The sequence below is a fragment of the Urocampus carinirostris genome, chromosome 13, assembly GCF_059441175.1.
Source record: "Urocampus carinirostris isolate Australia breed hairy pipefish chromosome 13, RoL_Ucar_1.0, whole genome shotgun sequence".
NCBI classification, from domain to species: Eukaryota; Metazoa; Chordata; class Actinopteri; order Syngnathiformes; family Syngnathidae; genus Urocampus; species Urocampus carinirostris.
The window spans coordinates 13,821,927-13,961,539 of record NC_142361.1 but is presented as its reverse complement, the minus strand read 5'-3'; the positions used below and the strand labels follow the sequence as shown (position 1 = coordinate 13,961,539).

Below are 139,613 nucleotides of genomic sequence, written 5' to 3'. Positions count from 1 at the left end.
AACATGAGGCGAAAGAATTGTGTGCCTCATTCTACATCTTCAGACACTCAGCTCAGCACTACATTGCATATTTATTGTAATAATAACAATTACAATGTGTTGCAAAAAATACAAAAACAGTGAAGTTAAATGTGAAGAACTTTAACGTTGAATAAATATAAACATTTAATATATTTTTCAATTCATATTTGAGGCTTAGCCTTACTGCCTGCTTCCCTGCATGTCTGTTTTGTAGTTAGTGTAGCACTGACAGCAAACAGCAGTTGATGGAAACTTCAGGTCAAGTTATGGCAGGGGTCATCACGGTAAACTTGTCAAGAAGATTCGGGGAAAGGTCTGCGGTGCTATTGGCAGCTGTGCACAAGTCATGGAGAGTTTCGGGTCTGCAAAAGGTTTCCTCCCAAGGGAGACTTTTATTTCCTTTTTTTTATCTGTGTCTGTGACCTGCTGTCGCCCGTGCTCAGTTTTATTTTGAATAAGTGAAGCATGTTCATGTCCTGCAGAACATGTAAAGTGCTTTGAGACATCTTTGGGACTAAATAAATGAAATCCACTCTGGATTTGTGACATACTAAATATATTTGCAAAAAAGATTCAGATTCAAGATTCCGGAATAGCAAGAGAATCGATCCAAAATATCGATATTATTAACACAGAGTAAGACCTTGCAACAGATCGATAGTATTGTCCTAGGATCAGTACGATTGTCCTAGGATTGATGCTGTCTTCCCATTTTAACTACCACTTTAACAATGTTGTTAGTGGATTGTAAGATGATATATATATTATAACTTTCAAATGAGGCGGAACAGACTGGGGGGTTGGAGCGCAACCCCACAGTGCAGAGGTTTAGGGTCCAAGTCCAGCTACCGCAGACTCCCCGTGTGGAGTTTGCATGTTCCCCCCGTGCCTGCAAAGGTTTCCTCCAGGCACTCAGGTTTCATCCCACATTCCAAAAACATGCATGCCAGGTTAATTGGCCTGTCCAAATTGTCCCTAGGTGTGATTGAGCAAGTGTGTTGTCTGTCTCTGTGTGCCCTGCGACTGGCTGGCAACCAGTTCAGGGTGTCCCCTGCCCACTGCCCAAAGATAGCTGGGATGGGGTATAACACCCCCGTGACCCTACTAAAAGAGGTGCAGATAATGAATGGATGGATGGAACTTTCAAATGAATTGTCTTTGTACTTTATTTGCACTGTTGACTTTATTTTCAAATTAGTGTGCAGTGGAAGGTATCTTAGTTGTCTGTTAACATTTTTACACAACATTTGTATTTTCATTACATTTTCTGCTTTTTTTTAGTTTGACTACTTTGGCTTTTGTTCAATTGTAATATAAAGATGTACATTTATTTTTCTATACTGATAAAGTTTGTTATGTGCATGTTTAATAATAAAAGAAACATGTTTAATTACCAAAACATTTGTGTTGTGTTTATCGTAATCATAAACCAATACATGGGGAAAGGGTGCAGTTCCTCAAGGATGATGACATTTCCAAGCAAAAAGTATCAATATCAGGTGACAATCGATACTACCTTGTACTCCCTCGGAACCGATGAATACCAAAATCCCCAGTATCAGTCAGACCCAATAGCATGGCTTGTTTAAGAGAAAATTGGATTTTTGAGTGAATCACAAAAGCACTTTAGGCGGAAAATTCTTCTTATTTATTGCGAGATGGGAAAACATTTTTCAAACAGAGAATAGCGGTGTGCACACAAACTCACTATTGCAAATAAAACAATTGATGACACAAAATATTGAAATATTTTTAGACAGAAGTTAAAATACAGTTTACTTTAGTCAATCGTCTGGATTGACAAGTCATCTTTTGCTGTGAAAGAAACAATGAGGCTACATTATAGAAATTGATGCAACCTTTTTGCCGCAGGATTCTGTGAGGGTAATTTTTAGCATGAGAGACTAACTTTGTGCTCAGAAAAAGACACTATTTATAGCCTTTGAAAGAGGAAGCTCGTGTTCAGCACGAAAAAGACTACGCAAATTTCAGGCGTAGAACAACACAACACTACCGTATTTCGGACTATAAGGCATACCTTAAAAAAACAACAGAAAGGGAAGGACTTTGTGTGACACGTAAAACCTGTCTTTTGTCACTAGATCAAACAAGACTGCATAAACAGAGACAAAGAAGAACAATAAAGGTTCAATATTAATTTAAAATTATGACTCACAACACGTGGTAAGCTTTCTCTCCTGGCTTTGATCTCTTGGATCTCCGGCAAAATTAACATAAAATGCGACAGGAACAAAATGAAAATAAATCCAAATAGCTTGCCAACATAATTCTTTCCGTTCCATGTATTCCGTCACTCCCCAAGCCTGCACAAAATTTAGTAATTTTATTCATATTTAGTTTCTTTTGTCTTTTATTAGCATATTTGGTATTGGAGTAATCCAAAAGTAATTGAAAGTAATCCAGTTAAAGTAACCCTACCCAACCCTGCCTGAGCGTTTTTTAAACTTTGGCCAATTTTTAGTCATTGTGAAAGAGTTTTAAATGTTTTACTTTGCTTTTTAGAAGGGAATCAATGATTGTGCACACTTGCACATAATAATACTCCGTAAAAAGTATCACAATTGGCTTTGAGCCTGTTTACCTTCGACTGATTTGAACGCAAATGCTGTAAATGTGTATATATTTACGTTGGTAATTAATTGGCTAACCAATGGGTCAATCCACATTTGAATCGTTCACTATTGGCTAAAGATTTTTGAAGCCGAATTAGTCATGACATTTTTTTTGTTGTTGTTGTTGTTTCAAAACAGGTTGTCATGGGCAAAGGAGCGTAAAAAAAATTGGACAAGAGCAATGGCAAACGGTCTGCATTTATATAGCGCTTTTCACGTCAATGAAGACCCCCAAGCGCTTTACAATATGCTTCACACTTACCCATTCACACACACACTCACACACCAATAGGGAGTCTACCATGCAAGGTGCCTACCTGCTTATTGAGGACATTAGGGATTCAGTGTCTTGCCCAAGGACACTTCGACATATAACACGAAGGAGCTGGGTATCGAACATGCGACCTCTTGAGCCCTAGACGAGCATTCTACCTCCTGAGCTAATTTCAAAGGCCAAAGGCTAACGGAAGTATTGTGTGTACATTGTTTCAGACTGTTTGGAAGATTTCAGTGATGAGTATATTTTATTTTGAATCCCAAGAGTTTAAGCTTTCTAATGACATGTGACATGACATATTTCAGTGAAATAAACTGTTTTTGGTGCAAGGGCAAATAATATGTAATTTCTGAGATGCTATGAAAAGAATTCCTGGTCCTCTAAATGAGTTGATTGGTTTAATGGCGTGAGTTTGTCATTCCTTTGTGTACCTCTATTATTTTCCTTTGGACTGATCAATTTTGGAGTAATTGCCTTACATATTACTAGTACCATCCAAAATCCAAAATGATATCCTTCTGTTTTATGTTTTTCTCTTTTTTGTGTGGTTTTCAGGTTTCATTTGTAGAGTGTTAATAAAAATAAAACTCCATATGTCTGAGAGCATGTGTGTTTTGATTAAAGTATTTTGAACTATCAAAAAAAAACATTAAAATGAATTCTTCTAAAATTGCTATGTGGCCAATCCTTCAAATTATGAGACTAATAAAGGTTGTTCATTTTGTTTCCCTGATATAATTATCTAAAAACAAATGTGGTGCTCCAAAAAGGCAAAACGAGTTTAAAAAGAAATAAACTTGGCTCTTTTATTTTCTTGGTCAATGAAGTTTTGGATAAAATAGTTCATTGACCACCCATTTTTGCTACAACCATATATTTTTGTAATTGTATATACAGGGCTAATGCTAACCATTTGGGTGCCCTAAACACAAATGTTTGGTTATTTAAGGCAGTCGCCTGAGACTCGCATTGAATAGGCTAGTGCGCCAGGGCGGTCACATCCAATATGAGACGACAAAAAAAATAATTAGAACCAAGGAGAGCCCACCCTTGGAAACAGTGCGCCAAATGGGTGTGAAAATATGGTACAATAATCTTTTTTTTTTAACATTGACTACCAGCAAGCGATGCATGAGCTTCATCTTGTTTCTTCTTGTTTTTCTTTTCTCCGCTCCAGACTCTTGTTGCCGTTTCGAGGCCATGTTGGCACAGGCGTCACCGAATTCAGCATAATCAAACATACCACTGGGAAGGGAGTAGGCACCAGGAGACTGGAGATAGGCTGGGGCACAAAGCAAATTCACCCCTTTTCTCTGGAAATTTGGTTTATCCTGCTTTTGTATTGTTAAACCATATTAGTGCATATTATTAAAACTTTGGCGTATTTGAAAATAAAGTTGAAGTTGAGTTGAATAAAATCACTGTGTCACAAGACACATGTAAAGCTATATAAAATAAAATTGGATTTTTAGACCAGAAAATAAGCATACAAAAAACACAACCACGCATCAATATCAATGTGCAGTTCCACACAATAATGGGGTAAACCAAAGCATTTGCATGGAATTCTCCTGCTTGAGGCATAACAATTCAACAATCTGGCTAGTAAGTGGATTTATATCCAGCTTGCCTCAAAAAATCCGTCAACAAGTCCCCCAAAACGTTATATTGCGTCTGTAAAACGCCGGGCTTGGTGTTCTCTCGGGGTGCGAGTGTGCACTCCTGATAAGCGATGTGAGCGCCGCAGTGTGAAAAAACAAAAGCGAAAGGAGGGGAAGGATGGACGGCGCTCACCAGAAACCTTTGAGAGTTTTGAGGCCTTATATGTAGCGCGGAACAGCACGTAAAAGAAAAGGGTTTATCCGTTTTGCTTTCAGAGCAGATTCTTGGCTGAGCTAGCCAGATGTCCAAAGGTTTTCTGGAAAAAAAATGAATAAAGCACCAGAGAGCGACTTCATGAGGGGGAGGCGGTGTGAAATCTATCCATCCATTTTCTTTAGTTTGGGTCCTGTAATGCTTACAAATGCTAACCAGATATAAACAGCAACCATGACAAAGAAAGTTACACAAATGAAAGAAACTGATTTTGTTCTGAATTGTGGTTTGACCATGACTGCTTCATCGTGTTTATTATCTTTAGAAGCAAAGCAAAGCAAATTTATTTAGTGACCCTTTGTGCTAAAAATACTATTAATCAATCGAAGAACAATATTGATTTAAATGTAGAGATTATGCCACCAGCCTACTCTACCAACTCCAAACAAGAGTCCCATGGACAGGAAGTGACCAGACTCTCCAGCTGTATAATACAGATTTGAAATCCCAAAGTGTTCTTATGTAATCAAAAGATAGATAGATAGATAGATAGATAGATAGATTTATAATTACTGTTATAAACATAATCAACCAGCTGGAGAACTTTATTTTGAAAAGCAGGAACTCACAGGTCACAGGACCCGCCTCTGTGACCTGATCTCCTTTAAAAGCACGTGCACAGCTTTTAAGCCCTGTCTTTCCTCTGCTGACTTCATTTAAAAAGTGAGGGGGATATGACCTGGGGAAAATGGCAAACAACAAAGTGGAAAGACACAGCCTCGTCCCCCCAGCCAGGAAAAATGGCCAGACCAAGCTCTGGACCTCCTTTTCTCTATTCGTTGGCTGAGGGATGCGACAAAAAGGATTGAGAATTGCTCGGGGAGGGGTTTCTTTTCAACCGTGTGGCCAAAAACAACTCCCAGACCTTTTTCCTTCTGCCACATGTGCTTTGTCTGACCTAAAGATAGGCAGGAAAGGATTTCACAACAACCTGTTTGGTGCTGGGCAAAACATATCTAGTTTTTGACATGCTATGAAAATAATTCCTGATGATTTCAATTAATAGATTATCTAAACCGGGCAGCACGGCGGATGAGTGGTTGTCGCGTCCGCGGCACAGTTCTGGGATCACTCTTTCTGTGTGGAGTTTGCATGTTCTCCCCATGCTTGCGTGGGTTTCCTTCGGGCACTCCGGTCTCCTCCCTCATTTAAAACCTGCATGTCAGGTTAAATGGCCGGTCCAAATTGTCCCTAGTTGTGAATGAGCGAGTGAGTTGTCCATCTCTGTGTGCCCTGTGACTGGCTGGCAACCAGTTCAGGGTGTCCCCTGCCCACTGCCTGAAGATGGCTGGGATGGGTTCCAGCACCCCCGCGACCCTACTGAGGATAAGCGGTGCAGATAATGGATGGATGGATGAGCTAAGCCAGGTTCATGGATCAATAATTTCATTATTGCTACCGATTTTCTTTCTCCGTTCCCATTTTCTGAGACTGCAAAGGCTTGTGTCAACAATGTCCTTCACATTCTTTCACCTAATACATTTTCCTTGTCATTTAAATAGATCACTTTGTAAGTATTAAACATGTGCATTATTTATTTGTGTGTCCCTACCATTTTCCTTCTGGACTGATCAATCATGTATCATTTAAAACTAAAATTAAAATATGTTTAGAGTCTGGCTTCCCTTATTATAAATGCAAGCCAAAATATGAGGCTATGTCGAGTCAAAGGGAAACCGTGAGCACTATCTGTTGGTCAAACCTGTAACCACCTAACTAGATTCATAACTAAATGAAGATTATATCAAGCATTTACTCTACATGAATATGAAGCAAAAATACATGAAATGTCATAAAATAATGCATTTTTTTTAAAACTCGCAGGTTGAGAAATGTGTTCTTATTCTACGCAACAAAAGGGTTACCTAGAGATAGCTGACATAATTGTCTGCCATCATGCTGCTAAGGGTACCCCCACAAAGCAAAACACCTTTGGGCAAAAAAGAGAAGAAAAATTGTGTATTTTTCTTTTTTGAGTCACCATAGTTTGCATTCTTCTTTGTGCTTTGCAGCCCTGGTTTTTGGTTGCAGCACACAATGCAGAGACATCCGGTGGTCAAATACTGTATTACACTGTGTGCGTTTAAAATTAATAAAATTATTTACCAGTGCAACCAGAAAATGTACATGATATGATTACCAGCGATGCTCAAAAGGACAACAAAAAGAATGAGGTAACATTTGCTCACCTTTTACAGGTTTGAGTTTATTTTCAATAAACTGTCATTTTATTTTGAACAATCAACCAATTGGAATTACCTGAATTTTTTCTTTTTCTATCAAATTTCAACTCTGAATTGATAAGTATGCCACTCTCTAGTGGTCAATCATGGAATGACATCCAAACGGTTAAGCCATCAAAGGTACTCACAAACATTTAGTGTTCCTCCCCACGATTATGCAGATAAGTTGCAAAATTTGAAATATCTGGCTTGTTTTCTTTAGAACTGAGACGTCACTAAGGGAACACAACTGTTTAATTTGCTCCCGGTGGGCGCCCACTGTGTGTTTCTTGGCCAACTATATTGGCGTTAGCACCGGTTTTGCTGCGTCCCTTGGTTTATTCTCAACCGGCTTCGCATTTTTCATTGCAGCCGTTGCCGATTTTCATTGTTGGTTCTCAGTTAGCCTGGCCGATCACCGCTTGTTTTTGGGGTGGCCAGCCTCGTGATTTTCTGCCAAAGGGCTGCTGTCATCTTTCATTGACGGTTAGGCCCCAATTGGCAGATCCCCGTGTAGTTTTTGCAGTTAGCCAGTTTTGGCTGCTCGCTCTTTGTTGTACCATGACTGAATTCACCCGCGACACAAAAACCATTGCATTTTCCCGAAAATTACAAAAACTTTGCTTAAAACACTTGTAACCTCTTCAGCTAATAAAAGCCTACTAGGGTGCTGGTGTTCCTCTGATAACGTCACAGCTCAGGTTCTCAAAGACAGGACATGCTATCTTCAAAATGCATTCTCTCTAATTGGGGTACACGTCTGAAATATATTTCGATTTTACGAAAAAATCATGTATTATTCTTTCACATTTTGCATGTTTAAGAATTTAGGATTCCCTTTAATAAAGGCCCATTGATAAAGAAATTGCAAAATGAAAAAATAAATTGTATATACAAAGTGAAAAAAAGCACAAGAGAAAGTCTAAAGGAAACAATGCAAGTAAAAATACACAGATCATGCAGCACAAGAAAACTTTTTACAAACACAGAAAAGGTTTTGTATTTGTTTCACATAACACGAGGCTCACCCAGAGAAAGCGGACATATTTTTCTGTTTTCTTGCTGCAATTGGTAAAGAAAAAGAAAAATATTAAGAAACATGAGAATAAAAACGTGTTCTCCCTTTTACTTTTTAGTTCTTTTCAGTTACACTTTTAAGTTATTTTCAGTAACACTGTACAGCGACATGTAGTGGTAAAATATTAAATTGTCCTTGTAAATGTGTTGTGCCATTTTAAAATGTGTTAATTGGAATGCAGTATCATATCAGCACTAAGATTGGTCAGATTTTGGATGTATGGCTGTACAGTTGTACGGATGGATGGACAGATGAATGGGTGGATGGAGTCAAACATATTTGGAAGGTAACATTATGGAGATCAGTTCAAGGTCCAATTTTAATACTGTCAAGTCGCACCTGAGCACAAGTCAAAGGACCAGTCACTTTTCGAGTGCTAAGTACGCTAATAAAGCAATTCAAGTGGCACCAGAAGACACCTGGCATACACACGCCCGCCTGCACACGTCTACCTCAATCATTTTGCACTTGAACAATCAGGACACATGCTGATGAGTTTTTTTTTTCTCAGGAGCTAGACAGTATCCAAGAAGAGTAATCAGAGGTATCAAACTGATGCGGTATGAGCGCTAAATCACTGCTCACCGGTTGAGTGACGGACAGCTTTAGACAACGGCTTTACATTTCCTGAGAACAGTCAAACCTCGCAAAGAAATTTCCAAATCCATAGAAGTCAAAAATAGACCGATAACGTCCCTCTTTCTCACCCATGATTGCCCGTTTTCCTCTATACCTGACGCAACATCAAAGACTACGATTTGAAAGTGAACGACGGAGGGCACTTGACAGCGCTCGGCCCGTTGAAAGAGTTGGACTCCCTCCTTGACGGAGTCGCACTCATCCATTCTTAATGCTCGGGTAGCTTTTGAGTCTGGCGAGCTGGCAGATGTGAGCTCCCAAAAAGGCATACATATGAAGCGGCTTCCTCTCGTAAAACAAAAAAATCTTGCAAGGAGGTTTGCTGACGAGTTTCCGCTCGCCTTGGCACATTTATCGTGCATTAAACTTTAGGAATGGCTCACAAATTAACAAACAATTGAAACAGCAAGCAGCGGAAAAAGGGACATCTTGAATACTTTTAGAAAAACATGCGCTCACTGTCATAGACAAAAATGAAATATACTTAAGCCTGGCTCGCTAACTCTGGTCATTAAATCATCTGCAGTAACAAATTAGCATTTCTTATCATTTGGATCAGTTGCATTAAAGGAGAAAGGGTGCCCCACCGGAACAGCGTGAATGATCAAGTCAAGTCAAGTCATGTTTATTAGTATAGCGCTTTATCACAAGGAGTCTCAAAAGGCTTCACAGACCACAGATTATTGCAAACAACAGACTATTATTACACCATCCCCTATTCTAAAACCTACATGAGGGCAAGGAAAAACTCAAAAACCTCAACATGAGGTAAATGAAGAAACCTTGAGAAGGGACCGCACATGAGGTAATCCCCCTTCCAGGATGACCAGGCTGCAACGGATGTTGTAATAACAAATAGTACGCATACATTGTCAACGTGAAATATAGGTCATTCTTAAGCTATAGAATAGAAGTGTGTTTTAAGCCTAGATTTAACATTTCCACTAAGGTTGCAGATCAAATCTCATTCAACAGCACAGGGGCCGGAATGAAGAAAGCTCTCGAACCTGCGGATCTCTTCTTGGCTTTTGGGATCACTAGTAGACCAGAATTTTCAGAACGAAGGAAATTAAATCTGAAAGATATGAGGGAGCAAGTCCATGCATTATTTTGTATACTACCAACAAAACTTTAAAATCACATCTTAAGCTAACAGGGAGCCAATGCAGGTAAGCTAAAATCGGGGTAATGTGATCAAAGTTTCCTTGTCTTGGTTAAAAACCTTGCTGAAACATTTTGTACTAGCTGCAGGCTCTTGAACTAGGACCTCGGGAGACCGAAGAGTAGTACATGATAGTAATCGAGATGGGGAGTGACACGCATGAATTATAATCTCTGCATCCCTAGGCTAATTTGCAGCCCAAAAATAAATGAAAAAGACAATAACTAATAGTAATTATCATTGACACTGAATGAGTTACTGTGTTTTTAAGAATTCACATTTATAACTTGTTAAACTTGGGAATTAATGACTTTGTGTAATGTTGCTGCTTCCTTCTGAGTCTTTCGGTCCATCATCCTGCCGTCAGTCTAAAAAGATATGAATAATCTTTTCGTAATATTGAAATTATTTACTGCCCATATTAAGTAATGATTTTATAACTTTCGTTGTAACTATGTAACTTAGTTGTGTTTGATTTTATAGTCAGAAGTGATCTTTAGCTCCAATGATAGCTCTATCACCTTCTTTGAGTGGAATGAACAAAAAGAGACTCGAAACATCTATTTCAGCTCATGAGGGGATGTAATCAGCTAAAAAAAAAAGTAATCGTGGAAGATCACAGTCCAGCTTTAATCTTTTGACATTAACGTAGCAGTAGATGTTAGCGTGCACTCTACTTTTACACATGGAATACAATTAATCTCCAACACATATATGAAAAATAAACATTGCTTGTTCAGGGTTCAAGTCCAGCTACCGCAGCCTTCCCGTGTAGAGTTTGTATGTTCTCCATGTGCCTGCGTGGGTTTCCCCCGGTTTTCTCCCACATTCCGAAACATGCATGTCAGGTTAATTTGACTGTCCAAATTGTCCCTATGTGTGATAGAGCAAGTGTGTTGTCTGTTTCTGTGTGCCCTGCGACTGGCTGGCTACCAGTTCAGGTTGTCCCCTGCCCACTGAGGAGAAGCCGTGCAGTTAATGGATGGATAGATGTTTAAAAGTGGCAAACTTTTACCAAAACGGACATCAAATGTGATCAATGTAGCAGTTTGATCTCACTCAAAAATAAAGCAGATGTATGATGAAATACAAGTACAGTGGAACCTCGGTTTTCTAACGCCTCTCAGTTGGAACAAATCGGTGTCCGACAAAAATTTTCGAGAAATTCTTGCTTCGCTGTTCGGTCAAAAAATCGGAGTTCGAACGCCGGTAATGCGTGAGTGCGTACGCTAGGGTGCGATGCTCAGCGGCATACTGGTGTTTTGGGCCCTAATTATGCCTCCGAAGAAAGTCAGCGCAAGCAGCAAAGTTGCTACAGGTGAAAAAAGAAAAGTAGTGCGTACAACTATTGTATTTAAGAAAGAAATAATAGCCAAATATGAAGGAGGTGTGCGAGCGCCTTCTGCTGACCACCACAAAGGTAAGAAATCCTATTCATAAGATCACGATAACGCGAACGTACGATTAACCTGGGTTAGCTTTAAGTTTACGTTAAACATTCAGAGTGTTGGAACGGAGCCCAACATTGAGGGTGTTGGAACGGAGCCCCCTTTCCAATGAACCGCTCACCACTTGTTGTGGAGACCCGGGTGCTAAATGACTTGTAAACGACCTCATTTTTTTATTTTTACACGTTCATGTTAGGGGAATCTTTCGTGAGGAAGATTATAATAACACGAACGTACGATTAGCCTGGGTTAGCTTTATGTTTACGTTAAACATTCAGGGTAAACATTCAGGGTGTTGGAACGAATTAAAACAATTTACATTGTTTTTAACGGGAAAAAGGATTTCGGTGATCGAACAAATCGGTTTTCGAACAGGGTTCTGGAACGGATTATGTTCGAGAACCGAGGTTCCACTGTATAGAATAAAGATTTTTTTTTTCCCGTTTGCAATATCATAGATTTTTTTTTAATTGGTAGGCATTTTTAAAGTGTGAAAAATGGTAGACATGTCAAATGAATAAAATGGGAGGGTTGGTCAATGTCGGTAACATATAAACTGTAAAAAAATAATTTAAAAAATCGGCCACCTGCAGACAATGACTGATATGCCCATGGGAGGCAAATGAGAAGTTTTGCAAAGATTCAACAACTAAGTGAAGAGTAACTAAAACAACTTTAATTTGCTACAAAAACAATAACATCTTTCTCTGGACACTAACTGCTTTTCGTCTTTTTCCTTAATTGCATCTCTTCTTGATGTCAGCCGACTGAATAGCAATAAGAAGCTTCCCCAATTTGTTTACCCAAACTCAACTCATTTAAAATGCGACTGAACTTCCAAGAGAAGACATTTTGTTGTTGTTGCGATCGTTTCTTAACTAAACAAAAAAAACACCGAATCAAGTGGCATGTAGACCTAACAAACATTAGTGTGAATTGTTTGTGTTGCTTATTAGAAGGACAAAGCGATTGACATGCTCGCTCTAATTTGGGATTGTGGTTCAAGATGCTGACGAAGAGTCAATAGTCCAGTAAACTCGATGAGCTAAGGTGACAGTCCAAGAGTTCGTTGGGCGGTACCCGTGATCTGGAAGGGAAGGCAAGGCTTTAGTACGCTAGATTAACAAAAATTCTAAAACAAGAGTCCTTGAGACATGACCAAGTCGGAAAAAAACTACCAAAGAGCAAGGAGACAGTTTTAATAGCGACAAAATATATTTTTGGTAGGAGGGAATCAGGAAAATATGACTGCAGCTGTTTAAAAGCACATTGCACCCAAACCTAAAATTGAATCATACAAAGCAAAAAGTTGGGGCATATTCTACAAAACTACCTCCCAAAAACTGAACTTCTGTTCCTACCCCAGAGGAAATGCCCCTCTAGAGACAATTCAGAAATTTGGCAAAAAAAGAATATAATAGAATGGAATGCAATAGAATAGTCATACAATCAGTTTAGATGTGGCAGTCCTGGGTAAAACGTGCAATGAAGACTTTAAGCGCTCAGGAGGTAAAGTGCATATCTTGGTATCATAAGTTGCAGGTTTGATTCCCGGCTCTTTTATTATGTTAATGGCTCTGCTACAATGCTACAATATTGCAACCCGGCAATGACTTGGCAGAGAATAGCCGATGATCTTTTGGGCTGTGTGGATTACTCTCTGTATGTTTTTCCTTTTTGCTGCCGTGGTCCCAGCGTACCACACAACAATGCCGTAAGCCAAACTGCAGACGCTCCCCTGCTTATGACCATTCGACGGTAGATACGAACATTTTTTTCGGGATGCCGAAAAATATCCTGACATTGCGGTTAGTTACATTTTGTATTGTGTGCAACTTTTTCCGAGTACAGGACAGTACCGTAGTGCTTCTTTCCGCCGCTACCAGCGTGTGGTGCCGCTGTGAGAGGTCACCCAGCATCCACCCCTAAGAAGAAATCCCCTTCTTATTGCTAGTTTGTGTGTAAACATTCTTTACGAAGAACTTCGACATTTTTATCGTGCATCCACACAATATGGTTGGTGTCAAGTGTAAAGAAGAGGCAAGCCGTTTCTTTTGAAATCAAAGTGGAATAGGAAAGCTTGATGCGGTTGAGAAAATGGTTGGATCGCTTTTTTTTCGTCTACTTTCTATCACGAGGAGGACCTCTTCCAAAAGTAAGTTAAACTTAACTTTATTTAACTTTATAGAGCATATTATTTTATGAAATGTTTATTTTTGGTCCAAAACAATACAGGTTACTTATACAAGCCATGAACATATTTATTTAAACCATAAACATTCAAAATATAGCACTGAAGCAATTTATGAAAAAATTCTACTTACGAACGATCATCCGGAACATATCTCGTTCGTAAGTAGGGCAGCATCTTTACTTTCCACTGTGGCTTTAAAGAACAACACCAGGAACTTCTGTTCCGGCTTGTTCCTCCTAAGTCAAGAGTAGGAAAAAGAACTTTCATTTTCTGCAAAAAAAGCAATCATTTTTGGCTCTGATATTAACTGCTTGTCGTCTCTTTCCTTAATTGCGTCTCCTTTCGATATCATCCGACTAAATAGCAGTAAGAAGCTTCCCTGTTTACCCAATCTCATCGAATTTAAAATGCGACTGAACTTTCTTAGGATGATTTTTGTTGATGTTGCTATCACTACTCAACTCTAAAAAGAAGAAAACTGAATCAAGTGGCGTGTGGTGCAAACAAACATGCCACAAGCAGGACTGGGTGAAAAGTGTTTGTGTTGCTTATTAGGAGGACAAAGTGAATGACGTGCTCGCTCTAATTTGGGATGCCAATTAGCACCATGGCGGCTGCTTGGCATTTTCATCTCCTCCCGTGCCAATCATCATCATATCATCTCAGCAGTTGCATTAAGCTCAATTTGAAAGCAAGTTTGATCATTTGCACGGCGTCGGCCTTGACTGGCGGCTGTCAGTGTCGACATTTTGTTTTCTTTCCACTGTTACACTTACTTTCTCTATTACATCTCATTAAGGCAACACGGGCTCCTTGATACTCGTGCACTGTCTACATCACTTTGATTGTCAGATGTCACTGGAAAATTATCATGTGTTGTGTGTGCTGTGCATTTGGAGTGCCTTCTCCTACGTATCATTGTAAACTATGGAACCAACACATTTGTATTTATTTATCGTGTTGATTATATTTCGGATAGATCAACTATATAGACAAAGGAAAAATGTTTTAATTTCTATCCCATTATTAACATTGTCATGCCTCTCAACCTCAGCCAAATGCTCCCCTTATTAACGATTGCAATTCCCCTTATTAAGCGACAATGAACCATACAAACACAATTTGGCACCTATTTACAGTAAGACCTCAGTTATCGCGGTTAATGGGGACCAAAACCACCCGCGATAAGTGAAAATCTGCAAAGTAGCGACGACCCTTCAAAATAAATAAATAAAATAAAATAAAATAAAAAAATCTCATCTCATCTCATTATCTGCACCGCTTATCCTTGTTAGGGTCGCGGGGGGGCTGAAGCCCATCCCAGCCATCTCCGGGTAGTGGGCAGGGGACACCCTGAACTGGTTGCCAGCCAATCGCAGCTGCAAATTACATTAGTTCTCACAGCTTGCTGCGTTCTTCATCGACGCATGAGCCGAGTGATCCACCGCTAAGAGTCGTACAGCTGGGCGATTTTACGTCCGCCCGGGACGATCGGAGACAAATTCACGACAGGGTTTTTATTTGCGCCGCACCGCGGGTGCCGTTCGGTCGCTCCTGCGAGCGAGCCCCTAACCCGTGGCGCGGGTACTTTAGGGCGCGATACGCACGACACCGACACAGTTACGGGGGTAGCCCGATCACGCCCGCCGCCTTTTCTCGCGTCGCGCCGTGTGACACCGCGTCCGCCGAACTCGCTCCGTCGCACGGCCCGGGAGTGATCCCCCGCCGCGCCTCATCCTTCTCTGTTGTCAGTTCTTGCATTTGCCAGTAAAAAGGGGGAAATGCAATCTACTTATCAAATAACAAAACAAATTTAAATGTGTTGTGGGAGTCACCGGGTGAAAAGGATCCTCCCGCTTCGCTGAGATAATGAAGCCCCGTTTCGACTTCATTGTGCCACCGGGCCAAATGGGGGAAAATTTGCATTTTTTAGCCGAATTAATATGCGCAAAAAGTCAACTGTGAAAGACGCGTGGCATATGAATTCAGAGTTTGGCGCTCCAGAGTGTTTGCAAATCTACTGCGGCAGGGGATTAGGAAGAATTGGCATTTCAACCCGCCGGATCGGACATGGGAGGCTTGCTGCAACCTGGGTTCTAAATACGCCATTGTCCCGCCACCGTGAACAGGGGGTTCGAATTTGGAGGAAAAATACATCACAGTCAAGACTTGGCGAGCTTTGAAACACTCTTGTTGTTGTAGAAATTGGAGGTCCGATAATCGAGAGAAAGTCTTCTCATAAGTGGATAAAAGAAATAGACAGGAGCCAGCCTCGTTACGGAGGGAGATTGTCACTTTATTGATGCGTCAATAAAGATCTCACAGAGCTAGGAACATGACAATGTATTTAAAGCTGGTAGTGACGATTAGGCTTCGATTGAGTACACCCCAAAAGGCGGTCCTGTATCACGTATCAAGTACAGAGCGTCCCGTCCCTTGCACGCTATCTTCAAGGAAACTTAATGTCTGCCAAGAGTATCTTCAAGGATGTCTACCCGACCTTTTCCCACAAACGTAAAAGCAAGTCTTTCTAAATTTCTACATGTATGCAAATCCATTCTACATTTGCAAATGTATTTGCCACAACACAACACAACACAACAAGAGCAACACACAATGTTCAAAATACTAATAGGGAACTCATTCATTCAAGTAGTTTCGTTTAAAAAAAATTCAATTCAGACATTTTTCTGTCACGGTTGCCATGGCGCCCAATTGGCGCCAGCTGCGGCTCGTTGACAGATTGGCTTCCATTCTATTTAAGCTCAGTGTTCTCACTCACCCTTGGTCTGTCCCTCAAGGAACCTCTGCACCCGCTAGACATGGGTTTTGACTCTGTCCGGTTTCCCGTTTGTGTATCTTGTCCGGTTTCGATCCCGTCTGTTTCGTCCTGTTTTGATAGTCTCTGGTTTCCAGTGTCTGGTATCATGCCTGTCATTCTCGTCCTGTCTGAAATCTGTCTCCAGTCTCCTACATCTGTTAGCAATCCTTTCAATCCTGTTCTGTCCGGTATCGACATCATCTGTCCGGTATCGGCTCGTGTAACTCTTGCTTTCTGTTGTTCCACACCAGGCTTCTGTCTTTCTTCTTTCACCCAGCGATCTCCGAATCACTGGCGTTTTGTGTTAACGTGCATGGCTGCCTCATTTCCAGTAAAATAAAAGCTTGTGTGAGAAACGTCACGCATTTGGGTTCTCCCCCTGTTCTGGTCCTTGACATTTTCTTGTAATACTGTTTTTAATCATGAAACACTACTCAAATTGTATTGATATTAGAATATAAAATGAGAAAGATATGTAACAATATATTACCGTTATTTATTGAATATATTAGTTCAATTACTTTTATAATTGAGCATCTGAAAAAAATTGACTTTTTGTGAAAATTATTATCCAATGATCAGGTAATATGTTTTTTTTGCTGCTAAAGGATATTGCACTATTGTTACGATGCTCTATTCTTATTATTATAACTTGGGCCAATCTCTAAGCTGTACATTTAAAATATTCATACCTATTATCCTGACAGTATTTTATTTTTTTTCCCTCCAAAGTCTTTATTGCATGTTTACCCTGGAGTGCCTTGGCTTAATTGTTGCATACAATGTTTTACAATGTTGAGATCAATAACAATAAAGACAAATCAAATAAATACATTTTTCCTTTAAACTGCGTATAAGAGAGACTGCAGTTTGAAACCATAGAGAATATCATGATTGTCTTCCTTCTGCTTGATTTTCAAAACATGTTTGGAAGCTATGAGTCAAAATGCTTTCTTTTCATTATTTCTGCAGGTATAAAAATGCTAACCTCTTTGTAACACCCTAGCATACTCATTTTCACTATAAACGGCCGCTGCAAAACAATTTCGATTTCAGGATACCTGAGCGAAGGTGTTCATTGACTCAAAGGCTATTTTTGCCAAAGCATATTCAACTTTTATAGACTTTGGCGAGGGGGTGACAAAATGCATGCACAATAAACCCTCAAAGTGGATTGATTTAATGGCCATTTCAGATTGCGAAACTCCCGGAAGGGTTCTATCCTCCCTATACTGCCTCCACTGATTAAACGTTAACAGACATTCTCCCGTGTGACGTTTTTCATAATGGCTCGAAATGTAAATGTTCCCTCGACGTGCCATTGATAAACAAGACACATGGCTTATCATCATCTGCAGCAGAAGCTTGGGGGCCACTAAATCAAGCGAACAAGAGAAAATTCAAAAGATTGCAGCATGCGGATGAGTGGCTGATAAGTGTAAAAGGAGGCATGGGGATACTACAAAAAAGGAAAACAAATATTGAAATACAAAAGAATACAAATGGATAAAGATCAGGATTGTTGCAAAACACACACACACACACACACAATCACAATCCTAATCAGGACTTGATTGCAAGAGCAACAAGGATGCAATCCACAACTCCTGATGGTGTTGTGATGAGGCTTTTGTTAAGGCCGGCAAAAAAGATGAGTCGACTCGGCGACGATTGTGACTGCGAGCAATCAGACGGAGGGCGGCTCGGGTATTCATTGCTGAACAGGGCAGCAGTTACAACCCAACGCTCGTCTATACCCGGCAACTGCAGATAATAGTTATGATGTATCCACCACATCAGCATCCATACAACATTCTGGAGTCTAATACCTTTGTGATTATTGAATTGATCAAGCCTGGTATAAGCCTGGTGCTTATCATATTGATAATCCTACTTTATTCTCTATTTTGAGTTTCTGGATAAAGACACTGATATCAGTGAAACTTTAACTCTGATAAACATCTCTGGAATTCCAGACCAAACATCTCAAAACTTGAATTTTAAATGTTACTTATTTGTTATTGTTTTTTTCTTCAAAATGCTGTGGTTATGGGTAAGGACATCTTGGAACATAACAACACTGCGAATGTCTTTCATGTGGTGTCTTTACAAGTAGGACCAAGTCAGGAACGGAAACAGGACCTAATTGCAAATCGTTTGCCACAAGTTTTATTGAAGGAAAGAGGAAAGGCTGCGCTGACGATCCAGTGTTCGCTGGACGCGGGAAGCAAGTCGCTCTAGTACTTTGAATGTGATCCGAACACGGAAGTGGGTCTTCCGTAGAGAGCGATGGCGGTGTCAGGGACGGAAAAACTGGTCAGCAGCCGGGACCGGGAGAGCAAGGCGTGGTCGGGGTCGGAAACGAGTCGTAAGCCAGAACGGGAGAATAGACGTAGTCGGGGACAAAAAGAGGTCGTAAGCCGGGACAGGAGAGCAAACGTGGTCAGGATTAAAACAGGTCGTAGCCGGAGACAGGTGGGAGTCAGGATTGAAAAAAGGCTTGCCTAGTATACACTGAGGTTCGCAGACGGACTGACAACAGGGGACTGACAGGACTGGGTTCAAATAGTGACAGGGAGCCAATCAGAATCCGCGGCGGTTGGCGCCAAATGAGCGGGCACAGGTGAATCACATCAGTAATCATGACATACGAGAATCTTCCGGGAATGGGATGGTAATGGATCTAAGAAGAGTACATCTGCAACAATTAGTCGACAATGAAATTGACAGGTTTTTCCTATGGACTTTGCCATCGCTACATGAATGTAATCTCTGCTGAGAGTCACACAAGCACATTAGCCAATAGCGTCGCAGTGTAGAGCGATAACTTAATCATACAGGAATGGCTGCAATGACTTCAAGTACGTGTACGAACACTTCTGAAGTTTTGGAGCTTTTAGCTTAAATACGGCGAATAAAAAGTGCAAATGCAAAGTTTGCGAAGCAGACCTTGCGGATCATGGCTGTAGATCTATGACGCACGAACATTACAAGAGCACAATGGACTTTTGTACGAAACGGAGTCGGATTTGCTTCAGAAAAATTCAAGTAATGTTCAAGTCAATAAGGTTTTGATATTATGCATTGTGTATTTTATGTGCAATTTCACCATTAAGCGAGCATTAGTGTTATGCCAGACAAACATGTTTGAATTTAAATGCATGCTGTCCGGAGAACAAATTTCAGTAGTTTATTGCTTTCTTGCTCTCCCATTGAATTGATGAATAGGCTTCATTTAGTTGTAAATTTGACTGTGCCTTACCAGACACTATTATCACTGTACACCACTGTCACAAAATTAGAAGGTCATGAAAATTAGACTGTAGAAGAAAGCAAACATAAATCTTCAAAATCAAATAAATTGAAACTAATCCATCTATTGCTTTGTGAATGCAATAATATAGTAAATAACCACAAGGGTTCTTACACTCCTTTCATGGCACCTTTTACGGACTCTCAAAGCGAACTTTCCAATTTCTCCAGCACCATTAAAAGAATAGATACATTTAAACAATCTCAAGGATTTAACAAGAACATCAACCAAAATTTAAGCACTTTTGAAACCTAGTATACACAACGTTAAAATTTTAGCATTTTCAAGGATTTGAAGCACCCGTACAAATCCAGAACTATTTATATGAATCACAAGTTTAATAATAGTCACAATAAGCCGACATGCTTTCATCCCTTCCATGACAATACAATTGAATTTTAAGCCTTTGGAGCGTAGGCGGAAGAAAGAGCATCTGGAGGAAACCCACCCACAAACAATGCCGAGGATAAAATCCCAAATATCAGGAAGCGAGGCAGACGCGATGCATTACGACCCCCAAATTGGCAATGAGTCCATTAGAACTCGGAAACAGGCACCTACTTCATTTTAACAATGCCGCTATCCAGAAAATTCTAATATCAGTTTCACCAACGCAATACAATTTTCTGATGAAGCACATTTACGAAAACACATTAACAATCCTTAATCTCTTCCGAGAGTACTTTATCTAAATGAATTGTGAACAAGCTCTTCATGTTTCATTAGCAATGCGTGAAAATCAAATTTTAAAAATCCAGCAAAAAGAAATACAGAGAATCTTTGGGAGCAGACGCACCTGTTGCAGCCCAGCTCACTCAATTCGATTATTTTTCTAAATGTCAACAGGGCGCACCATGCATCAGCACAAAAAAAAACGCTTCCACAGAAAGCCACACAGCTTCTGTGACGAAGCTCACATCCTCTGTCACTTCTGTCCATTTTGGCGGGGAAAGACAGAACCCTCGACCGCTTCTGGTGTCTGTACCGGGAGCAAAGAGAAAGTCCCTTGGTAGCGTCCCGGTGGTAAGGAGCAGGTCCCACAACCACTTCTGGTACCCTGTTCCTGCAAAGATAAAAGGGTCTCTGTCACTTCTATCCGTTTTGGTCAGGAAGGACAAGGACTCTCAGTCGCTTCTGGTCCAGTCCGGGTGGCAAGGAAAAGATACACTAGCGTCTTTTGGTCCCCTCTGTTGAGGGCAAGATGATCCCTCAGCCTCTTCTGGTCCCCTGCTAAGATGGCTCAGAGAAGGTCCCACGGTTGCTTCTGTCTGTTTCCGGGGGAAGGACAAGGACCTTCAGCTATTTTTGCTCCCCTGTTCCGGAAACAAGGAGAAAATTCTTTGGATGCTTCTGGTCCGCTGTCCTGGAAGCAAACCGAAGGTCCCTCAGCCACTTATGATTACCTGTTCGAGGAGAAGTTCGGTCAGCCACTTCAGTTCTGGCAAGGAGAAGTAGGTCCCTCAGGTCCCTTTATAAAAAACAAGCTTATAACAAAAAAAAAAATACAACACAGTTCTAAGTTCAAGTATCATCCAATTAGCATAATGCACAACAAAAGTAAATTTTGTTTCCAAAGTGAAAATGTGTTACAAAACTCAAATGTGTCAAAATGTAACAATTTCAAGACAGTAAATTAGAATACAAGTTTTTTTTTTTTTTTCACGCAACAGAAATGCTTTTTGAAAAGTATAAACTTCAAGAATTCAACTATAAACGTAAAAAAATACTTTTACAAGACCACAAGTTTAGCTCCCATCATGAAAATAATTTTCCAAAATTAGCTTACTAAGCTATGGGGTCTTTCCTGATGGTCAATTAGCTTCCCATGGGTAGACTTCTAAAAGGATATTTTGAGCATTTTACATTCTTAAGACTTACGAATGAAGTGCTAGAATTATAAAAAATGTGTAGCTATTTTCTTGTTTTTAATCTCTGAAGGAGATTTGATGAGTGTGATTGTGATATGTCGCTTTGTGGTGTTAAGTGAGTTATCGCAAGCAAAATTTCCGATGGTGTAGGTCTTTGGAGCTGGTCTGTGGGTTGAGTTTGACTGTTCTCACCACTCTTTGCCTCTGCTTATCTGAGATTTTTCTTGGCCTGCCACTCCAGGCCTTAACTAGAACTGTGCCTGTGTGCTTCCATTTCCTCACTATGTTCCTCACAGTGGAAACTGACAGCTGAAATCTCTGAGCTAGCTTTTTGTATCCTTCCCTTAAACCATGATGTTGAACAACCTTTGTTTTCAGGTCATTTGACAGTTGTTCTGAGGCTCCCATGTTGCCACTCTGCAGAGAAAATGCGAAGAGGAGAACAACTTGCAACTGGTCGCCTTAAATATCCTTTCTCATGATTGGCTTCACCTGAGTATGTAGGTCAAGGCGTCAACGAGCTAACCAAACAAATTTTGTGTTTCAATAATTAGTGCTAAATGTATTTAAATCAATAAAACAACTTTGGTGTCCACATTTATGCACCTGCCTACTTTTGTTTAAGTAATTATTGCACACTTTCGGTAAATCCTATGAACTTCATTTCACTTTTCAGATATCACTGTGTTTGTCTGCTATTTGATATATTTAACTGAAATCGCTGATCTGAACAACCAATGATTTATAAAGGAAAATCTTGAAAATGATCAAGGGTGCCCAAACTTTTGCATACGACTGTAATCTGGCAAAGGGCCTTCATATTTTTTATTTTATTTTGATGGCACAAAAAATGCCATCTTCACACAACTTCATTTTGATCGCGTAACAGTGAAAAACTTCTACTACCCATGTGATCTTGAGTCGCCTCTCAAAGGCCTGAAACGGTTTGCCATTATCAATAATTCAAAGCGGCACCTGTCTCCTTTCATTTTTTGTAGAGCAATACAAACTCAGCAAAATGGAAAAACAAAAGTTGCAGGACCGGACAAGCATTGACAACTGTCCCTGCTGTCCACCAGGCGCCCTAAACCTCATCTGGCCATTTCTTGGCCTGGCCCGCTCCAATCTAAAATGGTTATTTGGGGGCACTCTCCTCTTATCAATGTGTGTTTACCCGACAACAACTCCTGCATGTGATGAAGCATGTCCAGGTCTGAAAGACTAACAAAAGACAATGCATGCCCAAAAACAGAATTCATTTCTGTTGCCACTGATGTTTCCTGCATTGTCCCACCAGCTCTGCTATTACATTCTATCGGCTTCATAAATAAACAATGAAATATCTCCAAATGCAATGTGCTGTTCCTCCTCAAATGGACAGGACTAATCACAATAGCTCCCAATTAAGCTAATAAAACAGAAAACAGTATTAGAATACTGACATTCCATTTCCCATCACCAGGTCGCATTTATTACAAAAAACAAAGGATGAAAAAGTGAGATGATGCCAAAATTAGCCATAAAAACTAAGTAGCTGTAAAATACAAATCAACAGTTGTAGATTAATTCAAACGAACCATTGACAAATGATTTGACAATCGTGTGTTTCAGGACCTTTTCTACTCCATCCTTAGAATTCTGGGCCAGTAAAAAATGAGAATCCTTAATGCCAGCAGGATATTTTTGTGCATTTCTTTTAATTGCTAGTATTTTGGGAAACATGACCAGCATCTGCGCCTGTTTTTTGACATAAACGTTTCGAATAACAGGATAGCTGACCAAAATAATCCAATTATCTTTGTTTTGTATATATTTTAGTTCGTTCAGTAATTGGACAGTTTTGGCTAGTTTAACTAAATGTTTGTTTTTCTTTTGTTTTTTACACAATCACCCCAAATATTAGCCTTATTAAAAACAGATGTAATTGTTTTGAAAAATAAACTAATGTGTGTCTGTTTTCATACTAAAGAATCTACTTTATTGGTTTGTTTGTAAACAACCAATTTTGTGGGGTTCCTTATTAGTATCTTGTATGCCCCATTTCATAGTTGGGCGCTACCCGGGTTTGGAACTGGGCACAGGTGAGTCCAATCACCACACACCTGTCCCTGATTATCCTGACTCTTTATAATGACATTTTGGACAACATAATTTATCTTATTTGGTTTTTGTTTCTTGTTTGGACAGTTTGTTTGTTTTGCGCTCACTTGGTTTTTTTTTTGTTGTTGTTGTATTTGGTTTTGATAATACATTTACTTATTTTCAGCACTACTGCCTCAGTCCCTGCTTCCCCTTCACTTGGGTCCAACCCCTCGGCAAAAAGCAACAGATCCCAACATTCTTTTTTCAAACCAACCCAGAAAAATGCATCAAATTAATGCAATCAAATGTTTTTTTGGTTTTTTTAAACAAAAGTTTTCAGAGTGTACCCTGAAAGTTGCATCAGATTTGTCCCATTGTGGATCCGATTTGTGTGATGTTTTTGTTTTTATATTCAAGCCTTGTGTGGGCCATATCGTTTCAATCAACAAAGCAAGTCAATTTTTTTTATGTCCTCTGGTGTTCATCACAATCTTTAAATTTCAAAGTCGCTTTGAAGAGCCAGGCCAGGTCAGTCCCACAACAGTGAAAAATCACGGAACACCCTCACCCGGATGCCTACACCTCTTCCATAAAAGAATTCCAGTTGCACTTTCATATTGTCAATATGTGACCAGGAATCATCCTGAGTTAAAAAAGCACTCACATTTCTTTACGTCCCCGCCAGGTCGGTCTTTGGGGTTGGCCTGGACAGGGATGAGTGCCACCAGGCTGTACTTGCCCAAGATACACCAAAGTAAATAGTGGCCCTAGTGGTTAAGGGAACCATAGATGAAAAAGGAAGGCAAAACACAGGCTGGAACATAATCAGAAAGTACAAGTAAGTGTGAAGGCATCGCATAATGTCAAAGCAGACTGTGTGGGATAGACAGTGGGTGGGCAAAACTGGGGATTTTGATATCAGTCCGTTCCAAGTAAATACAGTTTGGTATCGATTGATATTGATCGGATCCTTTTTTCCTGGAAATGTTATGATCAGGATTGTCATGAACGTCATGAGTTACTGGGTGGTTGGGTGTATGCCTTAACCACTAGGGTCATAGGGGCACCATTTCCTGTGTTGTCTCTTGGGCAAGTCCAGCTAGTATAAAAAGAGAAATACTAATATTTTTATTACGCCTGTCCAAGAAATGATAGCCAAGAGAGTCAAACATAAAATATCATCAATGTAATGAAAATACAAATATACTGCAGTATCGATCAATACCGATTTAATACATTTTTCTTCGATACGTCATGATTGTTCATGGAGTTGGTTTATAATTACAACAAACACAGCAAAACAATTTTTAGGCACTAAATATGTTTTTTAAATTATATAATTATATAACTTAAAAAATATAAATGTTCCTAACACATCTGCTTTAGATCCAATCCGATACTATTTGCTGGGAAACCTCGTGATCATGATAATCATAATTGTCATAAGTTACCAGTATAATATATATATATATATATATATATATATATACACACATAATATATCATGCCTGTTTAAGAAACAAAAGCCAAAAGATTCAAACCAAAAAAAGCTGCAATGTAACGAAAATCCAAATACTGTATGTAGCCGTTTTGGTTCTTTTGCCATAGTGACATCGGATTAACAGGTTTTTGTCCAGGAACAGTAACATGTTCACATCTTTGGTTGCAGCTTGTTGCTACGTGTTTATGTAAATTTGTGGTGTTGCCACAGTAGTAGACCACTTTACCAAACAGAATACACCAGACATTTCTGTAGTTGCCTCTCTCTTTTTCTACTTCGGGTAGGGGTGGGCAGATTGATCTGGCTGTTTAAAAATTATTCTCTTCTGCCTGGCAGGTTGGATGCAGAAGGTCAACCATTAGGGAGATGGTCTAGTCAGGTAGTCCTAAAAATGTGCCTCTCAGTTAACACTCAGGCATAGACCTTGAGAGTTCCAGAGGGCTCTGGGTGAGAGTGGGAGAGGGACTGCGCTGTATACGCGAAGAAGTTGTACTTTAAAAAAAAATGGTGGAAGAGCAAATTATCGATCCCAGGACAATAGTAACAATCCAGTATAGGTACCTTCTTCGTTTCCATAATATCGATATTTGGATCGATCAGCCTACCTCCAGTATGTGATTAAATGGGCCAGGTGGACGCCAATTTACACAAAATGAAACCAGGGAAGGGGATTGGGTTCCGGTGCAGTTGGCCCTCAGGTACGAAAGCGGTCTCATTCGACAATCCCCCCCTTAAGTCATTTCACATTGATTTACACCACGGATTACGTGTCCATGATAAATTTGGAGGGCGAGACGGCAAAGGGATCTCTAGAATATGAGACAATCTCAGGCGCTGTTCGTGACGGTGTGTAATCATTCCACGGGGTTCTCATGCATAGCCATCAGTCATGCGCCAACCTAAAGCCCTTTGCTCAAGTGCTTATTAAGCATCGGTATATGTTATGAGAGAGGCTGAATAATGCAGTGTTCCCAGTTACGATCCACGTTTTATTGATTCCGCATCGAGTAGGATGATAAGTCTGGCTACGTTCATTTATCTTCGAGCACCCGTTCATATTTGTGTCTGCGAGGGCCATGGCGTAGAATCGATAGCACAAGCAAGTACAAAGCTCCTAACGGGGGAATTGAAAAGCAATAAGGAATCATAGCTTTGCTCGAGGGTACATGTGACAGTTGGAGTTTTCTGAAAAAGGGTTCTTGGGGAAACACAGAAACACAAAGTCAAGGATTCAAATATTAACCAATACACTAGCTTTACCAGTGGTTGACCGTCAAGGCCCTGCATAGCCTTCTCTGCTGGCCTAAAAAATATCTGAATACATCCATTATCTTCACTCCTCATCCTCAGTAGGGTCACAGGCGTGCTGGAGCCCATCCCATGACCTCAGAACTGTGCCGCTGAATCACTCATCTGCCGTGCCGCCCAAAATCTAAATCCATCCATCCATTATCTGCACCACTTATCCTGAGTAAGGTCAGGGGGGTGCTGGAGCCCATTCCAGCTATTTTCGGGCAGTGGGCAGGGGACACCCTGAACTGATTGCCAGCCAGTCGCAGGGCACACAGAACAGACAACACACTCGCTCGTTCATTCAGATCTAGCGACAATTTGGACCGACAAATTAACCTGACATTCATGTTCTTGGAATGTGGGGGGAAAACCGGAGTGCCCGAAAGAAACTCATGCAAGCACGGGGAGAACATGCAAACTCCACACAGAAAGGTTCGATCCAATGACCTCAGACTGTGCCGCACACGTGCTAACCACTGCGCTGGCGTGCTGCCCAATATCTGGATCATGTGATGTAATTTTATTTTGTTCATAGATACTGAGTAAATCATCCTTTTATTGCTTATTTTTATATATTTTTTGTTATTTGACTTTTTGCCCTGTTGAGTAGCATTATTGTTTCACAAAAGAATGATTGGCATTAGAGGTAAGATGTAAAGATCGAGAACAAAATTCAAGTGCGGGGTGGTTGGAGGAATGCCAATTAGGGGCTGTTCATTCAGCCAAAATCATCCCTCCTCCTCACATATGAAAAGTGAAATTTTGGGTTTGTTTTGGGCTCGGCCCCTCAAAACAAGTTAATTAGACGAGCTCTGGTTGGGTCAGTCTTTATTACCTGTGGGACGGGGTCAAGCTGGAATTTTTAGGGTTTGTCCTTCCTCTAATTGGGATGTTTAGGCTTGCTATGTTTTTCATTAAAATGATTACCATAATGTCCTTTCCTGATGCCATCTGCTGCCATCTTCATCTATGTGGATAAAACTCCCTCAGGTCCATTCCTCACATGGAAAGTCTGTTGTTCAGGGTCGTAGGGTCTGTGTCTTAGGCAAATACAACCTGGTGGCGCCCATGCCTCTCCAGGCTAACATATGTTACTACCCGGTCTCGAACCAGGGACCTTTCACGTATTAGGTAAATGTGCAAACCACTGCACTACGTGAACCTATACTATGCTATAATTATATATTATTTCTATAATAATTAATTTTATTTTAAACAATATGTGTTTCTGTGTATCAAGTTTTCGGGGTTGTTGGGCTGGGAAGACGGAAGACATTTGTTTTATTGTACACTGAATGTTTTCATCTGAAATTCTGAGTGGTAACTAATTGGTCGAAAAATGCTTTCATTGCTGTATTTGTGGTTATTTCCCAAGAAAACTCTCCTCTGTCAATCCACTGAGACACTGATAGTAACTATCAGGAGCGATTTTTGTCTCTATTAGAACTACTCCATCATTGGAAAAGACTACAAAGACCCCTCACCAAATCACGCTTCGATTTTTGCTGGTTAACTTAATTGTCTTTATTGTTATTGATATACATACAGCAAATGCTATCATGGGGAAAGTTTGTTGGGTCTGCGCGACTGTGATTGGCTGGTGTTTGCTGTCAGTCCAACAGCCGGGCGAACAAGTCAATGTGTCCACCCAAAACAACCTGCAAAGCATGGCTATAGGTAGTAATTTGGGGGCGTGTTGCATTGAAAAAAAAATCATCGATTAAATCCGACTCAAAAGAAAGTCTTAAAGACAGCAAAGAAATAATGATCACCAACAGGTGGTTCGTGGATTGGTATTGGCTCTGGAAAGAGACTAAAAAGGCGTCAGGAGAGGTAAAAATTGAGCTCCGGCCTACTGCGGATAGGGTATGAAACAACTCTCACAAGTTACACCTACCAGGCTTATATCTCACCAAAGCCAGATCCATTACCCATGAAACGGATGACCTGGAACTACAATTTATAGGAAACCACTGTATTTTGATCATCCAGAGACCTATCTCAATCTAAGGATACCAGATGCTAGTATGCGGCTAGTCCGCCGGTCTCTATCATTGAAAGGAGAAGACCTCCAATTTGATTATACTTTTGTGTAATGCCGATAAAAACAATGAATTTGACTTTTATTTATTTGTACATCTATAGTTGTTTTGTTACAATAGTTTGCTTTCAGTTTGTAAGGACGTCATCTCAGGGTAAGTTTGACCCCTGAAGGCTTTCATGAAGGAACGTTGCTACAGATTTTCATATATTGCGGGGTGCTCTGCCCCCATTCACTGCAATAATTGTTTTGTTTTTTTGAAAAGCTTCAGGCGAGCGAGAAAGGCTTTCCAGGTCCCTGGCAAGTAATGATCCCCCCGTCCAAAATGTAATTACAGGTCTGCTTTAAAGCAGAAGCATGAAGTGTTATGCCCTTTTCTAATGAAACGTTTTTTTAGTGGAGACCATTCTCCCCAGGAAGTAGAACACCTCGTTCACTAGACAAATAGTAATTCTTTTAGTATATTGTGAGCATGGCTGAAAAACCCACTCAGTTTTCATGAGTCCTGAGGGGGGCAAATCGTGATGGGCTCGTCTCAAAAGAGTGATTGGAACAAAACATGTTGGCTGTGTTTTTTGTGAGAAATTGGCAGCATAAAATAGCCAAAATTTCCCCAAGAATTGATTCGGATATATCGCAATAAGTCACCGTGAATGACCAAAAAACTACTGCGGAGAGAACGGAACATTTGTATTGCTCCTGATAAAAAAAATGGATCCAATTTACAGGAAGGGGGGGTTTATGAATTTTAAATGAAGCCTTTCAACTTCTAAAAAACACATTAAAATGTAATGTATGCAGCTTGGATTATTTTAAGCCTACAAAGTGACTTTTAGCGGATGTTGGGGCAGCACAGATCTACATGACTGATGAAAGGTTGCTTTATCTTTCCAGGCCGCGGTATCAAAGTCAAGGCCCACGGGCCGCATTCGGCCCACAAAAAGGTCACCACGGCCCTTGAGGTGATCTTGATTCATTACTGTTTCATACAAGGAATCGTGTATTGTTAATCTTTACTGTATACGACAATACCTAGAAGAAGGTGTTGTTTTCAGTTTTGCACTATATTTTATTGTATTTTAGCCCAATTATATTTTAAAACATGTTTCAGTTGATTGACTATATATCTATCCTGGTCATATCCCTAAAGAGGGATGACCGACAGCAAGACAAACACATACAAAAACAAAGAAAATAAAAAAGGGAAAAAGTAGCAAAAAAACACTCACAACATTTTTTGGACCATAGCAACCCAAATGCCCAAGAAACCCAAAATAGTTAAGCACCTCAGCACCCAAGTCAGTCATGCTTTCGTCCCTCCAGATGAAACGGGACACAAGAAAGTGGCCATGTGACTCGGGTCAGGGTGACACAGCACACTCTTTTGTTCAACAGCAGGGCCCAACAGCTTTCACTGGTTTACCCCTGCCGCATCATACCAATCCCTTAGAACACGTCTAAACATCCCACTATCAATTTACATCAGCTCTCCACTTATTCCCATCACCAACAAGAACTCTAGCTTCCATTAGACTTAGACCTCTTTCCTGCAGTGCACTCATAACACCATCCATCAACGTCAATCGCGGCCTTCCTCTTTGTCTCCTTCCATTTACTTCTGCTCTGTAGATCCTCCTCAACAATCTCTCCTCATCCATCCTCTCCATGTGTCCAAACCACCCGAGTACTCTCTTATCCACACGGTAGCTCAGTTCCACTACTACTCCAGTTCTGTCTCGAACTATTTCATTTCTCAATCTATCCAATCTTGTCACTCCTAACATACTCCTCAAACACTTCACCTCAAAAACATTTCATTTCCTTCTCAGGTCTGCATTCAAGCTCCAAGTCTCTGCACCATACAACACAGTCGGCACAATCACACTCTCATACAGCCCCCTCTTAACATCCATACTCATACTCTTGTTGCTCATCACTCTCCTCAGAGCACCCAAAACCTTGCTTCCTTGATTAACTCTGTGCAATACCTCGCACTCCATTCCACCAACTGTAGCACATCACACCCCAAGTACCTAAAGATTTCAACTTCTTCTAGCACCTGTCCATGCAACCTTATTTCCCATGCCCACTCCATCAAGTGAAGTTGAGTGACACCGAAGTAAATTTTGCCCATATTTATTAAAAAAGAAACTATAGGCTATTGATGTTGCCTTAATAATATTGACTTATTTGAGTTATTGGTCATGTTATGAGGATTTTCATCGAAAGGAAAATTGTCTTTTGTGCCTGTTGAAAGTTAAAGACAGAGCCATCAGTAAATAACGTATATTTATCTGATTGTATTGAAATATACTTAGCTGTACTCTACTGAAATTAATAATAATAACTTAATCAAGTACATTTTTTAACCTAAGATACAGTAAATATAGTATGAATTGAGGCTATTTTTCTGATATGGATACCCTAAGTCAGTGTTTCAAAACATTTCTTGAACCAAGGCACACTTTTCTCATAGTGAAATCTCGGGGTACACTGTTGAAATGTTAAAAAAATATTCCCAGCACCAGTTTCTTGTGTTTTCTAGAAATATGTCTTAAGTTTTAGTAGGTTCCATTCGGTTTACCATACCAGTGGTTCTCAAATAGTCTAACTTCAGGGCCAACCGTCCCACCCTAAAAAAATGCCCACTACTCAAATGTATTGTCTGAAAGAATTGTGCAGTTCCAACCAGAGATAGTAGAATATATTCACATGAAAAATGACCAAAACAACTTCAAGTGAGAGTATTCCCTTTGATGCTCAATTTGCTGCATTTTTAATCAAATCCAAAACACTTCCCCTCAGTGAATTTGTCTTTAAGATAATGTATTCCATATCTCATATCGTCTCCGCTGCTCAGCTTGTGTAAACAAACTTTTTCATTCTTTTTCTGTTGGGTGAAATGGTGCATTATACACCTCGGCAGTGTTCCCTCTAAGCTGCTCGCGTGCGCAATTGCGCACTGCTCGCACATTCTCAGCGCACAAGAAAATCTAGCCAGCGCACAAAAATGAGGGCTCAAAATTATTAATTAAGAAGCGACTTAAGTCAAAGTTACAGTGCATGAAGGTAAAAATACACGGGTTCCCCTGACCTTGTGTCCTAAATGCAGTATTTTGAAGTCGAGTCGAAGTAGAACGAAGTTGAGTAAAGTTATTAGAGTTTGTCGAGAACCGGCTTCTTCGGCTCGGCTCACTAAGAGGAACCGGCTCTTTCGGGTCCTAAACAGCTCTTAGGTTGTTTTTGCTTCCTTAATCCCAACATGACCAAATATTATGTAAAAGTATGCACAAAATGACTAAAGGAAGGGGGAATAGGACAAAAAAGAAAAAAATGCCAAAATGAAAAAGTAGTGAAAAGCTGAGAAAAAAGAAACAAAAGGAAGAGAAAAAAAAGTAGCTCAGGAAGTAGAGCGCTCGTCTTGGGATCAAGGGATCCCAGTTCGAATCCCGGCTCGTCCGTGTTACATGTCGAAGTGTCCTTGGGTAAGACACTGAACCCCTAACACCCCCAAGCGCCTTACATGGCTGCAAGGCCACTATTGGGAAATGTGGAGCACATTGTAAAGCGCTTTGGGAAGTCATTGACTTGAAAAACGCTATATAAATGCAGATCATTTCATTCATTTCATTTTACAAGTGGAGAAAGCACAACCAGGGCTAAAGCAATGAAAAGGAGCTAAAAAATTGAACTGGTTTAAGTAATCACTGACAAAATATAATTGACATTACATGATTCAGATATCGTTAGGCCAGTTGAGCAGGCCCTGCAAGCCCTGATGGTCCATCACTGACGTCAATTGTCAGAATCCGAACGGAAGGTGGACCCAGACGCATAACGATTTCACACAAGCTTTATTTTACGGAAACGGGGCAGTCATGGGCGGAAACATAAACGCCAGCGATTTAGCGATCACTAGGCAGTGAGACAGAGAAGTCAGGCGTGGGAAAACAGGAAGCCAGGGGCAGATGAGATTGAAACCACACAAAACAGACTGGCTCGATACCAGATACAGGATACACAAGCAAGATACCGGACGGAACAGGACAGATGGGATCGATACCTAATACTGGATACATGAGCAAGATACCGGACAGGACGGAATAAACACAATCGATAACGGATACTGGGTACACAAGCAGGATACCGGACAGGACAGGACAGACGAGATCAATACAGGATACACAAGCAAGATACCTTACAGGACGGGACAGACGGGATCGATACTGGAGCAAGATACCGGACAGGACGGGCCAGACGGAATCAATACCGGACAGGACTGCCCAGACGGGATCGATACCGGATACTGGAGCAAGATACCGGACAGGACAGAAGGGATCGATACCGGATACACGAGCAAGATACAGGACAGGGAAGGACAGACGGGATCGATATCGGATACTGGATACTGGGGCAAGATACGGGACAGGACCAGAAAGATGGGATCGATACCGGATACTGGATGTACAAGCAGGATACCGGACAGAGTCAAAATACACGTCTTGCAAGTGCAGAGGTTCGTTGACGGACTGACCAGGAGTGAATGAGAGCACTGAGTTTAAATAGGAGGGGAGCCAATCAGACAACAAGCAACAGCTGGCGCCAAACAAGCGGGCCCAAGTGAAGGCAATGGGCAATCGTGACATCAACTCCTATTTGCAGGGAATTATCCCCATCTTCTGTTAGGAACTTAAAATGACCCTACATTTTTCTTATCCTCTTCTTAGAAGTATTTTACCAGGGGAAAGGGCAGCGACTTATGGGTCCTGAACCACCAGTTGAAAAACACTGCACTAGACTATATGCATCATTTCAAAATCCCATCAAGTAACCGACACTCTAAAGAAGCCCATGACTCTAAGCTGACTCCAAAAATTCAGCATTCTATTTTAGCGTAGTTTCGGCTTAGATGCGAGTATTAACGATAGGGAGAAAATTTACATGAGGAGAAATAAGGCGTCTTTGTAGTGTCTGCTTGAAACCGCCAGAACTGTTTTCATTTGTAGTTGGTAGGTGAATATACTTAATTGATCTTAACATTTTATTTCATTGAGGTGGATTTGACCTAAATGCGAGTATGTACAGTAGAAAGAATATCTACATGAGGAGAAATTCAGCACCCTTGTACTCTGTACTCAAGATCATCATAACTATACATTTGTAGTTCATAGGTAAATAAATATTCACCCTTAAGGGTACTTCAAGTGAAGCAAGAGTACTCAACAATCAGAGGACACCCACCAAGTGATCAGCTAAGAGTAATGGGTTACTTTAGGGTGTTGATTATCTGATGGAATTTTGGAAACTATTTAAAAGCATAAGGTCTAGTGCAATGTTTCTCAATTGGTGGGTCAGGACCCAAAATATTGCCGCAGACACGTTCAGTGGGTTCTTAAACAACAGATGGCGATAAGTCCCTGCAAATGCGAGTTGACATAAGTGATGGGCCGTCAGGGCCTGCAATGCCTTCTCTGTTGGCTTATAACATATCTGGGCTAATAGCCCAATTTTTGGGGGCACTTTGACTTTGACACAAGTGTTCCAGGCCACCTTATTTTTTCTCTCCACGTTTCCGTTTTGCAAAACAAATTCTGATCTCCACTCAAACACGGATAGCCACAGACGAAGACGAACGTCGGCGGCGAATGTCACCATGTTTGACGGCAGACGTTCTCGAAGACTGACAGCTTTGCACCGTTCAGAATAAATATGCCGCTAGCGTTCCAGCAGACTAGTGATCACGTTTTGCAGTCTGTGACGGAACCTGTGGCCCATCCATCTGCTTCGGATGGCAGGAGCATAGAAAAAGTAAAGAAAAACTTGGCACAAGAAATCCTTTCTGCTCGCATTTCAAGTCTGGTTGGACTCTACTCGCGATCGTTGTTGGGACTAACACGTAACAAAGCAACCGGTTCCTAGAGCGCGATTACTTTTCTCGGGTACAAGTGCTCTAACTGGTTATTAATAAAAATTGTGTAACTCTACTGTCAGTAATACTTGGTGTGTTACTATGTTAGTCCACTACTTTATTCTGTACATGTAGATGATTAATTACAGAGTCCTCTGATTCTTGAGTAGCGACGCGAGAAAAGGCGGCAGGCGTGATCGGGCTACCCCCGTAACTGTGGGGAGCCCGCTCGTCCGACGACCCCAGTAGCGCGGCGCGACGACAGGCGAAAGGCGGCGGACGTGCGCGGGATCCACGTAACTGTGTCGGTGTCGTGCGTATCGCGCCCGAAAGTACCGGCGCCGCGGGTTAGGGGCTCGCTCTCGGGAGCGACCGAACGGCACCCGCAGTGCGCGCAAGTAAAAACCCTGTCGTGTCGTAATATCGCCCAGCTGTACGACTCTTAGCAGTGGATCACTCGGCTTGTGCGTCGATGAAGAACGCAGCTAGCTGCGAGAACTAATGTGATTTGCAGCTAAGATTGGCTGGCAACCAGTTCAGGGTGTCCCCTGCCCTCTGCCCGGAGATGGCTGGGATGGGCTCCAGCCCCCTCGCAACCCTAATAAGGATAAGCAGTGCAGATAATGAGATGAGATTTTTTTTTTTTTTTTTAAGGGGCATTGCTACTTCGCAGATTTTCACTTTTAGCGGGTGGTTTTGGTCCCCATTAACCGCGATAAGGTCCCACTGTACTATTAATCAGTGTCCTATTCCGTCAAACGGAATGTTTGTTTGCAGGGACTAGTAATATTACGATCCAAATATTGCTGAAATTCGAATGTGAATGTTATATTAAGCCTTTCATTGGATAAAAGACTAAAAAGACAAACTATGAAAAAGCTGAACCGCTAGGTTACTGTGACCAAATAAGAACATTGGGACACACATTGGCGCATTGGTGAGGTTGAGTTGCCATGCCACAAGCCCTGCTTAGATGGGCAGGTAGCCATGACAATATGAGACCATAGACTATTTTAAATGAAACAAACTTTTTCTGCCTCATGTGTATTAAATCGTTTCGGAAAATAGTTTAACTAGAATATACAGTCTCCTGGTTCTTATTTCTGGTATAGCATGCATTTAAGATAAATGAAACAGGCTGAGGTTCAGGTCAAACCTTGCGTAAACAACAAATAATTTCTTATTTGGACTGTTTGTAATAAGATTAAGAGGGCTGGGTTAGTCATAAAATGCGGCTAATCCGATTCATTGTGCGCCTTGCTCCTCATGCTTTTATTTGCACTTGCCATTTATTTTTTCTTTTCAACCCTGTTGCACCAAACACGGCATAACAAAATGAACCAATCAAATGAAATGAGAAAAGGGATAACGGGTTAAAGCGAAAGGCTTCCAAGAGTCCCCGAAATAAGTTTGGAAGCTTCTTCTATCATGTCTTCTCCATTTCCTCTCCATTTTTGTTTTAACTTTAAGTTTGGGGTGTGTAGTACAAATTATCCACTTGAACTCAGGTTAACTCACTGAACAAGCCCCAAGTGTATTGGTTTGAGTGAGTAAATGCGGATATTGCCTTTTGGCGTGACAAGAAGCTGTGTTCGGTTTCAGTATAATTGTGTTTCAGAAAATGCAGTCACTTTCACTTAGCTTTGTTGCTTAAATCATTAAAAGCAATGTCCATTGTAACACTGTTTTTAGTAAAAATGAGATGAACTTATTTCTTTGAAGTGCAGAACTTATCGTTCATTTCGTATTGGATGGAAGGGCAAACACTCCAGGGACCCAACTATGTGTAAAACAAGCTACTGAACAGTCCACGTTTCTATAATAGGCTCCCTTTAAAGCTTGATGATGCATCCCCATGGAAACATTGTGACCCAAGCAGCAGGGGGGCAATCAGCGGTGAATTATAATTAGGCTGCAAACAAGCAGATGGGGGCTAGTAGGGGGCCGTGATAAAATGTATATCGAACATTGCTGTAGAGGTTGACTTGACAGGCAAGGAGAGTCCATTAAAAGTGTTAGAACAAAAAAGGCCACTGGGACAGTGACTATCTGGATAGTTCATAAATATCTGAACACTGTGGACAGAGTTGGGAGGCAGCGATTAGGAAGAAAAATGTTTTTGTCCACCAAAAATGGGAACACGTTGCAGTGAAGGCTAGTTTAGATTCCGGATTTTTTTTTTAACCTAAAAATAGAGTGAAGGAAATACATTACACTATACTGCAAAATAATAAAAAATGTACGCCAATGGCCAAACAATTACATTACTTTAAGTGTAATTTTTCAAATTTTCCTCCACCTTTTACTTGTTTGAGTAGGTTTATTTTACTTGGTTCTGTTTCAATATTGAAAACCTTCAAAGGAGATTGTATAGAATGACAGGGTTGTTCGTTATTTTGATTATCAATGATCACCGTAGTTTGTAATTTTGACTATTATGCACTGTTTTTTGTCATGATTTGCCCATTGCCCATACCTTTGCCCGCTCGTTTGGCTCCAGCTGCTGCTCATCTCCTGATTGGTTCCTCTCCGATTTAAACTAAACACTCTCATTCATTTCTGGTCAGACCATCAGGGAACCTCAGCACATGCAAGGCAAGCAATTTTTGACTCTGGCTCCCGTTTGTTTCATTCTATCCTCTATCCTACTCGTCTGCCCCTGGCTTCCCGGTCGTCTCCCGCTACCTGACTGGATTCCTTCCTTCGACCACGCTCTGATCTCCCGTCCCGGCTGCTTGACTCGTTTCCGCCCTCCGACCACGCTCCTATCTCGTGGACTTCCTTCTTCTCCCGCCCAGCGATCAACGAATCGCTGGCGTTTGTTTTCCCGCGCCTTAACTTCTCCGCTTTCGCAATAAAGCTTTGTGTGAAACGTTACACGTTTAGTTCTACCGTCTGTTCTGGCTTTGACGGTTTTTGATTAGTTAAGTGTATTCTGCTTGCTTCCTTTTTAATATTGGGCACCTACAGAGATTTTTTTTTGTTATTTTGACTAATATTGCTTACTGTTGTTTGTGGATTTTTACCATTATGCATTGTTCACACGGACTAGAATTTTTGCATCTTAAGGGTTTAGGTATAGTCCTCTCCTGTTCTCCTTGAAAGTTCAAAATTCATTGATGTCTTACTCAAAATAAGCTAAATTGTCTGACACAATACATTGTTGTGCTTGTTTAATGGGTTATTTTTCTAGCATTGGTAGAAGTTTTTTTTACCTGAGGAAACACATTTTAGACCTTCGGAGGAACTTTATTTTTGTGTTATTTTTTTACTCTGAGCGCAATTTTATTACATATATCAACGTTATACATCAAATTGGGTTTTATCATTGAAAAAAATAAACGGTGCCCCTATGACCCTAGTGGTTAAGAGGAGCCAACCGTCCTTGCAACCAACCAACTAACCAACATCTCAAGAATACAGCCAGAGTCCGCCCATTTCTCACTCAGGCAAACACAAAGGTGCTGATGCATGCTTTTATATCTTCTTGTTTCAATTTTTTTTGTCTTCCGTAAAAGAACATTGCTAGCCTGAGCTCCTACAAAATTCAGCAGAACATGAGCTTACAGTGCCAGCGGGAGGGATCACATTACACCAGTTTTGGCTCCTTGTGAGTTTTAGAATCAATTTTAAGGTGCTTTTACTAGTTTTTGAATGGTTTGATGGTCTAGGACCATCCTATTGGTCTGATTTGCTTTTAGCATATAAGTCCTTGGGGTCTCTAAGGTCCTCGAGCAGCAATTTGTTGACGGTTGCAAGGGTGAAGCAGCATTTAGCCACTTAATGTCCTAACCTTTGGAACAGTATGCCGGAGTACATCAGGTCTGCGGGGACCGTTGATATTTTTAAGAAGAGGCTCAAGACCCTACTTTTTCCAAATTGCTTTTAACTGAATGTATTCATATGCTTAACTTTTAATCTTTTACAGTACCAAATTTCACGTTTTATTTCACATTTTTATATTTTGCAGTTGTTTTAATCTCTATTTGTATATTTTATTGTTTCCTCATTTGGGGAGCCAACACTGGCAGGGTGTAGTTCAATGGCTGAAAATCCTGAGGCCATTTGTTGCTATCCGTAACAGTGTGAATAAGCCCCCCTCAAGTCCATTTCCCCACATGGCTAGTCTGTGCCTTGTCATAATAGTATTTTATTTTAGTCCATTTCATTATACTGCAAGAATGCCAGTCAGCAAGCATCATTGTGATGCGCTAATAAGATAAAATTTCAATAATAGGCATGTGTTGCAATTAGAAAGCCCTTGGAATTCCTTTTTGGGCAAGGTCTCACAAATGTGGCTTATTTCTGAAGGCCATGAGTAATCAATGACTTCCTGAAAAGTAATTTGCTGTGACTAAAACTATTACTATTTATCTAGTTTTTAATGTGATTTTAACCATTGTGTGTGTGTCTGTGTATCGTGTTTCCGGTAGTTGGGTGGGGATCAAGCAGGGGATTTGTATCTTATTTTTTGCTGAATGTTTTCATACAGTACTTTGAGTGGCAATTTATTGTCTGAAAAGTAACAAATGAAATACATTTGATTTTAAAATATTCTTGTAAATGGAGTAATGATCCATCACCTACTAAATCAGATCATTTTACTTGTTTCAAGAATTTTTTTATTTTATTTTCACCAAAAACAATTTAATATACAGCAAAATGAGAAAAATAAGACTGAAAATAATTATATTTTTCTGCCAATGGTGTAAAACAAAGGTGTAACCAAATACATGTTTTTTTGTGACGAAATAACACATAAAAGTCTTAAATTTATAGCATGCACAAAAAGTTGCAGTCAATCCAAACTATATCAGTGCAGCTCATGTGAAGAAATTTGCTGGAAATGTTGAAGATTGCCAATCTTTCCTTTCAACCCAGCTGATCTTCATATTGCTTGCGGAAACAGTCTCCCACAGGAAAGAATTCCCAGCAACGCTCCTGGTACATTTTCCAAACATAAGATTCCTACATGGACACGAGAAATACCAGATTGAGTAATCAAACCTACGGTAATTCCACCTTAAATATAAAAATCAAAATAGATTCTAGCGACCTATCTGCCTTACAACTGTACATTTTTTTTAAAAATCTCAGTCATTTGATGCCCAGCTCGGTAACCTAGATGGTACGGCACCCGCTCCGAGACTGGGAGGTCGCTGGTTCAAGCCTCGGCCGAGTCATACCTAAGACTTACAACATTGGTACTCATTGCCTCCCTGCTTAGCGCTCGGCATTAGGGTTGGAATTGGGGGGTTTGCTCACCTAATGACTCCCAACACAGCAGTTGGGTCTAATATGGCGGCGCCCTGTTTGGCTGCGGCTGCATCGGCTCGCTACAGTTTAACTGTACGGGTCAGGTGTATCGACATTTCGTTCTGTGTGCATGGTTACAAAGAATGACAATAAAAGTAAATTCTATTCTAAGAGGGCACATATTGACAATATATCCTCAATTTGTTTTCGAAAACTGCACGCGGAGAGCTGGCAAGGATCGGGCTAAGGTATTCCGAATTAAGTCGTAACAACAAACCTTACCTGCCCTGTGTGTTCTGTTTCGTCCTTGTTAATCAGGTACATCAAGAAAAATCTAGGAAGACAAGAGAGCAAATGATGCCATCCTCGTTAATCTCTGACAAAACACATACTCAAAGCAGAAGTGATATTAATGTGTTAGTAATTTTATTCAATGACAAAACAAAAACAATACAGATTTTAGTGGGTATTGCAGGAGTGATCGGTAAATGAGTAGGGGGTAAATGTCTGCTTAATATATATTTTTTAATGAATCAGAGAATCTGTACATGTTTTCATTGCAAACCCTATAATTCAAAACTGAAAATTGGCAAACATTTGATAATTTTGGAGAATGTAAACAAATGAAAAGTTATTGACTAGCTTGGCCCATATGGAGAAAAGATATATATATATATATATATATATATATATATATATATATATATATATATATATATATATACATATATATAAAACCACCGGGCTGTGGACCGGGACGGGAACCTGGCTGTTTTTTTTTTTTTTGCTTATACCATATTTATTCGCGTAAATACACATTTTTAGCACCCCAAAAAAAACCTTGAGTTTTGGTGTGAGTTTTACCATGGTTTTACGGCAGTATATTGTATCACTGTAAATAAAAAATGATTGATCAGTCGAAAAATATCGCTGACCTCATTTGCTTAGCACATTATGCAAAGGGTATCAAACCCAGATAATGGCGGTGAGAGCACCGACTCTTAAACTCTGGGTTTGTATCAAAAGGAAAAGGCATTAGCTTTTATCTCACAATTACACCATTTTTACAACGTTGTACAACGTGGTACTGTGAGTAAAAACAGTGTGATAACGAGACAGAATGCCTTTTCCTATGTTATCTAAACCAATAGTGGTCTAGTGTTAACACATTGGATTTAGGCTTATAGTTGTTATCACAGACGCTGCCCTACTTATGAACGAGAAGTTGAATTTGTTGGCAAGTTGCTTCAGTGCTATATTTGGTATGTTTAAGGTTTATATAAGTATGTTTAAGGTTTGTAGAAGTAACCTGTATTGTTTGTACTAAAAATAAACGTCTCATAAAATAATATGCTCTATAAAGAAATAATGTTGAGTTTAACTTACTTTTGGAATACGCGTTTCAAGATGTCCTCCTCCGTGGTAAAAAGTGGCAAAAAAAAAAAAAGCGTTCCGACCATTTTCTCAACCGCATCAAGCTTTCTTGTTCCACCTCCATTTTTTGACATCCCAAAAATATGTTCGTATAGCCCGTTTATCGACAGTCGAATGGTCGTATGTAGGGTAGCGTCTGTATCATCATTGTTGTTATTATCGTTTTATTATTATTATTAATATTATTATTGGGCAGCGCTACAAGAATATAGTCAGGATCAAACTATGGTGCAAAAAAGGTTGCTGACCATTGATTTAGATCATTGCTCATAATAAAAATACTCGATTAGCTGTTGATTGAACGACTAGTTGTGGCACCTATTTGATATAACAGAATGATTGAGCGTGTATGATGTCAGCTGTTCATATTATCTAGCAAAAACGCAACGCAAACCTTGTGACAATGAGTAAACCGAGGCCATTACGTCCAAGCAAGTCATTTTCATTTCATTATAACCAACATTTTCTTCGATGTCGACTGTTTGTAGTTTAACCATCCTCATGTTGTGTTGGGAATTAGTACCAATAACCGTTGTTAGCTGTTTATATTTGACCCCGGGTCTAACTCTGTCCTGACCACCAAAGAGAAAGGGGTATCACTCAATATAGTTAATACAACATAGAATAGAATAGAATAGAATAGAATATACCTTTATTGTCATTGTTACAAATGAGCTAACATATTGTGACAACGAAATTGGGCATGACACTCCAGTTTTACACATAGTGAGGGTATGAGCAAGAAGATAAAGGAACAGAGAAGATAATGTTATAAAACAAGGGGAATAAGGCTATAGTTATAATTTACATGGTATTTACACAACAATGTCAGCATGTGGGATGTTACATACAGGGTTGTCGTGATAACGTTGTATCGTAACGGTTGTGCAATATTGCATTTGGTGCAAAGCCATCATGGTGCAAAAATAGTCCGCATATACATTGGTGCAAGCATAGACATCATAGTGCAAAAAAAGGAAATGGTCAGACATTGTGCAATTTGAGCATTAAACGTAGTGCAGTCGACATGTGCAAGAACAAGACTTGAGTAACATTATATTCGTATGAGGTAGTGTTGGCACGAGTTTTCAGTTTTTGTGCGGTGTCTGTTGAGCAGTGAACAAACATCCTAACAAACATATGAATCCATAGCCATTGAGTCACATTGTAATGTTATTTTAAGGCCCATGTGACACATCAGTTATTACATCTTATAACCCTGAAACGGGTCACTGGAGACCCTTACACCACATAAGGGTTAAGAAAGTAACGATGATAATGGTATATTAGACACTCAAGGTGAGTAGTATGAGCATTTATTTTAGGCTAAATAGAGTAAACTTACAGGTAGTTGGCCAAATTGTGCTCTTGCAGAGTGTGAGTCTCAAAACCATGAGGAACTTTATCAAAGTACTCGTTTCCTATTCCACAGATGAAACACTTGGTCTGAGGGGAGAAAGAAAGAGAGAAAAGTCAAATGTAAAAACCTGACGCGCAATGGGATTTGGTCTCGGGGTTTAGTCTGCTGGCATCACACTGTAACAAAGTTATTCATTCTTTTCAAAGCATCCTTCACACTCCAACTGGAAGGCAAAATGCTTGAACAGCAATATGAGTGGGGAAGCCACCAGGTTCACACGCTGAATTTGTATTCTCTACTGAAATGTACAATCACACACAGTCCTGCAGTTAGAGTGTATTTTGTGGTAAATGCACTAAATAATTGTGGCACAACTTGCTTGGTAATTTGCAGAACCCATTACTGCATTCGGATGAACAACTTATCCTTTGATCATTTTATTATTTTTCTTAAAAAAATGCAGCAAAAAAATGCATAACCATCACAGACAAATTCAAAAGTTTCATGCTGTTTGTTCATCTCTGAGAAAGCCGTCTAATAGTAAACAGGTCACAAAAAGACAGAATCTAAAAAAAAAAAAAAAAAGCACATTAACTTGGATCAATTTCATGCAACTTTTTGGTTTTGGGGTTTTAATCAGGATAACCCAACTGTTTTGAGTTTTTTGGTGGGGGGGAAGAAACGTGTACATGTTTTGGGAGAGGTTGTTTTGTAAAAAGCGAAAAGAAAAAAAAGTCAATTTTTGGGGTAATTTTTGATAAACAAAAATTGTATGTTACATTTTTAACAGCCATCCCTTGCTATAACACAGTTCACCTTTTACGGTCTCGCTGCGTCACACCAATTATTTGGGAAATTTGATGGATATCGGTATCAACCGTTAAAGCTCATTATTAAGCGCAACAACGAGCAACAGCCGGGCCAAATTTTCTCTTCTTCTCATGCCTTCTGTCTCTGATGCTACCCACCTCGCACCTTCTGATTGGATAAACGACTGGGGGCGAAGTCACTGAAGAAAGAAGACTTCTGGAAGCAGGAAGCCCACAGTCGCCAGTCATGGACTGCAGAGTGGAGCGAGGACTGTCGCTAATATTTTTCATATTTGGAAATATTTTTCACATTTGCCTCTACTGTCATTTTTTCTCCCCAAAACTCTTTGTGATTACCAATGACTGAAATATCGAGGAAATGTAGTCAACATGCAGCGACGCACACACGGAAACGGACAAAACCAATGTTTCACGTGAACTCTGAATTTCCTATGCTTCTCAGCACTGCTATTCCGATAGAACGAGTGTCTCGATCATAATCTGTATAATGATTTTATGAAGAAATATTAACGTGATGAAAAGAACAAACAAAACAAAAAACGATCGTTGTCTATACAGTGAGTTAATTAAGATATATTCTTGCAAACATCACAAACACTGTAGGCAACCCAATGTAGCAAAACGCTATAATATTTACGACCACGACTAGTTGCAGACAAGTTGGCTTTATTTAGCATTTTTGTAGCGTGCTCTAGGACCCTTTTTGTACAGCACGTTTATTGTATGAAAAGTGGCTTGCGAAACTATTTGGCCCCCTTGAACTTTGTGACCTTTTGCCACATTTCAGACTTCAAATATAAAGATATAAAACTGTAATTTCTTGTAAAAATCAGCAATAAGTGGGACACAACCATGAAGTGGAATACGCTTTATTGGATATTCTAAACTTTTTTAACTAATAAAAAACAAAAAAGTGGGTGTACAAAATTATTCAGCCCCATTGAGTTAATACTTTGTAACGCCACCTTTTGCTGCAATGACAGTTGCAAGTCGCTTGAGGTTTTTCTCTATCAGTTTTGCACATCGAGAAACTGATATTTTTGCCCATTCCTCCTTGCAAAACAGCTCTAGCTCAGTGAGGTTGGATGGAAAGAATTTGTGAACAGCAGTTTTTAATTCTTTCCACAGATTCTCAATTGGATTGAGGTCTGGACTTTGACTTGGCCATTCTAACACCTTGATATGTTTTTTGGTGAACCATTCCATTGTAGCCTTGGCTTTGTTTTGTATCATTGTCTTGTTGGAAGACAAATCTCCATCCCAGTCTCAGGTCTTTTGCGAATTCCATCAAGTTTTCCTCCAGAATGGTCCTGTATTTGGCTCCATCTATCTTCCCATCAATTTTAACCATCTTCCCTGTCCCTGCTGAAGAAAAGCAGGCCCAAACCATGATGCTACCACCACCATGTTTGACTGTGGGGATGGTGTGTTACGGGTGATGAGCCGTGCTGCTTTTACGCCAAACATAACGTCTTGCATTGTTGCCAAAAAGTTCGAATTTGGTCTCATCTGACCAGGGCGCAATCTTCCACATGTTTGGTGTTGTCTCCCAGGTGGCAAACTTTAAATGACAATTTTTATGGATAACTTTAAGAAATGGCTTCCTTCTCGCCACTCTTCCATAAAGGCCAGATTTGTGCAGTTTACGACTTATTGTTGTCCTATGGACAGATTCTCCCACCTCAGCTGTAGACCTCTGCAGTTCATCCAGAGTGATCATGGGCCTCTTGGCTGCATCTCTGATCAGTTTCCTCCTTGTATGAGCTGAGAGTTTAGGGGATCGGCCCGATCTTGTTAGTTTTGCAGTGGTCTGATACTCCTTCCATTTATATATTACTGCTTGCGCAGTGCTCCTTGGGATGTTTAAAATTGGGAAATCTTTTTGTATCCAAATCCAGCTTTAAACTTCTTCACGAAAGTATCCCGGACTTGCCTGGTGTGTTCCTCGTTCTTCATGATGGTCTCTGCACTTTAAACAGACCTCCGACACCATCACAGTGCAGGTGCATTTATACAGAGACTTGATTACACACAGGTAGATTCCTTTTATCATCGTTAGTCATTTAGATCAACATTGAATCATTCAGAGAACTTCAGTGAACTTCTGGACAGAGTTTGCTGCACTGAAAGTAGAGGGGCTGAATAATTTTGCACAACCACTTTTTCGTTTCTTTTATTTGTTAAAAAAGTTTAAAATATCCAATAAAGTGAGTTCCACTTCATGATTGTTTCTCACTTATTGTTGATACTTCACAACAAATTACAGTTTTATATCTTTATGTTTGAAGTCTGAAATGTGGCAAAACGTCACAAAGTTCAAGCTACTGTAGTTGTTCACTAACCCCTGTAACCAGAGAACCATAGTAAATGAGACCCTGGTTTCATTGGTTTTGTTGTGTAAACAAATGTTTCAATTGAATACAAATCTGACTATCTACTGTTTGCAAAGTAAGACACACAAATTTAAGGGGAAGTTCATAAAAACAACTACCTGGAGACCGGGGCTTGTTTTAGATTTTTTTTTTTTTTTTTTTCAGAAAGGTGATTTGTGCGACAACTACAAACAAAGTTGGGTCGTATCCATCAAAATTGGGTAATTTTTACTCAATTGTTTTGAGATTGTGTAAATTCTTACACATTCTTGTTGGGAAAGCTTAGCGTGTAAAAAAAATTCAAACACTCATGAGAACCCCAAAAGTCAAAATTCTATCTAAATTGAGTGCGTCTCTCCCGACTCACCTCCATGTCTTCCTTCACTTGCTCCTGCTGGTCGCGTAGCTCCCCAAAGGCATCAATTATCAAGCCTAGGAAAAATAGGCAAGAATGTGCTTTGTTCTTTTCTGTAGACTTTAATAAAACTAGTTTTCTTCCTCAAACATATTCTTTATTTGGATTTTATCTGAACTAAGAGGTGCAAGTGTTTATTTTTTAGTGCCTAAAATTCAGGATTTGTTTTGGTTTGAACAATTTTATTGACACTAATAACAGAAAAAACAATCATGACAATCTCAACAGTAATTAAGCACATTCACAATATTATATTTCAATATGACTTTTTTAACAGCAAGCATCCGTAATTGTAAAAATATAAGTGTCATTATCCTTTCCCTGTCGGTCAGTTTGTGTGCTTGGAGTGAAAAGCCTTACCTTGAATGATAGCCAGCAAGATGACAATGACAAAAAAGAAAAAGGTGATGTCAAAGACGATGCGTTCCACCTCAGCTTCGTCTCCAGCTGGGTCCTCAATCTCGTCCCCGATGCCACCTCCTGCTCGCACTCCCACATACATGTGAAACATGTAGCACTAAAACAAATGAGTGGGAAATTTAAGTTGCAGATCTATTTATTCAGTGTGAGGTCTGTAATCAATACATATTGCCATTTGACTAAAACCTACAAAATAAATTTTGTGGGATCAAAAGGCAGGACAAATCGAAAGTCTGGTTGCCTAAAATAATACCTTGATTCTATGAGGCAGGGATATTTTGTTTGATGAAACAATCAAAAGTGCATTAGTGCTTTTAGTCACCGCAAGTAACTTTTGAACATCCCTGAAGTGGAAGTCAACCTAAAGGATTTCCTAGTTTTATGAGACCCTCACATGACATTCTGTTCAATACTTTTTTTTAGGTAGGGATTTTATCACAATTTTTTTTTTAAATGTCCGGCTAATTAGCACATTACTGGTGGTTTTCTATCACGTTAAAAGGTTACAACACTTTAGGAGACTTTTCTTACCTGGGCAGAATCTAATGATGCATTTTTGAGAAATAAAAATGTGCATTGTTAATCACGCATGAATGCATAGACAGTACCATTGTCCAAAATGCTAGCGTTAGTAGTTGAGGTCTAAAACTGACGTTAGTCAAGTCAAATTATGTTTATTAGCTGGTAAATGATTTCATCTTAACTGCTAATTTGATAATAGCAGCTAAAACAAGGCTAGTGACAAAAGTGATGCTATTCACTAATACGGCTGGCAGCTCCATAAACAAAAATATGCACTAAACACAGGCCAAGGACTGGTGTGAGAAAGAATAATAGGTCCCAAAGACAAATTTAGAAACTTAAAATTTTCTCATATCACAGTCTAATATCGTATTGTCCAGCCCTACTCTAAGCTTTTCCTTTTTTCTGAGAAAAAAGGCCTATTTAAGAGATAACTGTCTTTGGTCCAACAAAAAGACAACTTTTTGTGGATCATACGTTTAAACACATTTGATAGTGCACCTCATCGTATGTATAATGAAAACACAGGTCTTGAGTTAATAGCATTTTGAAAGTTCACATTTAGATGCATGCATTTTTGATTATTTTTGAACCAAGTGCTTATTTTTAAACCATTTATTTTTGAGTTAATTAAAAAATAACACTAGAATGAACTGTACATTTAAAGGTGTTGCCCGTAACTTCTTTAAAATGTTCATCTTTCTGACACAATCTTCTGGCTAAAGTCATCATTGCAGCCTCTGTCAAGCTGCTTCTGTGTTGTACGTGTCTTTCTTAGATGCGCTTAAATAAACCCTTCTTTTTTTATCTTTTGAAGGGTTTAGGTTGGCATTTGGACTGTATTTGAAACAGTAATTTTCTTTATTTTACTCTTTTCATCCTAGAACAAAGTAAAACAATGAGCATGAGTGTGAAATCCCTGTATATCCCCCTCCCTTCGCCTCCTTTCTTCCAGCCTAATAACCTCAGTGACCGGAACACTGAAGATAAAAGTAGGACAAGAGCAGAAAGGCTGGGTTAAAAAAATATGGAAAGGCTATTTGAACTCAGTTAAGCATTGTTAACACATTGTAAAAAGAGAAAATATTTCATTTTTAACCCATTAAGGACAATTCAAACTACGCACTCCAACCTTCATTCAAGTAAACATGGACATAAATGAAAAAAAATTGATTTTATATTTTGCTCATGCAGCCCAACATCGTTGAACTATAAGACAGTAACCGGGCCAAAAGATTGCAAGAAAGAAACGTCTCCCCTTATAAAACAGCTGGGATTTATTCAAATCCTATGGCCACACATCCTTCTAGGAGTGACAGGGGACTGCATAGGGGTATAAAACAGGACAGAAGGTGTGCGTGTTGGGTGACAGTTTTGTGACTAAACGAAGCCACATTATATCTCAAGGAGATTGTTTTTTTATCCAGCCGCCCATTGTTTTACGGAATAATGGTGGGAGGAATATGAAGTGGATCACTGACAGAATCATCTTGGCGTGAACTTCAGGCTGAAGAACAACAACTCTCCAGATGTAGGGCGAAAAAGCTACGGCTAAGGGAGAGAGTTGGAATAAAATTATGTATGAACAATTGCAGTGTCAATCAAAAATGCTTCATAAAAGCTGATTTGGGGGAATCTCATTATTTTTTTTTTTGAAGTAAACCAATGGAGTTTAATGGTTTACTGATTTCCTAGGTCAAGGGTGCTGATCACATTAATAGCAGAAGTAGTACTGGTAGATTGCTGTGAAAAATTAAAAAATAACAGCCTATGATTTTCAATCTTGTCACTTGATTGATAAAAAATACAGCCTCTTAGATGATATTTACCATATCATTCTATCATCAATTACATCAATTACTATTACTATTTTTTTTAACAAACATTCGCAAATTATTAAATTTGCCATTTTTGTGGCAGTGGATAATTTGGACAGCTGACAAGTTGTAAAGTGCTTTTGCCAAAGTATGCTTACACGGGTAAAAACATGATTGAATAAGTAAGTTACTTGTAAGCCATTCATCTAATATTGAGAAAAACAATCCTAGTGAAACAGACAATATCTTTCATAAACTACATAAAAAAAACAAAACTGGGAAAAAAAAGCAGAAACACGTGTTACGTTATAGGTTTTTAACACTTTTTTGGTCTCCCTGTGTTGATTGTGTGTTTGTGTTGTATTAAAAATATCACTTAATATATTTAACCGAATTTGGGTCAAATAAGGACAAATTAAGGGGTTATTTTAATGACTCAGATGTTTTTGTTGTTTAAAACAGTTAAAGTTTTTAAGAGCGCAAAAAAACGCAAATCAAGTTTCTTTTTCACTCAATAGTTTTTAAAGGGAAGTAGTTTCTCGCAAGCACTTGCTAGTTTTTCTGAATAAACTCACAGTGAGCATGTCATTACACTTCATATCACGGGCGTCCTTGCCGTCACCCTTGTCATAAAATTTGCGGAAGAAGTTGAAGGCCACCACCGTGTAGAGATAGACCACAACCGCCAAAAGGCCCAAGGTCAGGAGCAACTAATGACACACAAGCACAGTGACATGATGTGGGATAATTCTCATCAAATATCATATTTGTATTATGTAACCCCCATTAAAAAGTGAGTTAGATATAGAATAAAAAAAAAGAAAGTTCAACATTTTTATAAGATATTAAAGTTTAATTGGAAACACATTGTAGAAAATATCTGGTCATATAACAACGTTATCGAATAAGCTTCATTTTAGTCGGCGAACAACGATTTGTAATCCCCTGTTTCAATAAAGTTTTGAAAAAAAAGACATCATGATATGAGGCATTAGCACGTTCTTTGTCACTGCTCGCTGCGGGCAAACCACGCACACCAGTGTAGTCGACAGACAGCACCGGCGATTATCAATAGCAATTGTTAGAAATTCATTGCTTGAAAAACCAAATCTCTCCTTTTCAAACAAAAACGTTTTTACCTCACCCGGTTACGGTGTGAATTTCAAAGGACGCAAAACATGATCTAGTTGTGTTTAGTCCAGATTTTAGTTTTCCTCTCGGAGAAAATTCTTTCGATTCCTTTAAATGTTTGGAAATATCCATGATCCAAGTGGTGAGCAACCCGGACCAGCGATCCAACAAGAATTGATTCATTAAAGAGCGCCACATCAAGGTAAAACACATACCCATGGATTTGGGATTTCTTTGCTTATTTGATGCATCCTCTTGTCATTCATTTGAATGGTTGTTTAAAGTATATTGTTGTGTCTTTATTACACGAAAACTGATTAAGTTGATTCAAAGATCCTATCAGTAAACATAAAGATACAGTTGAAAAAATAATAGGTTTATCAACCCAAATTAGAGTAAATGATTGGTCATCAAACTGAAATTGAAACAGGGTTACTAAACAAATTTAAGATTTCTAATGTAACACCTTGAACCGAATAAGAGTGTACTTTTACTATAATTAATGTTAAATGTTGTTTGTCCATTGTTCATTAAATTGTCGGCTTTTGTTCAAATTATTTTGACTGGTGTTTCCTATATCAATTTTGCCAATCATCAAACCTAGAATTAGTCCATTAGCATTTTTTTCCCCTCTGCCTAATAGCATAGGTACTACAATTGTACTATGAATTGAACCCTTTTCCAATGAGGGTAAGTGTTTCATACATCTACAAATATTCACAGGAAGTAACACACAAAACTAAACGCATTTACAAACCCACAAACCTGTTTTCCATTGTGTGTGACAGAAGATAGGATGGTGCGAAGAGTCTTAATACCCATAGCGATGTCCAAAAGATGGGCCGCAAAGAAAAAGTTGTTATAGTGGCCCAAAACAGACATAGCCATGTAGCAGATCAGGTAGAGGAAGGACTGAGGCCACATGATGGACACAGAAAGAGAAATAAACAGACAGCACGGAGACATTTCGTCTTTCAGATAAGGCAATATCACAGGATATCATGCTGGCTCATCGCTTTGGCACCACAATGATGTGTATCAAACTACAATAAAAGGCCAGCGACATAACAATGAGGAAACAGTCATAAAACGTAATTGTGATCTATGGCCAACTCATGTAATCCGGACTTACACTGTCAGTGAGAACCACACCGAGTTTCCAGACCTGGTACTTGAGGTCAATACAGCTGAATCTGAAAATAATTCATTGAATGCATCAGTGGGCATAAAATATTACCATAAGGTTTAATCTGGATCAATGTTTACTCATTTTGTATTTCTAATAGTCTCTTAAATGTGTCTTAACAAGGATGAGGCTCTGTTAACTGTTTCAAAGATAAGGTTGGACTAATATGAACTATGCATCTTAATAAACTGAAAACAAAATAATAATATTAGTAATCTTGCCATATTGGACAAAGTCTTGCCCATTTTAAGTTAATATTTTTTCTAATTTTATTGCCTAATTTTGGAATAAAGATAAATATATGTAAAATGAGAAAAAATATGTATCTTGTAAGGCAGGTAGCAACTACTATTTCTCACATACTTATTCATCACTAAAAAAATAGTGTTTTACTCAAAAGAAAACAAAAATGTAGAGAATTATCAGTCATATATATGCCATTTCATTCAATGTTGTATTCATTTTGTATAAAGCAATGTCCTGGACAATGTCTACATGCAGGCAAATATCCGGTTCAAAAGAATATTGGATTTCTGGAGCAATTCAAATGAATCATTTACATGCCTGGGGACAAACGAATAACCCTGCATTGTCACAATCACCCGGATCTGGAACACCTGTGCTCAGGATTTGGCGCCAACAGCCAGGACAGCTGATTGGCGCACCCTGTCCATTTCAATCCTCAGCTTCCGGAAACAAGCTGTCTGATTGTACTATGCTACCTGTTGCCATCTGCTCAGAAAGCCCGTACCTCTTTGCCTGCCTCCTGTTTTTCTACTTGATCTCCGTTGCCGACCCGTTTCCGAATTTGCCTACGACCTGCCCTGCCCGTCTGATTTCTGATCACATTTCCGAACACTACGACACCCTTCTTCTCCAGCCCCAACCAACAACACGACGATTCCGCCTGTCCGCGACCATTCCCGCCAAGCCTTCGCTCGCCTGTCAAGCTTCATCAATCCGTCAAACAACGGATCGAAGAATCACGCCTTGACATTCCTTCCTTCCAATAAAAACGAGTGCAAGTGATCTCAGTTTTCCTTCTGTCCTGCCTGACATGCATACATGCCTTTGGGCATCATCCGGTTGGAACGGGCCAACGCATGAGGAACTTCATTACGCAAATAAACCTTGTTTCCACAATTAACCTATCACATTAAAAAAGGAATCATTTCATTCATGTCACTCACCAAATTCAACAAACTACCTTGATTGTTTCTTCCCCACTCCAAAAATAAATTCTATTGCTACTTCTTGTGTGGTTACAATATGTGCTTGTAGGTGGCTGAACAAAAGACTTACACTTTTTATGGGTGGATAAAACTGTGGCTTTACTAAATAAAGATGTATACACCTGTGGCATTTTTAATGTGGGGGTAGGAAATAAAATAGAAAACTCTCCAGAGATGTACTCAAGGCTCTTTAAGCTAGTAAACCGGAGTTTCCATGTATTGTTCGTCTATGTCCTAAAAATCCCACAGTGCTTTGGGCCATCACAATGTCTCGGGTGAAGGGTAACTGTGAATAAGCACAAACAATTAACTACGCAAATGCATATACAATCACAAGTAAAATGAACGGACTATTCAAACCATTGCAGAAGGAAAACTCTCAGTCAGACTAAAACCATAATTGGATTATTTGGTGTGTCTTTACTCGGCTTTACATAATTGAAACACTGCCAATATTCTGTTTACAATTTTCCTGCATGTAAACACACCCATTGTTTATTTAACAAGAAATAATAGTTCAACTTTTAGTAAAATAACAGCAATATTACTTAAAATCAACAACATTTATGCGAATGGGGAAATAATTTTTTGCAACTTACCGGTGTTATAAAATACTCTATTAATAAAGCACTATTTTCAAAATAATTTGGTTTTTGTCTTTTTTTTGGGGACTCACAGATTGACCCAGGTGGCATCTTTTCGCAGCCTGTTCCTTTCTTTTCCCTCAAAGCTAAAGTCTAAGGATGACTGGTCCAGACCAAGAAGTTCACTCATCTTCTCGCGCCCATAAAAGTCCCCGTATTTGTCCATCACCTAAAGGGGACAGTGAAGAAACAAGTATACGGAGCAACATTTAAAGTAAGAAATACATTCTATTGACATCTGTTTTGCAAAAATTTAATGAATCAACGATGTCTGTAACGCCATGCCAGACTTTTTATGAGTTGTTGAAAATGCACTTTGCTATGAGGTACAACTAAAAAAGTTCCTTTGCGAAAGGTTTTTCAATTTATAAGGAGCGTCGGACTATAAGACAGACGAAATTTAAACTATGGAAAGCGCCAGGTTTGCTTTTAAAAAATAGAAAACAAACAAAAAAGGATTTCATTGAACATAAATATTTAGAAGTCATGGTTTCACAACTTAAATTAATTTATTTATTCATAAATGGTTATGACTGCACTGCAGGAAAGAAGTCTAAATATAGTGGAAGTTAGAGCTCTTGTTGGTGATAGGAATGAGTGGAGAGGTGTTGTAAAAGGATAGTGGGATGTTTGACCGTGTTCTAAGGGATGGACAGGGCACCTGTATGATGCGGCAGGGGTAAACCAGTGAAAGCTGTTGGGCCCTGCTGTTGAACAGAAGAGTGTATTGTGTAACCCTGGCCGCTTTCTTGTGTCCCGTTTTATCTGGAGGGATGAAAGCATGATCAACTTGGGTGCTGAGGTGCTTAACTTGTCTGGGTGTTTGGGCATTTGGGTTGGCCATGGCCAAATGTTTTAGTTTTTTGCTACTTTCCCCTTTTTAAAATTTTCTTTGTTTTTGTATGCGTCTGTCTTGTTGTCGGTCACCCCTCTCGAGGGATATGACCAGGGTGGGTGGGTGTTTGGTTAGGTGGTCAGGTGGTCAGGTGGTTAGGTGGGTAGATAGATAGATAGATAGATAGATAGATAGATAGATAGATAGATAGATGGTTACCATATGTTAAAGCATCTCATCTCATTATGAGAGATGTTAAAGCATATGGTTGTATTTATGCATTTATGATTTTATTTACCCTATTTTTGTTCTTAAAGCACACTGGATTATAAAGCGGACTTTCAAATTTCTGGCAATCTTGGGATTTTAAGGTGCAAATTTTAGTCTTTATAATACGTTATATTCAAAAATACACGCGCACGCTTCCCTGGCAGGTTTCCAGTGTCATCATGTACTTCGTCTCTGAAGTTTACCGGGTTAACACTGAAACTATAGAAGGTTCACACACCTTTTTAATGGCCAAAATTAAACACTTTTTAAGGACTTTCTAAGCCAATGTTTTATATTTTGTTTTACTTCAGGGAAATATGAATTTTATTTTTTGCATGACAAAAATAAACGGGCATAATTTTATAGTGCCCTGTTTTAGGTGTGGCATTCATCTGTGCTCTTGGGCTTGACCCGTAGGGGGCGATGACGCTTCATAGAACAATGTCATACAAATTAATGCCAGCTGCCGCTAATCATGGGGGAAGAAGAAATGAAATGGCAAAGCGAAGAAACGAGAGAGCAGTGTCAGCGTCATTTTTAAGCAGACTTGTTGAGAAAAATTCCAAGTATTAACAAGCACTGCACCCAACTTTAGAGCACTTTTCAACCCATGAAAACACACCATTAAAATGCAGACATTTTGAGGGATTCTAAGCACCTGTAAGAACCTTGAATAGGACACGTGACATTAAAACTATGGAAAGAGCAAGGTTTGCTTTTAAAACACTACAACATTTAAAAAAAAACTTTGAACAACATAAATATAAAGGAAGTAGGCGTTTCACAACTGAAATGAAATGTATCATTCATAAATAATTACTATATGCTTCAGCATTGAATAGTAATCACGCATTTTCGATTTTATTTGCCCGATTTTCGGTCTACAATGCAAATACACTTGCAAGCTTCCCTGGCAGGATTCTAGCAGTGTTCATTTTACCTCTGAAAAGTGATGGGTCCCAGGGACTCGCATGCTTCAAAATCTATGGGTCCCAAGAGATCTATGGGTCCCCAAAATTTAGTGTTATCGAGGTTGAAATTGTAAATTGGTGACAAATATACAATAAAAATCTATATATTCATTCAGTTTTAATCATCAAATAATTTTATTATTGTTGGTAATATACCGATTAAAGGGATAACCACAAACCTGTCTTTTTTAAATTTTCTCCTTTTATACTTCCTTTTTTTCTCAACTTCTTTATACAACATCATAATACGTAATATAATACATCAAAGCAAGTGAGCCGTTTGAGAGACGGCTCTCCTTAATGAGTTAAGCTGAAAAAGCCGGTTCTCTAAAAAGAGACGGACTTTTCACTACACAACTCGAGATCCACGTGCAGACGAAAACTCGAACCGCGAGACCAGAACAGCACCTGCCGGATCTGCCTGACGAAAAGTTTGGAGTGTGGTAAATCTTTGTTTATAAAAAAGGAATCGGGTAATAATGACAATTTTGTGTCAAAAAAGTTGCGTCCCGGGGACGCACGTTGATTTGAGACTATGCGTCCCCAGCAAAAATGATGCGTGTAGGACGCAGGGACACGGGCAAACGAGAACGCTGTTCTAGTGTCATCACAATACTGCAGGTCGTTTACTTTGTCTCTAAAGTTGACCGGGTGAAAGCTGACACTACAAAATAGCTAACACAGCAAAGAGCCGTGCAAGCTACTACCTCTTTGAGTGCTCCGTTTAAACAGGGACATCGGGGTACTCGCTGGGTAAATGTTTGAAGCTGACACAAGGTCTCTTGATAGAAAAAAAATGACTGATGATGAGAGTGAGTCATAATGGTATTACCCCTTGTGGGTTGCTGTTTTCAAGGACAATAGGATTTTAATAGCATTGTGTTTAGTTGATAAGAACACTAGGTAAATTGAAATGTGCATAAAACACCATGCTTGCTTGTGTTTACAAAATAAAAACATACTTCACCTTTCTCTTGACAAACTTATCCCAGTAATTACTCGGAAACGATCTGAAACAACAAATAATGCACGGATGTTACTCTGTTGTTTTATTTTATGACCTCGTTTACGTTCTCAAGCAGGGGTGTCAAACATATGGCCTGCGGGCCGGATCAAGCCTCATTACTTCAATGACCTGTAATTTTAAATATGTCCAGTGGATGTCACCAAAGCCAGGCGCCACTCTCAAAGGAACTGTTGTTGTACTTACTGACTACACTTTATCAACCATACAACATTTTAGTAAACATCCATCCTGTTGTTATTTTACTTATATAATAAGATACGGAGGCGCTCTTTAAGGCAATAAGATTACGGTAATGTCCGGTAATGATCCGTGGACCTTTTGACAGCAACATTTGCTACTAAACTATGCTTTTTATATCCCAGTGATGTAAAGTTTTAGACCATTTGCACTTAAATTGGTGTTTGTTTGCTATTTTTGTCAAAGGAAAAAAATATTGAGGAAACAAAGACCCTCAATAATCGTTTTATAATTGAGTCTTACACCTCTGAATCATAATGGTAATTTACTTGTAAGCCAACAAAAGATCCCCAGCAAATCCAAACTTTTTATGCCATTATTTTTTAGCCTGGCCCCCGACAGTGTTTCTCCTAACATGTGGCACCTGAGCTAAATTGAGTTTGACATCCTTGATCTAAAGGTAAAGTTGAGGCACATTGTGTTTTACTCTTTTCAGATTACTTTTCACAGATCTATCTTGTGCTGGTGTTATTTCATAGTCATTAACTCTAAAAGCATTTTGGAATATATGCCAAACAAAACCGATTATACTTACAAAGTGTTAATTGCCAAGCGATCCCACTGGCCTTTAATGTCCTCGTCCAGGGGCTGCTGCGTCACATACAAACCATCAAACTCAAGTCTTCGGGCCACTTCCTTCTCCCGTTTAAAGATCACTAGCGGTACCTGCCGAGCATAATCTTTGAAACGACACAGCCCATGGTGTATGATTGTAAAAAAACAAAAAAGGAACGAAAACCTCTCATGGGACCATACGATGAAGTGGTTTGAGCATTAGTGCGCACCTTAAGGCAGTAGTAACCTATAATGCAACAGAAGGAGACGAGCGTATGCACCACCGCCAGGAAGTAAAGTGACGGCTCCATGTAACCACTGCTTTCTTCCAGAACATAATAGACTCTGGCCTCATCTTCCAAGTCAAGAGAAGTGTTTGCTTTCTTTTCGGGTGATGTTGAAAAAGAAACCACCTGGTAAAAAGTTGGCAAGGACAGAATCAATTTGAATGGAGGGTTCTTAATAAGCAATTGGAATCATAAAGTGCATGAGAGGTTTTATTTTCTATTTTTGAATCAGGGAGTTTTATTTGAAGTAGCAAGTTAATATCACACTTTTACAATATTTTGGATAAAAAAAGGTAAATCGTGAAGATCATGTTCTAAAGTCTTAAAAATTTATATCCAGTTGGTCTAGCAATTAGGATTTGGCACTCTCACCACCGCGGCCTGGATTTGATTATTTTTTTGCAATTTTGGTTGGTGATATTTTTGACAGATCAAGTATTGCACGAATATGGTAATATAACTTTGTGTATAACGTGAACCCAACGTTTGAGATATTTTAAAAGCAAAACAAAAGTATATTATACACAAATAAATACGGTATATAAAGCTAAAGCAAATAATTTAACAGGATAGTGTTTAGCTTTTTGTCTTCTATATCACCATTGAGAATCACACAATTTCATTCAAGAGTGGACTGATCCAATAATAGGCTTAATATGCCTTTCCGGGGGTAATTTTTTCAAACTACTATTTTTTGTATAAACTATCATATAAGTCTTTTTGTAAAAAACTAAAATGGGCTTTCCAGTAAAACAACCCGCCGCAGTACCCCCCAAAAAATAAATAAATAAATAAATAGCAAAAAACAAACGGGGTCATTTTGTTTTAAACTGCCACAATTTGACTATTATTTATAACAACCTAAAAAAATTGATTTTTCACTTTTGACCCAAAACGACCTATAGAAACTAGGTCAATCCCTTGAGAACAGCGCCCGTAAAATAGTGAACATTACATTCGTACCCAGCAAAGATTGCGTTTCTTAATGACAACCTAAAAGAAGTGGTGCGTTGTGTTCAAAACAACGAAAAACATGAATCATTTTGTTGTAAACCCACATAAGTGTGTTGGTTGTATAGCATTTAAATAGCAGGTGCCACAAAAATTATACCTATTGTTTGGAAAAAAAAAACTCTGAAAAATTCAGTGGGAGTTATGCACAAAAGAAGTCTATTATTGATATGACTTAAGATTAATATGTGAGTTTGGTTCTGGGGTCAGCAACAAGCAGCCCTGGAGCCAAACGTGGCTCTCTGGGGCTTTTTCAAAAATGTGGAATGATGGAAATGTATATGCAGTGTTCTCGTTTGCCCGCGTCCCTGCGTCCTAGACGCATCATTTTTGCTGGGGACGCATAGTCTCAAATCAACATGCGTCCCCGGGACGCAAGTTTTTTGCCACAAAATTGTCATTATTACCCGATTACATTTTTTTAAACAAAGATTTACTGCACTCCAAACTTTTTGTCAGGCATATCCGCCATCGTTGTTTTGGTGTCGCGGTTCGAGTTTTCGTCTGCACACCGTACTCGGCAAACGAGATCTCGTTGCTTCGAGATTACGTCAATGTTGTGGTGGTTGTCGTCGAGTGAAGGTTAGGTCCGTCTTTTTTTTAGAGAACCGGCTTTTTTGGCTCAACTCATTAAATAGAGCCGGCTATCAAACGGCTCGCTTGCTTTGATGATTGATATTACGGATTATGTTGTATAAAGAAGTTAAGAAAAAAGGAAGTATAAAAGGAGAAAATGGAAAAAAAAGACAGGTTTGTGTTTATCCTTTTGATCGGTATATTACCAACAATAATTTGATGCAAAAAATGAATTAATAATTTGATGATTAAAACTGAATGAATATATAAATTTTTATTATATATTTGTCACCGATTTACAATTTCAACCTCGATAACACAAAATTTTGGGGACCCATAGATCTCTGTTGGGACCCATAGATTTTTGAGCATGCAATTCCCCGGGACCCATCACTTTTCAGAGGTAAAATGAACACTGTATATGGCTTTAGGAAAACTTGGAATCAGTGCATGATGAGTGGAAAATAAGGGGACTCCTAGTCGATTACCTTTCCTTAATTGGGCACCTGTCTTAGATTAAGTCTGCTCGTTAGTCAGCAGTTAAAAACAGTGCAGTTGTCACACCTGGACTAAGTGGATTGGCAAGAATCATGGCTCCCACAGGAGAAATGTCTCTTGAGACCGGATTGTCAAATTTCTTTAAGAAAGAAACTCTACTTGTATGGTTGCCAAAGATGTGGGCTGTTAACAGTAAGCAGTATCGAATATCTTGACCATTTACAAACATCATGCAAAGGTTGTTAAACTCACGACATGTAGGTGTCAAGATAAATAACTAAAGGCCATATGTCTTGAAAACAGATCATGCACAACAAGACAAATGAAGAGAAACTGGGAGGAAGTTGGAGTCAATGTATGTGACAGAACTGTGCATAATCACATAAAGGAAATTGTATTTTCAAAGAGGAAAGCTAAAAGGAAACCATTGTTGATGCTTAAACACAAAAAAACAAGACTGAAATGGGCTAAGGAGAGGCAATCATAGACTGTGGATGACTGGAAGAAGGCTATCTTCAGTGATGAGTCATGAATCTGCATTTGACAAGGAGCTGATGCCATTACATTGAGATTTACAAAGGGGACTTCCTAAAGAAAACCTCCAAATTCCCTCAGTTCTGAATGATATGGGGCTGCATGTCTGGCAAATGCACTAGGGAGATGGATGTGGTCAAATCTGCAATAAAAGCACCAGTTTACATTGACAATTTGGAGAGCTTTCTTATTCCTTCAATTGAAAAAATGTTTGGGAATAATAAACTCATTTTTTAAGATGACAATGCATCATGACAAAGAGCAAAAACTGTGAAAGCATTCCTTGGAGAAAGAAGCATCCAGTCAAAGTCATGGCCTGCAAATAGCCCAGATCTCAAACCAACTAAAAACCTGTGGTGGAAATGAAAAAAAATGTCCACAACAAAGTTCCGACCTGCAAAGAGGATGTAGCAACTGCAATCAAAGAAAGTTGGCATGAAATATTAGTGATATGTTTTTATTGGTTCTTCTTTGTCTGTTTTTCATGATTCCATATTTTTTTCCTTAGAATTGAGTGATTCCATATTTTCTTCCCTGTGCTTGGTCCATAAAAGTAGCATTTACTAACAACCAAAGTTTTTTTATTTATCTCTTCTAGTGTTTCTGAATGTCAATTTTGAAAAGCAGTATCATTCTTTCATGCTGAGTAATTATCCAAGACTGGTGATTCCATACTTTTTGCTATATTTTATATATATATATATATATATATATATATATATATATATAAAGTGGGACCTCGCTACTTCACGCTTCGACGTTCGCGGATTCAGAGCTTCGCGGGCCTAAAAAAATAATAATAATAAAATACAATTTTTTTTTATTTTTCTATATTTTATTTTTTTTTAGCATTTTTGAAGGGGCGTTGCTACCTAGTGGTTCAACGTTCGCGGGTTCAGAGCTTTGCAGGTCTAAAAAATAATAATAATAGAATAAAATAATAATTTAAAATATAATAATAATAATACAAAAAAAAATTCAAGCATTTTTGAAGGGGCGTCGCTACTTCGTGGTTCCACGTTCGCGGGTTCAGAGCTTCGCAGGTCTAAAAACTAATAATAATAGAATAAAATAATTTAAAAAATAAAAATAAAAATAAAAATTAAGCATTTTTAAAGGGGCGTCGCTACTTCACAGATTTTCACTTTTCGCGGGTGGTTTTGGTCCCCATTAACCGGGTCTAAAAAAATAATAATAATTTAAAAAATAAATAAATAAATAAAAAAATTTAAGGTGCACCCCTACTTCGCGGATTTTCACTTATTGGGGGTGGTTTTAACCGCGATCCCACTGTATATATATATTTATATATATATATATATATATATATATATATATTTATATATATATATACTGGACTGTCTCAGAAAATTAGAATATTGTGATAAAGTTCTTTATTTTCTGTAATGCAATTAAAAAAACAAAAATGTCATACATTCTGGATTCATTACACATCAACTGAACTATTTCAAGCCTTTTATTATTTGAATATTGCTGAATTTGGCTTACAGCTTAAGAAAACTCAAAAATCCTATCTCAAAATATTAGAATATCATGAAAAAGTATACAAGTAGGCTATTCAACTAATCACCTGAATCATCTAATTAACTCGAAACACCTTGCGAGGGTTTCCTGAGCCTTAAAAACACTCAGCTTGGTTCAGTAAACTAAATCACTGCTGATCTGACTGCTGTCCAGAGGACCATCATTGATACCCTCCATCAGGAGGGTAAGACACAAAAAGAAATTTCTCAAAGAGCAGGCTGTTCACAGAGTGCAGTTTCAAAGCATATCCACAAAAAGTCTGTTGGAAGGGAAAAATGTGGCCGGGAACGCTGCACAACCAAGAGAGATGACCGCAGCCTTAACAAAATTGTGAAGAAGAGCCGCTTCCAGAATTTGAGGAAGCTTCAAAGACAGTGGGCTGAAGCTGGAGTCCAGGTATCAAAAGCCACAGTTCACAGACGTGTCCGGGAAATGGGCTACAATAGCCGTATTCCCATGGTCAAGCCACTTCTGAACTCAAGACAACGGAAGAAGCGTCTGACTTGGGCTATGGAGAAGAAGCACTGGACAGTTGCAGAGTGGTCCAAAGTCCTCTTTTCAGACGAAAGCAAGTTTTGCATTTCATTTGGAAGTCAAGGCGCCAGAGTCTGGAGAAAGGCTGGAGAGGAGCAAATGCCAAGTTGCTTGAAATCCAGTGTGAAGTTCCCACAGTCAGCAATGGTTTGGGGAGCCATGTCAGCTGCTGGTGTTGGTCCACTGTGTTTCCTCAAGTCCAGAGTAAATGCAACTGTGTACCAAGAGATTTTAGAGCACTACATGCTTCCATCTGCTGAAAAGCTCTATGGAGATGAGTATTTCATTTTCCAGCATGATCTGGCACCTGCCCACAGTGCCAAAACCACCAGTAGCTGGTGCACTGACCATGGCATCACTGTCCTTGATTGGCCTGCTAATTCCCCTGACCTGAACCCCATCGAGAATTTGTGGGGTATAGTTAAGAAGATGGCTGATTGCCTCCATGCCACGCGGGATTGATGCAGTAATCCGTGCAAAAGGATTCCCAACCAAGTACTGAGTGCATCAATGGACATTTTCAAATGTTTGATTTAGTTTTGCTGTTATAAAATTATTTTTTTTACTTGGTCTGAGGAAGTATTCTAATATTTTGAGATAGGATTTTTGAGTTTTTTTCAGCTGTAAGCCAAAATCAGCAATATTCAAATAATAAAAGGCTTGAAATAGTTCAGTTGATGTGTAATGAATCCAGAATGTATGAAATTTTTGTTTTTTTAATTGCATTACAGAAAATAAAGAACTTTATCACAATATTCTAATTTTCTGAGACAGTCCTGTATATATATATATATATATATATATATATATATATATATATATATATATATATATATATATATAAACCATTTTAATAAACATAAGACCTGAATGATTAGACCAGTATGTACAGTATGCATGTACGTATACATATGTTTGCACATACATGTAAATACATAGTCTGCATTTATATAGCGCTTTTCAAGTCAATGAAAACCTCCCGAAGCGCTTGACAATTTGCGCCACATTTTTCCTTTTTACACACTAACTAACCGACAGCGTCAGCCATGCAAGGCAACTACCTTCTATCGGTGGCATTAGGGATTCAGTGTCTTGCCCAACGACACATGGACATATAGCAGAGGAACCGGGAATCGAACCTGCGACCCCTTGATCCCAAAAGCGCTCTACTGCCTGAGCTAATGCTAATAGTCTAATCAGTCAGGTCTTACATTTATTAAAATATGTGCATATCTAAAGAAGTCGAACACAATTTTATGAACTTCATTCACACTCACCTTATAGAAAAGAAGGATGAAGTTGATGGCAAATGTGACAAAGAGGGACAGCAAGCGCATGTTATAAAACATCCTGGCAAAATAATTCTGGGGAAAAATGCAACAACGTCAAAGTTTGCTTAATAAAGTCACGATGTTTGGACATTTTCTTATTTTTCAATCGGACCAGAAGGCTCTTGTGATGAGCGCTTATCATCTCGCAGAAATCGGAATACTGGCTTCCTGCTTCCTCTGATTTATTACAGAGTCTCCTCGCCCTCCGCTCGTCCTCCTTTGACACTGTCTCCTCGCATGCCTCACATCTGCAGCGAGACAAATCAACAGAAGGGAGGTCAAAGACCATTACTTTAACAAGGTGACAGCTGGTTTCGTGGCAGATTGTCGCACTTGCCTTGACAGTAATAGAGAACTTTTAGAGGACACATATATTTTTTATTTTGTCATTTTAAGCCCAATCACATCAACTACAGGCATTAAATGAATACATTTTAACCATGGGCGTGTTAGCAAAGCCTTTTTTAAAATGTAATATTTTTAAATAGTTTTTTTTTTGGTAGAGACTTTTTTTTTTACCAACAGTAGGATGCCTTCATAAAAAATAAAGACACGCATCTAAGAGGCAAAAAAATTAACTCCTATCCTGCACTGGAATCGTAGTGTGTCCCAGGACCACATCTTTGACCTATTCGAAGAAAAGCCGCAGTTATGTTTCAGATGTTGAAATTATAAATACTTTGTTAAAATAAAATATTTTAAATGAGCTTAAAGGTGCTGTCCAGAATTTGGAAATTTTGTACTCACTGATGCCATTTTAAGCTTTGGTTGAGCTACTTGTTGTCATGATTACCGATTCGGGGCACCTGCGGCTGCCCCGTTGGTGCCAACAGCCCTGGTCACTGATTGGCTCCCTGCCACTTTTTAAACCCCCTGGCTCCTTGTTACCAGTGTCAGACGGTCCTGCGAACCTACGTTTTCAGCTAGGCAAACTCAAGGGATCCCAGTTCGAATCCCGGCCCGTCCGTGTTACATGTCGAAGTGTCCTTGGGTAAGACACTGAACCCCTAATACCCCCAATAAGCAGGTGAGCGCCTTACATGGCTGCAAGGCCGCTATTGGGAAATGTGGAGCACATTGCAAAGCGCTTTGGGAAGTCATTGACTTGAAAAGCGCTATAGAAATGCAGATCATTTCATTTCATTTCATTTCTCTGTACCTTCCGACAATCTCCTGCCCTGTTTTGTCCTGCCTGATACCTGTTGCCGACCTGTTTCTGGACCCATTTCTGCCCTGCTATTCCGTCCCAGCCATCGACTATCGACCAGTTTTCCTGCTGCCTGCGACTATCCTCGCTAGACACGGAAGTGCCACTTCCGCGTTCCTGCCACCAGCTACCCGTGTCCGACGATCATCGGATCATGGAAGCAACACTTCTCTCTTTCTCAATAAAATTGAGTCCAAACGAACGCTATTGTGTCCTGTCTCCGTTTCGTGCTTGTGACAATTGTGCGAGTGCAAGTACAAAGGAGTTTGGGTTGGTATTTGGTCTGTACCTCAATCGGGATGAGCATGAAATCTACTCCCCCTCCCCTTTTCCAACTTCCTAATGTGTTGTGCGTCCTGGAACAGTTTTGCTAAAAGCAGATAAACGCAGTGGGACTTTTTTATCAAGGATATTTGAACTCAATTGGTCATTTCTAATCCATAATTAATAGAGAAAAGATATAACTTCAACTTTTTAAGAGCAGCTCAAATGATGCATCCCACCTTTAACTTGATAAATACTCATTGTATCATAAGCTGCAGCTGAGGAAGATAAACTCACGGCCCCAACAGCTGTTAGCACAAAAGTATGCACCGAGTAATTTTATGTCGTAGGAAAAGAACAGTAATTCGAGTGCAAGATTGTGCTGGAAGTATTAGAGACGGGTGATGTGAAAAAAACCACCACGTTGACTGTGTTTTCAAAAAGCTGTATGTCTCATTTAAAAACCTTTACGAGAAGAAGTGTGTATTCAGAAAGAACTCACTAACTTTTCTGATTCAGGCCTCATGTCATCATTCACTGTTTCCTCCTCAAACATGTGAGCTTTCTGCTGATGACAGAAACAAAACAAAAATCTGAATTCATGGTGCAGTGACTCACTAAATTATAGGACAAATTAAAGAAACTAATACCAGTCCATGATGTTTGTCTGTAACAGAAACATTAGCAGGGATGAACAGATTCATGTGACTGCTTGTCATCTCTTTTGTTGCTAGTCTGTATTGTCCGCCCTCTCTTTTCACTTTGAGGCCAAATATGTCAGACAGCACGTCCGTGTCCCTGCAGGAGGACATGACTGGCGCCTGCCGGCTCTCTTGCCAAGGGGTGTAAGCGCTAGACCACCGAGGTTCCTGGCCGGTGACGCTCGCTACCTCCGTGACCTCATCCAGCGTTGGTTCCAGAATACCACCAAGCAGGTCAGATATGGTCATCTTCTTAGCCGCCTCCACAAGACCACCGTTAATGAAAGCTGCATGCAGCACATGCCCAGTGCTGCTCATGACAACACAAAGGCACCAGAGCAAAGTCATTATAATGAATCGGAGGAGTGTGAGGGATGATGAAATGACATCTTTCAAGCTCATTTTTGCTAAAGTGCGTAGTTTTTTGACTGAAACAAGAGACATCAGTGAGAACAAGCACTTGAAAAAAAATCTCTTTTTGTTTGGGCCTTGGTCTTGATTTTCCTCCTCTTCGTCTGACTCGTGTCTTTCTACACCGTCACTACCAGATATCTGCGCTGCTAACTGCATCTCAAAGATGGTGTCTTCACAGAAGTTGACAAACATCTCCATTTTTTCTTTCTCACCACCTTGGTTGACCACGTCAAAGACAAACTGCCTCTTGGACTCTTTCACTTGGGGCTTTTCCCACTGGGAACGGCTGGATTGGCTGATTTCGAAGTAGACACGCTCCATGCGCTTGCTGCCGCCGAGGATCTCTATGCGCCCTAAATAAGGCTGGAAGTACGATAACACACACTCTGCGAGCAGCAAGAAGGCCCTCAGCCTCAAGTCGTTGGGCATATGTTCCGACAAATTGGTGAGCAGCACTGCTATGCAGAAGCCGATGTCTTTGGCCGGCTCGTGGAAACGATCCACAAAATCCACATAATCCAGGATTTCGCTATCATCCTTGTCCACGCAGGAGAAGAGGAAATGAGTCTCGTCCGGTGAAAACTGCTTGGAGAGCTCCATGGCTTTCTGGAAGTCCTTCCTAGCGATGTTACCTTTGCCATCGGGGTCAAATTCACCAAAGACTTCTGAAGTTGTGAAGTCTTTGAGTTTAAGGAACATGTCAAAAAACTTGAGCATCATCTCAACGTTGCTTGACGATTCCACCAACATATCCACCATCTGTTTGCCAATGGTTCCATTTACAATGTTACCTGCAGATGTGACAACAGAGCAACTAGTCGTGATTAGGCATTTTACACATCGCACATTTATGACAATCTTACACACCTAAGTGACACCAGTGGAAATAGTGAGCCCCTTTCCCCTACACCTTATTAAATAGTTCAACAAACCTTCTAGCATTGACAGCAACAACACAACCATATCTTTTTGTAAGTCCATAAGCTCTTTCAGGAGCTCTATTTGCCTTGAATCCTGCACATAAAATCAAAATTCATAAATGGTAACTACATCATTAAAACTGTTCAAAATATATGATGAAATATGAATATAAAAACATAATTGACAGTAGAAACAATAGAAATAATATGAAATATGAGTCATACCTAAGACTTACAACATTGGTACTCATTGCCTCCCTGCTTGGCGCTCGGCATTAAGGGTTGGAATTGGGGGGTTTGGTCACCTAATGACTCCCGACACAGGAGTTGGGTCTAAAATGGCGGCGCCCTGTTTGGCTGCTGCTGCATCGGCTCGTTACAGTTTATCTGTACGGGTCAGGTGTATCGACATTTCGTTCTGTGTGCATGGTTACAAAGAATGACAATAAAAGTAAATTCTATTCTATTCTATATATAAAACACAAAAAAGGATGATGAAATGCACCTCCCTCAAAACATATATTGCACCTGTTTCACTCTAACCTATACTGCTCGAGCGCCCCTTAGAAAAAAATGCATAAATTAGCTGCATTTTTGCATAAACCGCAGGGTTGATAGCATGGGAAAAAAGTGGCGGCTTATAGTCTGAAATTCACGGTATTTTGTGTTGTTTGTGTTTATAAAGTCATGGCGACATTAATGAAGCGCACTTTTTTAATTCACCACCCTTTTTCGGTTTTAACCCCAAGAATTTTTTTTTTCACTTATCTTTGTGTACCAAGTTGTTGTCAGTCATCAGTCTTAGTCTTTGCTTGTTGTAATACAAAGGTGAGTAATTCACACACACTGATTGATGTATGCACTTCGACAAGTAGTTCTGTGACGTTTTGTATGTATTATTTTGTATTTTTTATATTGAATTAAGTTTTTTCAACACATTTTCATTTTCACTTTTAGTATTTTTTTATTTTGTCAATTATGGTCCTCCATTTCAATTGATTAAAGTATATTTAAAACATTTAAAATTGACACGTCAGTAAACGTGTTACAAGTTAATAGTTAAAGTAACGAAAAAAAGTTGGCATCACCTGGGAGAGCTTCATCTGCATATGAGCAAAAACATGGAGGAATCCAACTACGGCATCCCAAAGGCGACTATGTGCGAGACTCTGCTGGTTTCCATTACACGGCCCCTGTAGGTAAAAACAAACCAGCGGGAGATAATGCATTATAAAAGAGTACATAGATGGTGCAAATCAGCGAATAAATGAAAACTGAGCAACCTGTATGTATTCAGTGAGTGTATTGAAGACCTGCTTTGCCACTTTGAGGGCTTTGGAGAAATTGCGTTGACCTTGTGCATCAATGGCATTTTTTCCAGAATAGTACCAGTAGAAATCACTAATGGACTCCTTGGGAAGTATCACAAATAAATATAAAATTATTTTCTAAATGCTATGCCTTGAGTTCAGTTTGTTATTTATTTATGCTTACTTGTATTCTTAGGAGATAATCCACAGTGGAAATTATCATGTTGACGGTAGTATTGTTCCCTGTCTGGGTTCGCAAGTAATTCTGGAAATCTAATGCATTAAATAAGAAGTGAGAGTTAAGGACAGATACTCTTTTATTGTAGCATGTCCTAGAAGCACAACACTCAGACAGCAATTCTTAGTCCGCACAGTTAATTAAAATGTCAGAAAGGAGCTAAGAGATGAAATAACCTGAGTTGTGTCCTTCACAAAGCAACTGTAGAAAACGGAACAGGTCGCAGGTGAGCTCTTCATCAGGCATTACCTTTTCTAATGGGGGAAAAAAAAGACGAAAGGTCAAAATATCTAAAGGTAAAATGCAATCCAGTGAGTTAACGTTCGGAGTACGATTAAAGGAATGTTGTATTGTAAGGGCGACAGCTTTCCATATAAATGTGCTACCTGAGCGCTCATCCATGGCCATGCCTAATCCTTCAGCTTTGTTCTGTCTCTCAAATGCATTCAGATCCAATACTCTGGGGAAAAGCAAACTCATTATCATAAAAAAACATTTTGGAATCCAAACTAGTAAGGTGAAAAATGTGCCTGTAATACAATGACCCACCTACATGACTGCATGAGTCCAGCCATGCTTTGGAAGAAGCCAACATCTTGTTTTGCTTTTAAATATTTTAACATTGTCTTTTTAAAACAATACAAAAATCAGTACAACTGTTAATAAAAAGGAAATTCTGAGGATAATTGAGTAGAACAAAGCACCTGCTGAACAGTGGCGTTTCCTCCATTGAGAACAGCAATACCCAGCTTCAGTGTTGGGGCAATCATGGAGTTGATGCTTCCTGGATTTAAAATTTTAACACTCTTAAAGTGTAGTACTCACTCCAAAAACACATCAAAGCTACAATAGAGCGTAACGCAAAGTCGAAGAAAGGTGTCCGTGCGGATCACTTATATAAGATATTTGTGAATTCCTCAGTACCTTTGCTAGCACTAATGCTTTGCAAGATCATCTCAGACACTCCACGAAGATGCAACCTGGCCTGCTGGAACAGTAACTTCTGCTTGTCCATCTCTTTCTCCTGAAACACCAACAACACGCTTTTAGTATCTTTCCTGAGGAAACGTAAGCTGTCAAGGTACCTTTGTTTACTGTAAATGCATGCATGTCAGAAATTGACTCACTTCAAAACTTTGCAACACCTCATGCTCCTCGCTGTCCTCTTCCTTATGGCAACTCTGTGGAGCAAAAAGCTAAATAAGACTGCATTCAGTTTATTTAAACCCACACACAGACAGCCAGTTTACGTGAAGACCTGTGCAATACCTAAAAAATAATAAGTGTTACATAAAAATAATAATAAATCTTCTTCTACTGTTGGTAGAAAAGGTTGCCTATTTTAAGTTTTCTCATCACATTTTACAATATAAATTTAATTTATTTCTTTATTCAAATTTTAAAAAAGAAAGAGTAGGCACAATTATTTGATATGACAGGTGACCAAAAATCTCATATTAAGGATAATGGTGTTTTCCATTAAATAATATATTTCAAGAAATATATTTCACTAAGAACTGAAAAATAATACAGAAAATCAGCTAAATGTTTGGGAAGTAAAATGTCAATAATTACTCATGGATTAGCGTGGCAGATGGACAAATGGTTGAGAACATTGATGGATTACGTATTGATCAGTAGAAATGTGAGTGGAAGATTATTGGTTGTGAATGTATTGACCACTGTCAAAATTGAGCGTGTATGGTAAGTGGCATGGTTATGGAAAGAAAGTGCATGCGAAGATAGAAATGAAGATTAGTGAGTTGAAGAAGCGAGAGAAGCAGGATGAATTTGAGGGTAGAGTGAGAGAGCGTTTTGAGGTGGTGAGAGAGAGATCTGTAGAGGGAGAAGAGGAAGGGTGTGAATGTCTGAAGACATACTCGAAGCGCAGAGCAGTTGAGGTATGTAGAATATGCAAGGTTGGTGAAGGTGTAAGAAAAGGTAGTGAGTGGTGGAATGACAAAGTGAGAGCAGCAGTAGTGGAGTAGAGAAATTTTAGAAATGGTTGCAGAGTGATGATCAGGAAGTTTATGAGACGTATAGAATGAAAATAAATTGTGTAAAGCGAGTGATAAGCAATGAAAAAAAGGCAGCAAATGGCAGATGGGGAGGAAGTGAAGAGTTTTGAGAAAAAGGAAGGGTAAGGTCGGGAGGAGAGTTTGAAAGATCAGAATGGCAGGCTGTTAGTAGAAGGGAAAAAGGTGCATGGAAAATGGTCTGCGTATTTTATCGAGCTATTAAATTTCACTGATGAGAGGAGCCTTGTGAGGAGCGTGTAAGAACAGGGAGAGCAGGTATAGTGTGTGAGGGTGGGTTGCATGCAAGTCAGCTGTTTTTTGCAGATGACATTGCTTTGGTGGCTGACTGCAGCATAACTGAGTGCATTGGTAGTGGAGTTTGATAGTGTGTAAGAGAAGGAAACATGGGGTGAACGCAGACAAGAGAAAGGTAATGAGGTGTTCAAAAGGTGGTGAGGTAGGTGTATTAGAGATTTTGTTAAATGGTGTAAAGTTGCAGTAGCTAGATGGTTTTCAGTATTTGGGTTTGTGTGTGGCAGCAGGTGTTGGTTTTGAGGAGGATGTGAATAGGGTGGGTGAAGAGAGCAAGGCAATGGGTGTGCTGAATGGATTGTTCAAATGTACAGATCAAGGAATGGATGTAAAATGACGATTGTATGAAGGTGTGGTGGTACCAACAGTGATATATGGCTCAGAGACGTGGGGTTTTAAGAGTAAATGGCGTAATAGATTAAATGTCTTTGAAATGAGATGTTTGCGTAGTATGCGTTGAGTGACAAGACTGGATAGGTTAAGGAATGAGGAAGTGAAGAGAATAACTGGTGTGCTGAGAGAGCTTGCTGAAAGGGTTGATTAAAATGTTCTGAGATGGTTGGGACATATGAAAAGAATGGATGAAGGCCTGACTAAAAGAGTATGTAAAGCAGAAGTGGTGGGGAATAGAATGAGAGGAAGGCCCAAATATGATTGGATGAATGGGGTAAAACGTGCTCTGGATGTGAAGACAGTAAATTTAATGAATGCAAGGGTGTGTACTAGGGATAGGTGTAAATGTGGAAGGATAGTTAAGAATGGCTGATATTGACGCATATGATGTGGAGGGGGTAAAACCAGTGTATGCTGTCGAACCAAGTTGAAGGGTTGCATGGCAGAGCAACTTCGCTCCCTTACCCCCTTGCTTAATATCCGGTGTCAGGTCAGGAAGAGCGAAGGAGAATGAATGTTTGGTGAACGTGAGTGTGTTCTTGACTCTAGCCACCTCCCACTAGGGGAATATGGCTTCAGTATATAGATATATACTGGTAGATAGATAAATGTTCCAACTGCCTGCAAATTTTAGGATAATTTTTATCATTTTACTCACAAAACAATTGCAAAATATAGAAAATAATAATTAAAAAAACGATGTTAAATAGTATAGCAAATAAAACAAACTAATATATGTTTTTTAGTTTTGGAGTAAAATAAGAAAATTGTGCAAATTATTTGCTGTGGAAAAATTTTTTTGTTTGTGTTTATTGTATTACCTTTGCCATTATGTCCACGTAAGACATATAAAGCCAGTCAATTTCAAGGTCACTAAAAAAGGAAGGCAGAGGATCTCATATCAGTTTATACATACTCTAAAGACAACGAAAAAAAATCTTGCAGAATCTTGTTGCATGACAACACCTTCTTTCTGTCAAGGCACTGCGACTGAAGAGTGTGATGAGCTGTAGGAGGGGATCGATCAGTTTGGCGCAGTCTCGCTCACGCTTTTGTCTTCCTACTGTCAGCTCTGTCAGACTGAGTTTCTATGAAAACAATGAAAGAGATACTGTAATTCGCCATTCCATGTACTTTTTTGGGGGAAAAGCCTGTCAGGGGGTTCATGTATAGAGAATCAGGTTATATTTCACCTTTTAGAATTGATTTTGGGTCCTTTTGTTGGTATTAATTCTAGAGCATTTGATGCTGTATATGACGAATACAAAACATAAACCTGACACTTACAGCTAAATCCTCCACAAGCTTCTCCTCAAAACTGTGTTCCTCAGCTAATATCCAGGATTTATTGTAGCCTTGGAGGAACAGGTTGATGGCTCTGTGCCTGAAACAAGATGGGTTGTTTGAGAGGACAGCAAACTCATTAGCAGATGTTCCTGTTTGTTTCGGGCGCTTGCAAGTAGCAGATTAAGGAAATAAACTTTTAACCCAACATTTGCTCAAATTGCACAATGTTTATTAGCAGCTGTTGACAAACAAAGGATTTTCCTTGCAATTTCTGACTAAAGAAGATAAAATATCTCAAGTTCAACATATCTAAGAAAGTCTCCCCAAGTAAAAGAACAAAAACCTTGGAGTAACATTGCAGCAGGATGAAAATATGACAACAACATAAGCAGGAGGGATGCAAAAGGCAGGACGGGAGGGAGGACTACATTTTGCAGGTGCTTGTACCTGGGCAGGTTGTAAAGAGGAGCCATCCTCAGACAGGCCACTACTGCTTGTTTTCTCTGCTTGGACAATACTTTGTGCCATGTTGCTCTTTTATGCTTGTGCGGATGTTCCACCTGAATACAAAATCAAAGAGAGATAAGATAAAAGGCTTGTTTATGATTATTACTATTTTCAGTGTCATATCAGAGTTCAAAATGGAATTTGAGCACATGGCATCTTTAAAAAATATATTGCAGTGTAAATACATAACACAGTAAAATTAATTAGCATTGCTTAATAATAATATCTTAAGACATATAGTGCCGTAAAAACGTGTTTGCCCCCTTCCTGACTTCTGTGTTTTTTGCATATTTAGCACTCATAATGGTTTCAGATCAGATCATCAAACCTTTTTTAATATCACATAGAGACAACCCAAGAAATTACAAAATGTTGATTCAATTTAATAGGGCACAAAAAAATGATATAAAAACCTGGCCCTATGTGAAAAAGTTATTGACCCCCTTTGTTATATCACAATGTAACTGTGACTGAAACCTTTGTGAGGGATAAATCTGCAAAAATACATAATTCAGGGACGGGGCAAATACATGTTTACGGCACTGTAGGTCCATACCTTCTTCAGTATTATAACTCAATCAAAATGGATTTTCGCTGTTTGAGTGGTCACCTGCTCAAGATAATGAAGGACTCGGGCAAGGCCCAGGATCTTGTCCACAGTTTCCTCCAAGCCAGCAGTAGGAAAAAGTGTAGTCTGAGATTCTGGATTAAAATCATCGCGGTACAAGCTTGTTGATGACTTCTTGTTGGTAGATAACAACAAAAACACATTAATTTATTTCAATGTGAATCTCTGGAATTGCGGTTGCTGAAAGTACTTGCCGCTGGAGTAAACTAACACTACAGCAAACTAACAGTGCATGCTCAATAGTGTTTGGTTGAAATTGTGTGACACAATCAAGTCACTGCGTGATGAAAGGAAGGATGTTGCAGGCTACAAGATCGTTTTAAAGTCTAATTAACTGCACTCTTGTTTACTTGAATTAAAAATCAGGACTACTCGGGCGCTTCGGTTCGCATGTAAGACGTCAACAAAACGAACAAGCACTACATTTAAAAGACAGAACCCTCAAAGGCAAGTGGGACCATTTGTGGTACAAAAACAAACAAAAATGCAAGGAAACAAATAAAGTGGTGGCAGTATAGTCAAACAAAATGAGTTTTTACCTGTGAATGAGAAGGAAGAAGGTGCGCCTGCACATGGTCACGAATTTCATCTTCAGTTTTCTTCTGTAAAAATCAAATATAAATACTAATTAAGACAAGAATAAAAATTAGTAACACTTACTTTTCATAACTCAATTTATTAAAATATTTTGTTTTCATTAGGACGCACTCTCATCTAATGATGAGCAAGTATTGTATGGTTTTGGATGCTAAATTTCTAGTCTCATGTGTCCCATTTTTCCTGTCAGTGTGTAGGCAAACTGGTAAAGCCCATCGATCACATTTGACCATTTGAATCTGATCTTACCAATATAGCTTTAAAACTATTCATCTAGTCAATTGATATGACACATCAGTAAGAAGAACTTGTCATATGATTGTTTTCTTTTGAATATAATAATCTACAAAATATGGTGGTAATCATCGCCCATGCAGAGATAATATGACATTACGCCCACATTTTCAACTAACCTGAGCGAAAGCGCTCTTGGCAGACATGATGACACTCACGTTGTTGGAAGAACAAACACTCAGCCCCACCGGGAGAAGTCTTTTCACGCAAGCCACAATGAGGGACGTGTGTACGGAATAACGATCACCTTTTCTCTTCATCCGCCTTCTCCCGTAGTCAAGCTGCATCTGGAATGATAGGAGGTACTGCACTGCTACATTTAGGAACTCACTCAGCTTACTTTTGATGTGTTGTTATTGACCAAAAAGGCCAGATTGTTGATTTGGTTTTGCACCACGTAGTTCTGTTCCTCCCACTTAAAATTCTGTGGGACAACAACACATTTTGACATACGAGAAAACGCAGCTGTGACAAAAGATATCATTGTTTGACAAACTCACATGAGATTTGGCCCAGAAAATGAAGACCTCTGCCACCATGCAGAACAGCTGCTCAGCATCAGGGTTTGACACTTGCTGCCAACGGACACTGAAACACATTGGATAATAATAGGCAGAGAAGCAAGCCACATTACTTAAATACTTTTCAAATCACATAATACATTCATTTTTTGAAGATACAAGTGATCAGAGGAAAGTTGGTGTGACTTCAAATTTGGCCATGCAGGAAAAGTACATATTATCGCATTTATGTGTGTAAACAAACAACAATTTATCTGTATTGCACTTTTCAGACACCAAAATGCAACTAAAAGTGCTGCATAAAACATATGTGCAGTAAGAAATCTTTTTTTTTTTTATAAATGTCAGAACATGTTTACGAGTAGAAATTGTGAACTTAAAAGGTAAACAACTGATGAGCTCTTAATTTGTTTTATGTAAAATCTACATAAAATGTTGTTTCACTTTTTCTTAGACCAAACTAAGTATTATAAGTCACAAATTTTGTTTTGAAATAGATCAAAATAGGAATTGAGCACAGATCATGGTGCTGAGTGCACAAAACTTGACTACTAGGGTTATAGAAAACACAAGAAAAGGCTCATCAAACTATTTTTACTCACGGTATCACGTCACTAAATGGGCCATGATTAAAATAATTTCTTGCCACTGAATCAATGTTTAATTCAATGTTGTGCAAAAGTGGTCAGCGATATTATATGACTGATCAAATATGGTAATGTATTCCGTAAAACCTCGTCTATAACACACAAACAAACTTGCGGGTTACACACGAATAAATACAGTAGTATTTTGGTTTAATAGAAGCCCTTAAACTCTACTTATGAATCGTGACAATACAAGTATTCCACTCCATCATATATTTTGGGATTTGATAGTATATAATTATATTAAGTCTCCTTCGAAGCAAATCTTACCGATTAGAGTCTACAAAGGGGATGAGGATGGGATAGAAAGCATAGAGGTCTCGCACCAAAATAGTAAACTTCTCCTGTATCTGCAATTCAACTTCTGAATCACCGCAACCTTCTGCTTTCATTTGTTCCTCCTTGAGCAGCAAAATTTCTGCTCTCTTCCTCAGCTTATGCATAAGAGGAAAGAAATGGCTTTCCAGAAGCTCAGGACATGCTTTGCAGATGATTGGCTGGGAATAGACTAAGGTATAACAAAGTAAAATCAGCACTGCAAGGATAACACCAGTAAATCAAAATTCTGTTAACATCCAAAAGAGGCAAATAAACCACCTGCCAGCTGCCTCATCCAGTCAGCATGGCTGGAGCCCACGTGGTTGTGGATAATCCGAAGGATACACCCCAGTAGGTCACTGGCATGCTGAGGAGTCACAGATGTGAGGACCAGGCTGTGTCGCCACCAGCGTGCCACATAAGCACAAAGCATCGGCAATGTGACGTCCGTAACATGGGCATATTTTGCCTGATGAGCGGCCGCGCCGGCTTCTGTCAGCTCCTCCACTTCCTCGATGGCTCTCTCCAGTAAAGGCAGATGGGGGCATATTTCTTCCACATTAACTGGCAATCCCAATTCTGGTAGAGTAGGAAAAAGGGAGCAATTTAGAAAGACACACAGTTGATCAAAAAAATTGATTTGATTGATCAGTTACAACGTATCACTAATCAGGAATCGAACCCAGATCACAGCATACAGACAACACGTGAAAGGCATTAGGTCTTATCTCATCATCAAATTATTTTTAGTTACTGTACCAAATTGTTGATGTTATTATTGGGCCGGGCTGCAAAAATATTGAAAGACTTTGAACCAGCCGCCTCGAAGTCTCTGCGAAGCGTACAAAATCTGAACTGAATGACGAGAAAGGCATCTTGGGAAGTAATTAGGTTGGCATGAACGGATTAAAGAGAACAGCAGTATGGGAAATAACTTGGCCACCCTAAAAAAAACAAAAAAAAACCCGTTGGCTGCACGATTTTAAATCATTCATAACTTACAATCCTTAGTTAGGGCTGAGAAAAAGTGAAACAACATTCTTTCTAATTCAACATATCTGGTACCGTGACTAAAAATAGTGTGATAATAACCTAAGCCTATTAATATGTGATCTTTACCCCAATAGCCATGAGGATAAAATCTCTGTGCTCTTCCTGCCGCGATCCGGGATCAATTCCTGTTGCATTCAACGTTATACTGTATATTGTGAACAACCATCTATATCCCGAGCAGCCTCATGGTTAGGGGCCGGTCACACAGACATTTGCGGCTGAATCACGGCTAAAATTTTGCGTTTTTTTTTTGCCCGTGGTTGCCCGCGATGGAAAATGCGCAAAATTGGCCAACCCGCTGTTCATCGGTGGTATGCCCGCAAAACACGCCGGCGACTGTTCCGCTTCCTCATCGCGTCATTTCTGCGTCATTTTCTCATGTGGACCACGGGTATAAAAGCTCTCGAGCCGGTGTTGTGCCCAAATCCAACTCCTACGCCACCCACGATTACCCGCTGAAATTTCCCGTCCTACCCATGTGTAACCACGCCCTGGCCGCGGCCAGAGCACGTCGTTCCGCGTCATTTCCGCGTCATTACCTCGTGTTGACCACGTGTGCGGCACGCGGTTTAACACGTGCTCAAACTTTTGAACAGCTCAAAAGTTTTGAGCGCGGCCAACCACGTGAAAATTTCCAACCGCGAGTAAAGCACTGCTCTATCTCGTCTATATGGCGGTCTCAAAACGTCCAACAGCATCTGCTTCACGGTCAGAAATTTCTGGCCGTGGTTCCGCCTCAATATGCTCGTGAAAGGCTGTGTACCCGCGCTCTGAAAAATTGAGCAGCACAAAACTATTTCGCGCTGCCACCCGCGCGCGAAATTCCGACCTCGTGTTGAGCACAGCTGTATCTCGTCTGAATGGCGATCTCAATGCGTCCAATAGCGTCCGCCTCAAAGGCAGAAATTTCTGGCCGTGATTCAGCCGCAAATGTCTGTGTGACCGGCCCCTTAGGATTAAGTGATCCCCGTGGTATCACATTTCCAATTTTGTCTGCATGTGTGGCGCACCAGATCATAAGACGCATGCTCAAATCTCTGGCCAATTTGGGGTTTTTAGGTTGACCTTACAGTATGGAGAATACAGAATTTTTAAATGAATTACCATCTCTTTCAGGTGTGCTCATGGTGTTGTAGATGGATAGAGGGTTGTTGAAATTCATAGCTGGCTCGAGGAAACATACTGGAAAAGTAGCAGTCAGCGCTGCTAGACAAGCACCTGCTGCTGCCCTCAGCCTGGATAGAAATAAACAGTTACAAATTTACATGTTTATTCTTAATCTGGTTTAGGGGCGAATTTAAGGGCTTTTAAGATAGGGATGTGCCAAGCATCTGCTAGCCCCTCTGCCACACTGATTGGAGTCTTTTTCCAAAATCTGATTCAGAAATATTCACCAGCAATGAGGTTTATCGAAAAAATGATGTGACTTGCCAAGTAACACGAAATTACGGATTTTGCGAGATATCATCAGTGTGAGCACTGTGACACAGAATTATAAGGCACACCTACCAAAAATGGTATTCTAAGAGTTTTGTTTCCATATATAAGGCACATGGAATATAAACTACTGTGTTAGAAGTCCATTAAAATTAAATAAATAGCAAATGTGTGCATTGATTGATCAAAGAAATATATCGCTGATTACAATTGCAACACATTGGATGCAGTGAGAATAAAGAACCCAGATTGCCATGCTCTACATCAGAACCTATCCTCTAATCGAACATATGGCAAAGCATTGGGTTTTATCTCATCATCACACTATGTTTAGTCATGGTACCACATTGTTGATGTTATTATTGGGCCGTACCATGAGAATATTGGAAAACTTTAAACAGGTCCGTGGTACCGAAGGGTTTGGGGAACACTGAAATACAGTATTGTATCACCAAGATTCTGAAATGAATTAAGATTTAAAACCTTGGCTTTTACCCAATTAGGTAGTATGGCCTCCAAAGAAAATTTGTATCTATTATAATAACAATATTTCCCAGCAACTGTTAATTTTAGGATGTGTTGCATCACAAGGCAGTACCTCTCCATGTAGACACTGCTGGTGCCAAGCGTGTGGAGGCAGTTAACCATCGTGTAACAGGACGCCTGCACACTTCCCACTGGAAAAGACAAGGTGACGCATAAATCGCTTAGGACCTCATAGGACACACTCCAAGGACACTGAGTTAAAGAAAGGTAAGCCTGCACAATTACTGAGAAAATGGACTAGTGAGACAAGTACTGATGCAGAAAATGGATGATCCCTGTGGAAGGTCATATTAGCGAAGGAGACAATTGGCTCAGGCTGCTCGCTCCATGGCCATGACTGAACCGCTTAATGTGAGCTTGCTTCAAAGGTATGCAAACTTGAAGCTAATATCAGCAGTTTTAATCTTTTTCCCCCCCAGACCCTCACAATTTCATCCGCAGCATTTTCACTGCTTCACAAGTTCTATTTGTGGCATTATTCCGATTGTGAGATTCACATTAGGCCTAATTTTCAATTAAGCCTACTAAACAGACTCACTATTTTGAAATGACTTAAAAAATGGATAATTGACATCAAAAGCGGTGAACGGCAATCAATCTGTTGCAGTTGGTCATAACCTCTGCATTTGGGAAAAAAGTGCATTGCTTTTTCCTCTTACCTAGGAGGTCAACACCAAAGTTTTGGCTTCCAAGATGCTGGAACAGGGAAGTGAGCATAGGAAGGAGCAACGAGGTTGTGTAGCTCACAACCCTGACGGCGCCTTTTGCTTGCTGAGTGCGACTTTGAGGCAACGAGATGGAGGTGAAGGAGAGATGATCCACAGTTGTTTCAAGATCAGAAGCCGCAGCTTCGAAAAATGAATGCAAAGACTTCTGGATGGTATCTCGAGCAGAATTTATAAAAATCCTGTTGCATAATAGACAACAAAAACAATGATATGATTCTGTCAGCCCCAAAGAAAATTCATTTCAAAGTCATTAAATTACATTTGCCAATGCACAATTGAAGAGAACAAACCATTGTGACTTTTGAGCAGTGGCAGACTATGCATTTCACACATAAGCTTTCAGTAGGCTGACACAATCCAACCCTTAATAACGTTTTAATGCCGATAAATAATTTACTGAAGCTGCAGCTCTGACACAATAAAAAAGCATCAATAACAACCTCATGAAATTGCAATATTATTTCAGAATCCATCCACATTTTACTCACCAAAGCTCCTTTTTATTTGTGCACAAAATCCATGACCCTTTCTTATCTTAAAGAGATTTCAATTATTCTGTACTTGTACAGGTTTTCCATGAGTTTCAAATCCATCAATAAGTTATTTTCTATCGCCAACAAAGCTAATGCTGCTGTATTTCTGGCATAAGTTTTTATTCAATTTAGGGCTGAAAATGTCCGTTCACCAGAAGCAGTGGACAAAGGGATGCTATGTTTTTCTTCACCTTTTTGTTGTGATACTTCCGTTACCGACCCCTAGTCGGAATCTGATTGGCTAAACAAAGTTTTTTTTGTTATTTATGTTATGCCTTAGGGCCTGCAGTGCTAATTGTGAAGGCCTTCAGGTAGATTTTTGACATTTGCAACAAGTAATGACTGAAATGTCATTAGTTAAATGCTCATATATAAAGCAGACATCTGGAAGCAGCACAAACGGGGCAGCAATAAAAGGAGTCTGGCAGAACATTTGGAATCATTTACCGTAAAATTCAGACTATAAGGCGCACCTTATTATAAGCTGCACCCAGTACATTATTGAAGGACAAAAAACATTATGTACATACATAAGCTACACCCGACTATCAGATATTTTTCAGGCCAACAGAGAAAGGCCTTGCTGGCCATGACGGCCCACCACTGCTTTTGTTGTCTTAATACAAGCTGTGTAAGTAGTGAAAATGTCTTTAGTTTAACTAATACTGGCATATTGACAAATTAAACCACTGCTTTTCTTCTACTGTCATGCTGCAGCTTTTTATGAATTACATCAATGTATGGTAGGGGGATCAATGAGGAGAGCTGGTTAATCCACAAATGTGGCTAAGTGCCTGCAGAGTGAATCAATTTTTTTGTCTTAAATGCAACAGTTGGAGAGGTACATAACACATAAGACAGTAAAGTCATGGAGGCCACCACATGTACCTCTCCAAGCACTACCTTGCAAAATAGTTCTCCAATTATAATCAAAACATTTTTAGATCTTATTTTTCTCTTTTAATTCTTTATTTTACAGGTTTACCCTGGAGCGCCATGTCTAATCTGGTTGCAAACAATGTTTACTAGATTGTTATCGATGAGAATAAGAACAATTCAATTCAGAATCCGTGCAGAATTTTAACGGTTTTCTCCAAAATTACAAAGAGGCAAAAGTTAGGTTGATGGAAAACTCCAAATTGTTGTTTTAGCTTTGCCATTTAATCCTATTCCTTTCATTCATGTCTCTCTTTCAAAGTCAGCTAGGACGGACATCGGTGTGACAAGCAATATTGAAAATGGATGTATGGTGACAGTGATTGTAAAGTGTTACCTGGCATCCAATGCCCCGGCCAAGACATGGAGGCACCTTGTGATAGATGAAGTTTCACTTCCTGAAGTTAAAATGCACACAAACATGCACAGCGGTTATTAGATGACAGTATTAATTATGTGTAGAGGAAATACACAGTGTTACACTGATAACAGAGCTGCCAAATATTGAAAATAATATTTAAGAATGGTTGAAATTTAATTTTTGGGTTCGTTTTTTTTTCTCTCAGTAGCATTTAAAATTTCCATTTTTAGGTTAAAAGCTGTTCTTAGACAATGTTATCACAAAAAAACCTGCAAACACCAAATATGCTATTAATATTAACCGTATTTCATGAATTTAATATGATTATAACTGTTTATTTTTTGTATCAATAAACATATCTGTAACAATCAACATTTTCAATACAAAAATTAACATCGCTCTTTTTTTCGTAGTTTTCATAGAAAATGAGTTTTTGGAATTAATATATATTGTAGCGCAGTAAACTACTGAATATTTCTAGTACTTGGTAGCTCTGTTATAATATGCAAAGCACGAAAGTGAAAGGCACAGATTCAACAAAGAGCTGATACGTGGATAAAAGCTGATTTCCACACGGTTCTTACCAAAGAGAAAGAGCCTGTGTCTCACTAGAGCTGTAAGCTTAAAAAGCAAGCTGCATGTAAGAGGAAAGACAATAAAGCCAAAGACGTGAAACACGAGGACAAAAGTAACAGATGCAAAAAAGAAAAAAAAAACGGTTGCCAATCACAACAACAATTGGAAACAGTTGTAAAACATGCCTGGCAATCATTTCTTTTTCCTTTTGGGAGGCATGGCTTCTGTCCATGTCTGAAGAGGGTGACACAGACAGTAAATACAGCCGGTGGCCTTGTGTATATTTTTCTAAAAGTGGAATGATAACCTGTCAAAGGATAAAAAAAATAGGTTAAATGAAGCAAAAAATGTATCCTACGCACAATATTGATTGCACTTCACTTGTGTCCTCAACATTATAGTGAGATATGTTCATGAATGGGTGAAAAACTGCTCCCATACTTATACTTATCGTCAAGTCATGTTTATTTGTATAGCCCTTAATCACAAGGAGCCTGAATGGGCTGTAGAGACCACAGATTATTGCAAACCACAGACTATTATTACACCGTCCCCTGATTAAAACCTACATGAGGGCAAGGAAAAACTCAAAAACCTAGACATGAGGAAAATGAAGAAACCTTGAGGTACTTTGCACATTTTTTGTTCCAAACCTTATATGTTTTTATATGCAAACATTTTTATCTTGTTGTTGATTTCATTGGGGTCTTATTTACTGCATGTTTGCACGGGGGAAGAGGGAGTAATTTAATCTGTGCTGTATGTTGTACATAGCATGTGTGACAATTAAGTTCAAATTTAAAAATCAAAATATTTGTGAAGGCCCGGCAAAACCTCTTGTATGTGCATATTTGCAGAGTAGATATGCTAAGCATGACAGTTTAGGTATGTCTTCTATTTGCTGCTTTGGAAGAAGGGTGTGGGAAGCTTTAATCGATATCATGATGGGAATCAACATGCCTGCACTGATCTCTGCGAGGGCTAAATAAATTACACAGCCACAAAGGATTTTTCATGTGGGGGTGTCACCCATATCATCAATTTAACACGATTAATTATATGAAAAACTGCAAATCTTAACTAGAACGTCTGCATCAGTGCCAAAAAGGCAATCGTGGAAAGCTTTCATTTCAAACATTTTCAGTTTTAGTTTTTCTATTATTTAATCGAGCACTCATCTTTGTGACTGATAGCATAGAACTGAAGTGCAAAGTATGCCCTTCATCTTTAATTTGTATTATTACTTGATTGTTGCTAGGAGAAACAGAAAATGTGATAACTTCCATACAATGTGGACTTTTTCAATAAAAAGTAAACCTTGAGGAAGACATGAACATGGTGTTGGTGCTCGCTTTTTGAAGTCTGTCCTCTGGCTTGCATCACCTCTGAAAAAAATGATATTGACACAATTTTTAAATGAAAAAAGGAGGTAACATTTCTACAGCAGAGAATATTTTCAGCCTTTTCTGTACAATGCTGGGGATACATCGAATCTCAACTACCCCAGGGCATGTCACAATCTGTAAATGAATGAAAAATATGATAATGTGCACGACAAAATATTTAAAAAATTACATCAGGCACGGGCTGTGATGTCATCATAATATGCCAATACAAGGGTCTTTGGCTTAACACAGCAGCAACATAACCCGAATTAGAAAAGTCAGAACATGCCTAACACTAATAATATTGTGCAGTGTGACCAGATATTTAAATATCCACCCCCAAAAAAACATCAGATTCATTCTTCAAATTCAACCTTAAACAGAAAGTGTTACCCAGCTCCGACATGTGTTCTTGAGCCTTCTCTGTGAAAGACAGCAAGCTCTGTAGTAAAGTGTGGCCAAAACTGTTGGTTGCGGTTGGAAAATCCGACTCGGCTTTATTGCGATCCCTGCAATGAGAAGTAAAAGGTATTTACTAAAGGTTTGTTTTTTGTTTTTTTCAAATGTGTCCTTTTGCTAAACAAATGACTGTAAGCAGTCCAAGGAACCAAGCGGGGAAGAGATAGGAAAAAGACCTCACAACCTGCGTCGAGATTTAAATGTACTTGTTTTGTGTGTTTGATTGTTTCGAAATTTTTCGTTGTCGCTTAAAATGTTTAGATCAGGTGATGGTGTCATAACAGTCTGTGGTTTGCAATAATCTGTGTTCTGTGCAGCCCTTTGAGGCTCTTTGTGATTAAGGTCTATACAAATAAACCTGACTTGACTTGACTTATAATGTTAATGAATTGCATTATTTTGTAATTGTGTAATTGAAAAATGGGCAGAAAAAAATAAAATTAACTACTATTTGAGAACAATTGGTGTAGCATGAAATTAGTAAAAGTGAGATAATATACTTTTTTCAAATACAGTCCAAATGTCAACCTAAACCCCAAAAAAGATTGAAAAAGAAAAGATCATGCATGAGCTGCGATCATGACTTTAAGCCAGGAGATGACGGCATAGAGTAACACATTTCCAAAATTCTGAACAGCACCTTTAGTATTGCAGAAAATTACATTTTACAAATGTAATTGTATTCCTCTGATGGGTCAATGTTTAGTGCCACAACACAAATTGAGTTAAGTTAAGAACCAAACAGGGGGAGCTTCATTTAGCCAGACCAAAGCTTTCTCAAATTGAAAGGATTGGTTTGTTACCATTTACTGGCATTCAAATGCACTTATGTTTCATAGGCAGGCATCTATTTTTCGCAGATTTTGTTTTGCACATCAAGGCTGCTAAAAAGACAATCCTTCATTCTACCTTCAAACTCTTTTAAAAAATAAGGACGCTGTGAGATGCTGTCACCATACTGAAAAAGTAATGAGGACAGCCTCATTGGTATTCGGCTCTGAATGCGGGAATTTGCTTTGGCAGCCAGGAGCCGAAGCTGTCCTCACCTCCACACTGTGTAGCCGTTGAGCAGAAGGAACTTGAGCACATCCTGAGCTCTCTGCCGGATTTTGTTCTTTTCCTTCTCAGTAAGGTTGTGGAAGGGCACAAGAGTGGCATGCCCACGTCCCCCTTGGGAGACACAAGGGTCAAAAAACAATAAAATAAGTAAAGAACTTCACCTCTTTGCTTACCACACCCAATGTGCTCCAAGATAGATATTTTTGCCACTCCCAGGCCCACTTTGTATGAGATAGGAATGCGCATTAGATTCAGCGGGACTTTCACTAACTGGTATTGCCTGCTGTGACTATCTAGAAAATGGAACGTGCCCTACCCTGCTGATCAATCTTTTTTCTCTCTTTGAGAAACCATTGCAAAAACCTCTTCAATTTATTTCCTGCAGAGAAACAAAGAGGTTGTGTTCTTATTTCATGCAGATATTTTATCCAGAGTAAGACAAACATTTGTAAGCTTGCTGTAAAAATGAAAGTTTAGTTGGAACTTTAGTCTGTGCTCTGTTTATGTGGCCGATGAAATTAGTGTGGACACAGGAGGGTAAATATCTCTTGTTTTACAATAGAGTCTTAGAGGATCCAGACATCTACAGTAATAAAACACAATGTCTGTGTTTTTCAAACTAGACAGCAATATTTTGCATTTCTAAAGAAATCTGAATTAGGGCAACTGTCCTTGTGCAAATCTGAAATCAGGAAAATAAAGTATTACTTAATTTAAAAATTGCTCAACATATTATTATTTAAAATATAATAACAACAACACCATTCCTTTTTAAAAACTTTTTTTCAAGACAATTTATCAAAGCATCAAATACTTCATATTTTTACATTAGTGAGTTCATAGATTGTTATTTTGTTTATTGAGTCTTTCATTTGTTTATTATATCTATTGTTTTAGTTCATTAAATTTGTGTCATATATGTTCTATACAGCACTCTTTCTGCTAGCACCTTTGAATTAAATGAGAAATCCTAAATTGGGAACAAATGCATATGCTAAGTAGCAAGGTTATTTCATCAAACGATAGCAGCAGTCAAAGTAGATAAAGAAATGACGGCCTTTGTGTGGCTTGCTTCTTTGTAAATATATCTGCAATCTAAAAGTGCTGATAAACTCAGACTTCTATACACTGTGAATATAGTGAAGCTGTCGGACACCGTCAAGGACATTCATGCAGTCCAATCAGATGAGACCTGTCAATCAAACTAAATCAATAATGTGTTTCTCTTTTTTTTTTCATTTTGCAATAAAACTTTATGTAGTATTTTATTTTAACACATTTGAGACGTACGACAGCAGGAGAAAATATGCCTTCATTAAAGAAAGGAGACAATACAGACACTCCCCTACTTACGACCATTCGACTTACGAAAAATGGTAGATAGGAAAAAAAATGTACATGTCGAAAAATATCTGGACATTGCTGTAAATTAGATTTTGTATTGTGTGCATCTTTTTCAGAGTACATGACATTACTGTAGTTCTTCTTTCCACCGCTACAAGCGTGTGGTGGTGCTGTGAGAGGTCACCCAGCATTCAGCGGAAGAAGAAATCTCCTAGTTTGTGTGTAAACATTCTGTATTGAATCTCCAGCACTCTAAAAACGTTGACATTTCTAACGTTTAATATCTTGTGCATCCATTTAATATGGTTGGTATAAAGTCTAAAGACGAAGCGAGCCGTTTCTTTTGAAATGAAAGTGGAATAAGAAACCTTGATGCTGTTGAGAAATGGTTGGATTGCTTTTTTTTTATTCACCCTCTAACACAGAGGAAGACCTCTTGAATTCCATCTTCCAAAAGTAAGTTAAACTTAGCTTTATTTATCTTTATAGATATATTATTTCATTAAATTATTATTTTTTTTAGAACAAAACAAAGTTACTTATACAAGCCTTAAAACTACTTATATAAACCTTAAACATACAAAAAATAGCAAAGAGCAAATTACGAACCAATTCAACTTACGAACAATCGTCCGGAATCATCCCGTTCGTAAGTAGGGCAGCGTCTGTACAAGACTTCTGATTCTCACAATACATATATTCTTAAATTTGCCATTTTGTGGTATGTAAGAAGCTGCAGTATCCACACATTCATACAATTGTAGATTCTATGATAAAATGGAATATTTTATATTCAACTTAAACAAAAAAGTAAAAAGTCTTAGAGGAATTCAAAGCTACAGATAATCACATCTAAAAAATAATGTCTATTATTCTACAAAAAAACTACCTACGCCTTTGAAGAAACGTCTTACTTTGACTTTTTGAAAAGAAAAAAATTTGATGTTGGATGTTTTGTATCAGTGGATTGAACTTGGACTGCCTGCTGCTTTCCCGTCAAACGCTGATATCTTTCAAGTGCAGCTGTTGAAAACAAGAGCAGCTCTCGAGACTAATACTAAAACCATTTAGAAATACTTTCCAAATTGCCTTATAGACTTTTGCCTTGTAAGTATAGTATTGACTGATTGCCTGGGTCTGTGGATCGTACCCAAAATCCCTCATCTTAATGATTGGAGCATGATTTATTTAATTTTAAAATTTTTACAGTCATTAAACTCTTAGCCTAAAGAAAATGTGCAGCCAAAAAAACTCAAATGTGAAACAACAAAAGGGAGGACATATTTATAAGGAATGATGAAGAAAACATCCCAAGATATGATCATCATTTGTACCTTTACTCTCTTGATCAATTTTCTTCTGCTTTGCCCAGGAGTTGTGGTAGTTTTCTGCCAACTTTTCAGCCATGGACTAGGGTAAAGACAGAATTGAAAACTCAGCTCAAAAGTGTGAAGGGTGCAAGAAGCTGAGACCATTGGAAAGTAATTGTGATTACTCACACACTGATCCCACGATAATGTAACACTGCTTGTGTCAAAGGGTTTAGGGCTGAAGGTTGAGGCCCCTTCAAACGACAACTGAAAGCATGTAGAAAATGCATTACATGCAATTCCACACTATTCGCCCAAGATTGAAAGTTTAAGCCTAAAACCAACATGAACAATTAATTTCCTAACCACTTATCCATTTTTATTGTGTTCTCTGTGCGTCAATTTTGAAAAACGATATTCAAATGCACGACCTTATAACGCTCGGGAAAGCCCAGAAGCACGAAATTATTCGATGCAGGCTTCTGATTGGCTGCCGAGTATGCAAATTGCCAAACAAATCGAAATTCCGAAATTTACAAAGATTTCGAAATCCGAATAAAGCAAACGTTTGATTTCAAAAACAAATTTAGTTTTTTTTCCCCTTGAAAAAGTTGTTGGCCATCCGGGCTGAGACGTTTTGGAAGTTGTACGCCCGACGTAAAAGATGCATGCCCCAGCACACGTTATTTCAGACACTGTGCTTACCAAAACATTCAAAAGGAGTCAAGGTGAGCATTAAGTACATGCATTACATCGTCAATGTATCTGCTTATAATAATGTTGAATGGTTTTGTTTACTATTTGATTAAGATGAGGTTTATACACTTGCAGGAGTAATCTTCACACAAAGAATTGCAAAATCACAGCTTGTCGAAATAAGTGAAAAAGCCTACAGCTGTTCGGCTGCCCATATTACAAAAATACACATCCAAATATCCACATACAATCAAAAACTTAAAACATGGACAATATGACACCACAAAAGTCTTTTGAGCCAAGTTTTTAAATTCAGATACGATGCTCATATTGCAGGTAACAATACTATACAGTATATATGACAATATAGAAAAATAATGTTAATGTAGTCCATTTAAAACTGATACTGTTTAAGGCTTATATTAGCCCATTATTCAGTATCAATACCCAGACTTTGTGGATGCGACAAGCAAGTACTTTTCATTTATTTGAACTTAATGCGGCACCTCCACTCACTAAATGAGTTTGGGTGTCCAAATATTTTGCTTTTGCCTAAGCACAAAGGGAATAGGTGACATTTCCAAATGCAGCGTCTTGGGGTTCACACAAGTACCTGCCCGGACTGCGAAATCCTTCTCACACAGGTGTTCAGGCCAAACACATCTCCCTCCTTGATGCGCTCTATGGTCCACCCAAAGGCCAGCATACTTTTTATGGTCTCCTTAATGGCCCAGCGGTATGCTTCCTTGTCCTGTTAAGACACGCAAAAGAACCATGAAGCATGTGTGAAACTAAAATTTGTCAGTGGAGAAAAGCAAAATCTATACTAGCAGAAGGGAAGGGAGTCAAAGAAGTGATTGTTTCAGAACAGAGGCGTTTTTATCTTCTATGCAGCAAATTACGCATGTGCCTTTTGTGAGCATCATATTTTACTTCCACAAAGTCCATACACCTTTTTCATTGCCAAAGTCAAGCACTTTTTAAGGACTTTCAAAGCCAATTTTCCAATTTCTCTAGTACAATTAAAAGAAAAATCTGGTGTGAATAGTTTATTTTGAGAGGACAGCAAATATATCTGCGATTTATACATGGTTTTTTTTAATCTTATGTCTGCCTTCATCAAGATATATTATTTTTAGATCTTGAATAAATTGCTGATATATTTGTTTTTCAGATAAATCACTCCCGATATAAGTTTCAGGGAAATGACCGAAATACATAGCTTACATTTTCAGTTGCAGGACGTTCATCCCATTAGAATTTACTACTGGGAAAAACTACCCTAATTATTTTGCATGGCCACAATAAATGTCCATAATTAATATGTAATCCTTGCACTACTTCACATTTCAGAGTGCCTAGTTTAGGTGTAGCATGCACGTCTCCTCTTGGGTATAACACGGAAATGTCATGATTGTCCGATTTGGAACACCTGTGGCAGCTTGATTGGCGCCAACAGAGCGGACAAGCTGATAGGGCCTTAAGAAGGGTGTGGCCACCAGTCTCCAGTTCAAACTTTGTCAGATCATTGCGAGCTGTTGTGTTTACACTCAGTGAGCGTTTCCATCCGACTCCGTCCCTGTTAAACCTGTTTTCTGCCTGATTCCTGTTTTCGACCCATTTCTGAATCTGACTACGCCTGTTCAGAATGATCTGACCAAAATCATAGACTCAGCACGCGATTCTCCGAGTGGAGATCAAAGTAACGCAGAGCCTCCTTTCGCTTTGCAGCGTTTACAATGGGCTGAAGGCGCCGTGCAACAAACCACGAGTACAGTCACTGCTCTGGACGGTACAGACCAGAACGGACACAGGACTCAATTGCATGCGTTTCTCAGGTTTTATTGAAAGAGAGTGAGATTTAGGCTTGCTTGATTGCTTGATCCGAGGACTGGCGAAGAGCGGAATCGAGCAAGGCGGGGGTGACACTTCCGTGTCGGAAGAAGGCAGGCGGGAATGGCACGTCGTTAGACTAGGGCTGGAGATCAGAGGCGATGTTGAGTTCGTAAAAGTGATGGTAGGCGGGCGGCAGGCAGAACAGGCGTAGTCAGGTTCAGAAATGGGTCGAAAACAGGGATCAGGCAGAAAACAGGTTTAACAGGGACGGAGTCGGATGGAAACGTTCACTGAGTGTAAACACAACAGCTCGCAATGATCTGACAAAGTTTGAACTGGAGACAGGGGCTTGAGAAGGGTGTGGCCACAATCAGCTTGTCCGGGCTGTTGGCGCCAATGAAGTTGCCAAAGGTGTTTCAAATAGGACAATCAAGACAGGAAGGGGTGATGATGCCTCATATGACAATGCCATACAAACTTTTGTCAGCTGCATTTAATCATAAAGAAAGAAGAAATAAAATGACAAAAGGAAACCACCTGAGAGCAGAGTTGGCGTCATTTTTAAGTAGACTTCTTGCGAAACACTGCAACAATTTTGAGAATTTACATGCAATTCACCCGATATTCAAGCACTTTTCAATCTTCGAAAACACAACATTAAAATTCAAGCATTTTCAAGGATTTTAGGCACCCGTATGAACCCTGTACCTTTTCTGCCAGGGCTCTGTAGGGCTTAAGGAGGGGATGCACCTTAGTGTTCTCACACAGTTGCTCTCCATAAACCCATCCGTTGGCAAACTGGCAAAGAAATCAATGCGGACATTACAATAATGCATTCCTCGCACACACTTTATTTTTTCAACAGGGGGACAATGAGTTTCTTCTACCTTATCTAGCGACCACTTCTCGTGAGTGTGCTCGGCATATTTGTTCACCACCAACTCTAGTCGCTCTGGCACAGACACGCTGAAGGAATGAATTAAAACAATAAATCTAAATTCGCTGACCATGCTCTCACAATGCACTATTATGATGAAACATAAAAATGAGAAGAATAAATGTGACATACTTTGAAGTTTCCACAGGTTGCGGGTCAAAGTTTCCTTCTGTGTTTTTGTCCAAACAGAAGCTACAATTTGGGTCCATATGGTCAGGAGGAAGAGCCTCAGCCATTGCACACAGGCAATGGACACATAATTTTGAGAATTCCTGCTCAAATTGCTGTTGAAAAATGTAGATAGTAAATACAATCAATGCATAATTTAGAATGGTCCATTAACCTGCTGTACATTTTACATTAGTAATCATAAAAAAATGAGAGAATTGTAAAAATTCCGGCTACATTTATGGACACTTAAAATCTTAATGTGTGATATTCATGGCGAGTAGGGTCGCTTGCTCTCTTAAAGGAGACTGTGAACGTAAACATAAAGTTGGTGCAGTGAAAAAAAGAGAAGTTAATTGAGGAAAGGGCAGCGGGGACTGTAAGTATTTATACAACAGATGTGTTTTACACTGTAGCCAAGCATTCTGGTTCACTTTTAATAAATCTACTGTAAACATGGATTAGTTTAATTTGGATTAATTCCAAAGGTGAAAAAAATAAATTATCCAATTAGTGATATTTAGCTCAAGGCACATGATTTGTGTATGAAAATAAGTATAAGGTGCAATTACATTTTTAAAATAGAAGAATGGTTGGAAACAAAATATTTAACTACATATAATCATTTATTTGAAAGAGTGACAATGAGGGAGGGGTCTCAAACCCTGTTTAGCTCGGCAGCCACACGGTAGAAATAACATTTCTTCAGGGGCCGAACTAGTAGGAAGGAACAAAAGAAAGAAGGAATGAAATAATAAGGGAAGGAAGGAAGGAAGGAGGGAACGAACAAACAAACGAAGGAGGAATGAAAAAAGGAGGAAAGAAAAGGTGAAAGAGAGAAAGACAAAGAGATAGAATAAAAGAGAGATGGAGAGAAAGGGTGAAATAGAGAAAGAAAGAGAGAAAGAGAAAGAGAGAGAAGAGAGAGGAACAGTGAAAGAAAAAGAGAAAGATAGAGAAAGAGAGAGGAGAGAAAGAAAGGAAGAGATAAGAAAAGTGCAATAGAAAGAGAAAAAGAGTGTACGAGAGAATTTCAGAATAAAAAGAGAAAGACAGAGAAAGAAATATGAATATAAAGAAAGAGAGAGAGAAAATAAGATGTAGCGTGAGAAAGAAAGAGAGAAAAAAGGGAAAAAGAAAAGGGAGAAAAAGGAAATAAAAACAAAAAAACAGAAAGGGAGACACAGATTAAGATAGACAAATAAGAGAAAGATTGAGAGATAAGAGAAAAAAAGGGGGAAGACAGAGAGGAGAGAGACAGAATAAGAAATACAACTTCAACGTCTTTTTGAGTGGTGCCTGGCTTTGGCAACATCAATTAAACATATGCAACCAGCAGCTAGTTTTCCCCTTGCGCTTCTCTTTGGGTTGTCTCGCAGGCCGGATTCAATCCCTAGTCGGGTCTGATCCGTTCCACATGTTTGACAGCCCTGATAAAAGGGAACCTTTTCAAGTCAAGTCATGTCAAGTCATTTTTATTTGTATAGCCCTTAATCACAAAGAGTCTCAAAGGGCTTCACAGGTTATTACACAGACTATTTTTTCAGACTATTATTACACCATCCCCTGATCTGGAACCAACATGAGGGCAAGGAAAAACTCAAAAACCTCAACATGAGGAAAATGAAGAAACCTTGAGAAGGGACCGCACATGTGGCAAAAGTCAAGTCAAAGTCAAAGACAGCTTTGTTGTCAATTCTGCAGCATAAACAGAGAATTGAAATTACGCTTCTCTCAGCCATCAGTAAAAAAAAAAAAAAAGCTATGCTAGGACACACAACACTAAGACACACATGTAGACAGTATGGCAGATAAATAGAGAGTGCGGACACATAAGTCATAAAGTGCAAATAGTACCTTGTAAACCAAAGGTTCGGAGTTGTGCAAATTGTACATGATTGTGCAATGAGCAAGGTAAGCTCATTTTGGTACTAACATCTTAAAGTAAAGTGTCAGTCATCAAACAGCAAGGAGTTATATTTTTTTACTCGAAAGATTGTTCTTTTGAGACGCCTCGACATGATGTCTAAGGACGTATGATGTCAGGAAAATTTGGAACAATAATGTGCTTTTGAAAGGCATTCTTTCATGTTTTATTGTTCTTTGGTCAGCTAGAGCACATTTCTAGGTTCAGGGGAGCTCTGTTGTCAAATATATTTTGAGAGTCAAATTTTCTTTACCTTCTTCGCCAAGGCCTTAAAAACCGCCCAGAAAAGCTTTACAGTTAAGTGCAGTTCCTCTTCTGAGGCCAGACTCTTCTTTTCCTGCCCGCCAGTTAATGAGTAGTACTTCCATCTTTGCTCATAGTGACTGGTCAAAAGCTGTGAATAGCAATTATTATAAAGTATATTGTCTAACACATTTTCTGTAAAACTACCGTATTTTCCGCACTATAAAGCGCACCGGGTTATAGGGCGCACCCCGAAAAAAATAGTTTTTGGTCCTATTTTTGACATACATAAGACGCACCGGATTATAAGGCGCTACAATGGGAACGTCGACAAAACAGTCATATAGTTCAGTCAAACTTATTACCCCTTTAACATTCCGAAAGCTTGCAAAGACGCAAATACGTGTCGAGAACACGTGCGAATGCGGTGTTTCCGTACGATGTCACTCAAATGCATCGTTCCATCATTCGGAAGGTTAAAGTCTTGGGATTCAAGAGATGCCAACCATTCCTTAGTTTCCATTTTCTTTTTCGCTCGCAACTTTACTGTGCATATGACAATAAACACTTGGAATTGAGTTTAATTTTAAAATAGACACTTTATTCTATCCATTATCTGCACCGCTTATCACAGAAACATCGAGTTCAGTCTGAAACAAGATACAGGGATAATATAAAACCCGGAGTAGCTCACCGAAGTCGTTGTGTTCATAATAATGTGCAGCCAATGTCCTCTTATATCCGTGAGTGTAGTAAATCCAGGAGAATAAAATATTTACAAATACAGAATAGTAAAAAATGCTCTCTATGCCGTCAACCCAACGTGCTATACACATTCATCTTTTTCGGCCAATTGCAGGCTTTGTTTTGCCGTTTAAGCCTAAGCCAGCCTGTAAATGATAAAAAGGATCCGTCCCTTGACCTCCGAATAACTTTAGCCAATAGTGATCGATTCAAATGATGATTGACACATTGGTTAGCCAATGAAATGCCCATAAATAAATCCCAGCATACGCCGCGTACTATTTGGCGTTCGGGGGAAAATCTAGTCGGCGGCTGCAAGTTAGTTGGAAGACTTTGCAAATTAATGTTGATTCATAAATAAGGTGCACTGTATTATAAGGCGCATGGTCAGCTTTTGAAAAAAATAAAGGCTTTTAGGTGCGCCTTAAAGTGCGGAAAATACGGTACACCTTTTTTGAGTTACCTTTATTGGTATCTTGCTTTGGTCTGTGATTTCCGGGATATCAAATAATAGACGCCGAAGGAGAGGCTGTATCAAAGCCGGTTGGAGTTTACTAAGGAAATAAAAGTGAGTTTGTAAAACATAACCATGTAAAAAAACGGCATGCCTTTGTGGTTACATGAGCAACTTATACTATACTCATAACTGCTTGTTTAAATAATGATGTGAAAAACATGAATAAAAAGTGAAACAGATAAGAGTTATTATTGAAAAGAAACAATAATATTCCAAAAATAATTTTAACAGAAAAACTAATTGGTTTTTATACAAATGATTTATTGAAATGAAATATGATTTCAAATATGTTAGCTAACAGTCGATTGGGACACATTGATACATCTCCCAAATTAAATCTTGATAAAAACAAAGTTGCATATTTTTCGTAATAATCGGCGCACCAAATTATATAGCGCATGCATTTGAGATTACAATAAAAGCTACCAACATGTATATAACCATAGGGTTTTCATACATTTACAGTATGTAATGCAATGTTTAATGATTAATAAGTACAGCTGAGTAAAATCACAAAACAATGAATTTCTGTCATTGAATGTTATTCTTGTTTAGTCCATGGAGTCGTGCACATGAATTTGTTTAAAGGTAGTTTTTTGTGTGGTCAGGGAGGTATCTGACCCTGGAAGGATTTACAGTTTTGCCTGGGCCACGCTGGATGTGCATGCAGGTAGTCATCAGTAAGAAAATAATTCTGGAATATGAAGGCGAATCCACAAATTAGAAAAGTGAAAGACCTGTGGCTGAACATTGACGAGTACTTAGGGTATAAAAGTGGTACCCTAAATGATACAGATGACATATGAACCGGCATTAAAGCGTATCTCTTTATCACACTATCTTTACGTCGCCATGAACACTGAATGGCATAGTGCATTCTAATAGGTTAAACAGTACATCCACTTCTTACACTGTGCGTCAACTATATTACTTAGTTTAATATGTATACTATGTAAAAGAGCTTGTGTGGTATTTTTCAAAATAATTTCTGTTTTCATTCCTTTGCAATGTTATTGACGCACAAGTGAAGAAGTGGTGACACCATTTAACCTACCAGAATATAACATATATTTTTTTTTTTTTTTTTTTTTTTAAATATATATGGCAGCACGGCGGCGCAGTGGTTAGCGCTTGTGCGGCACAGTTCATGTCATGGGAACTTGTCGTGGGTTCAAATCCAGCTCCAGACTTCCTGTGCGGAATTTGTATGTTCTCCCCGTGCTTGCGTGGGTTTCCTCCGGGCACTCCGGTTTCCTCCCACGTTCCAAAACCATGCATTTCAGGTGAATTGGCCGGTCCAAATTGTCCCTAGGTGTGAATGAGCGAAAGAGTTGTCTGTCCCTGTGTGCCATGCGATTGGTTGGCAACCAGTTCAGGGTGTCCCCTGCCCACTGCCTGGAGATGGCTGGGATGGGCTCCAGCCCCCCCGCAACCCTAATGAGGATAAGCGGTACGGCTAATGAGAGATGAGATGATATATATATCATATCCCCCTAGTGGGAGGTGGCTAGAGTCAAGAACACATTCACATTTCTGTCTCTTTCTGGGAGATTGATACAGAGGAGGGGATTCCCAGCCCCCTCACTCAACCCAACTGATGTGTTGGTAGTTGGGACCAAACGCCCCAATTCCAACCCCTAATGCCGAACGCCAAGCAGGGAGGCAATGAGTACCAAAGTTGTAAGTCTTAGTTATGACTCGGCCGAGGCTTGAACCAGCGACCTCCCAGTCTCGGGGCGGTCGCCCATAACATAGATAACATAGGCTATAGTGCCTTTTCATATGTCTCTGTACCACTGGAGGTCTAACTGTAAAGTGTCAGCATCCTCCCCACCACGACTCGAATACCGTTGCATACAATTGCAATCGGGGCAGAGATGATTATCACTCGAGTAATCATTGCTTAAATACAGAAGTATACCGTAAAACCTTGTGTTGTAACGCAGACAAATAAATACTTTATGCATTTCCAATATAATCCACCATATTGTGCGGTATTTAAGGCGCACCAAGTCATAAAGGGGCACTTTTTAGGTGAAAATGGGGAAAAAAATGGTACATTCTTGCAAAGTAAGTCATGTCAATATGCAGAACTGTACTTAGTTACTGTGCCATTAGTTGGATATGCATAATGTTGCATGATGAATCACCACTTATGGACTGATCATGTCATTACAGAATGAGGAATCTAATTAAAAACTGTCATTAGCAAAGTTTTGATCAAATGTGTGATTCTGTAATTAGAAAATTATATCTGTATCATGTCAAACAATTCTTATCAAAGCATTACAAACAACCAGGAAACAAAATGTGCACTGGGAGGGACTAAAAAATGTTCCAATTGGCTGGTTCTACTTCATATGATGTTTAGTTTTTTTGTGTTTTCAATTAAAAAAAAATCAAGAGCACTCAGAACATTTATACCTGCACACAGCCAACACGCAATCCTCTGTTGTGTCCCTCTGGGCTTTAGTCAAGCTTGAGGCCTTGGAGAGGCTATAGATGGCCTGAATAAGAGAATCCATAAGTGTGGTGTGCTCCTCAAGACCAAGGAGGAGGGCTGAATACTTTGTAAGCAGCGGAAGCACAGCTGAGCACAAGTATCGGTTGAGAGCCAAGGCCATGTCAGTGGATCCAAAGTCATCCTACAAAAAAAAATAGCTCTATTTGCTACTGCACTGTGTTGTCAGAAAATTACCTTACAAAAGATCTAACCACTCATCTATGCGACGTGGGCAAGCTGGTTCTCGGCACATGTTGGAACACCTGTTCCCTTCGTAACAGTAGTTTAATCGAAAACCGAACCGCTATTTATGATAAATTGAATTGTATTGTATTATTATTAGCACATTCGAACGTTGCTGTTAAAAGTAAATCTGTCTATAACTAAATGAACCCATTATTTCTATGTATGGATAAAGAAAAATACTAGGATATCTATAAAAGCTAATATTAGGGGGTACAATACCAGCAATACTGCAATAAATATAAAATTTGCAGCAAGATATTGTTGTCATGTCTCAATGTTAAAGGTATCGGTTCTGGCAAAAACATTAGGCCCCTCTGGTGCCTATTTTACACGTGGAATTTAGTTTACGTCAGGTATGCTTTGGCCACACTGGCACTTATGGCACCATTTGATATTAATTAACATCTACAAAAAAATAAAAACTTTTCCATTAACGTAGCACAGCTGAAGTAATCGATGCCTTTTTCGGTCACATCCTCCTTGGCTCTGATTTCCACTCACGCTTAGTGTCTCTTGCCCTGATTGCACCCTAATCACCTCTCAAGTCTAGTCAAGTCATGTTTATTAGTATAGCCCTTAATCACAACAGACCACAGATTATTGCAAACCACAGACTATTATTACACCATCCCCTGAGCACTCCTGTTTTTGAGCAGGTTTGTCAGTTCATAGCTATTCTCGTTCTAGCATTGTCTCAGCCTTGTCTTACTTTCAGTGTACCCAAACCTTGCTTTCTTAACGACCACAAATTCTGACTTCTGTCACTGTCACCAATCAGAGTTTGCTGGATCACTAACACCTTGCCTGCCCCTGGACCACAACAACAGTATCTGGTGATTAAGATACTGTTGCCTTATGTTTCTGTCTTTCCTATGTACCGGTTAAAAGACCGATTGTTGCCTTTATCCTTGCTTCTGCATTGAGCTTCCACGCCACCCCGAGCGGGTCCTTAAAGAATATCTGAAACATCTGATGTTATTTATATTTTGCCCATAAAACTTATTAAACAATTCCAAACTGTCAACTTCCTTTCATTGCTTCTCTTCTGCTTGTGCCTGTTTCCAGGTGTGTGCTTACAAATTTGAGCATTAAACCAATCACATTTCAGCCACTACTTGTTGCAAGCGTCAGAAATCCACCCGGAGACCTTCACAGACAGTTCTGCAGGCCCTGAGGTGTAACATCAGTGACTAAAAAGGGTTTGGTTCGGCCAATCAGATTATGAGTTGGCAAGTTAGTGCCTTCTTAAAAGGGGTAATGAAAAGCCCCCGGTTTCACAAATTATAATTGGGTAGAGAGCGGTAACAGAAGGATCACAACTAAAAGGTGAAGAAAACTTTAGTATCCCTGTGTCCACTGCTTTTGTCAAACAGACTTCAACCTTAAATCAAATACAAATGTATGCCATAATACGACACGACGGGATCAATTTACAGCTTTAGCTTTGATGGCAATAAAAAATAACTTTTGTGATGGAACTAAAACGCACGGAAAATCTGTACAACAGAGTACTTGAAATATTCTTGAGGAAAGAAAGGAGGTTGGATTTTGTGCACAAGTAAAATGATTTGGGGTGAGTAAAATGTGGCTATATTCCTAAATAGTATCGCAAATGAATGAGGTTATTAATTGTGTTTTTTAATATGTGTCACAGTTGTAACTGCAGTAAATGTTTTTTATCCGTCAAATAGTTATTGAGGGTTGAATTGATTCAGCCTACTGAAGGCCTAGGTGTGAATTGCAAGGCCTGTCTTTGCATATTCAGGACATGACATGATTTGGTCAAGAATATTTTTCTGTCTAATGGAAAAAATATATAATAGACAGTTTTTTTACAGTCCTGTTTCATTATCATTACAACTATAACCGATACATACTTTCCCGGTAAACCAAAACCATACATGCCAAACACATTAAAAAAAAATAAGGGGAGAAAACTCACTGTGTCAAGAGAGACAGCTATCTGAAGGTCAGACAGAAAGCCAACTTGGATGAGATGGATGAGAAAACTCTGCTCACCAATCCCATACACTCTGTCAACAAACAGAACCATAGCCGCCTTGTGGTCTGGGCAAAACACTGTCGATAAGTCGGGTTCAACCACCGAACCATCTGCAAAATTACATTACCTCATTACTGGGTTCTTAACATGAGACTTAATCTAAAGAGGATTTTAATATTTAGGGGATTTCACTCAACCTTTTGACAATGATGGGGTTTGAAAAGAAATGCTAATGACTCCTTCTAGATCCTGGATAGGAATAAGTGACCTCAGAATGGCCCGCATGCGGATGGCTTCTCCCTTCCCTCTTTGAATCAACTGCAACAAATGAGTAATCTGAATATTTGACGAATGGATGTGTGATGATCCGGACCATGTGCTGGATTTTGAACACACACAATCGGGAAACATGTAAACAGAACCAAATATATTTTATTTACAAAAGTATTTTAAGCCACTTAGCTTTGACTAATACTCTAACCGTACAAATTACCGCATGTACAGCGCAGTGTATTTACTGCCCATTGATTAATGCCAGAAAGACAATATTCCTTCCACTGCTGTGCAAAAAATCAATTTGACAGGCCATCAATATGTGAATGCCTCAGTATGTCATGTCTCTATGAGAAGACAATTCTGTTTATTGTAAATATTACTTTCCTTATTTGTTAAACTTTTTGTTTTCTTGAAGGGACACTGTGTAATATTTGACCACTAATTGTTACTGTAGTATGCCAAAAATGAGTGCTACAAAGCAAAAGTAAGACTACAATGTACGGAGACTCAAGGTGACCAAACTGCATAATTTTCTTTTGACATACTTGCGCATTCTTGTCTGAATTATCCAACATGCAAGCCTGAATTCATCTCATTCATGTGATGAAGTAAGTCACCTTTCTTGAACATTTGTCAATAATTTTTCCCATGAAATGTTTTTGAATGTCTATTAAACTATTATTTATTAGTTCACGCATTTTTTGCTTGTTATTCAATTTTTTTTTCAATGAAACAAGTTTTATAATAGACAATGTACCTTTATTTTCCATATTGTTTCCTTCAGATGTCGCATATTCACGCTGGCAAAAACTCGACTTATAACGAGAAAAAATAAGAAGTAAAATAAGAACCATATTTATCAATGTAAAATATGAGAAAATACTAAAAATGTGTACTTTTTCTACCATTCTCGCAGGTCTACACTGCAAAAATATATACAGGTAATGTGTATGAAAATAAATAAATGCTTTTGATAAAATATCCAATTTACGATGATCCTTAAAATGACGAGAAATTTTTGAAAACAAGCCTTTTTTTCTTTTCCTCATAGAGAAGTGAGCAACATGTGGAGTTCCGTCAAAAAATTGTCACTTATCCTTTTTGAACAGCGTAATGCTTTATCAACAAAACCCAGTAGGCGTCATTCCTGGCAGCATCAATGGATATTAGTACCAGGAATGGTAAGTAAAGTCTGAAAAAAACACTCACTTGCATCTCTGGAGCACACCGCCCAAGCAAGTCAATGAGAGCTGAATAGAAGGTCATGATGGCGTGCCCCATATGAATTTGGTCATAATCACCTTCCTGGACAGTATTGCTATAACAGGACGCAATTCGAAGCCATTATAAGGACATTTTCAATAACATTAAATGCTTTTCCCTAAATATTGATAATCCCGGTTACAATCAAAGAAGAGTTTATTTTTTATGCAGAAGTATTATATATAAAGACCTTATTTTTCAGACTGATTTGCACCCAAAAAAAATAGCTACAAATTTTAAAGTACGCCTTGTAATCCGGTACGCCTTATATATCGGAAAATACGGTGGATGTTTTTGGAAATGCAGTTACAATTAAATCATACTGCATACGGTAACTTTTTTTGGGGGGAGAAACATATAGTGTGGTCTTCGAGTGCCATTTTGTGGTTAACATGTTAATCGTGCAAAAATGCAGGATACATTTCTGTCAATGATGAGTGGGGTTCTTATAATAACAAAAATGCAGTAATATGATTTGTTACTTTTTAGCCAATTTTCAAGGCTCTGTTAATCACTTGAGCGCTCTTAATCCAATGGTTTGTATTTTTTAACTGTGTAAATTATTGTGAAATTTATATAATGTTTGGTCCATAATTATTTGTGCTAGTGTGAAGTCACTCTTCTGTCTTTGACAAACATAAAGAGGGATCTTGCAAAGCCCTTTTTTAATTAACAAGTTAATAGTTTGTTGCTAGGAGGAAAAAAATTGAAGAATGCAGAACTTTGGGTGGCAGCTCAGACGAAATTTTTTAAATGCTTATTGCGAATCCTTAATTGTTGGTGCACATAATTCACTAGCTGTCAAGCTGGTCAAAATGGGTCGCTTCAGAGTGAAGACACCATGGATGAATACATTAATTTCCGTGGTGTAACTAGATGTCAAATTGGTAATTTATGCTTTATGAAATAAATGTCAAATTAAACTGTATTATGCAACCCTATCTCTGACTGTAGTTTTAATGCCACGCGCCTTATAGTCCAGTGTGCTTTATATATGAAAAAATACATCACTGTTATTTTTTGGGGGTGTGCCTTATGATCAATCCAGTGCGCTTTATAGTGCTAAAAATACAGTATTCTTGCAGGACAAAAAAACAACCACTAGATAAAAGGTAAAGTGGTAGAGTGAATTGTAATATGCAAAGCAATGACTGCTTTTTTTAGTACCAAGATATCACAATACTTGCATAGTAAACCTAATACCTCTCACCAAACTATGGTGGGATAAGCTCTTGCTCACCCACAAAATTGACGAGCAAAGGCAATCTAAATAAATGGATGCATGCTGACATACATTGTTGCATTGGACTGGTAGGCCACGCAAAGTCCGTTTAGAGACGAGTCCTTGGACATGTTGATGGCCTCTTTCATTGCTGCAAGGAGGCCATGTCCGCCGTCACCTCGCAGGGCAGGACCAAAACATTCAGGCCGACGAATCAGCAGTCTCAAAACCAGGTAAGCGTTCTCCTCCACACTTTCACCTGAGGTCAAAGAGCACAAAGTTCCACACGTATCATTGGTCACCTTCTTTTAAAATTGTATTTGTGTGTGCACTGCACAGTCCAGTTAGCATACAATTAAGGACAATTTATTCATTAATGAAATGAAAACATGAACATAATTATTTTGCCCATTTTAAGTATTCATGTTTTCATAGAAAACAAGTTACATTTTTATGGATTTTTTTTCATTTAAAAAAAAAGTTTGAGATAAATTCAAGTTAAAAAAAAAGCTGCACTTTTTTCCCAAGCTTTCAACCCTAAGCTTATGCAATGATGCAGGTAATTTATGCCAGGGGCACCTGAGCAGCAAAGGTGTAGAGGAAGATGCATGTTTAATGCAACTTCGAGCTTTGTGCATGAAAAAAATAACATGAACAGACCCTTACCATGGAAAAGGTGTCAATCGAAGGGGGAGGGCTAACTAGCGTATTGGGAATAACTGTACGAGTCAGTCTATTTGTAAACAGAATTAATGTGGCGAAACGAACAGATTACAAGAAGCAACGCCCAACAAAGCTGAAATGTTTGAGGTGCCTTTCTATTTATCTGTCGGCATTATCGTGTTTTGGAATAAATATTTTACACGTTGGATTTTATGGATTGTCCTTGATGTAAAAAAAGCCATTTTCCCGGACATTTAAAGACGGCCAGAGGACATATTCGTAAGTTATGCTGGCTTTATAGTTTCCTGGTGTCTTGTTTTAGACTGATTGTAATATTTCAGTGACTAGTGACATCGTACAGCCACGTGTATGTTTAAAGGTCCGGCGTCCCACCAGCGGGCTGTCGGAAAGTTAAGGGGTTAAGGTACCGTATATTTATAAAACTCTTTCTGTGTACCGTCTTTCTTTGTACATATCTAATGTTTCAATGTGGGCATATCCAGCTTATGGTCAGGTGTGGCTTATGTATGTACATTTTGGTTTTTCCTTTAAAAATGTACTGGTTGCTTCTAATTATCAGGTGTGCAATATAGTCCGAATTATATGGTATTCAAAAACAGTTTGTTAGTAGAACAATATTATTATTTTCATCTAAGCCAATTCAGAAGTAATTACTGGGAAAGTAAAGCAATTAGAATAGCAGAAAGGTTAACGGGAGTTCACAGGAAGTTTTACAGTTCAGTACCTACATATTTATTTGAATTTGACATTTTGATACAATAACCCAACCTTGACAAAAGACATACAGCACTTTGCAGCAACACTTAAAATACCATTGCAGAATACAGCAAAGCGTAGAAAGTCCAGGTAACGTTCTCCCTCCACGGGGTTCCATCCAATATCAGGGTGGCCTTTGGCCACAAGCAGCGAGCAGCTTTTTAGACAGCAGCCAGCAAGGCAGTGCACCACCTGCATACGAGAAAAAATTGGAGCTGGAAATAATAACTGCAGGATATGTAACTAAATGCACTGCTTGACCATCGCAAAAAAAGAAGGTTCATTGGGCAAAGCAGTATGTTGGCTATAATTGTGGTTAATATTTTGAAATTACCGTTCGGATTAATCTGGCAGCAGAGTGAAGGAAAAAACCCAATGACTTACTTGGAAAAAGTTTTTCTAAGCACTGCACTGATAAAAGCATACAAAATGTACTGATTCATAGAAATTTGAGATGAGCCATCAACACACCTTTTCTAGTTCAGGCTCCCTTAAAGCAAGGGCCAGCTCATTATTGTCCATTACAGATGCTGCTGCCACATCAAGTGGAGTCGCGCCACGCATTGATGGTGAAGCTGATGAGGAAGGAAAAAAAGATCCCATTTATTTGTGTACACCCTCCTCATTTTTTATTAAAAATCTATATGAGGCTTTGTTTCACCTTTTCTTAAGCTCAAACTAAGCATTGCATATGGCAAAATTTGTTGAATATGTGCGTCCGTGATTGAAATAATTTAATAACAATGTTAACTACTAACACAATACCAATTTAAGATTTTCAATGTGTGTTATTTAATGCCTTTTATCTGAAATACAAAATAATTCGTTCACTTATATTTTTCAGGAGGACTCTCTGATTTCTCAATTGACTTGACTTGTTAGTGGTAAGGTTCCGGCACTCACACCGAGTTCGATTCCTGTTGCATCCAACGTTGTGTGATTGCGGTCAGCTGTATTATCTGACTTATCGATCATTGCACAAATACGATAATGTAAGTAAGGCGTAGGTCCTAGGAGCTGCTTTTGTCACACTGGCCGTTTTTTAGGGGGCCACAGCATACATTTTAATTCATATTTATAATACAAAATGGAAAATTTGAAATAACTTTTCTTCCACACAATCATTAATTCAACATGTGTTTATAGAAATCTACTTGAGGCTTCTATTAAAAAGACAAAACAAAAAACTTGGATTTTTGTAGTCTTTTACTGTTTAGCAAACAAAATAATTTAAATTCTAAAAAAAGGATTGGACCTTGTAAACTTCATTATATGTCATGTGTTTTGCTTTAAGACACGGAGTAATCTTTTTTTTTTTGTTATATTTTTTCCCTTTTATGGACAAATTTGAGGGAATTGTTCATATAGTACCGAGTCCAAAGCTGCTGTTTTCTAAGAGGTAGCTCAGGTGGTCAAAAAGGGCTCCTTGGTTGAGTCGGCTGATGCGGCAAAAATAACAAAGGAATCGACAGCAGCTGGCCACCATTTTCGGAAAAGAAATCTCCTACCAGGAAAAAAACATTGCTTGAACAAAAAGGTATGATGATCTCAATGTTATTCTGAAACACAAATTCCATACACAGTACTTTATAGGACTGACCTTCAAATCATTTTCTCCGAGTACATTGACCATCACCTGCATGACTGTCTCATGCATGCTTAATGCCCTCATTAGGTCAGGGTGCTGATAGAAAACCTTATTGTTCATGATGTCTCTGTCCCAGGGACAAAATGACAGTTACAATTTTGTTTCAAATTAAAAGAGCAAATAAAATAATCAACCCTTACCCGAGTCTTCTAATCATCAGCTTTTCCTCTTCAGTCCCCATACGTACGCTCAGCAACGAACGGATTTGGCCAAGAGAGGACAGAAGTGTCATGGTGTCATCCACGGACGCATGACTAATCGTATAAGCTTTGGAAAGTGGGGGTCCCATATGCCCACCCAGGCCTTGATACTGGCGGTGCAGCAGCGAGAATACAGTCCCGACCAGGACAGGATCCTCCATTTCTGTTTCTTCAGCCCAGCGTAACATGGTTTCAGAGATTAACATCTTGAGAGATCCTTAAGAAGCAAAAAGCAGGGAGAGGCTATCATCTATATCCTTTTGGAAAACCTCAAATTATAGCTTTGCTGGCATACAAGGGGATATTATGGTGAGTCAAAGACCTTCAATCATACCAGTGGTCGGCCGTCAGGGCATGCAAGGCCTTCTCTGCTGGTCTAAAAATATTTAAATCGGGTCATGTTTTTTCTCTTTTGTCCACGTATACTAATTAAATAATTCCAAATTGTCAGCTACCTTTCATTGTTTCTCCCCTGGTTGCGCTGCTTGAACCTATACTATTTCAGCCATTACTTTTTGCCAGGGTCAGAAATCACCCAGAAGCCTTCACAATAAGCGGCACAGGCCCTGAGGCATAACATCAGTGTCGACAAAGCTGTTGGTTTAGCCAATCACATTTTGGTTGGCGGGGCTAGTGCCAACTATCGGGCCCTAAAAATGGTCACTTTTCTCAAAATTATGATTGGCGAGGGGGCAGTAATGGAAGTATCACACACCCAGAAAAAAGGAAAAATCTGCTTCTCTCAAACAGACTTTTTCCAGCCTTAAATCGAGAAAAAAATGGTATGCCAGATAAATGACAGAACAGGCTTTTAGCATTAGCTACAATGGCGATAGAAAATAACTTCTAGATGGAACTGAAAAAAGAAGGATGTATTTTGTGCACAAATAAAATGATTTGTGGCTAAATTCCTAAATAATTTTCTTTTCTGAGGTTAATATTGATGTTTGTTAAGCGTCATAGCTGTAGCTGCAGTAAACGTTTTATCGTAAAATAGTTAATGAGGATTGGATTGATTCTGCCTGCCTGCTAAAAATCTAGGTTTGAAATACACAGCCTGCCATTAATTCATACATATCCTCTTTTTGCTGTCTCAGTCATTTACCAACTTTTTAAGGAGGCAGCATCAATTGTTGACAAATTTTGGTTACCTGCACGCGGCGCTTGGATCCTCATGTCAAACAAAAATCTGTGTTATGAGATATTTGTCATAATTTTCAATTCATTACAAAGTTATGAAATGTACCCCACAGGACAACCACTGCGATCACAGCTTTCTTCTTGATTAGTTGATCTACTGAAGAATAACATATTATGGAAAATTGACTTTTTACTGCTTGCAGAAGAATAGTTGTGTCTCTAGGGCATCTGCTTACCTATCAAGTGTGAAATGAAACAACTGACTAAGTATTGTGTTTTTGTTGTTGTTTGAATACACCTACCTGCCACATTATTATTAAGCAGTAAGGCTAACTTCCACACCCAGACTGATTTTCTCAGGTGCCCGGAGGAAATCCACACATGCACGGTGAGAACACGCAAACTGCCCACAGGAATGTAAATCGTTAACCACTGCGCTGCCGTGCTGCCGGCATCAAGATCCACTTTATGTATCAGCATTGTGAATTAGGTGCTGCTTTCATGAGTAAAACTATTTTAATGACTTATGGGACAGTTGTTTTTTTTTTTTTTTTTTTTTAATTGGAATGTCGTCCAAGGTGACCCATCTTTTAAAGTTATGTGTCGGTCCGAACCTGGTAAAAATTGATAACCTCTAACATTCATTTCTGCATGTCTTACTGGGACAAATGGGTCCACCATCCTCCACTTGTGTGGACGCTTTCCTCAGTCCAAGGACTTTTGCCCCCAGGCTTAGAAGTTGATACTTTACAGGCATCTCAGCATCTTCACCTTCTTCCCAGGAAGTGTCCAGTTCAATCCCTGAGCAAAAGCAGTAAAATAAAATGAAGCTGACTGGCAGATAATTATGGTAAGTTTTTCCTCACAGCTTCGTCTTGGCTCACTGATTTTATGAGTTCAGTGAGGATAAACAATCAAGCACCGGAAAAGACATGGCAAACCAACCGCAGTGGGCGTTCAGAAGCTGGTGAAAGTCTCGCAGGAGTTGTTGGGTTTCTGCTGGACACGGACTGTTTTCGCACTGTTCTTCATCTCTAAAGCTCAGAAGCATGGTAATCTGAGGCAAAAAGATTTAAAATTCAATGACATATTAAAAAACACCGGGCAAAGAAAAACTAGGTTTGGGAATTATATACATTGATCCCCGTATCGCCATTAACCTTTTTCGGTTTTGTTGCTTCATATACACGGATTTATATATATATATATATATATATATATATATATATATATATATATATATATATATATATATATATATATATATATATATATATATATATATATATATATATATATATATATATATATATATATATATATATATATATATATATATATATAAATCACAATGCACGCTTTTTTAAAAATGTATTTGTGTGATATAGCTGCAAATAAGTATTTGAACACCTGAGAAAATTAATGTAAATATTTGGTATAGTAGCCTTTGTTTGCTATACAGAAGTCAAACGTATCCTGTATATAAATATACACACACTATATATATATATATATATATATATATATATATATATACTGGACTGTCTCAGAAAATTAGAATATTGTGATAAACTTCTTTATTTTCTGTAATGCAATTAAAAAAACAAAAATGTCATACATTCTGGATTCATTACACATCAACTGAACTATTTCAAGCCTTTTATTATTTTAATATTGCTGAATTTGGCTTACAGCTTAAGAAAACTCAAAAATCCTATCTCAAAATATTAGAATACTTCCTCAGACCAAGTAAAAAAAATAATTTTATAACAGCAAAACTAAATCAAACATTTGAAAATGTCCATTGATGCACTCAGTACTTGGTTGGGAATCCTTTTACACGGATTACTGCATCAATCCGGCGTGGCATGGAGGCAATCAGCCTGTGGCATTGCTGAGGTGTTATTGATGCCCAGGATGCTTCGATAGCGGCCTACAGCTCATTTGCATTTGTAGGTCTGGTGTCTTTCATCTTCTTCTTAACTATACCCCACAAATTCTCGATGGGGTTCAGGTCAGGGGAATTAGCAGGCCAATCAAGGACAGTGATGCCATGGTCAGTGCACCAGTTACTGGTGGGTATCACAATATTCTAATTTTCTGAGACAGTCCAGTATATATACATTTACACACACATTTATTTGCGTGTGCGTAATATTACCTGCTCTTGTGGAGGAGAGCGGAACTCTTTAGTCTTGCGGGCCGTCAGGGCAGCAGACATATTGAGCGCCTGCATGACTTGGTTGTAGCGGAATCGCTGGTTCTCCTGTAGCTCGCCTACAAAATTTTCTGAGAATGCTACCACAGCTTCCACCCTGTGGCGCACCTGCATATCGCACAGGTAATTCAGCATGTTGCAAAGCTAGAGAAAAAGAGTGGTTGTGATATTTTATGTGTCGAAGAATTTATTAGTTTTTTTTATTTGCAAATAATATACAGCATCTACTGTTTTAAGAATTTGTAACAATATGCACACAAAGCAAATTTGATTCCCTGTGTTTACCTCAAGTTTGACCTTTTCTGGAAGTTTCATTTGCAGGAGTCCTTGTTTGGGATAATTTAAGTGATCACTCATCCCTCTTCCTTTTTGCTTCTCTTTCTCTATTTGTATTTCTGTGGAGAAGACCCTGGGATCTATAAGCTTGAGAACTTGAGCCAGGTCCTCATCAGTCAGTACTCCCATCACCAAAAGAGTGTGGAACAGCTTAACAAGCGGAACAAGCAAAAGCTCGATAGTGCCACCCGAAGCATCCCTAACACCACGATCCACAGACCATACTGCTGCATACAACATTTCCACTGTAAGGGTCTTCAGGATTTCCAATGGGAATTCTGGACTGTCACTGCTGGTTACTTCCCGTCCCATCACATCAGTGCTGACAAAACAAGGGCTGGAGAACCCCATCTGTGGTTTAAGGGAAACACTTGTGCAAATGCTTGGGATTCCAAGAGGAAGTGTACTTCTCCCATTGCTGCAATTGTTTTTATGAAGGACAACGTCTTTCATTTGGTCTGACATAGGAATAATATATTCATGGTTCATCATGAGACGTGCGCTCGCATGGCTGCTGAGATGTACCTGCAAAAAATGTTCAGTGTCGGAAAGACCATGTGGTACAAATTGAGGGATGAGGCATGAAATTACCTGCACAAGAAGCTGATAAAAAGCAGAGCGGAGTAGACCAGGCAGGTGGGGATTTTGAATAGCGTGGAGAAACTGTGATTGGTCCACATGGCTGCAGATGACATGGCACACTCTTTCATTGCCCAGAGTGCATAAAGCACAGTAAAGGAGGAGGGTGTGGTACTGGAAGGTCATCATATCATCCAACTCGGACAGCTCCAAAATGTCCACACACCTAAAGTATATTGTAAAAAGGTTGAATTATATGCCTTTCAAAATACTTCTTATAACGCAATGTACCCACTACAAGAACCTCATTGGATGGGGAACTTATATAGTAAAGATAATATGCCGCAATGTGCCCATTACAAGAACCTCATCAGATGGAGCACTTATAGTAAAGATATTAAGTAAAATTTCTTGATTATAACAATCAGCCAAGGGGAGTTGATTTCACACTGCTTCTACTACTGAAGTAAGAAAGTGGTTAAATGACTGCTTTTGGAGAAGGGAAATGGGCACTTTCACAGGGCTGGACTTATGCTCCTGCATTTTCCATTTCAAAGGCTAGAATATTATGGAACACCTGCTCTGTTTGGCTTGAACGACCTTTGAAAAAAATCACAACTCATTGTCCTGTGATGCGACTGAAAAAAGGCACCTCTTTTCATTATTTGTAAGCCAGCATGCACTTTGCACTACAGAAGCCAATGAGAGTGTTTTAAATCAGAATGAATTACCTAAATTAATGCATCAATAGTTTGTTGATAATTCATCCAGTGGAACTAAAAATCATTTTAATTGGGAGTCCTAGAGCTTCATCAAACCTGCTTTCATCAGGGATTTGGAGGGTCATGACTTGAAGAGGCTCAAGGCACTGGACTCTCCAGCCATGATGCTCATCAGGACGGTCTACCAAAACGTTCAGTAGTCTGTCAGGAACCCGTGTCCATGAGACAGGGCTTAGATGCTGCACCTGCATCCTGGGTGGGCACTGAGATTTAAGAGTAGTGCTGAGGCTGCGAAAAAACCCGGCTGTCAGCGGCATTGCATTCTAGAATTGACAGAAAGACAAAAATCAAAATTTGTTGGACTAATTGACAAAATATGAGATCATAAATAGCATACAATCAAAATAAGCAGAGAATATTGCAGTTACAAGTAGATGAATTTAACAAAACAATTATTTAAATAAATAACAGTTGTTTGCCATATTTAAATTATTGTATAGAGATTTGGGGAAACACGTAAAAGAGCAAGATAGAATTGCTAGTTAGATTGTAGAAGAAAGCTATAGGGAATACAAAGGTATAAATAATGTACAAACTGTTGATAAAATCTGTTAAAATTTGAAGATATAGTGAAATTTAAATTCATATTATTAGTATACAATACAAGTAAGCACCACATTCGTGCACAACATTTAAAAGCCATTGTGCCGCCGGAAAACATACTCACTTATTGAAATATTTAGATGATGACCTTAAATTAATTAATTTCACAACAATTTTAAAATCATGTACTATACGTATCTTTGATAAATATATCAGAGTAGATCAATATATCAAGAGTTTCTTTGGGTATTATACAGTATGTGTCACGAGCAATACTATTTGACTATTTTCGTTTGAAAGGTCATTTCTTTATTTTCCAATTTTTCTTTGTGGGGTAAGGTTACTTTTTCTTGTTATGATTTTGAATATGTCTTCCATGCAAGGAAAACAATGGAACAGCGGTAGGCACTTAAAAGATTAGGCTTTAGCCTACTCTCTCTGGGCAAATATTTAAGTACAGAATTGTATTATTGTATTGTACAGCTGTTTGTGTGCAAATAAATTATTGTTACCTTTTGCTAATTAATTATCTATTCTGTTTGTTTATGTTTACTGTGCCGTAATCAAAAAGAAACAAAAAACAGAAACAAAATGTGTTTATGCAGGGTTAATGACCAAAGTGACACCCAGTCTTTTGCAAATTACTTTCAAAAAAAGTGGCATACCTTAATACTTCCCAGCTCAAACTGAAACATGTTGCTGGTTGTTGGTTTGACAAAAACTGCAGGATACAGCCTTGTATTGGCCTCTACCTGATTAATTGACAAAATGCATTTTACTCAATCAAAATAATTGCATTTTGATGTAATAAAAAACTGTGAGTAAAATATACATACAGTTTAAGAGTCTAAACAAATCCAAATATGTTTTCCTGTGTAACATACTTGATAAAAGGTGGACATCTCCACACCGCTGGAGGTAAACGTCAGCAGTCCCGCAGCGGTGTCAATCAAGCAGCCAATTTCCAAGCCAGCACTTCTCCGGCTGCAAGACAAACCTGTTGCCTCTCCGGCACAGACCATGTAACAGTTACTCCTCTTCACGCTGTGGGTGTCAAATGGACTGTCAGGAAAGGAAGTTGCCCAGTTCTACTGAAAGTATAAATTTGTGAACAGAGTACACAGTGAGAAAAGCTACTAAACAATAACCTCTCTTGGACTTTGCCACTATCGTCTCCGAGGGTGACAGTCACTGTGAGCTGGCCATCAATGTCAAACGTCATGTCATTCTGATGGAAATCAGGTGTTACCCAGCCTACAAAAACGTTGAAAGGCTCCTGGTTTGGAAGAACCTTTACGGAGTAGTAATACTGAAATAGAAAAGTAACTTGGTTTTATTGTCAGGGGTCAAAGCGATTACCAAATTCTAAAACATACAAAATGTGACAAAATAGATGATTCCTTCGCGATGCACAGACAAAAATATATTTTTTTGACTATAAACTTTAGTAAAAAATGTGCCCTATATATACTGGACCGCACCACTGACTTCACACTGTTGGTTTGGCATTGCGTGCAATACACTACAATGCACTCAATCAACTTTGGAATGACATGGAGAAAGTTTGTATGCAATTAATTTTGTCTCCGAGTCATACATACTCATTATAAGAGCCATCTATGGCTCGCGAGCCATACATACTCATTATAAGAGCCATCTATGGCTCGCGAGCCATACATACTCATTATAAGAGCCATCTATGGCTCGCGAGCCATACATACTCATTATAAGAGCCATCTATGGCTCGCGAGCCATAGGTTCCCGACCCCTGCTCTATCCCCAACCCCCATAGGTAAGATCAAGCCTAAAAACTCCAGCCCGGCCCAACACAGGCACACGGGTAATTAAAGTTTGACCCAGCCTGAGCACGACCAATTAATTTGATTTTGTAAAAATGTCACAAAATACTGCGCACGAGAAGGATACGGACATATTTACTTTTGGTGTAGAGGCTGGGCGAGACAGAGTGGGCAGTACTCTGTGTGTGCAGAGATCTGCCCACCCCTACTGCTCACCCAATCAAATTGCTATGAGTGATTGGCTGATGTTTTGGGTGCTACAAGTCTCAAATGTAGGTTTGAATATGAGATACCTGTGTATGACAAAAAATTCTGACAAGCATAGTCATCATACTGATGGTGGTAAGATAAGAAGATTTGTCTCTTACTCTAGAGGCCTGAATAAGGTGATCAGCATTATCTCTGTCAACTAGGACATCCTCAAGGAGCCGAGAAGAAGAGCTGCTGCTGACCAGACTGGGTTTTGTCCGCTTCAGCATGAACCTTGAAAGAACAGCATGATTTTCAAGTACAGTGAAATTAGCATGTTAGGGTGCTAACTTTACACATCTAAAAATCAGTCCACTTAAAAACGACAACTTTTCATATAAGGCACAACAGTAAGGCACACTAGAGTACTGTAGATGGCAAACAAACAAAAACATTAGATCTTATCTCATCATCACATTATTTGTTCGGTGCCACGGAACTAATTAGCATGGTTTATTCTAATAGGGTAAACAGTGTCTCCACTTCTTCATCTGTGCTTCAATAACCTCTCAGTTTAATATGTATGTGTACGAAAAAGAGCTAATATAGTACTTTCTTGAAATACTTTCTGTTATCGCCGTTCTCTAACATTCATTTGTGAAAAAGTGGAGAGACTGTTTAACCTATCAGAGTCCACTGTGCAAATTGGTGTTGCTGGCGTTGTAAAAATAGTGTGATTATGAGATAAGGTATATCTCCTTGGTCTAGTGTTGGTGTATTGACACTCTCACCTTCACTGCTTGCGTTCAATCATTGCCTAAATATGGTATAACAATAAAACCTTCAATGGTAAAGCATACCCACAATTATTGTATGCATTTTTAATTTTATCCCCTACATTCTGTAGTATACAAGGCAGACGGGGTTATAGGGCGCACTTCAAAATTTCTGGCGGAATTGAGGTTTTTAGGTGCGCCTTAAAGTCCAGAAAATATAGTAGTACTGCTTTGTCGGCAGCCGTACCGTTGCTTCAGTCGTGACGTTTTGTCCTGGCTGTGATCCTTGTACTCAAATTCATCTTTTGAACTAGAAAAGCCATGGGCCGACTTCATCAGAACTTCAAAGTCAGAGTCCACCTCTTCAGGCTCTTTCCTCGCTGGATGTCATTGATTATTGGAGTAGAACCGCCAGGGAAAATTGGCAAAGTAGTTTTTCCAAGGTCATGAGGAAGTAAATAGAAATACAAATTTCAAATGTGTTTCCATGCTACTTATATATTTTTGTTGTTGCAATTTCACTGATCACTCAAACTGACATGTATAAATGTTATGATGTTATGTGACATTATCCTCACCTGGAGAGAAAGATTTGGCCGCCACTGGCAGGATACCCCCCACCGGGCTGGTCAGTAGAGCAGCACACTGAATGGGCATGCTGAGACGGTAAAAACCCATTTGGCTCTCTTCGCCGCTGTGCGTCAACACCCGTGAGACCCTCAGGCTTGATAGGGAATCATTTAAGCCACTGACTCTATTGACCTTGAATGTTATCCCGACAGGATACAGAGGATCAGTCTTGTCAATAAACCGGTGCCAAGAAAAGCTTAGGCTCTCAGGGAAGCCTGTCAAAAATGTGTCACTAAAAAGTCGACATGTTATTGACTGTTAAATGGTCAGTGCAAAACGGGAATCCTATTCTCATTCTTAAATTCTATTTATGTATGTTTTTAACAGAATCATACAAACCTTTGACACTTTAATTTGCATCTATTGATTTTGATAAGAAAACCAAGAAATTCCTGGAACACCCTAATTTGTTGTCAATATGAGGATTACCCACCAACACCCTCACCATATGTCTTGGAGCTTGTCAATGGAGGGGCGCAGGACTCATTTTCCATTATAAATAAAATTACTTGCCTAGATAGTCCAAATGCAGCAATAAATTAGTGTTAAAATGTATGTTGGTATTCTTACTAAATATATCACAAATATTAGGGCCTTTGTGACCGGTTTATATCATAAATAAAATAATATAGATTTCAGCAGGGCACCCTGCATTTCTTTCCTACAGTACATTTGGCTGAGTGTTTTTTCGCTCCCCTTTAATTGGGGGAAATAGGAACTGAAGTGGTTGGACTCATAGTTGCGACAGTGTCTTCTTTGCTTCGGATTTAAACTCTTAATATTTTAATTCCAACATGTGACAAATGAAAGCTGCATATTACACTTGCGATGTCAGGCCTGATCCATTTTAATCAACAGAAACGTTTTCTGCTTGAGGAATTTATGAAGGCTGACCCATTCTTTGCATGTGTTGCCACATCTGGGGTTCTCAAACAGTGGGGCAGGCTTCGTCAAGGGGGATGCGGGTGTGTTGGACTCCAAGGATCTTTTTCTTTTTTCCCCAGAAGACATTGCCCCGCCACTACAATAGAGGGCAGTGTCGTTCTCAATAAGAGTTTTTGGTTTACATCTAACCCCCACACAGTGCATCATTCACAGAGTAAAATGATTGATAATGAAGTGTAGACACAAAGTAAAGCAGGCCCTTAAATTACTCCATGATAGAAAATAATTGAGAGGCTCTGTTCTACACAAATCTTAAATACACGTACCTGTTTGTTCTACGAATGTTCTAAAACAGTACAGTGCCAAACATGGCAAGTCATAGTAAGAAATAGCAAGGCTACAAATTCCATTCTGTGAAATGTCAAGCTAATGTCCTGACCTATTACTTAGGTACAAAGTTTAAGTCTATTCGACCAGCCCTTCAAAAGGTTTGTATTATATTAAATTTGCTGAATACACTTCAAACAAATATTGGATTGGCTGCTACTCAAACTAGTCTAAAATTAAAATGTTAAAACGTATTTTTGTTGCTAAATATTTTGTAAATGTAATGTTTTTAAAGTAATGTTTTTAAATGGTGGTGTTAAGAGTTTTCTATCACGTATAAGCATTAAAAGCATTTTCAAAAAAGAAAGTTGCCTGTGCACCAACCTGCAATCTTGGATTGTCTGGCAGTATTGATTTAAACTGAGCCTGTTTCCAACTCATCCACAGGGAAGGCTCTCGAGCCATATTGACAGCAAAAGGCTCATAACCTTCCTGTAGCCCGCACGCACTAAAGTACTGTAGAGAGCTCTCTCTGCGCCCGAAGTTCAGCCTTACCGCCTGGTTTACACCCACACTGACTACAGGGAGCAAGCCTAAAATGTCAGGAAGAAAAAAAGAAACTTGTAACTCTGAGCCAGACAAATGCAAAAAAAGAAAATGTCTAGACCGTCTCTGATGTCAAAGTCCTTTGCAGCCAGCTCTGACCCTCGTTCATTGAACAACAACTCTCCGTTGAGCGTGACCATCATTGTGCTTTCAGTTAAGTCTACCAAGCAACCCACCACATCTGCCCGCTGCCAGACACGCCCAAGAGGCTCCCCACCCTGATGGTACCACCGAGCCTATAGGAATCAGGGAATATTGAAACGGGTTTTTGTAAGGACATTTTTAAGAAATTACATACATCATTTATATTTTACTCAGAGGACGTAACAAAACTGTTAAAGCTTTACCTCAAATCCATCAAACACGAATGCCTGGTCATCTGACCCCAGCTCTTTATCAGGGGAGCAGCCGGGCCTTGCCCATCCAACTCTCATAATCCCTGCAGTGACGAGTTCGCATTCAAAGTACCACTTTCCCTGAGTCACAGCGGACAATTTGTCAGCTCGAAACACTCTGCACTTTTCACTCGAGAAAAAGCATCCGTTTGATAATACTTCTAAAAAAAAAAAATTAAGAGGTTAGAACATTTGTTTCGTGTTATGACTGGTATCATATATTGCTATTGTTATACAACGTCCCCTTGCCAAAAAACAATTATTTGATCCTATTCATCAAATCAGCAAAACATTTGCGCCTACTATTTTTGAGGTGAGGAATCTCAAGGCTGTAACCATAGGCCAGGGTGGTGCAGACAGCCTCTCTTACACATTTTTGTCCAGTTTTTTTACTCCTCTCACATAGCAAATTATATGGCAAAAGGTCTGGGCTCCGCTTCAATTTCCCATCTTGAATCTTAAGGGAAAAAATAGCAAACCTGATCAATGTTTCTATTCACAGCGAAAAGTGCTGTAGAGAAAATGTGATTACACTGTGCACAGATGTTCAAATTCGATTTTCGCATTCTGAACACAGCACATGTTATGGAATACCTGCTGAGGGCCGTAAGTCCATCCCTCCTTTATACGTTCTGAGGCCCAGATATTGTGCTTATTTTCTGACAGCAGCTTGACAGCTTCCTCATGGGCGGGGCTTAGGGAAACACGGCTTGTATCAACCGGAGCCGGTCTGTAGCCATCTGGTTGTTCATACCTAACAAGTTAAAAATGACGGATTCTTCTTCACCTTAGCAAACCAGTATACTGTATATATTTGAGATTAAGAAAATATCACAAAAAACACTACTTTTTCACGTGATGAGCCATTACTTATTAAGCATTTTTCGGATTAATACAAAGCAAGCTTCGGCCACACTGGTAACAACAGATAAAAGAGGTGAAATTGTCCTTTTCCACCATTAAGTGGCATTGGATGATGTCCCGTACCCTACCAAATCCCCTCTCACAGCAAATTAGAGCTTTGCTATCAAAAATAAAGACAGTATTACAACCTGTTAACTTGATTAATACATACCTGTTGGAGAGTCTAACAAAATGTATGCTCCTCTCAGCACATTCATCATCTAAGCCAATGTGGAAACCAAGAGCAAGAAGAGTCCTACAGAAAACAATGTGATAAAATACAAAATGTGTTTCATATAATTTTAACATTTCTATAGATCATGCGTGGGGATGACGTTAGAAATCAGGTTGCATGGACAGGTGCTGGAAGAAGTTGAAAGCTTCAGGTACTTGGGTTGTGATCAATGATCCCTCTAATTTTCCATGGGTCTGAGCGTTCATGCAAAGTCGGTGAGCAACGCTTGAAACAACAGTGAGCAACCATAATCCCAAGTGTGGCTAGATAATTAATTATCAAACAAGTCCAACACTTGACATTTTGCTGAGTTTCCGGCAATGCAAAATTATTTTTCTCTTTTGAATGAATTGACTCATGTACTATTGCAAAGGTTGTATGGCCTACAAACCTCATTTGTTCTTACAATTCTTTCACAAGATATCCATTTCTTTTTTTTTTTCCTGATACATTTTGTCTCATAGTATTAACATTTTTGGGGGCTTATTTAGTCGGTTGCAAGATACAGAACTGTACTTAATCATATTTTTTAGTGGGAGTACAATGTTGGCAACAAGATTCACTTGATATAATTGGAAATCATTTGAATGCAAAACAAACTTTTTCTTCTTTTTTTCTGTGTTTTTTTTCATACTTTTTAAATTCTTTTTTAAAAAATCTCATTGTGTTTTATTTTTCCGAGCTGTTACTTTTTTCTTTTTGTTCTCCATTTAATTTTTTCCTACGTTTTTTTCTTTTCTTTTTTTCTGGCTGTTCTCTTCCTTTTGTTTCTTTTTTTCTCAGCTTTTCACTACTTTTTCATTTTGGTATTTATTTCTTATTGGTTCTCGAGTTGTCTGTCCCTGTGTGCCCTGCGATTGGCTGGCAACCAGTTTAGGGTGTCCCCTGCCCACTGCCCGAAGATAGCTGGGATGGGCTCCAGCACCCCCGCAACCCTACTGAGGATAAGCAGTGCAGATAATGGATGAATATATATATATATATATATATATATATATACAGTGGAACCTCGGTTCTCGACCATAATCCGTTCCATTTCTTTGTACGAAAACGGATTTGTACGATCACCGAAGTCCTTTTTTCCCATTAAAAGTAATGTAAAATCATTTTAATCCGTTCCAAATCCTTGAAGCCTTACCATGAACGTAAACATGAAGCTAACCCAGGCTAACCGTACGTTTGCGTTAGCGTAATCTTCCGTACGAAAGATTACGCTAACGTGAACATGTAAAAATAAAAAAATTAGGTCGTTTACACGTCATTTAGCACCCGGGTCTCCACAACCAGTGGTGAGCAGTTAAAGGACAAAGAAAAGAATTATGAGTAGGATTTCTTACCTTGGCGGTTGTCTGCAGAAGCCATGCTGTATTCCTGCACACCTTCTTTATATTTTGCTATTATTTCTTTCTTAAATGCAATATTTGTAGGCACTACTCCTCTTTTTTCACCTGTAGTAACTTTGCTGCTTGCACCAACCTTCTTCCGAGGCATAATTAGGAGTTAAAACACTCCCTTCACCGCTTTTGAAAAACGAAAGCAGAGAAGGAGTGCGCGTTGCCGTGACAACAGTTCTTCTCGAGGGGGGGGGGGGGGGGCAATCTTCATTCGTACGCCGCTCAGCATCGCCCCTAGCGTACCGGCGTTCGAACTCCGATGTTTTGAACGAAAAGCGAAGCAAGAATTTCTCGAAATTTTTGGTCGAGAACCGATTTGTTCGAACTGAGAGGCGTTCGAAAACAGAGGTTCCACTGTATTTTATATATATATATATATATATATATATATATATATATATATATATATATAAGCAATAAGTGACAGTACCCACCTTAGGGTGTCTTGGGCCATGTGGAGTTTCTGGTTCTTCTCCCGGTCTGGTAGCTTAGAGAATTCAAACAGACAAGGATCAAGTCGCTTCTCTTCATTTAACTCCTGTGTCAAATTAAAAAAGAAAAATCATATCGAAATTTCACACTGCAAATTAAACTCATACGAATAAGGAAATATTTATTAATAAATAAAACATTAGGAATAAAGAAATGTTAAAGTTCTATGTTTTCCTCTTACAATTCCTTGAGCCCACCCAAGATCAATCCTTTCCACGACCCACAGTTCATGAATGTTCACAGCAATTTTATCTCGGAGATCCTCAAATTGAAGGGGGAGTTCCACCTATTAAAACATTAGTATTTAGAAAAAGATATTGATATTTACAATACAAAAAAAAAATAAAAAAAAATATATATATATTCAATTTTAGTAGGATGAGCAAAACTAAGTTAATTTTAATTTAGTCTTTGGGCTTTTTTTTCTAATCAAAATAAAGAAATGTATTCTACCAAAAGTAAAAGAGTATAAGCATTCGCACAGTCAAACACAAAAGGGGAGTGTGGATTTTGGTGATAATTAATCAAATGCACCAACTGGAAAATAGCTTTGGGCGTGAAAGGAAATCATGGTATCTCACAGGCAGTGTGCATAATGAATATTTGTGGAGTAGGCAAATATTTTTCGACATTAAGGGGAAAACATTGTATGCAGTAACATTTGAAACAATGATAAACATTACCGTGCTGATGTCAACTGGTAAGGGAGTGAAGGTAACTGGACTGATGGGTTTGAAAGGACCAATAAGCTCTCTTTTCCCATCATATTGTGCCAGGAGGTAGTTATGGCATGCTTCTACCTTCAGGTTATCTTTTGGGAGGAGCGCCTCAGAACATGGTGCAAAACCATGCGGGGGAAGGTATCTGAATTCTCCTTGGTCTCCTCCAAACAGAAACCTAACCCTTATTTCCAATAACCAAAGAAAAGTTCACATTGAAAATATGTAAATTTATGGACACAGATTTGCAGTACTAACTTAACACCAGGTGAGAAGCTGACTACGGGATGAAGGAGTCCATCAACGCAGAAGTTCTCAAGCATGCCCTGCACAGGGAGACCATTAACCCGAAATGAAATGCAAGGAGTGCTGAGGTCCACGCAGCAGCTGACCACATCTTCGTCCGTCAGAAGATGAGGGAAGGAAGAGAGCACTCTTCTGGCCACGCAACCTGCAGAAACCACTAAGAATTACTTACCAAATGCATTAAGAAAAGATAATTACTTAATGCCACAACCTAAATTAATAAGATCTGCCATTGATAATAGTGCTCATGAAGACATAGAAAAATAAAATAAAAATATCTTATGTGATAATAAAACTACACACTCACGCAAAAAGGTTAAAAAACGTAATCAAAATTTGACAAAAATTGACCAATAATTAAAGTTTATTAACTTTGATCAAACTTTCAGAGATTTTTTTTGTTTTGCTTTTTCTGTTTTTGTTTACATAAAATGAGGTTTTTTTGGGGGGGGTGTTTGATTAATATAAAAATTGTAACCATAAAAAAAAAAAAATACATTTGTTTTGTTACAAAAATAAACCACGGTTTAAAAAAAATAGATGACCAAACAAATTTTGGGGGTATTTGGATAACATAATTCAGAAACTGTATCAATTTACCCATGTCATAGATTGGTCCACTTGTGACCTAAACTGGGTATTTCTTTTAACGTTTTCAATGTTTTTGAGTGTTGGCTACAGATGTTTTTTTTAAGTGAATCTAAGTGTGGCTTGTACTGGGACTACAATACTAATACAGTAAGATTAAACAAGGCATAATGGACTATAATTGTTTATAAACAGCAAGCGCCTGCATACAAAATTAATCCACGCTTTGTATTGTGAACATCACATGTACCTGACCACAAGTGAATCCCATCAAATCCAAACGAGCACAGGTCATCCCCGACGCCGTTTCCACCCCAGCCGTCTCCCCCAGTGGGTCTGGGCTGGTAGCCGTCGGTTGCAGCCCAGCCAACACGCAGGTGCGTGGGCTCTGCCGTGAGGAAAGGCTCAACGTGATCCACCACCAGCTCATAATACCAACGGCGGGGCTGTGCTGAATCTTCCCCCGCACACAGAAAGATGTTGGGCCTCATGCTTCAGTGTTTTAACAGCAGAAGATTTAAAAAGGGAGAAAATAAAAGGAGTTATCTGGTAGGTTTTTTATTTCGTGAGATAACCAAATTTCTTTTAGAATAAGGCGTACGTACAAACCCCAATTTGGGCAGAAATTTGAAAGTGCACCTTAGAATAACGCATATTATAAATAATTGATATTATGATTGTGCAAAGATTGATCAAAATAAATAAACATTGCTGATCTCCTTTTGTAAACCGTTGTATGCAACAGGAATTCAACCCAAGTAGTAAAATCAATGACTGTTAAGCCTAAGAAAATATTTGTGAGGGCCTGATAGTTTAGAATCTGTGTTCCAATTCATACAAAATGTGTTTGATTTTCTGAAGGTCAGGCACAACAATTGTCTTGCCACACAAATTGTGCACTGTGGTGCAATCATGTGGCAAGAGAAAATAATTCCCTTCTAAACTATCACCACAAAGCGTAGTCAATTGTTTTGTCTTTAGAAGTGAAAAAATAATAATTTGGAATCAGGATCCTTGAGATTTATTATGTACCAATGTCTCCATCATATGCAAACTCAAAAACAAAGGAATTGCCCTTTACAGGCTGAATCTCGAGAAAAAAACGTCAGTTCTTGTAAGACACCCTCCATCCAAAGCTTGTAGGGCAGCTGATAGAACATTAGACAGTAAAACAATCGAGAAAACACAAAATAAAATTCAAGCAAACACGCCAATGAGGTGTTTTGCTGAAGTTGAAGTGGAGGTGACAGAAAGCAAAATGGCTTTAGGGGGGATAAGAGAGGATCGGGCGGGTGGCGCAGAGAAGCAGCAGGTGGGAAATATTTGAGACAAAACAAACTATAAAGCCTGAGGGAGGCAATGGCTACTTGATGGGAAAAAGCCTGATAAAGGGTGGCGGCTCTGAAGGAAAGAAAAGGGAAATGCTTGTGGTCCTCCTCCAACTATATAATGCAAAAATAACACTGAACAAAGAAAGCTTTACACTGAAATGTGAAATCTATGTGTGTAACGTGCATCACCTGTAATCCTAATAAAGAAAAAGGTCTGAAAGAAAATTGATGGAAGATGGTGGAAACAAAAAGGCTATACCTATTGCGCAATTAGACTACCAGTAATTATCTTTTGTTTAGACTCAGAGCAAATGATCGTTGTTTGATGACATTTTCCTAAAGGCTTCGCTGACAAATGGGAGGACAGATGGAAAGACAATCTAAAAATAAAAAGGCTGCAGCAAAGAGGGCAATTGTCAAAGATGATGACAGCCCCACATTTAGTTAGCACTCAGAAGTAAAAATAAAACCAGGAAATGACAATAAGTAATATTCACCCTTCTGAGGATTTTCTCCCAAAAGTGTCATAGAAGAAATAAATCTGCATGGAACTGATTTTGAATTTAAACAAGAGACAAAGGAAAGAATGAGACAAGTAATTAAACATTAACTGAAGAGCAACAGAGAAAAAATGAAGTAGCACAGTCCTAAGAATGCTTAAATGTCTCTCGTAACCAAAAAGCTTCAAGGATAACAAGTCAAGAGAGGAAAAAAACCTTGAGACGAGGAGGGGAAAACCCACCCAATCACTTACTAACAAAATATTCAGCTCATCCATAAAATATTGTGGAGTTCTTTTTAGAGTTCATATGTATGGATGAATCGAGTTAAAATAATTCACTGTAATAAAATCTTCACTTTTCTCAATTTTCACTCGATTGGCAGCAGTTTATTAATGGACACAATTCAAGATACCAGGTTAACAAGTATTTAATTTTTTAACTCATTCAGTGCTAAAACATATACATATGTTTTCAGAAGAATTATCTTTGAGTGCCAAACCGTTAAAATATATTTTTTATCTAATTTTTGAAAAATACATTATTAAGGCATTGGGGCAGCTCATCAGTAAGTATCAAGGCTCTGGGAACAATTCAGTATGATAAATCACCATAGATTGCATGACAGGCTTTGATCAGATCTTTGACCATGCATCGACGAAGCCCCAAATTTCTAGTCTTACTTCCTGTATCCAGGGATTGAACTGTGTGTGCAGCCCTGTATGCCGAGAATAGGCGTGGTGAAGCAGTGTCGTCAGAGTAGCGAGGTATGGAGAAGTACTGATAGTTAACCCTTCAAGCTTTTTTTTTTCTATAAAGATGACAAATTCACTTTGATATTGTCAGGACATAGAGTGATAACATTTTATGCACGTCCACAGGAACGCGAAAGACATGGTGACCGAAACTATTTGATCACATCACCGGAAACTTCCGGTGCCGAAAATGTTTTGCAAAGTTCATGCATCATTCATGCTTAAGTTAAGTGTTGTTGCAACAAAAAGTTATTTTGCAAGAAAAGTGCCCATGTGTTTATGGAAAGAAAACAAGTATTTTCAAAAAAATGTTCAACTGTTGTTTACTAAAGAATGGTAAAAGCTTGAAACATAGTTTTCAAATACAAAAAAACTATTTTGCCAAAAATGCACTGATCACAATTGTTGAACACTTTCATGAACTTCTTAATCTAGCACATGCTGCTAATTTCCTTAATTACCTTTCAACCCCTATTGAACTGCCATTCTAACTGCCAGTTTCACTGACTTTGCAAGATGGTGGTCCGTTCTAAAGTGCCACCAGCAGCAGGTTGCCCAGATGAAAACAAAAGTGATGACCCAATCAGCCATAGCAAGACAAGTTGATCGTTCAAATCTATTATTTCAGGAATTTGAATCTTTACAAAACTATAAACTCATTCAAATAACCCAAGTCGTCCTTAGAAGACAAATGCTAGAGAAGACGATGAGAAGCATTATGAGGCGGCAGTTTGAATACCGGCTCTTCCGTGTTACATGTCGAAGTGTCCTTGGGTAAGACACTGAACCCCTAATACCCCCAATAAGCAGGTTAGCGCCTTACATGGCTGCACGGCCGCTAGTGGGAAATGTGAAGCACAATGTAAAGCGCTTTGGAAAGTCTTGACTTGAAAAGTGCTATATAAATGCAGATCATTTCATTTCATGTTCAGTGACTCGTTGGAGAAAGACTAAACACAACGTGTGTAAAAAAGTTAGTGAAAGGTGCAGGAGGAAGTGTCATGGTTAGAGGCATAATTTCTGCAGCAGGAGTTGGGCCTCATTTACAGATTTATGGCCAAGTGAATGCAAATCAGAACTTCATCGCTCAATCAGCCTGCAGTCTTCATGCGTGACAATGCTCCATGTCACACAGCAAAACAGGTAAGGAATTTCCTTGAGGGTGAAAACACTGAATTAATGGCATGGCCTGCCTAGGGTCCTGATCTCAACACGGTAAAGAACCTCTGAGAAATCCTTGGTGACAAAGTTATGGTCAAGAAACTTACTACAATCACCAAAATGTGGGGGAGGCTGGAAGAAGAATGGACCACAATCACACCAGAGAAGGGTGAGAGACTAGTGCTATCCTGTGGCCGCCGATGTGCTGAAGTCATTTACAGCGGAGTCCTGTACACTTACTAACTGCTCACTGATTTGTTTTCATGTTTAAGTCATTGTTGTTCTTTAATTTTGATCAGATTTTAATTTTGCATTTTTGGCAAAATACAGTTGTTATTTTTTGTTGAAATACATTATCCATTTTGTGAAAAAAAAAAAAAAAAAAAAAAGAAAAAGAAGTACCATGTATAGACGATACAAAAAGTCCTCATATGGTTGAGCAGTAAAGATGTTATTATTTTAAAAACTATACAAGCTTTTATAAGCTGTTCTCTAATTTTGATTTCCAGTGTATATGGCAAAGGTGCTGAGTACCTGGTGACCTGATTAACGAGACGTGTTTGCAGTAATAAGTCTCTTGTGGGCAGCAGGTTTTCACAGATGAAGTTTTGATTGGAGCGCACGGCAACTCCATTGCACACACATAAAGAAGAAAGCACCTCTAGTACCTGCAAGGAAATATCATTAAAACTTTTACTGGAAACTCAAAAATATCATGTTAATTCTCTTAAATAGATATCAATACGTACAGATCGATGACAGAAATTAAAGTCTTATGAGCAATAACTGTGGATCTTCTTAAGGGTCTGTGTTAGGACATTTTATTGTTTTTATTGTACATAAATGACTAATGTAATGTATCATCCAAATTGAAGTATACAGTGGGACCTCGCTACTTCGCGCTTCGACGTTCGCGGATTCAGAGCTTCGCGGGCCTAACAAATAATAATAATAAAATGAAATATAAAATATATATATATATATATATATATATATATATATATATATATATATATATATATATATTTATTTTATTTTTTTAATTATTTTTTTTAAGCATTTTTGAAGGGGCGTCGCTACTACGCAGATTTTCACTTTTCGCGGGTGGTTTTGGTCCCCATTAACCGGGTCTAAAAAACAATAATAATAACAATAATAAAAAATTAAAAAATAATAAAAAAATTAAAGGTGCGCCGCTATTTCGCAGATTTTCACTTATCGCGAGTGGTTTTGGTCCCCATTAACCGCGATAACCGAGGTCCCACTGTATTCTATTTCCCAACGACACTTCAATATTAGGCTTGGGTACAAATATGCAGGAACTGCAGGCATGAATGACCGTAAAACTTAACAATGTAAAAGAATGGTTATATTTGATAAATCCAAAAAAAAACATTGAAATACAAAAAAGATAGGTAATGTCAAAATATAAAAGTTACAAAGTTCAAGTTTTTCAAAGTGATTATTAGCCATAATATAAGCTGGAGACCCCATACAAACAGCATATCCTTGTTTTTTACTTTTCCTGTGGGGGTAAATTTCTGTTTTCTTGTTTAGATTTTGAATATGTCCTCCCTGGAATGAAAAAAAATGTAACAGGGGTGGGCACTTAAAAGCTTCGGCTTCGGCCTAATCCAATTGGGCACATGTTTATAAATAATTTCATTTATTGTTAAGCAGTTTTCTGTATACAAACATTTTGTTGTTCCCTTTTGTTAAAGAGTGGTTGGTGCCGTTTTTGTGCTGTTCTAAATACACTTCAATAATTCATTTTTTTCATTCATTTTTAGTGCTGCATGAGTGAGGTTTTATGAACCCGCCTCATCAAATGTGTTTTGCTGTTATACATTTGCAATTATGTGATACATACCTTGTGGTTACATCCATGCTTGTCTAGAAAAGTGATAATAGACTGGATGTGCCTCTCTTTGATGACGTTAATGGCTTCAGGGCTTTCCACCAAAACACAGTGTAAAACTTCCAAAACTCCTGTACGTTACGTGAATAATTATGAATTATGAATCATTGAGATATTGTTATGACTGCAGTGTAAAAACATTGGGAAAATAAACCAAGTTTTTTAAATAATAGATTTGATTTGTGGGCACTCACCAAAAGAGGCCTCCAGTCGGTCCAGTCGGCTAATGAGCCAGTCAAGTGAACTCGAGAAATGTGCGCAATTTGTGCGGTTTCTCCTAATGAGCGAGGCTGTAACCGAAAATAACAAAAATATAAAAATGAGCCCCTGAATCTAAAAACATTAAAAGAATCACATTAACACTTTGAGCGATGGATAGATTTATAATGAATCTTTAGAGTTTCAAATTGTAAAAAACTTGTGCTACCTAGAAGCTCATAAAAAGCCCCAAGTATGTGTTCCCAATTTTCTTCAGCATTGTTGAGTGTCTCCTCAGCAATATTTAAAGTGTGGCTATATTGGTGTAGACGGTCGATACATTCTAACACCAACTCAATCACACCCTGAAAGAACAAACATACCTTAGAAATTCACCTAACATTGACCCAATTTATCTGAGCACACATCACTTCTGTCCTACCTCTTCCTGAAACATGTTCTGTCGATTCCTCAACACAGGTTGGCTGTTTTGGTGAGCTTTGTGGCTCTGCCCTTCTGTTGGCGACTGAAAAAAGTTTATTAGGTCTTGGAGGCTGCGTGTCACTATTGATAAAGGAAAAACCACAGGGTGGAGGTTTCCCTGTCCATTGCAAGAATCCAATTTCCTGGAGAAAAAAGTGATTTAAAGTTAGGGACTGTGTACAGTAGGAACTAGGTCACAATGCGCGGAAAACTATCTTTTGCTAATGCCATTTTTTTCAAACGTATAGTGTTAATATAGTTACAGCCCACATGCCGACTTTGTAACACAAAGTCATAATTTGAGAATAATACGAAACAGAATCATTTGAATTCTAGATATTGCCAATTTTGTTTGTAAAAACATGCGCCTTTATTTGTCCATTAAGCCTGAGTTACAGCATAGAATGAGTTTGGGCTGTGTTCAATACCTGACGAAAGAAGTTAACAGTAGTGTTGCACTCCGTATGAGGCTGGCAGTATGAGATTCCTCTCTCTGACACCGAGAAAGCGTAAAACCGTCGTCCATATGACCCTCACTGTGTAGGACAGCCTGGGAAAACATCTTTTGCAATGAATTCTTTGGGGTAGTTGGTAGGTGTCTGTCTTTCAAACATTGTCATTTATGTAAAACATTCAGAAGTGAACGTGGGTTTTTAAAAATGTCTCTTTACCTTTCGCTTAGCCCCTCCCAGACATGCTGCAGATTTGCTGTCAGTGGCTTGGTAAGTGAGCCACAAGCCAGAGCTGGCATGCTGAAGGTAACAAACGGAGTCTCCGTATTTGATCTCTGGGACGCCCATGCTATCCACATGACTCTTAGCTCCAGATTCCTGCTTTTCCTACAATTTGCAATTTTGATTACAGAGATTGCTTTTTTGAAAAAACTAGATTAAATCAAATTTATGTAAAAAAGCACTTTTCATACAAGAAAAGCAATTCAAAGTGTCAAATGATATCATTAAACCATTCAATGTTCATTTAAAAAATATTTAAATGAATCCATGTAATTTTAGGATGAGAATGGTTTTCAGTATTTTTTCGCATAAAATTCTGATAACAGATTAATTGGCAATCTGAAAATATACACACAAGGTGAGCATTGCGGTTCAGTGGTTGCACGTCTACCGAGTTTGCATGCTCTCCCTGTGCATGTGTGGGTTTCTTCCGGGCACTATAAAAAAATGCATGGCAGGTTGATTGGTTGGTTCAAGTTGGGCCTGGGTATGAGCGAGCGTGTGATTGGTTGCCTATGTCTATGTGCTATTTAAATATATTTGAGGTCTCATATCAGAATAGGGGTTAGAACCAAAAATCATGGCCAGGGTAGCTCAAACCACAACCTCACTTGCCAGACTCAAACCCATCTGGAGTGACAAGAATATGGCAGTGAAATCAAAGATCAGACTCATGCAAGCGCTTGTTACTTCCATCTTCCTCTACTCTTGCGAGACATGGACTCCCACAATAAACTGGAAAAGAAAATCCAGACCATAGAGATGCGATGCAACAGAAACTCCCTAGGTATCAGATACTTAGACCATGTGACAAACAAAACAGTGTGCAACACTATCAGACGGAAACTTCAGGACTGACAAAGATAATTCTCCCGGTTGCAGTGATAGAAGAATGAAAAGGAACTGAGCTGACAACATTAAGGAATGGACTGGTGCCAACTTTGCCACGACGCATCATCAACAGTGAAGAAGGCTGTCCAGAGTTGCGTACTCATCGATGCCCTGACGACGAAAGTGGTTATGGGATCAGTGTGAACAGTGATTTGGAAAAGGTATCCAATCTTTCATTAATTTTCCAGCTGTTTATCCACACAAGGGTCCCGGGGGTGCTGGACCCCATCCCAGGTGGTTTCAAGAAGTGGGCAAATAACTTGTGGACTAGCCAATCAATTGCATGGTGCACATTGACAGACAACAATCCACACACATATTCATACGTAACTCGGGTCACCAATCAAACTGACATGCATGTTTTGGGGAGGTGGGAGGAGACCAGAGTGCCTGTAAAAAAACATTCAGGCACAGTGGGAACATGTAAACGCCACACAGAAAAGCCTGCAGAGGGACCTAAAACCGGGACTTCTAATTATTTGTACGTATATGAGGATGATTATAAAAAAAAAAATGTACTCAATCGGCAGGCGAGCAGACATATTCACTTGTTGGGTGTTCCATTAAATGTAACTTTTAACAAAAAAAAGACATTCTAAAGTTAAAATGCCACTTTGTCCAGCAGCCTTTAGACACTTTAAGATTTATGTAATATAAATGTGTGGATTTTGTTTCCACCTTGGCAGCCTGGAAGCAGAAAGAGGTCACCATAATGTCCGCCTTGTCCCGATCGACCAGACCAAGTCCGTGTTCATCCGTCAGGCCCAGGTAGCGTCCAGTTGTCACATGACAGAGTCTAAATGGCTGTCCCCAGCTTGTAAGTCTGCCACTCCACCTTCACCAATATTGTACTATTAGATCATATTTTATCAATCAAAATTTCAAGGACCATTTTGTTTTAACAAATGCTCTGACTTGTATCTGTGCAGTTGAGAAAGGAAAATATTAATATTAATGATGAGTCAAACAGGGAATCAACAAATCCCATACCGCAATATTTTCTAGAAACCCAAAAAACACTATAATTCAAAACATTTACCCAACACTAAATTATTCAAGATGGTATCAAAAATTGCACTGCTGGACTAAACACTGAGTTTTCACGTTGCCATTATGTTTTATAAATTATTTTTATTTGCACCAAAAAACAATTTTACTCATAAAAAGAGGTGGACGTACAAATGAAAAAAGAGAAATGGCAGCAGACTACTATTATTTATCTGAGACGAAAAGTTACAACAAACATAGGATGGTTTGTAATGTCAAACATTTTCAAGACTTACAAAAGATATTAATGCACAATCAAACAACTGGGCAGCAGAATGACATATACATACTTTTTGGACCATAACTTTAATAGTGCAGGTTCTACTGGATTGTTCAAGATTTGGATAGGCCATCTTGCAAATTTCATACAAGTCGAGGTCATTTCTCCCATGTATAAAAGTATCTAAGCTCCCACAGTGCTTTTTCATTTGAAATGACAATTGACATCAGTCATAAAACCTTATCAGGACCAGAGACATAGCACAATTGGACATCTGTGTTCCCGCTCCTACTTACGCCACACGCAGGATCTCCAGCCTCCACAGAGAGCGGGCATGCCTGCACACTGATCCAATCTCATACTGCAGTGTCCTAAATTAAGAAATACACACGTCGAGATAGGAAGGGCGTTTTGTCAGGTTGACATGCATGGGAAATTGGTCTTTGCGACTGACCTTTGCAACTCTTCATCTTGCTCTCCAGTGGGAATAGTCAAACAAGCGTCGCTGTGGATGTGGAGGAGTCGGAGAGTATCGCCACCCCTCAGGTATCCTAAAAGCGACAGACAGCATATATAATCCCTAGTGAAAATTGGCTCAGTTAAACAAAGATGTAAGATGCATCCTTGCAATCAAAGAGAGTTTGTATCTAATACCAAATATTAGCATTTAATCTTACTTAAGTAGATTTAAAATAGCTATTTTCTAATTGAATAGGTATACGCATTGGAACTCTAGCAAGTCATCACAATTTCAGTATGGCGAGAGTGAAAATAAGGGAAAAGTTTGCCTTGAGCAAGTCCACTTGCAGAGCAAACGGGGGCAACACTCCACAGAGAGTGCCGGAAGGCTGCATCCACAATCAGACTGTCGCTCAAGCATCTGTTGTCGCAAGCTGTGCCAAAGGACAAGTGCTAGGAAGCAACAAAAAAACACATCAGAATGATATCTGCGTACATTTCGGCATGGAGAGGGATAGGCGCTACCAGGCTGTGCTTGCCCAAGACTCACCACAGGAAATGGTGCCCCTACAACTCTAGTGGTTAAGGGATCTGACCAACAACCAACCAAACAACCCACCAAACAACCAACCAACCAACCAAACAACCAACCAAACAAACAACCAACCAAACAACCAACCAAACAACCCACCACCTCTTTATTTATTGTTTCTTATTTTTTTAATGTTCTTTGGGAACTTCTGCCAAAATCCTTAGTTAAGTATGTATGTACAGTCATATTTTTTTAAACAATAATATTTCAAAAATCATTTAAACAATCTATGATTATTCAAATGAGGATAAATGTTTGCCATTATTTAAGTTTTAGTATTTTACTATATTTCAAACTTGTTTTTGTTTTAAGATAACAAAAATGACACATAAAATTGTCTGATGTGTCAGAGAACAAATAATTCTTTTTATTTCAAGAATTACTTTTTTCCGAGACATATGGAAGTATTTATAACCCAATAATAATAATATTAATAATATTATTAATTATAATATTAATAATAATAAAAATAATAATAAAAGAAGAAGAAGAAGAAGGAGAAGGAGTAGAAGGAGAAGAAGAAGAGGCGCAGTGGTAACAAATCATAATGGCTCTTTGAACTCAGTTGGGTATGTGAACAAATACTTAATAAATAAAATATTGTACTTTCAACTTTTAAGGACACCTCAAATGACGCACCCAGTTTTACATTATTATTAACAATAATTAATTCTCACAAACTCCTGATCTAAAACCAAAACCTATCAACTGTGAGCCAGAAACTTTTACTACGCATCTTGTCTTGCAATATCTTTCTACATACAAAGGAATGAAGGAAAAGGTTTGAAAATGTCTACTGCTTTACCAAATATCTCTCAGAAGACACATTGACCAGGATTAGGTCATCACCAACGCGCACTTTTTCTCCTTCTGACCTCTGCCTGGAAGCAGGATGCACTGTCCACCAACAAGCCTCACCTGTGACACAAACGCAGGACAAAGCCAGACTGTGACAAAAATCGAACATCATCGGCAATACTCAAAATAATCTTCGAGTACCCGCTTTATCCTCCTGCAGGCCCACGTCAAAAGCTAGTTTGTCAGTGGAGGACTGCGACGTGGACAAGCAGCTGAGATACTGCAAAAAGAATCAAAATGGGGGGAGCGCATATTTTAACGGAGCCAACAATAAATAACTCTGGCTGTTTGGTTTATCCCCACAGGAAAACAATGACTCACCATGCTGCTGTACGAATGTTGGAAAAGGACAGCCTGGCCATACAGAAGGGTGCGAAGGTTCCCTCCTGCTCCCTGTGAAACATATTGGATGACGTTTGCTGAACAACAGGATTCATCAGGAAAACAATGATGAAAACCCCACTCAGTTTTTAGACCCCTTTGCGTTGTTGTAAACAATTGTGATGTAGCCTAGCTTCGGGCAGATTGTGGGGGCAGAACAGCAGAATAGATGTCAGTTTATACCTGCTGATTGACAGAAAACAATCATGGATTGTAGATAGGAGCATCTCAAATAAGCAAAAAGTATATGCAAGCAGCAAGATAGAGACTTTATTTTAGTGATCAAAGTCAACAACAAAAACAAAAAGTTATTTTAATTGGCGCTACAATTGGTGGGATCAATAATTAGAATAACTACTTATCGATAACAATCATTATTAACAATAGAATTATATATTATTACTGTTATTATTTCTTATTATTATTGAATACATATTATATAAGAAAAACATTAATAAAAATGATATTATTATTGTTATAATCATTATCATAAAAAAAAGATGTACTAGCTAGCACCAGTACGAGCAAACTTAAAGTCCATGGTAGGCATTGGTATTAAACACTTTCCCATTTCCCCATTTTATGATCTTTTGTGCTCATCCTCTCAAACTTTTAAACATGGTACTTTAATGTGTCTTTTACAAGTAGGCATTTAAGGAAGAGTGCTAAGTATCTCCACAGCTCTGTGACAATCTCTCAGACAGAGAGATAAACAGTGTTGCAACTGTACCCAGTACTGAGTTGTGGTTGTTCGCTAGCATGGAAAAAAAATACAAGAAGCCAAGAATGTGGACATTGCAGCCATGTACCATAATTGTGTCAATCTTTAGCATGGTTGACATAAAACAAAAAAAGTGGGAAAAAAATCAAATTCAATCTTTTCCTGAAATCTTACCTGAAAATGTGTTTTTTGACCATAAAATTGAGACAATGTCACTCTGAGTCTTTAAACGTCTTGTGTGAGGTCAAAATGGAAAGGGGAGTATCCTATATCAGTGGCATAAATAAAACTCATCCAATTGGTCAAACTTTGTTACAACAGTCCCCATGTTACAACTGTACGCTATACACAATAGCTGGTCATGTTGTTTTTGTGAATTGCGTCTCTGAAAACACAACTCAACATACAAATTGTCTCTCGCTCCATTAAACTAGTCCAGCTGTTTTGGGCCAAAAATGCGCACCAACCTGCACCAATCGGGTGATGATTTAGGCTAGAAAGGGGTCTATTATCCCTTATTTACAAGGTTTTAACACTTTTTTTGTGTGCTAACCTCTGTAAAGAAGATTCCGCTGTGCGCCAGCATCTCCTGCAGAGCTCGCACGGACAGACACTGGACCAAGATGAAACAACACACTGACAAGTCTGGTGGAACATTCTGTCGGGGCAGAAAAAAAAGACATGGCCAAAGTGAAGTTGTCTCGAGTGCATGCATGTCCCAGAGGCTTAAAACAGCACAAGGGTCAAACACGGACGCTGATATCTTCACGCCTGGCCTATCCTGCTACAAATGGGTTGCTCATGTTTCTTTTTAACATTCTGTCAACAGAAAGAAATGTGTCCGTCGGGCAGTTTTGAAGAACATTTGTGGCCTCGGTAGACACGAATGACGTTTTATATCCACTCCAGATGCACTAAACTTACATTTCTCATACAGCCGCAAGATTCATTTTTAAATCTATTGCTGTGGTCGACTAGATGTTTCATCAACATAATGACACTTGAATCTTTCCAATCAAAAAGCTGACATAACTTTTACGGATAACAGTTCTTTGCCTTCAAATGTATACTTTATATAAAAAAAAATGTTTGAATTTCATGTCACAACAAAAATAACAAATGTCTACTCATATTATTTCAGTAATAATTAATATTTATTATTGTTCCGCGCGCATTTGTTACACCTGAGAAACGGGAACTGCTGTGGTGTTGATTTAAAATTTGGTATCAATTTTGGATCAAGTGCCTTTGTCGTCCTCTCAGAGAAAAAGTCTTTGCCTATGACATTATGTGATTTAGAATAGAATAGAATAGAATAGAATAGAATAGAATAGATTTGTTGTCATCCTATACATAATTGTATTTATTGTAAAAATGTAATCACGTTTATGACTATACTCTTTAACTAAAAACATATGAATAAACTGTATTTCTGTCCACAACAAATAATAAATAATTAATAAAATAATACTAAAGGTATAATATAAGTAGCATTGTTGCATTAACAGTTACACCTATTTGACCAATTGAGCATAATACAGCAGTGCACTGAAAAAAACAAAAATCTGTGAAATCTTTGGATGTTTTTATTGTGCTGTTGTGATTTGAAGAAATAATATAACAGAGTTGTTTACATTACAGGATTTTAATGCTAAAGGAAGGTTAAATGCTGTAACCTTCTGGAATGGCGAGTGTACAGGTGTTAATTGTAATGTCACCAGAAAACTACATCTAACTACTGTAAAATAATAGAAATATAAATTGTATTGTGCAACACTGTGGGAAAAAAAGACATTCAAAATTGGCATTTAACATTTCACTTACTAATGTTAGCTTTTGTTATTTTAACAAAAAGGGGTGGAGCTCGAACCAAAGTACTACATTTGAGTATGGTATTCTGAAGATGGATAAGAGATACAGCGCAAGTAATTTCTCTGTGAATGAAAAAGTACTTAAACTCTTCTTTTAGCACATTGAAGTACTGCCCAGGCAGGATACTGAGAGGTGAGAGAAACAGAACCTCTTTCAATAAGGGATGAAGTGCAATTTGTTACCTTCACCTTACAGTTGGAGGTGGCTTCCAGCCTGCACAGCCTGCTGCCAAAGCCTTCCGCAGCAAGGCAAACTTTCACCTGTTCCTCCTGAGAGGTAAAGATGCTCTGCAGCACCACTTCATCACCCTGACGTGAATGGTAAAGAATAAAAATGTATTATTCAAAGATTTCAAGCAGCTTGTCTGACTGTATGGTACCTCCTGACCATGTGAGTGAAAAGTCCTTTTTAAGGCAAAACCTCAAAACGATAATTCAATTTAAATGGCATGTCAGTTCAACATTTGATCTAACAAAAGAAAGCTTTGCAATTTAGTGCCCCTGCATATGTTTCGAACATTACTTTTTCTATTTCCATACTCAACAGGATCTGAATGTTCGTGTTCTCTGAAAGCAGGCAAATCCAATACCTAAAAAAATTGAGTAAATTACAGGAAGGCAAAATGTGTCTCCCGCAGATCTCCAATACCTCTGTCAATCTAATCTCCTTTCAAATACCAAACAGACAGCATGAAGTCTATCAGGAGTGTGCATCTATTTAAGGAACATTGGAGTGTTACAGCGGATGATTGCAGTCTGGCCAGGCCGGACACCTCTTGGTGCAGAGGCAGTACAGTTCCATGTTGGGAATATATACTCATTCCACTCTTTCATATCAGCAGCACTGCCAACAGTCAAACACACTGTCCCATGCTGAAATCCTAATGGGTATTTGTTGAGATGGATTTGAAAAGGCTTATTTTCAGATTCATCACGTTTTATTTGGTTACGCTAAATATCGAAAGGTGCTGTCCAGAATGTCCAACTTTGTTACTCTCTACCGACATTTCCTGAGTCATTCAAGTACTTGCATTTTTTTTAGACGCGCAACTCTTCATTTTACATCTTTTGTGGCTTTAGGTTGCCTTTGACTTTTTTTTAAACAAGCTTTTTCTTACTTCAATGACGAGCATAAAGTCCTTCTCCGAACTAACCCCCCCACTCACACACACCCTTTCTTGCTTCCTATCGTGTTGCACGTCCTGGAACAGCTTGGCTTAAAAGCAAGATAAAAACAGATAGACACAGTTAAAAAAAAGTCTCTTTTAACTCAGATGGCCATTGTTAACCCATACTTTATAGAAAAAAAATCTACTTTGAACATTTTAAGGGTGCCTCAAATGACACACCCACCTATAATGTTAAAATTTGCTGTTCACTAATTCTCAAAAATAGTCTAATGGAAAGATTTATGCAAGTGTTGGTATAAACTACAGTATTTTCAAAATGGCAATAAAGATCATTTAAATAATAGTTGTCTTTACAGACATGATACCCAGACATGAAGTATTTTCCAAGAATACATATTTTGTAAGATTAGCCTATCAACTATATATTGTAATATGTAATCGCGTCATGCCCCTTCAAAAAGAATATGTTTTAACAGTTAACTGAACCTACACTAACCAGTGGCCGCACTCCTAATAATATCATTATGAAAAAATAATATACTTAAATATGGTAATAACATAATAAGTTATGGGCGGCTAAATGGTTAGCGAAAACTGCAGCACAGTTCTGAGGTCATGGGATCATATCCAACTACCACTCTTTCTGTGGGGAGTTTGCATGTTCTCCCTGAGCTTGTGTGGATTTCCTCCAGGCATTTCAGATTCCTCCCACATTCCAAAAACATGCATGTCATGTTAATTGGCCAGTCCAATTGTCCCTAAGTGTGAATGAGCTAGTGAGTTGTCTGTCTCTGTGTGCTCTGTGACTGACTGGCAACCAGTTCCGGGTATCCCATGCCCACTGCCCAGAGATAGCTGGGACGGGCTCCAGCTCCCCTGCGACCCTACTGGGGATAAGCGGTGCAGATAATGGATAAGTTATCAAAATGGCGGCCCTTTGACCTTGGTTGATGGCCCTCTTAATCTAAACTTTGGCTGTTTAACCCCAATCAACAGTACGCCCTATGTCAAGTCAAGTCATGTTTATTTGTATAGCCCTTAAATCACAAAGAGTCTGAAAGGGCTGCACAGACCACAGATTATTGCAAACCACAAACTAATTATTACACCATCCCCTGATCTAAAACCTACATGAGGGCAAGGAAAAACTCAAAAACCTCAACATGAGGAAAATGAAAAAAACTTGAGAAGGGACTGCACATGAGGTAATACCCCTTCTAGGATGACCAGGCTGCAATAGATGTTGCAATAACAGATAATACAGATATTTTCAACATAAAATATAGGTTATTCATATGCTATTGATAAGATCATATGTTAATAATTTGCCAACTGTTAGCAGCATCATGCACTGAAGTTGAGCTACTGAGCACATTTATGGTCTCCCCTGGCTGTTTCGGTGTAGCCCATGCTAAAACAGGACTGGGGAAAGCATTTTTTCAGGCACCAAAGCGAACCTAAGTAAGCAGGATATCACAGGGGCCAATTAACCCAAATATGATTAATAACAAGGTGAAAGTAAGATATAGCACTGCATGAGAATTAACAAAAGTGTTTAGCTTGTCGTTACCAGTATAAAAATCAACAGAGGACTTAAATGAATATTTGTTCTGAGGTGTGACGCTAATAGCAGCGTCTGTCTAATTGGAAATTTGTACGGCCTTGCTAACCTTTATTATTAATGTTTACTCACAGTTCGAAGAAACTGGAATTCGTCATCACCTCCACCCGGGTCTGACATAATTTTTTAAATTGTCGAAAGTTTTAAAAATTGCAAGAAGAAGCGTATAAGTAAAGTTCCCAAAGACAAGTGTGGGCTAAACGTCATTACAGTTCGTTCCCAACAAGTGGGCGTGGCCTTGGAAGAGTTTGTGATTAGTCGGACGTTTTTCTCTGGTTGGACAATTTGTCTCCGCATAAATACTGTTAGTGGAACAATCAGGATATTTTATTCAAACATGATCTCACAGTAGTTTGACTGCAGTACTATATTGTTTTCTCAATTATCTAATAGGTTTGGTCAACTATTCTCCTATATAGTCACGCATGGATTTGCTCTCTCACATCATTCAGATTTAATTTTCCCCTCAGTTCCTTCGCTCTGAAAATGCTTGTCTACTAGTGATCCCAAGAGCCAAGAAGAGATCCGCAGGTTCGTGGGCGTTCTCCATTCGGCCCTGGTGCTGTGGAAAGCTCTGCCCTCTGAGATTCGATCTGCAACCTCAGTGGAACCGTTTAAATCTGGGCTTAAAACATACTTGTATTCTATAGTTTATGAAAGTCCTACATTTCACGTTGACAATGTATGTGTATTGTTTCTTAATACTACATCTATTGCAAACTGGTCATCCTTTTTATGTGTTTTTCTATTTTTTTATTTTATATTACATTTTAACTATTTTGTATTCTATTTTTATTTTTAGTGTTTGTTAATCTAGCATCCATGACAGGCTAGTCATCCTGGAAGGGGGATTACCTCATGTGCGGTACCTTCTTAAGGTTTCTTCATTTTCTTCATGTTGAGGATTTTGAGTTTTCCCTTGCCCTCGTGTAGGTTTTAGATCAGATGGTGTAATAATAGTCTGTAGTTTGCAATAGTCTGTGGTTTGTGCCTTTGAGACTCCTTATGATTAAGGGCTATACAAACAAACATGACTTGCATATGGAACTCATTGAACAATACCATTTTCTTATTTTATCTGGTGACAGCATGCTAATCAAATACCCAATTGATGAGGGGTCTCAAAATATCTGTAGACTTTGTGTGGACAACCCTATGTTTGAAAAAATCTGCCTGTCTAACAATTGTTGTCAAATCAAAAGACTTATCAGATCACTGTGTAAAAGGGATAATGTGTCCGTTCATGTCTTTTCAGAAGAAATATGTTCAATTGATTAACTGGAGAAAAGTCTGGTTGGGACCCAACTGCTATTTATTAAAACAAAGTGAGAAAAATGTCAATTAAAATAATTGACAGGATCTACCCCGGCAAAGTCCATATTGCAAAATGGTTTGACAAAGATATTGAAGTTAAATGTACATTTTGCTCCGCTGACCCGGGAATCTGTAACCCATTTTTTTTGGCTCTGCCCTGAGGTGAAAAATAATCTGTACTGAAATATGTCATATGATAGCTGATAAGA

At 38.8% G+C, this 139,613-nt stretch overlaps 1 protein-coding gene across 1 annotated transcript; it reads right to left on the bottom strand.

The window, feature by feature from the left end:
• Positions 1 to 39,049: 39,049 nt before the first annotated feature.
• On the bottom strand, positions 39,050 to 138,307 carry ryr2b (ryanodine receptor 2b (cardiac)). The gene is made up of 104 exons (XM_088351035.1): positions 138,163 to 138,307; positions 135,529 to 135,648; positions 134,022 to 134,126; positions 132,688 to 132,759; positions 132,508 to 132,586; positions 132,314 to 132,426; positions 131,246 to 131,369; positions 130,912 to 131,008; positions 130,754 to 130,828; positions 129,869 to 130,025; positions 128,237 to 128,404; positions 127,994 to 128,115; positions 127,525 to 127,708; positions 127,312 to 127,447; positions 127,079 to 127,174; positions 126,837 to 126,955; positions 125,501 to 125,634; positions 121,470 to 121,711; positions 120,584 to 120,776; positions 120,290 to 120,509; positions 119,788 to 119,892; positions 119,549 to 119,652; positions 117,658 to 117,741; positions 117,177 to 117,336; positions 116,886 to 117,039; positions 116,535 to 116,743; positions 116,249 to 116,423; positions 115,966 to 116,174; positions 114,318 to 114,501; positions 113,987 to 114,119; positions 113,143 to 113,257; positions 112,124 to 112,284; positions 111,860 to 112,019; positions 111,641 to 111,727; positions 110,469 to 110,695; positions 109,663 to 109,876; positions 109,021 to 109,596; positions 108,679 to 108,879; positions 107,463 to 107,574; positions 107,178 to 107,318; positions 105,318 to 105,594; positions 105,130 to 105,244; positions 104,901 to 105,033; positions 104,001 to 104,104; positions 103,586 to 103,721; positions 102,162 to 102,348; positions 100,814 to 100,922; positions 99,526 to 99,646; positions 99,269 to 99,438; positions 97,002 to 97,222; positions 94,524 to 94,614; positions 93,327 to 93,467; positions 91,111 to 91,262; positions 90,929 to 91,007; positions 90,750 to 90,839; positions 88,819 to 88,956; positions 87,699 to 87,776; positions 87,534 to 87,609; positions 84,843 to 84,966; positions 83,731 to 83,846; positions 83,270 to 83,337; positions 82,138 to 82,259; positions 81,961 to 82,010; positions 81,353 to 81,413; positions 79,478 to 79,725; positions 78,871 to 78,949; positions 77,940 to 78,070; positions 76,062 to 76,361; positions 75,735 to 75,972; positions 74,797 to 74,884; positions 74,637 to 74,720; positions 74,416 to 74,583; positions 73,945 to 74,007; positions 73,388 to 73,516; positions 72,718 to 72,830; positions 72,271 to 72,367; positions 71,950 to 72,071; positions 71,805 to 71,856; positions 69,388 to 69,441; positions 69,185 to 69,284; positions 68,965 to 69,044; positions 68,810 to 68,886; positions 68,647 to 68,720; positions 68,437 to 68,514; positions 68,207 to 68,295; positions 67,996 to 68,124; positions 67,801 to 67,905; positions 66,725 to 66,806; positions 65,328 to 66,583; positions 65,184 to 65,242; positions 63,319 to 63,454; positions 63,153 to 63,239; positions 57,121 to 57,303; positions 56,871 to 57,001; positions 56,039 to 56,081; positions 53,028 to 53,164; positions 51,066 to 51,126; positions 50,699 to 50,845; positions 49,378 to 49,512; positions 46,404 to 46,560; positions 45,996 to 46,060; positions 42,412 to 42,512; positions 39,915 to 39,966; positions 39,050 to 39,344 (listed from the first exon to the last, which is right to left on the bottom strand). Exons 1-104 carry the CDS (start codon positions 138,208 to 138,210, stop codon positions 39,249 to 39,251), a joined length of 14,700 nt encoding a protein of 4,899 aa, XP_088207161.1. The 5' UTR covers positions 138,211 to 138,307; the 3' UTR covers positions 39,050 to 39,248.
• Positions 138,308 to 139,613: the final 1,306 nt, after the last annotated feature.

Excerpts from the sequence above, each read along its gene's own strand:
- ryr2b (XM_088351035.1), bottom strand. The coding sequence starts at position 138,210 with ATGTCAGACCCGGGTGGAGGTGATGACGAATTCCAGTTTCTTCGAACT. Across the intron at positions 125,635-126,836 it reads AGCATGGATGTAACCACAAG|GTACTAGAGGTGCTTTCTTC; the intron begins GTATGTATCACA and ends ATTTCCTTGCAG. Across the intron at positions 108,880-109,020 it reads CAGAAAAGGTCAAACTTGAG|CTTTGCAACATGCTGAATTA; the intron begins GTAAACACAGGG and ends CTTTTTCTCTAG.